Here is a 144179-nt window from a genome sequence, read left to right as displayed (position 1 = left end):
ATGAAGCCTTGAAGCAAATCATGGATCTATCAACTTTTCTTATCTATATTTACAAAGTTTAAGATTTAAAGGAATAGATTGCTCCTCAGTTTAATACTAGTGGAATAACCCTTGTGGTTTGGAATTTACAAATATATAATATGTCAGACCTATTGAAGACTGTAAAGATAAAACTACAGTTACTGTAATCTAAATATCATAAGTCATTCATTTTCAAAGTTCAATACTACTTTGCTAAACATGCCTTTACTTATATGTAAAGAATGCCAATGCCTCTGAATTTATTTGACAACTTAAAGTGTAAAAATTTAAGACATACAGAAATGCCTGAATGTTTAAAATAAACTGCACAGGACATGGATCTCTTGGCGTGATTTTGATTTGGGCAATTGGAACAGATATACCATATTTACCCGCGTCTGGCGTATGAATTTCTTAAAAAAATACGATTTTCAGACTTTTAAAAATGTTTTTGGTGTCTCAGCAAAACGTTAATGAGCCATATTGTCAGAAGGTTCATGTAAACGTACCCCGATCTTACAGGCATTTATTTAGTGTCAACCTGACAAATCATACAGGATGTTCTTGAGGTTTTGGTTTCAGGTGCTGAAGTTGTGTATTATTGTATTACTTTTGCCGTTTTACTTTTATTTGTATTCTTACTATTAAGTCCCTTATGGTTCGGACGTCACTATGTATATGTCTAACGAGCATCGTGGTTTTGGCTTTGTGGTTTTCTTAATTCTGCTTGATCTAGAGGGTTCACTCGTAAGCTTGGCCTTTGTGTAGCGTCATGTGTCTCTCGTATTTATAATTTACTTAAATCATACTGTATCGGGAACTTTTTGTGTATTGACGTCTTTGCTAGTTGTAAATGTTCATTTGTCATGATCTGAAAAAAAACAGTTATATTGTAAATATATATATACCGTTTCGATCCCTAACATCACTGAAGAGACATTTATTGTCGAAATCTGGATCTGGTGTACATAAAAGTATTGACACCTCATGCTTGTGGCATAACTTCTTGGCCACAAGTTTATTGTTTACTGTTAAGTATTAAATTTATATTAAGACAGTCTGTTGAAAAACACATCATCCGAACGTAATAAATATGTTGTCAATCAAAAAAAATCAAGCATCTTGATAATGTCAGTTTCAGAGAATTTTTGTTTGACTCAGAGTGATCTTTTACAAAGAAGGATTTATCCCTCCCTAAGACAAGATACTTGTATCTACGTTGGTCATTCTTTTTTTTATGAAACAAAGCAATACCAACTCTTTCAATTTGTCTTTTAGTTTGGAATGTGGAATACTTGTGTAAAGTGTAGAAAAGTCAAATGTTTTAATACTATTACAAGATGAAAGAGATAACACATAATGTGTCTTTGTTATAAATATATAACACAAATTAGTTCTGTAATCAATTGCATAGACATAGTTCATAGTGGGTCATTTTTCATAATTGTACAATGGTGACAGATGAACTGGTTGTTTAAATAGTTTGACAAGGCAAAATATAGTACATCTACCAAAGTCAAAATCATGACATTTTTCATACGAACAAATTAAATTATAAGAGTTCCATTATTTCAAAAACAAATTGAGCAGGTATTCATAAAGCATTTCCGGTTCTATTAAACTATCAAGTTTCTTCTACTAGTATCTGTTTATATTTGTTATCGAGTTAGTATTTTAATCACAGTGACTACACAATGCTCTTTTATCATCTTCAGTGTACGGTTTCTTATTAGTTATTGTGTTTGGCTTTTAACTAGCTTCCAGTAACTGTTAGTTCTCTCAAATCGTACTTTCTTGTTAATTTGACCTGGTAATACTATTTGAAATGTTTGTTTTTTTATTTAATGATTACCTTATTTAAAATTAGAAGATGTGATCTGATTCCCAATGAAACAACTTTCGCCTGGTATCAAATGATGTAGATACGGCAATGTGTTTGTTTCTGCTTAATACTTTAAACTACTTAATTTTCATCGTATCCAATTTAAATTGCCTTCACTCATAACTCTGTGTAGAGGTCTGCCCGTAATGATATCTTCAATATATGAGTGATCATTGGTTTGTCGGTGAATAACATGTTTAATACCACGTTTTGTGACAGTAATAACATAATGACAACCAATATTATTTGGTGGAAAGAGCTGGAGTAAACTAAGAGAACCACCCACCTTCTGTTGGGGAACTGGCAATCGTTGTCAATATAGATGAGAGTTGAAAACACGTCGACCATGTTTGTTCACTAAAGCTCAAAACTAAAATCAATACAAATGACCTGTTTCAAAAGATATACAATGTACTTAAACATATCAAGTGAAAATGATTTTATTTTATATATTCTAATAAGCATGATAAGTCATTAGCCTTATTTTATTGATGTATCAACATGAATTATTGCCTTCACAATTACTTAGATTAAATTGGCACATTGTTACTACCCTTTCTGTTTGTTTTTCTGAACATCGTAGCATTTCTGTTTTAGGATGGGAGCACTCCATTTGATATAGCTGCAGAAGAAGAGAGATTCAAAATAGTAAAACTGTTATTAGAAAGAACGACTATAGACCTAAAAAAAGTATACAAGGTAGGGATTGTACCACTAAAGAGGATTTTAAACCGTTCTATAGTCAACCAAAACTATCGTTGGCCTACATCGACATTTAAGTACCCACTCTCAACTAATCTTTAAACCTCAAAGGGAAACGGACGTACAATACTCACAAGAACTTCAAAGTTATCCACGGCGCGTAATTCAGTTGCCGTTAGGCAATGGCTGTTTTGCAAAGAAAAAAAAGCATTCAATTATTCGAGTAAGGTGGATTCACATTTAATCAGACTCGATACACGTAACTTATACTGTTATATGTTACACAACTTTGTTTAATATTTATTTTATTTCTTTAATAATTTACATACATGTAATGACATTTGTTTCTTTAATAGAATATTGGCTATACCTTGATATATTTCAACTGTTTATTTCAGGATGGGAACACTGTTTTACACAAAGCTACTAGAAGTGGAGAGCTCGAATTGGTCCAATTGTTACTCAAAACATCAAATATAGATCCCAATCAAAAGAATAAGGTATGAAGTGTGAGGAATAAAGTAGGTCTATGTGTGGTCAACTTTAACTGTGCCATTTGTTACGTTTATTAAATCGTTGAGGCAAACATTTACATTTCAAACTGGTTGTCATATTAGTTGTACCAATCTTTTCTAAGTATCTACAGTTGAGTAAACAAGTGAAATTGAATTTGAAAAAAAGGTAAACAAAGCTAAATTATGTACAAATCACTATTTTTCTGAAGCACATGAGCGTGTCCCTTGCTTTTAAATATGGTGTGTGTTCCTCAGCCTCCAATTTCTATTCAATGTTTTGTAAACGTTGTTTGTTTTAGTTTCTGCCATTTTGTTGTCAGTTTGTTTTAGACGTATGGTGTTTGTTGTCCCTTTGGTATCTATAGAAGAACAATTTGATATCCTTTTTTTCAATTTTTATTCCTCTGTAACGTAAACCCACAGCGTCCACGTATCATAACACTCTAACTTACGGGTGGAGAATAAAAATGAAACAAGTAAAAGTAAATTATATTATAACAAGAGGCTGTCACAACGACAGCAAACCGGATTTATTAATATTTATTTGTGTCCTGGCATTATCACAAGAACTATTACTGATGAATGGTGAAAGTGAAAATCGTCAATATCAAATTTGACCTCCATTTTGTCATCAGTATCAACATATTAAAATTTGAAAAGCTTTGGTTGAATGGTTCATGAGAAAATGCATGGACACGACTGGAAACACCATTTTTCAATCTTTCAAGAACCATAACTCCTGAACGGTAGAAGTATAAATCGTCATTATTTAACTTGACCTCTATTTTGTCATCAGTTACAACATATTAAAATTTGGGAAGCTTTGGTAGAACAGTGCATGCGTTAATGCACGGACACAACTGGAAACTCCATTTATCAATCTTTCAAGAACCGTAACTCCTGAACGGTAAAAGTCAAAATCATCATTATTGAACTTGACCTCCATTTTGTAATCAGTAACAACATATTAAAATTTGGGAAGCATTGGTAAAACAGTTCATGCGTAAATGCACGGACACGACTGAAAACTCCATTTTTCAATCTTTCAAGAACCATAACTCCTGAACGGTAAAAGTCAAAATCGTCATTATTGAACTTGACCTCCATTTTGTCATCAGTAACAACATATTAAAATTTGGGAAGCTTTGGTAGAACAGTGCATGCGTTAATGCACGGACACAACTGGAAACTCCATTTATCAATCTTTCAAGAACCATACCTCCTGAACGGTAAAAGTCAAAATCATCATTATTGAACTTGACCTCCATTTTGTCATCAGTAACAACATATTAAAATTTGGGAAGCATTGGTAAAACAGTTCATGCGTAAATGCACGGACACGACTGAAAACTCCATTTTTCAATCTTTCAAGAACCATAACTCCTGAACGGTAAAAGTCAAAATCGTCATTATTGAACTTGACCTCCATTTTGTCATCAGTAACAACATATTAAAATTTGGGAAGCTTTGGTAAAACAGTTCATGCGTAAATGCACGGACACGACTGAAAACTCCATTTTGCAATCTTTCAAGAACCATAACTCCTGAACGGTAAAAGTCAAAATCGCCATTATTGAACTTGACCTTCATTTAGTTGTCAGTAACAACATATTAAAATTTTAAAAGCTTTGGCTGAACGGTTCATGAGTTAATGCACGGACAACATTTGATTGCCGCCCGCCCGGCCGCCCGACTGCCCAGCCGCCCGACCGCCCGCCGTACATCCCCAAATCAATAACCGACATTTTTGTCACAAAAATCCGGTTAATGATCATTTCTTATATATTAATCTCTACATCCCATTATGTATAATCATTGGTACACGCATTCATTTGATATTTGTATACATATTTATATTTATATATTTTATATTTTTGATAACAACTATATGCGTACTTTGGCTACCGTTATTACTCTCACACACTGCAATTGTCAAGCATATTATGTAAAAAGAAAATGAATTAGTCATTCATACATACATATTTAGTGGTTTGATACTAAATAATTGAGAATAGAAATGGAAATATGTCAGAGAAAACAACCCGACCAAAGAGAATTGAACAACCGAAGGCCACCAATGGGTCTTCAATGCAGCGAAAAACTCCCGCACCTGGAGGCGTATTTCAGCTTGCACCTCAACAAAAAAGTATACTAGTTCAGTGATAATGGACGTCATACAAAACTCCAAAATAAAAACAAGAAACTAAAATTAAGAATCATACCAGGCTAAAAAAGGCCAGATGCTTCTGACTTGGGACAGGCGCAAACATACGGCGGGGTTAAACATGTTTTTTTTAGATCTCAACCCTCACCTTATTGATCCAGCCCATATATCAAAAACAAACACACAACAATACGCACAGGAACACACTGTTCAGAAGAAGTCCGAGTCCGATGTCAGAATAAGTTACAAAAGAAACTAAAGAAAATGACGATGATACATAAATTTACAAAGCACTCCTAGCAGTTAAGTTACATGCCCGCTCCAGATCGAAATTAAACTAATTGAAAGACTATGTCTTGATCATAGGCATATAAAATCAAGTTTACCACTATACCATCATAAAATATGTGAGAAGAACATAACCCGTATCATGCCAACAACTGGTTTCATGATAGATGCGTTTATTTCCGATGCAAAGACCCAAAGTGAATCAATTTTAAAGCCAAAATATTCAATCTTTAATGTCCTGACAACATATATATATATATCGGCAAAACCTAGACTGCAGCATTATCATAGCATTGGAAAACCAGTGACATTTAAAGAGTCCTTGTATCGGTAACGCGAGAATGGAGATTTATCGAAACCTTTCGTGGTGGCTTTGCAATCAGTGTTTAAAAACATTCATAGTCGAACATACTGAGGCATATACGAGTTTGGATTAAAAATACGACGACCGGATACGCTTAGCATACAAAAATATAGGAACCCACCTTGTTGGGTAATCCAAGGGGATGGGGTCCTAGAGCTGGAACTCCCCTTTTTAACGATCAATGTTTTTGAATGGAAACATATGTCTGGAACCCCCTTTTTATCTTGGGTTGACTACACCTTTTTAAACTGACTGGATCCGCCACGCGGTTCCCTTATTAGTCTTCAACGAACTAAACTTTATATTTATTTTATCATTAAGACTTAGTCCGAATAAAATCTAAATATTTTGAATGTATAATTTAGATAAAAGTTTTCTACTTGTATGTTTAAAACGTTGCAATATTGGATTAGAATTAAAGCTTCAAGTAACGGAGTATTTGAATAGTTTTTTTGCTAATTGGAATTGCCTGAAATATATTTTATGAAACAGTTTGTAGTGCATATTATGAGTTAACTTTCACATTCATGTTAAACACAAATTTCTATTTTTATAAAAAAAAAATGAACTGTGTTTATTTATGTAGAAGCAGGGGTTTTTTAAGACCTTGTGGTCAAAATCTAGACAACAGTGAGGAATCAGAAAAATGTTATGTGACAAAACATATTATACTAAAGGAGACCTTTCCTCCTACCCAATCCCTCCACGAACACATAAAAATCCTTGAATGAAATTTAAAAAAAAACCACACATACCTAACCCGCTCCATTTCTATTCCCATTGACAATAAAATTAAAATTAAATCCCATAAGTAATTAACAATGACATTAATAGTTCATCAGCTTAGCACACTATATGTATGGATGTCTCAATCCGAATTATCTATGATAAGTACATCACGAATATATGTTAGACTCAGATCGGCGTCCAGTTTCTAATCGACGTCTGTTCCTCAAATCGACGTCCAAATCTGATGTCACGTTCTAAAATCGACGTCCAATATTTTGTTACTCTAATCGACGTCCAACTTGATGTCATGTATTGCTAAAACGACGTCCGATTGATTGTATAGTCTTCTCAAATCGATGTTAAATATAAAAAAAAAATGATTAATTACTGGATTTACACTGATACATGTTCATGTTTTGTAGGGTTCTGATGACAACTAAATTTTCAAGTATTTATACGTACTTCCTTCAAAGATTTTTTAAACCCGAAATAGTATAATATATATATTAATGTTTATCTTTCTAAAATATTGATCCAATCGATCTATATTGTAGTGTGTCATTCATATTTATATATTAAAAAAATACATGCATTATGCATATCAGTGTTAGTCAATGAGAAAACAACTCAACTACAAAAAAAACGACATCTAGAGAGCATTCTTCAGTCTGCAACAATAGACAACATACAGATATGGGTTCAAATTATTGTTGAAAACCGTACGGTTGCCTATAATTTCTCACATTCATTTTATTTGAACTCTTATGGATAGTTGTCCTGTCCTATTGGAAATCATATCACATCACCTAATTTTAATATAGTTTAAATCTCCAAAATTTAAAAATTACACAACTTGTTGACATACTAGTAGGTAATGCATTAAAAAATAGATTTTTATATCTGTGACACATAATACGTTTAAAAGTGTCAACTGGTTTTCATAGTTCGTTCTTATGTTGTACTGTCACATCACAATTATAACTGGTTAGAAAGAGGGGTTGAAACATTCTTACATGTTTAACCCCGTAAAATTATGAATGTATGTGCTCGCCACATTATGTATATAAGTGCCTGTTCCAAGTCAGAAGAATGTAATTTAGTGGTTGTCGTTGTTGCATTTTTGTTTTTCGTGCATTATTTTGTACATCAACTATGTCGTTATTTTCTTGTCTAAATTGTTTTACATTTGTCACTTTGAGGCTTCTTATAGCTGACTATACGGTATGGGCGTATTTTATTTTCGAAGGCCGAACGGTGGATTATATCAATTGTTCTCTTTTGAGGAAATGAACGTCAATTATAGAAGTAAAAAAATGGAAGTCGTTCAGTGAAACCAACAATGGGCCGTCGATTGGATAGGCATAACATTGGCCGTCGATTTGAGGATATCTTTTTGTGATGCATGATTTGGACGGCGGTTTGAGGGACGGACGTCAATTAGAGACCGGGCGTGAATCTGGGTCTTACATATATGCATGTAACTTATAAAATATGACAAACAGCAATATATACAAATGAACGATACTTGTATATAACAACAAATAAGTGTTAATACACAATTATCAAACTGACAAATCCTTGAAAAGTACTTTCGGTGGTTGTTAAGAAATGCACTTGAGGTGTTCCCGCTACCGCTCTCTTTTGCACACGACGTCGCCCTTGTTGTGACGTTAGCTATTCAGGGTTCCAATGCAAGTATCATTGCAGGTAGACGTTCTCATTTCTAAGCCTTAATTTGTGTTCGATACAATCACTCTACGATATTGGTGCCGTAACCAGGATAATGTAGCAAAATATATGTTGTCATGGTAACTGATACATGTCTTCTCATATACTTCTCTTAATTTCTTGTTTCATGTTTCCTTCTCATCTATTTGCTCAATTCCAAGTGTTTCTAACTTCCAAAACTTCTCCAGGTCGCATTCCTCTGTCTTTCTTGATGTAATTACATTCATCATATATGTTGGCTGGCCTTTGTAACTTGGTGTACCGTGAAGTGGTCCTGACAGTGAATAACCTATTTTTAATTTCACGGCAGTAGGTCCCTCACCTCTAATGATATGGTTTTCTATAATTGACCAATAGAAGTCGGCTCCTGCGAGTACTGAGACTTGGAAATTGTCGTTCGCGATTACTGGATGTGCGAGTCTAATCCTTGATAAGTACGATAATTGAGCAGCTTTGCGGATGTAAGTTTTTAAGTGGTGCGGCGATTTCCGGTACGATCAATACTCTGATCAGCAATTTTCCTTCGTCGATGAGCAAATAAACAGTTACAGTTTTTAAGTGTATAATTTTCGTACTGTATGCGCTGTCCCCGAACCCAGATAAATTTAAACTTTCTGTGCCAGTTATTGATAACTGCAATTTAGCGGCTAAGTCTTCTGTGATGAACGACCTCTGTGCGCCCTCATCAAATAGAATGTTGGCATCTAAATATTGTAGTCCTGAATTTACAGGATTAATTGCGGTTTTGAGCATGAAATTCGTGGTTGCCTGTGAATGTTAAATTGTGTCCGTTTCCTTCACGCTGTGTTGAATGGTACTTACGTTCACACTATCTTCTGTATCTCTTTTTGCATTTTCCTTACATAAACTCGTGTGATGACGCTTATGACTTTTTTTATTTGACTTACAATCAACCAAGTTATGATGTTCATACGTGTGATGAAATAATACCCGTCAGACGAGCAAAGACCGATGCAAAGGAAAAGATAAAAATGTGGACCAAATGAGACTATCGTATAATGTTATGGACTGTTAACTATTCGTGCTTTATTACAGAAATAATTTTATTTTATTTGTGCTCATTATCATAGACAGTTTAAGATATTCAAAGTTTTATATTTATCAGAGACAGTAATTTAAAGTGACATTTTCATAAGTTATTTTCATTTTATTGTAATTAAATCCTTTGCGGACCCCCAGCATGTTAAGAATTGCACTTGAGGTGTTCCCGCTACCGCTCTCAATTGTACCCGACGTCACCTTTGTTGTGACGTTAGCTATTCAGGGTTTCAATACAAGTATCATTGCAAGTAGACGTTCTTATTTCTAAGCCTTGATTTGTGTCCGATACAATTACTCTACGATAGTGGTACATACCACTACATGGAGATAACTCTGTGAAATCAGCTAAACTTTTTAGTCACGTTCTATTGTTTCGAAAATATGAAGCTTCTCAATGATCAAAATTAGTTTTTTTTCAAACTGCTATGTATTCAACCATTTTTTTTTCGATGAAGAGTCAGGTTCAATTTTGTTTGTTATTTTGATATTCTTGCCAAAGCCTCAAAGAAAACATTTTGTCAAAATTTAATGAAATTTAAACGTGCTAAATTTATTTCAATTAAAGTATTGGGTAGCACCTTGTTTTGAACATTTGGTTATTGTTTATTGTTTTACACATAAATACACTAACATAAAACATTTTAAGCAATAGAAAATTTGTATAATCACTCGAAAAAACACAAACGCACTCGAGAAAGGCGAGACTGCTCTCTACAAAACCCGAACACAAACTAATGTTTTCAATGCAATAACACAATTTTTTGTATTTTCTTTAAACATCTTTTGTATATATTGTTTTTGTTAATTTTCATATGATGCTATGAACTGTGTTACCTTTTCATTTTAGTACAGAGGTGATACTCCTCTACATTTAGCTGTCAATGGTGGAAATCTCGACATAGTGAAATTGTTATTACAAAGAGCAGATATAGATCCAAGTAAAGAAAATGAGGTACGAGTTGACGTGTTGTACATTATTGTCAAACATTGTTGAATCGTTCATCAAAATCAATGTCAACATAATGTTGCTTATACAATCTACACATATCTGCAAAATACTTTTAATTATCAAAGTATTTTTTTTTATGTATCCACATTTATTAAAATACCAAGACATACTTATACAAAAATCATTGAGGTTTTATAGGAATCAAGGATAATTAATCGATTAAGATGCTTTTCTTAGTTTAAACTTTCTTTTGTATTTCAATCGCACAGAAAACATTGAGACAAGTGTTTATCATTCATGAATGCATGTATATACTGCCACTACTTATTTAAATAAAGTCTGAAAATGGGATTCCTCGATCACTGTAGATATAGATAGTTATCAAAAGTACCAGGATTATAACTCAGTACGCCAGACTCGCGTTTCGTCTACATAAGACTCATCAGTGACGCTCATATAAAAATATTAAGAAAGCCAAAGAAGTACAAAGTTGAAGAGCATTTAGGATCTAAAATTCCCAAAAAGTTGTGTCAAATACGGCTTAGGTTATCTATGCATGGGATAAGAGAATCCTTTGTGTTTTTTTTAAATTCAAAGTTCTGTAAACAGGAAATTTACAAAAATGACCACATAATGGATATTAATGTCAACACCGAAATGTTGACTACTGGGCTGGTAATACCATCGGGGACGAAACGTCCACCAACAGTGGCATCGACCCAGTGGTGTAAATAGTTATCAAAGGTACCAGGATTATAATTTAGTACACCAGATGCGCATTGTGTCTACACAAGACTCATCAGTGACGCTCATATCAAAATATGTATAAAGCCAAAGAAGGACAAAGTTGAAGAGCATTGAGGATCTAAAATTCCAAGAAGTTGTGTCAAATACGGCTGAGGTTAGCTATGCCTGGGATAAAAAAATCCTTAGTTTTTCGAAACATTCAAAGTTCTGTAAACATGAAATTTACAAAAATGACCACATTATTGATATTGATGTCAACACCGAGGTGTTGACTACTGGGCTGGTGATACACTCGAGGACGAAACATCCACCAGCAGTTGCATCGACCTAGTGGTGTAAATAGTATATATATAGCCAGAAATTTACACAGTTCCTAAATTCAATATGATCTTTTTTTTTATTTACATCTTGAAAAGGTCGTTAATATTACATAGTTGTCCTTTATTAATGTGTTGAACTACTGCTAATTAATATCATAAATCTAATTCTTCAAAGGAAGGTTTTTCTAAGAATCAATTTTACATTCATTATTTTTGAAATAGATAAGACTACATTTATATGAAGAATGATCAAATACTTTTTAAACCTGATTAGATTAGATTTTGTGATATATACTGAGCCCAAAAAAAATTGCAACCAATTAAAATTTTATTTTATTACAAAAACATATGATTTTAATAACAAAACGGAACTATGAAAAGTCAGAAGCAAAACGAATGTTTATCACTCACATTCAATAGGCATTTTTTTTTAATATGTAGTGCAGTAGGGTCCAAGTGTCTAAATGGGTATAGTTTATGCAAAATCAATATATCGTCCTGGCTCCACGTGCATATATGACGGATTTGCAGCGTTTAGCATTCCATTTGATATCTTTTGAATGTGCCGTTTTGACATTTTATTTCATTCCCTTATAAATGCATTTTCATTTTGTTTTGAAAATTTGGGAAATGACGAATCAGTATAACTTCACAGTTAAGAGTATTCATAGTTTATTTACAGTCCTGAATTTTTACGGATGTGTCGGTTCAGCAAAACGCATACATTGTCGATCGGATTGAGGTCTGGGTATCAAATTGGTCATTCTTTTGCATTTCCAGTTTGTCTGTATCCTGTATTCTTCCGCAATATAGTAGGTGTCTTTTAATTCAAATTGTTTCGTAACCTAAATTCAATATGATCTTTTTTTTTTTATTTACATCTTGAAAAGGTCGTTACTATTACATAGTTGTCCTTTATTAATGTGTTGAACTACTGCTAATTAATATCATAAATCTAATTATTCAAAGGAAGGTTTTTCTAAGAATCAATTTTACATTCATTATTTTTGAAATAGATTAGACTACATTTATATGAAGAATGATCAAATACTTTTTAAACCTGATTAGATTAGATTTTGCGATATATACTGAGCCCAAAAAAAATTGCAACCAATTAAAATTTTATTTTATTACAAAAACATATGATTTTAATAACAAAACGGAACTATGAAAAGTCAGAAGCAAAACGAATGTTTATCACTCACATTCAATAGGCATTTTTTTTTAATATGGAGTGCAGTAGGGTCCAAGTGTCTAAATGGGTATAGTTTATGCAAAATCAATATATCGTCCTGGCTCCACGTGCATATATGACGGATTTGCAGCGTTTAGCATTCCACTTAATATCTTTTGAATGTACCGTTTTGACATTTTATTTCATTCCCTTATAAACAAATGATAAATGCATTTTCATTTTGTTTTGAAAATTTGGGAAATGACGAATCAGTATAACTTCACAGTTAAGAGTATGCATAGTTTATTTACAGTCCTGAATTTTTACGGATGTGTCGGTTCAGCAAAACGCATACATTGTCGATCGGATTGAGGTCTGGGTATCAAATTGGTCATTCTTTTGCATTTCCAGTTTGTCTGTATCCTGTATTCTTCCGCAATATAGTAGGTGTCTTTTAATTCAAATTGTTTCGTAACCTAAATTCAATATGATCTTTTTTTTTTTATTTACATCTTGAAAAGGTCGTTACTATTACATAGTTGTCCTTTATTAATGTGTTGAACTACTGCTAATTAATATCATAAATCTAATTATTCAAAGGAAGGTTTTTCTAAGAATCAATTTTACATTCATTATTTTTGAAATAGATTAGACTACATTTATATGAAGAATGATCAAATACTTTTTAAACCTGATTAGATTAGATTTTGCGATATATACTGAGCCCAAAAAAAATTGCAACCAATTAAAATTTTATTTTATTACAAAAACATATGATTTTAATAACAAAACGGAACTATGAAAAGTCAGAAGCAAAACGAATGTTTATCACTCACATTCAATAGGCATTTTTTTTTAATATGGAGTGCAGTAGGGTCCAAGTGTCTAAATGGGTATAGTTTATGCAAAATCAATATATCGTCCTGGCTCCACGTGCATATATGACGGATTTGCAGCGTTTAGCATTCCACTTAATATCTTTTGAATGTACCGTTTTGACATTTTATTTCATTCCCTTATAAACAAATGATAAATGCATTTTCATTTTGTTTTGAAAATTTGGGAAATGACGAATCAGTATAACTTCACAGTTAAGAGTATGCATAGTTTATTTACAGTCCTGAATTTTTACGGATGTGTCGGTTCAGCAAAACGCATACATTGTCGATCGGATTGAGGTCTGGGTATCAAATTGGTCATTCTTTTGCATTTCCAGTTTGTCTGTATCCTGTATTCTTCCGCAATATAGTAGGTGTCTTTTAATTCAAATTGTTCCGTAACCTAAATTCAATATGATCTTTTTTTTTTTTATTTACATCTTGAAAAGGTCGTTAATATTACATAGTTGTCCTTTATTAATGTGTTGAACTACTGCTAATTATCATTTAAGAAAGCGACAATTATTATTTTTCTAAATTGTAGACACATCGTCAGACATACTATTTTGGTTGAAAATGTACGTTGATATTTAATTGGATGTGTCTCACCCTTTTTTTAAGCAGTGTGTTGCTCTAACACATGAATCATATACATTTTGGACAGAAGAGACTACAGTTATTTTGATTTAGGTCCTTGCTTATGACCTTATAATTGAGGTCGAGGTTAAAACTAAATTTGACGATCTACATTTTAATCGTTGCTGTATATTATTATTGGTAAATGATAAAGTCATAGTTCATTTTACATTGTAACCTTGTGTAGCCCGGAAGTTTCTAAATTTTGCAATATTATTTTATCTCTTCGTTTGATGTGTTTGAGCTCTGAATTTTGCCCCTTGATTAGGATTGATATCTAGAAATTGACTATTAGGGTCGGTTGAAAAAAAAACTTACGACAAAAGAGATGATTTCAGCTACCAATAGTGAAGCATTGAGAAATTGAAATCATCACTTCGTAATTTTACTGCCGCAATCACGAGTTGGTTGACCGTTATGGATTATCTGTTATATAGATGATATCGGACATTTTCCTTATGTCGTAACTACAATCCCGTTCCCTTTTCACGAATGTGACCTACTGGATTAGACTTTTTACCTTTATTTGTGATTTTTTTACCTATTGTGTCTGTTTGTTTTGTTCACGCATTATTATCAATATTATTAAATTAATACGACTGTCGTACAAGTGAGTGGTTTAGCGCTTTAAAAACAAGTTCAATCCACCACTTTCTACCTTTGAAAATGAACGTATCAAGTCAGGAATATGACAAGTGTTGTCCATTCGTTTTTGAGGTGTTTTGTCATTTAATTTTGCCATGTGATTAGGGACTTTTCGATTGAATTTTCCTCATAGTTCAGTATTTTTGCGATTTAACTTTTTAATGTTCAAAATTATTTTCAAAACCAGTGAAAAGTAAGAGTTACATAAAACTAAATGTAAAATTTTGATTACCAGAAGTACTTACCATTTTTCCTTATTTTTATTAATAGTATATAGAAATCTTATTTGACTCTTAAAAAAACAACATACATTAAACTAGACTGTACTAGAATTGACAGTTTAAACAGGAAGTCAATATTTGTCGATCAAAATATGTACATTTTGCCGTGGAAAGATCTTGAATTGTTCTCTGCAAAATTAGTGTTTAATAAAACAAATCTTTGTTACTGGAAATTAAAAAAATTATCGCGTGCATTTATTATTGCGATTTTGTCATTTTAACCTAAAATGCGATTTTGATTTTTGCGATATTGAGCACAATCAGAACTAAAATGTAGTTAAAAAATGCGAGTTTAAATTGTTGCGAATATAACCCTGTCGCATTGTTCGCATTTATTAAAACATCGCAATAATTTCTGAACTTACAATATTTCTTTCAATATATACCGAAATTTCCTCTTTAGCATGGTAGGCAATACGTTTCTCATCTTTCTTTTTAAATAATAGACATGCTACAGAGTTATTCTGGTCAACGATAAGTATATATTATGAACTAAAACATTATTTACCACATTTAAATTATTTTTTGTTTTGAAATTGTTATCAAGCTTGAACATGTGACACACAATCGTTTTCAGCTAAAGCTTTCTTTATGAATTATAAACCTCCATTCAAATGTGACCTTGTATCTTATTCACAATGTGATAACATATATAATATCGGCATCACATTGCCATCGGTAATATTTGTGTTTCATTAATTGATTTTATATATTAAAACTTAGTAATCATGTTTTATAATTTTCTGTTCTTGGTTTTGAATTCAATGTACTGCGTGAATGATTTATATATAGCAAATCTACAGCCATTACCAGTTTTTCTCATCAGATTGTGTTTCAATAGGAAATGGCTGCATAAACGAGCGTTAATATAACTCTACATTTGGTAACATTTTATGACATACGAATGAAATAAAAAAAAAAGATCGCGAATGAATTGATGATGTACTGATCTGTATGAAATCAAAAAGATCTGATTTGATTGCCATTGAGACAATTTTTCAAAAGATGTAAAAATGAGGAAGATGTTAGCACGTTGTGCCTTTCTAAAATATACTTACGACAATTTGTATTACGTCTTATCTTATTTCTTTTATCGTACTGAGACACTCTTGATGTCTACCCGTACTATGCGTATCAGACAGCGTACCAAGATACTTTTTGTTTATTTGTTTGATGGTGAGTACAGCCATGCTAGGGGATAATGGCTTTTAGCATAATGACTAGTTGTTGTGGGTTGATGAAGCTAAATTAGCAGAGAGGACACTTTATCGTCGGCTTAATAACTTGCAATCTGAACATTTTTCAAGCACACACGTTATATTCTTAATACAGTTGTTATCTGTTCGTTTGATGATTTGAAGCTTGTGATTTTGACTTTCCGTTTTGATTCCGTTTTTTTTTTTTAGATTTGACCTTTTACAGTTTTAAGAGAAAAACAATCGTTAATTTAGTAGATTAGGTTTGCAAATTGTTGACGAATTCTATTTTGTGTTCTCAAATAATTTGTTTTTGAGTTTTATTTTAATACAAAATATATGAACATTGCAACTGTTTTTGCAGGAAGTTGACAATCTTTTACGCGCGTCTGGCGTAATAAATTATAATCCTGGTACTTTTGATAACTATTTTTACACTCAGCTGTAAGAGGTGGATACCTCAGCATACTTCAATGGTTATTAGAAAGAACAGAGATCAATCCAAATAGCGTAAATAAGGTATTGAAGGAAATTCTTTACAGAACGCATTTAAAATCAATGTCAACACAATGTTGCTTATGGATTCAATACATATCTACCACATGAACTAGATATCAGAGGGGTGAAGGGCACTGATATCTAAGAAAACAACAAAAAGCAACAAAAACAAATATCAAGATAAATGTCTTTCATAAAGTCATGTATATGCAGTAACGACATATCTTATTAAAGTGTAAAGATGTTACTCTTTAATGCGGGAGATGTAATAGTGTTGCAAAGAAGAATGAACGTAACAAAGTTAATAAAACGACAATGAACTTATGATACAGATTACAAAAAGAAGTCCAAAGTCATAAATAAGCAATTTCTAATTATTTGTTTTCATTTTTAAATTTTTTTTCGAGCCTTGAAATTGTGACACACAATCGTATTCAACTAAAACTTTCTTTAAGAATTGTAAACCTCCATTCAAAGAGACATTGTATCATCAGCAAAATTTGATAACTTATATGATATCGATGTCACATTTTAATCTGTACTATTTGTATTCCATCATAATATCTATATCATGAAACTTACATGTGTTGTTGTAGTTTACCACCTTTTTTTTGTTTATACATTTGAGCGATTTCGATTTTTCGGATTTTTAAGTTGTCAAATACTACCCCCTTCTGCCAATTAGTTCATATCTTTTATCTGATTGGATTATGATTTACAATTTTCATCATAAAATTAAGTTTTTCTGAATTTTTCAAATCAAATAAAAGCACTGTAGTAATAATCTATCTTTTTCAGTTATTAAAAAGGTATAATCAAATAAATCCAATTGTTTTAAAATATTTTAAATCCGAAAAACTATTGTAGTACACAGTACATGTCTTCACAGTACCAATTTTGCATTGAAAAACATTGATCTTTTTTTTAAATATATAATAAACTTTAAAGAAAGAAAAAAATTCAAGGTTAATTGTAAACAATTTAAAAAAAAATCATATTTTTTGGTTTATGACTTATGTTAATTTGAACTTCCATTAGATTTAATACGATTTAAGGTAAATATAAGTCTTTTTTATCCGAAGTACCTAAAAAAATAATCATGGAAATAAAAAATAAAGAAAAAGACGGAAGTTTTGCTCTCTTAGTGTTTTCTTCTTTGGGGGAAAATACTTTTACTTTATCTAAAAAATCGGGTTTGAAAATGTATAATTATAAGAATAATTAAATACAAAAGGACATTCAATGAATATAATTATGAAGCCTTGAAGCAAATCATGGATCTATCAACTTTTCTTATCTATATTTACAAAGTTTAAGATTTAAAGGAATAGATTGCTCCTCAGTTTAATACTAGTGGAATAACCCTTGTGGTTTGGAATTTACAAATATATAATATGTCAGACCTATTGAAGACTGTAAAGATAAAACTGCAGTTACTGTAATCTAAATATCATAAGTCATTCATTTTCAAAGTTCAATACTACTTTGCTAAACATGCCTTTACTTATATGTAAAGAATGCCAATGCCTCTGAATTTATTTGACAACTTAAAGTGTAAAAATTTAAGACATACAGAAAAGCCTGAACGTTTAAAATAAACTGCACAGGACAAGGATCTCTTGGCGTGATTTTGATTTGGGCAATTGGAACAGATATACCATATTTACCCGCGTCTGGCGTATGAATTTCTTAAAAAAATACGATTTTCAGACTTTTAAAAATGTTTTTGGTGTCTCAGCAAAACGTTAATGAGCCATATTGTCAGAAGGTTCATGTAAACGTACCCCGATCTTACAGGCATTTATTTAGTGTCAACCTGACAAATCATACAGGATGTTCTTGAGGTTTTGGTTTCAGGTGCTGAAGTTGTGTATTATTGTATTACTTTTGCCGTTTTACTTTTATTTGTATTCTTACTATTAAGTCCCTTATGGTTCGGACGTCACTATGTATATGTCTAACGAGCATCGTGGTTTTGGCTTTGTGGTTTTCTTAATTCTGCTTGATCTAGAGGGTTCACTCGTAAGCTTGGCCTTTGTGTAGCGTCATGTGTCTCTCGTATTTATAATTTACTTAAATCAGACTGTATCGAGAACTTTTTGTGTATTGACGTCTTTGCTAGTTGTAAATGTTCATTTGTCATGATCTGAAAAAAAAACAGTTATATTGTAAATATATATATACCGTTTCGATCCCTAACATCACTGAAGAGACATTTATTGTCGAAATCTGGATCTGGTGTACATAAAAGTATTGACACCTCATGCTTGTGGCATAACTTCTTGGCCACAAGTTTATTGTTTACTGTTAAGTATTAAATTTATATTAAGACAGTCTGTTGAAAAACACATCATCCGAACGTAATAAATATGTTGTCAATCAAAAAAAATCAAGCATCTTGATAATGTCAGTTTTAGAGAATTTTTGTTTGACTCAGAGTGATCTTTTACAAAGAAGGTTTTATCCCTCCCTAAGACAAGATACTTGTATCTACGTTGGTCATTCTTTTTTTTTATGAAACAAAGCAATACCAACTCTTTCAATTTGTCTTTTAGTTTGGAATGTGGAATACTTGTGTAAAGTGTAGAAAAGTCAAATGTTTTAATACTATTACAAGATGAAAGAGATAACACATAATGTGTCTTTGTTATAAATATATAACACAAATTAGTTCTGTAATCAATTGCATAGACATAGTTCATAGTGGGTCATTTTTCATAATTGTACAATGGTGACAGATGAACTGGTTGTTTAAATAGTTTGACAAGGCAAAATATAGTACATCTACCAAAGTCAAAATCATAACATTTTTCATACGAACAAATTAAATTATAAGAGTTCCATTATTTCAAAAACAAATTGAGCAGGTATTCATAAAGCATTTCCGGTTCTATTAAACTATCAAGTTTCTTCTACTAGTATCTGTTTATATTTGTTATCGAGTTAGTATTTAAATCACAGTGACTACACAATGCTCTTTTATCATCTTCAGTGTACGGTTTCTTATTAGTTATTGTGTTTGGCTTTTAACTAGCTTCCAGTAACTGTTAGTTCTCTCAAATCGTACTTTCTTGTTAATTTGACCTGGTAATACTATTTGAAATGTTTGTTTTTTTATTTAATGATTACCTTATTTAAAATTAGAAGATGTGATCTGATTCCCAATGAAACAACTTTCGCCTGGTATCAAATGATGTAGATAAGGCAATGTGTTTGTTTCTGCTTAATACTTTAAACTACTTAATTTTCATCGTATCCAATTTCAATTGCCTTCACTCATAACTCTGTGTAGAGGTCTGCCCGTAATGATATCTTCAATATATGAGTGTTCATTGGTTTGTCGGTGAATAACATGTTTAATACCACGTTTTGTGACAGTAATAACATAATGACAACCAGTATTATTTGGTGGAAAGAGCTGGAGTAAACTAAGAGAACCACCCACCTTCTGTTGGGGAACTGGCAATCGTTGTCAATATAGATGAGAGTTGAAAACACGTCGACCATGTTTGTTCACTAAAGCTCAAAACTAAAATCAATACAAATGACCTGTTTCAAAAGATATACAATGTACTTAAACATATCAAGTGAAAATGATTTTATTTTATATATTCTAATAAGCATGATAAGTCATTAGCCTTATTTTATTGATGTATCAACATGAATTATTGCCTTCACAATTACTTAGATTAAATTGGCACATTGTTACTACCCTTTCTGTTTGTTTTTCTGAACATCGTAGCATTTCTGTTTTAGGATGGGAGCACTCCATTTGATATAGCTGCAGAAGAAGAGAGATTCAAAATAGTAAAACTGTTATTAGAAAGAACGACTATAGACCTAAAAAAAGTATACAAGGTAGGGATTGTACCACTAAAGAGGATTTTAAACCGTTCTATAGTCAACCAAAACTATCGTTGGCCTACATCGACATTTAAGTACCCACTCTCAACTTATCTTTAAACCTCAAAGGGAAACGGACGTACAATACTCACAAGAACTTCAAAGTTATCCACGGCGCGTAATTCAGTTGCCGTTAGGCAATGGCTGTTTTGCAAAGAAAAATAAGCATTCAATTATTCGAGTAAGGTGGATTCACATTTAATCAGACTCGATACACGTAACTTATACTGTTATATGTTACACAACTTTGTTTAATATTTATTTTATTTGTTTAATAATTTACATACATGTAATGACATTTGTTTCTTTAATAGAATATTGGCTATACCTTGATATATTTCATCTGTTTATTTCAGGATGGGAACACTGTTTTACACAAAGCTACTAGAAGTGGAGAGCTCGAATTGGTCCAATTGTTACTCAAAACATCAAATATAGATCCCAATCAAAAGAATAAGGTATGAAGTGTGAGGAATAAAGTAGGTCTATGTGTGGTCAACTTTAACTGTGCCATTTGTTACGTTTATTAAATCGTTGAGGCAAACATTTACATTTCAAACTGGTTGTCATATTAGTTGTACCAATCTTTTCTAAGTATCTACAGTTGAGTAAACAAGTGAAATTGAATTTGAAAAAAAGGTAAACAAAGCTAAATTATGTACAAATCACTATTTTTCTGAAGCACATGAGCGTGTCCCTTGCTTTTAAATATGGTGTGTGTTCCTCAGCCTCAAATTTCTATTCAATGTTTTGTAAACGTTGTTTGTTTTAGTTTCTGCCATTTTGTTGTCAGTTTGTTTTAGACGTATGGTGTTTGTTGTCCCTTTGGTATCTATAGAAGAACAATTTGATATCCTTTTTTTCAATTTTTATTCCTCTGTAACGTAAACCCACAGCGTCCACGTATCATAACACTCTAACTAAAGGGTGGAGAATAAAAATGAAACAAGTAAAAGTAAATTATATTATAATGATCATTTCTTATATATTAATCTCTACATCCCATTATGTATAATCATTGGTACACGCATTCATTTGATATTTGTATACATATTTATATTTATATATTTTATATTTTTGATAACAACTATATGCGTACTTTGGCTACCGTTATTACTCTCACACACTGCAATTGTCAAGCATATTATGTAAAAAGAAAATGAATTGGTCATTCATACATACATATTTAGTGGTTTGATACTAAATAATTGAGAATAGAAATGGAAATATGTCAGAGAAAACAACCCGACCAAAGAGAATTGAACAACCGAAGGCCACCATGGGTCTTCAATGCAGCGAAAAACTCCCGCACCTGGAGGCGTATTTCAGCTTGCACCTCAACAAAAAAGTATACTAGTTCAGTGATAATGGACGTCATACAAAACTCCAAAATAAAAACAAGAAACTAAAATTAAGAATCATACCAGGCTAAAAAAGGCCAGATGCTCCTGACAGTACCGTAACTATATCCCTTCTTACTAAGTCTGTTTAAGATTTTGTTAGCTTTGAGGTGAATGCCGACATTGTTTTAGCTCAGTAAAAAATATAACCATTAGAAATTGGATGGCATATACTTGAACGTATAAGATGTCTGCATGTTGAATTATATTTACGAATGATATCTTTGTCCCGAAGATAAAATTTACTAAATGTTTTTACTAGTTTGTGATATGGAAAACCCTGGTGTAATAATTTATTCAGTAAAAAACAAATGTATCTCGTTTAAATCTAATACGTTGTTATATACAAGAGCGAATCTCATAAGTTGAGATGTATAAAACCATAAGATGGTGACAAGGGAACATCAGCATATACAAATTTATTAGTAACGATAGGAAATGAAAAATCATCTCTTTTATCATAAATTTTGGTATTGATATAAACTGACAACGCCATTGCTAAAAATGAAAAAGACAAACAGACAAACAATAGTACACATGACACAACATAGAACCCTAAAGAATAAGCAACACGATACCACAAAAATCTAGGGGTGATCTCAGGTGCTCCGGAAGTGTAAGCAGATCCTGCTCCACATGTGGCACCCGTCATGCTGCTTATGTGATAACAAATCCGGTAAACAGTCTAATTCGGTAGGTCACATTCATGAAAGGGAAGGAGACTGTAGTAGCGACGTAAGGAACATATCCGATACCATTTCTTCCTAAGAGGGCCACCCAGAAGGCTGTATCCCTCCCTAAGACAAGATACTTGTATCTACGTTCAATTTGGCCATTCATTTTTTATGAAACAAAGCAATACCAACTCTTTCAATTTGTCTTTTAGTTTGGAATATGGAATACTTGTGTAAAGTGTAGAAAAGTCAAATGTTTTAATACTATTACAAGATGAAAGAGATAACACATATTGTGTCTTTGTTATAAATATATAATTAGTTATCAAAATTACCAGGATTATAATTTTATACGCAAGACGCGCGTTTCGTCTACATAAGACTCATCAGTGACGCTCATATAACACAAATTAGTTCTGTAATCAATTGCAAAGACATAGTTCAAGGCAAAAAAAAGTACATCTACCAAAGTCAGAATCATAACATTTTTCATACGAACAAGTTAAATTATAAGAGTTCCATTATTTCAAAAAGGAAATTTGAGCAGGCATTCATAAAGCATTTCTGGTTATATTAAACTATCAAGTTTCTTCTACTAGTATCTGTTAATATTTGTTATCGAGTTAGTATTTAAACCACAGTGACTACACAATGCTGTTTTATCATCTTCAGTGTAAATGTGGTAAACAGTATGTTGGCGAGTCAGAACACCCATTCCCCAAACGAAAGAACAGCCATCGAAGTGACTATGAATGAAAGCCGAATCATTCTCTCAGTCACAATTTGAGATCCCCTGGTCACTCTAAGACAGGCTTATCATAACAAACATAAACCACACCACTGGTTGGTCTATTTAGGATAGACTCACTTGAAAAATATTTTGAAGAAGAAAATTAAAAACTTTGGCACCAAGTTGAATAAATGAAAAGGTAACATACCCTTTACCCCTTCGTATGATGTTTACATATCTCAGTTGATCGTTATGCTCGTGCATATTTATACTATAATGACTTCATATTCTTGTGTGTGGAGAAAATATACAGGTTGTTTTTTTTTAGGTTAAGACAATGAATATATCGTCCATGGCAACGGACATATGTGATTTCTTCAATAATGTGTGACCTTTATAGCTGATTATGTGGTTTTGGCTTTTCTCATTGTTGAAGGCCGTACGGTGACTCACAGTTGTTAACGTCTGTGTCATTTGGGCTCTTGTGGAGAGTTGTCTCATTGGCAATCATACCACATCTTTTTTTTTAAACACTCACTATGTTACTTGGCAATCTTAATTTGACAAATATAAAAATATTCTGAAGCGTGCTAAAATATATTTTTTTAATATATGATGCATAGTTTGACGCCTGTACAGGATATAATACGCCATGCTGATACATGTGAAAAAGACTCGCCGATTATTAATATATCGGCAAAACCTAGACTGCAGCATTATCATAGCATTGGAAAACCAGTGACATTTAAAGAGTCCTTGTATCGGTAACGCGAGAATGGAGATTTATCGAAACTTTTCGTGGTGGCTTTGCAATCAGTGTTTAAAAACATTCATAGTCGAACATACTGAGGCATATACGAGTTTGGATTAAAAATACGACGACCGGATACGCTTAGCATACAAAAATATAGGAACCCACCTTGTTGGGTAATCCAAGGGGATGGGGTCCTAGAGCTGGAACTCCCCTTTTTAACGATCAATGTTTTTGAATGGAAACATATGTCTGGAACCCCCTTTTTATCTTGGGTTGACTACACCTTTTTAAACTGACTGGATCCGCCACGTGGTTCCCTTATTAGTCTTCAACGAACTAAACTTTATATTTATTTTATCATTAAGACTTAGTCCGAATAAAATCTAAATATTTTGAATGTATAATTTAGATAAAAGTTTTCTACTTGTATGTTTAAAACGTTGCAATATTGGATTAGAATTAAAGCTTCAAGCAACGGAGTATTTGAATAGTTTTTTTGCTAATTGGAATTGCCTGAAATATATTTTATGAAACAGTTTGTAGTGCATATTATGAGTTAACTTTCACATTCATGTTAAACACAAATTTCTATTTTTATAAAAAAAAAATGAACTGTGTTTATTTATGTAGAAGCAGGGGTTTTTTAAGACCTTGTGGTCAAAATCCTTGAATGAAATTTAAAAAAAAAACACACATACCTAACCCGCTCCATTTCTATTCCCATTGACAATAAAATTAAAATTAAATCCCATAAGTAATTAACAATGACATTAATAGTTCATCAGCTTAGCACACTATATGTATGGATGTCTCAATCCGAATTATCTATGATAAGTACATCACGAATATATGTTAGACTCAGATCGGCGTCCAGTTTCTAATCGACGTCTGTTCCTCAAATCGACATCCAAATCTGATGTCACGTTCTAAAATCGACGTCCAATATTTTGTTACTCTAATCGACGTCCAACTTGATGTCATGTATTGCTAAAACGACGTCCGATTGATTGTATAGTCTTCTCAAATCGATGTTAAATATAAAAAAAATGATTAATTACTGGATTTACACTGATACATGTTCATGTTTTGTAGGGTTCTGATGACAACTAAATTTTCTATACATACTTCCTTCAAAGATTTTTTATACCCGAAATAGTATAATATATATATTAATGTTTATCTTTGTAAAATATTGATCCAATCGATTTATATTGTAGTGTGGTATTCATATTTATATATTAAAAAAATACATGCATCATGCATATCAGTGTTAGTCAATGAGAAAACAACCCAACTACAAAAAAAAATCAAAAAATCTAGAGAGCATTTTTCAGTCTGCAACAATAGACAATATACAGATATGGGTTTAACTTATTTTTGAAAGCCGTACGGTTACCTATAATTTCTAACATTCATTTTATTTGAACTCTTATGGATAGTTGTCCTGTCCTATTGGAAATCATATCACATCACCTAATTTTAATGTAGTTTAAATCTCCAAAATTTAAAAATTACCCAACTTGTTGACATACTAGTAGGTAATGCATCAAAAAATAGATTTTTATATCTGTGACACATAATATGTTTAAAAGTGTCAACTGGTTTTTATAGTTCGTTCTTATGTTGTACTGTTACATCACAATTCTAACTGGTTAGAAAGAGGGGTTGAAACATGCTAACATGTTTAACCCCGTAAAATTATAAATGTATGTACTCGCCACATTATGTATGTAAGTGCCTGTTCCAAGTCAGAATAATGTAATTTAGTGGTTGTCGTTGTTGCATTTTTGTTTTTCGTGCATTATTTTGTACATCAACTATGTAGTTATTTTTTCGTCTGAATTGTTTTACATTTGTCACTTTGAGGCTTCTTATAGCTGTTTATTCGGTATGGGCGTTTTTCATTTTCGAAGGCCGAACGTTGGCCTATATCAATTGTTCTCATAAGCAATGATACCACTTCTTTGTTTTAAAAAAAAATCAGCTGATTTCGGTTCAGATGGATTTTGTATTCTGTGTCCAAAACGGACTTAGACTAGAGAAGCTAAAAAAATGAACGTCAATTAGAGAAGTAAAAAAATGGACGTCGTTCAGTGAGACCAAAAATTTGACGTCGATTGGATAAGCATAACATTGGCCGTCGATTTGAGGATATCTTTTTGTGATGCATGATTTGGACGGCGATTGAGGGACGGATGTTCATTAGAGACCGTACGTGAATCTGGGTCTTACATATGTACTCTGCATGTAACTTATAAGATATGACAAATAGCAATATATAGGTCGCATTCTTCTGTCTTTCTTGATGTCATTACATTCATCATATATGTTGGCTGGCCATTGTAACTTGGTGTACCGTGAAGTGGTCCTGACAGTAAATAACTTATTTTTGATTTCACTGCAGTAGGCCCCTCACCTCTAATGATATGGTTTTCTATAATTGACCAATAGTAGTCAGCTCCTACGAGTACTGAGACTTGGAAATTGTCGTTCGCGATTACTGGATGTGCGAGTTTAATCCCGGAAAAGTACGATAACTGAGCAGCTTGGCGGATTTTTTGAGTAGTGCGACGATTTCCGGTACGATCAATACTCTGATCGGCAATTTTCCTTCGTCGATGAGCAAATAAATAGTTGCAGTTTTTAAGTGTATAATTTTTGTACTTTCTGCGCTGTCCCCGAACCCAGATAAATTTTAACTTTCTGTGCCAGTTATGGATAACTGCAATTTAGCGGCCAAGTCTTCTGTGATGAACGACCTCTGTGCGCCCTCATCAAAAGAAATGTTGGCATCTAAAGATTGTAGTCCTGAACTTACAGGATTAATTTGCGGTTGCCTGTGAATGTAAAATTGTGTCCGTTTCCTCCGCGCTGTGTTGAATGGTACTTACGTTCACACTATCTTCTGTATCTATTTTTGCATTATCCTTACATAAACTCGTGTGATGACGCTTATGATTTTTTTTTATTTGATTTACAATCAACCAAGTTATGATGTTCTAACGTGTGATGAAATACTACCCGCCAGACGAGCGAAGACCGATGCAAAGGAAAAGATAAAAATATGGACCAAATGAGACTATCGTATAATTATCTGGACTGTTAACTGTTCGTGCTTTATTATAGAAATTATTTTATTTTATGCATGCTCAATATCAAAGACAATTAAAGATATTCAAAGTTTTATATTTATCAGAGACAGTAATTCAAAGGGAAATTTTCATAATTTATTTTCAATTTATTGTAATTAAATTCATTTAAAGAGCATTGAGGATCCAAAATTCAAAAAAGTTGTGTCAAATACGGATAAGATAAAATATGCATGGGATAAGAATTTTTTTTTTTTTTAAATGCAAAGTTCTGTAAACAGGAAATTTACAAAAGTGACCACATTATTGATATTCATGTTAACACCGAAATGTTGACTACTGGGCTTGTGATACCCTCGGGGACGAAACGTCTACCAGCAGTGGCATCGACCAAGTGGTGTAAATAGTTATCAAAGGTGCCAGGGGTCTGTTGTTCAGCTTGTCGTTAGTGCTAACGCGTCGTTAAAATTTCTTAATCATTCGATTAAAATTAATCATATGATTAGTGTGTTGTTCAACTTGTCGTTAATTTTAACACGGCGTTAAAAAGGCTAAAACTGTCGTTAAACTTAATCCACCTCTTTGAGGTGCATTTAACTTTAATCATATGACTACAGCATCCAAGATGGCTGCTGTACCAATGCAAAAATGAACTTATTCTCGAATTATGAGACGTTTAAGATATATTTAGCTCCTGGGAAGAGATTTCAGCCATGAAAGAGCTAAATATTTGAAAGAAAAACAATATATTTGCTAGACCTTGAGTTGAAACATAAATTGAACAGAGATTTGACAAGATGTTGTGAAGGATCGGAAGCACTTATACAATGGTCATTTGATAACAGAAAGAAACTTCAAATTTCGGTAGTTTTTCGATTGTATTTTACCACTCAGTGACAGTGTTGATTGCAACGACTGAACGTAAAGACGGGCCACCTTATTATGCAGAATCATTCAATGAACTGTGACGAACAGCTTTATAAATAATAAATATGTTACCATAGCATTAATGTACAGGTTTCAACAGTACCAAAGTTAAAAGGGTTGTTCCAACCATATGTCGCCTTTCAAAGGCTTTGATTCTCATTTTTGATTGTCAAATAAAATGGGGTTCAGGCCCCCAGATCCCCACCCCCTAGATCATCCACTGCAATTATTTATCATGAAATGTACTACCGTAAGTGTTTTATGTTAGTGATTTAGTAAAAAGAGACTTAGTCAATGATATGTCTCATATTTCTCAGCTGACGTGTAATATACAAAATCAAGCACCCGTTATCAAGAATCTGGGAAATCTCATTTCTGAGTGTCAGGGATATTTCAAAAGAAGCATTTTATCCCCGTTGCGAAAGGGGGAGAAATTCAGTTACTAGTGTCGGTCATTCACATAATTCGGATCATCACAGAATATAATATTATGTTTGATTTATTTAACACTCAATTATGCTCTTAGACTCTGCTTCTCATGTTAGTCCGAGTAAGAAATGATAAAAAATTGCGTCAATATTAACAAAAGAGCATGCACACATCCCATAGAGAAAATAACACTGATAATTTATATTGACCATTTGTTATATGGTCCTGTTCTTAGCGACACGTACATGCAGGTCATAAATTAAGTTCATTTCATTTAATGGAATCAAATCTTTATAGATCTACTAATGGGTGCAATAGGAGGTTCATCGGAGTTTTGAGCGAGGATTTCTTCGCTTCACGGTAGCGGAATAAAAACTCAGGGTTAGAATTCATAGAATAGACAAGGTACAGTGACAAATATTTCATGTATATTTTGAACACGGAGAATGTGCCCCTGGCGTATCAAGTTTTATTTGTTACCTTATCTGACATTGGACTCAGACTTCTTTTAAGCTGAGTTTCACTATATATGCGTATTGTTATGTGTTTATTTATTATACATTGGCTAGAGGTATAGGGGAATGGTTGAGATATCTCAACACTTATTTAATCCCCCTTTCGCATTTTTGCGACAGTCTGAAGTCAGGAGCCTCTGGTTTTTGCTAGTCTTGTATGTTGTGTATTTTTTAGGGGGGGTATTGTTTTACCCCTATCTGTTCATCCTTCCGTCTGTCCGTCTTTCCGTCCCTTTATGGGTATATATTTATTCCACATAACTCATCATACAGTTTGAATCCTAGGATTTTTTACTTGGCTGTCTGTTTGTATATATGTCGAAGGTAATATTTGCTCTTTTGGGAGATATCTTTGTCATACTGGGAGTATATGCTTGAATAAGAGGTGCATATAATTTCCGGATAACTCCTCCCACAGTTTTCACTTTTCTGACTATTTGTACATATACTGAAGGTGTGCATGTGGAATAGTAGATAATAAGGACATACCATGTAGATGTGCATATCGACATGAAATTATGTTTTAGGTTATTTTCTAGGAGCTACGCCCCTTTGAACTTATTATTTGTCTCAATATACTACTGCAACAGTTTGTCATCAAAACTCAAAGACATGACATTATGATTTATGTTTTTGTAAACAATTTTCAACATAAAATTGTACAGCAGGGGCGCAATAATATCTCAAATAAATTCTCATAATTACTTTGTTATAATACAGTTAGGGCCTACAGTTACAGTTCAGACTGGAGTGAGGGAGCATCACTTTGTCTAAAATGATTTTAGATCATTTATATGTTTTAGAGTTTAGTGTGACGTCCATTTTCACTGGACTTGTACTCTATTAATTAATAGGGTAAGCTGAATCCCGCCTCCGGTTGCTGGATTTTCACGCTGCGATGAAGACCCTGCATTGGCTGCCTTCGGCTATTTTATGTTTTTAGGTCGAGTCGTTGTCTATTTGACGTTTTCCTCATTTCAATTCTTAATTTTATCCATCAGCCTGAGACAAACACCGATGTAGTAACATTAGTTGATCTCATGTGTTTGATATTAATTATTTGTTGATTTTTGTATTTTTCTGCTGAGATTTGAACATGTTGAATAAATATATAGGAGAGGTGTTGATAACTTCTGAAAGGTTTAAAAGAATATATTGTTATTTTAGAGGAGATATGAATTTAATGAACGTCTACTTGCAAACACTTCATGCATACATATATCAAACAGCAATAAAAATAATGTATTTCAAACAAGAAGCTGTCACGGTACTTTTTGTCGAAAAATATAGAAACATAAACATAATCCATAGTTATTTTATTCATAGTTAGCAGCCATATTTGTTAGTTTGTTGCACAATATCATCTAATGGTAAAAGAAACCACACAAAAGGGACCAAATGAGCATCTGCTACATGTATCATACAATCGGCTATTTGAATGTGCCTGTAATTCAGTGGTTTCGTTTGTTGCTATATGCATATCATTGTTTTACTTCCATAGTTTTGTACATAAATAAAGCCTATAGATTTATTTTCAATTTATTATAATTAAATTCATTTGCGGGCCCCCAGAATGTTAAGAATTGCACTTGATGTGTTCCCGCGACCGCTCTCTATTGTACACGACGTCACCGTTATGTTACGTTAGCTATTCAGGGTTCCAATACATGTACCATTGCAAGTAGACGTTTCTATTTCTAAGCCTTAATTTGTGTCCGATACAATCACTCTACGATAGTGGTACATGGCAATACATGGAGATAACTCTGTGAAACCAGCTCAACATTTTAGTCACGTTCTATTGTTTAGAACATATGAAGCTTCTCAACAGACAGAACATCCGACCTTATGGAACACTCGCAATATTTGTCAACTTAAAAGGAATTTGAATTAACATCACCATGAACATAATATATGAACACAAGTAATTTACTTAAATCACAGATACTTAATCGATTAAGATGCATTTTCTTGGTTTAAGTTTTCTTTTGCATTTCAACTTACAGACAAATTTAAGACAAGGATGTATCATTCATGAACGCATGTATATACTGCCACTTCTTATTTGAAATAAGTCTGAAAATAGGATTCCTCGATTACTGTAGATATAGTTAGTTATCAAATGTACCAGGATTATAATTCAGTACGTCAGACTCGCGTTTCGTCTACATAAAACTCATCAGTGACGCTCATATCAATATATTAAGAAAGCCAAAGAAGTACAAAATTGAAGAGCATTGAGGATCCAAAATTCCAAAAAGTTGTGTCAAATACGTATACGGCTAAGGTAACCTATGCATGGGATAAGAAAATTCTTGGTTTTTTAAAAAAAATTCAAAGTACTGTAGACTTCTTATACGTTCAGATATTTTACATCCAATATTTTATGGAAATATTCTTTATATAGCACAAAAATGTCAGTATTCACTTCAGAAGCTAACAAAACCTTTAAATAGACTTATTAAAAAGGGATATAGTTACGAGACTGTTGTCAGGTCATTAAAGATTGCATACTTTGACGGTAATATTGATTCACTTATAGGGTCTTTGCATAGGAACTAAACACATTTATTATTAATAAACCAGTTGTTGGCATGACACGGGGTGTGTTCTTCTCATATTTGTTATGATGGCATGATACTAAACCCCTCACGGGGAGGATTGTGCCTGATATTCATATGATGAAGACATAATTTTTCAATCAGTTTAATTGAAGTCTTGAGCTGGCATGTTAGTTAACTGCTAGTAGTCTGATGTTATTTATGTATTATTGTCATTTTGTTTATTTTCTTTGGTTACATCTTCTGACATCAGACTCGGACTTCTCTTGAACTGAATTTTAATGTGCGTATTGTTATGACTTTACTTTTAAGTTTTTTAAACATGAGGTTTATAAAAATGACCACATTATTGATATTCATGTCAACACCGAAATGAGCCAAAAAAAAAATCGGCAACCAATTAAAATTTTATTTTTATTACAAAAACATATGATTTTGATAACAAAATGGAACTATGAAAAGTCAGAAGCAAAACAAATGTTTATCACTCACATTCAATAGGCTTTTTTTATATGGAGTGCAGTAGGGTCCAAGTGTCTAAATGGGTATAGTTTTATGCAAAATCAATGTATCGTACATGCTCCACATGACTAGATGACGGATTTGCAGCGTTTAGCATTCCATTTAATATCTTTTGAATTTGCCGTTTTGAAATTTTATTTCATTCCCTTATTAATGCATTTTCATTTTTTTTTGAAAATTTGGGAAAAGATGAATCAGCCTAAATTCAAAGTTAAGAGTATGCAAAGTTTATTTACAGTCCTGGATTTTTACGGATACGGAAGCCCATACATGTTTGTTGGGATTGAGGTCTGGGTATCAATTTTTGCATTTCCAATTTGTCTGTATCATATATTCTTCCGCCATATTTGTTTCCTGCACATTTTTTTTTTGTGTCGGAACATGTCGTTTAGATATTTTACATATGATATCGAACAATTATTGTGCTTTTTATTTTCATCCTTTACGACCGAGCACCTTTTTTGGAAAAGTTATCTTTCCGAACACTGTTTTTCCTGTTATTACTTCTCTTTAGATAATAAGCTACCGTGAATGAACCGACAAATCTATTTTTCGAAATTGCTCATTACATCTTCAAGATATCGTTCTCATTGGTTCGAAGCAATATGCAGACTCAATATACGAGTTATTTCCCCTTCTGTATTTTATATAAAGAACATGCATTTGTAGCTAGTAATCAACAAGTGATAGAGCCCTATGATCTTTTGATTAAAGGTCCTTCGTCTATTGAAAATATAATGTCAATTTTGGTAGTTTTCTCTCACCTTATATTCCAAAAAAATTTATAAAGCTAATACTAACAATGACCACTGCCCTTTCCTCGATCTTGATATACATATCATAAACTGAAAGCTTAATACTAAAATTTATGATAAAAGAGATGATTTCTCATTTCCTATCGTTAATTATTTATTATTAGCTGGTGACGTTCCCATGTCACCATCTTACGGTGTTTATATATCTCAACTTGTACGATTCGCTCGTGTATGTAACAATGTTTTAGATTTTAACGAGAGAAATTTATGTATAACTGAAAAACTATTACACCAGGGTTCACGATATCACAAACTAGTCAAAACATTTACTAAATTTTTTCATCGGTATAATGACATCATTCGTAAATATGGCTCAACACGCAGACTTCTTATACGTTCAGGTATTTCACATCCAATTTTTTATGGAAATATTCTTTATATAGCACAAAAATGTCAGTATTCACCTCAGAAGCTAACAAAACCTTTAAACAGACTTATTAAGAAGGGATATAGTTACGATAATGCTGTCAGGTCATTAAAGATTGCATACTTTGGCGTTAATATTGATTCACTTATAGGGTCTTTGCATCGGAACTAAACACATTTATTATTAATAAACCAGTTGTTGGCATGACACGGGTTGTGTTCTTCTCATATATGTTATGATGGTATGATACTAAACCTCTCACGGGGAGGATTGTGCCTGATATTCATATGATGAAGACATAATTTTTCAATCAGTTTATTTGATGTCTTGAGCTTGCATGTTAGTTAACTGCTAATTAGTCTGATGTTATTTATGTATTATTGTCATTTTGTTTATTTTCTTTGTTTACATCTGCTGACATCAGACTCGGACTTCTCTTGAACTGAATTGTAATGTGCGTATTGTTATGCCTTTACTTTTCTGCATTGGCTAAAGGTATAGGGGGAGGGTTGATATTTCACAAACATGTTTAACCCCGACGCATGTTTGCGCCTGTCCCAAGTCAGGAGCCTCTGACCTTTTTAGTCTTATATTATTTTGATTTTAGTTTCTTGTGTACAATTTGGAGTTTAGAAGGGCGTTCATTTTCACTGAACTAGTATATGTTTGTTTAGGGGCAATCTGAAGGACACCTCCAGGTGCGGGAATTTCTCGTTGCATTGAAGACCTGTTGGTGACCTTCTGCTGTTGTCTGCTCTATGGTCGGGTTGTTGTCTCTTTGGCACATTCCCCATTTATATTCTCAATTTTATCATCATAGATTCCAGGATTTAATTAGTTTTACGGTGATATTACTCGTCACACATAGGATAGGTGTCTTTTAATTCAAATTGTTCCGTAACCATAAACCAGAAGTTAAATTTTGTATACCGGAAGTACCTATTCATCTCTCTTTTTTTTTGCAAAAATATATAAAAACTATATATTTTTGAAATCAGTGTATATTAAACCACCATCTGACAGCAAAAATGACATTTTAGACTAGAAGTAAATATTGTTCTACAAAAATATGTAGAGTTGGGTGGAAACGTTCTCTGAACAGATGGTTTTTAATTATATTTGCATTGTTGTTTTAAAAGTTTAATATTTGATATATGATATCGAACAGTTTATACGTTTTACAAAGTGACACTGTATAACCATTTTGTTAATCGAACACATTACTTTGCCATACTTATATCCCGGAACACTGATTGTTTTGTGCGGAGTACTCCTTTGCAACCGTTAAATATTACGACAACATTATTTTATTAAAAAGTAAAATCACAAAAATACTGAACTCCAAGGAAAATTCAAAAAGGAAAGTCCCCAATCAAATGGCAAAATCAAAAGTTCAAACACATGAAACGAATGGATAACAACTGTCATATTTCGGACTTAATTTACGTTGATATTTAACTGGATATGTTTCACCCTTTTTTTAGCTGTGTGTTGTTATAATACATAAATCATATACATTTTGGACAGTAGAGACTACAGGTTTTTTTTTTATTTAGGTCCTTGCTTATGACCTTGAAATTGAGGTCGAGGTTAAAACAAAATTTGACGTTCTACATTTTTATCTTTGCTGTATATTATTATTGGGAAATGATAAAGTCATAGTTCATTTTACATTGTAATATTTTGTAGCCCGGCAGTTTTTAATTTTTTTTAATAGTGAAGCATTGGGAAACTGAAATCATCACTTCGTAATTTTACGGCCGCCATCACGAAATGGTTAACCGTTATGGAATATATGTTATATAGCTGATATCGTATATTTTCCTTATGTCGTAACAACAATCCCGTTCCCTTTTTACGAATATGACCTACTGAATTAGACTTTTTACCTTTATTTGTGATTTTTTTAAACCTACATGTATTGTGTCTGTTTGTTTTGTTCGCGCATCATTATCAATTATTATTAAATTGATGCAACTGTCGTAAAAGTGAGAGGTTTAGCGCTATAACAACAAGTTAAATCCACCGTTTTCTACATTTGAAAATGCCTGGACCAAGTGAGGAATATGACAATTGTTGTCCATTCGTTTTTTATGTGTTTTGTCATTAGATTTTGCCATTTGATTAGGGACTTTCTGATTGAATTTTCCTCGGAGGTCAGTTTTTTTGTGATTTAACTTTTTAATGTTCAAAAACGTTATATTTTCAAAACCAGTGAAAAGTAAGAGTAAAATGATATTATAAATGTAACATTTTGTTAATCAGAAATACCTACCATTTTCCCTTAGTTTTATGAAAAGTATATAGAAACCATATTTGATTCATAAAAAGACAACATACGTTAAGCTAGACTGTACTAGAATTGACATTTTAAAATGGAAGTCAACATTTGTCGATCAAAATATGTACATTTTGCCGATTAAGATCTTGAATTGTTGTAAGCAAGATGTGTTTAATAAAAAAAAAACATCTTTGTTACTGGAAATTCAAAAATTATCGCGTGCATTCATTATTGCGATTTTGTCATTTTAACCTAAAATGAGATTTTGATTTTTGCGATATTGAGAGCAAAATCAGAACTTAAATTTATATAAAAAAAATGCGAGTTTAAATTGTTGCGAATATAACCCTGTCGCATTGTTTGCATTAATTAAAACATCGCAATAATTTCTGAATTTGCAATATTTCCTCTTTAACATACTCCAACATCGGACTCTGACATTTTTCAGCCGGTTCAAAAACAGGAGCCTCTTAGTTAGTTTTGTATGTTTTATTTAAAATTTTGGTTCATTTGTCGGTTTCGGAGTTTAGCGTGACATCACTACACATTATGTTAAGGACCAGCTGAAGCTAACCATCGGGTGGGGATTTTATATGTAAGTTAAATACACAGTAATCGCTTGGGCGGTTTTCTGTTTGTGTTTTTGTCTCTTTAACACATTCCCTTTTCCATTCTCTATTTTATTCAAAATGTTATCAAACGATCAACATTGCTGTTGACATACGATATACACAGTTCTAGATGTTCTTTTGTGACAATAACATAGGTTCTACTGATGAAAACCTATATGACACATGTGTTTTATTATTCTTATCTTGACAATTATTTGATAGTTATACCTCTTCCTTAATACACCTGCCTAACCACCGGTATCTTAAAATATAAATCTTTCTTCAGCGCAATTTTACATCCAGAACTATTTGTTTAAAATAATCCTATATTTCAAATACCAAAATGGTAGGCAATACGTTTCTCATTTTTCTTTTTGAATTATAGACATGGTATGCTTAATAATTAATTTAATTTACACAACTGTATTTTTTGCCTATTTTAACTGAATGGTTTCATTTTGAGACCTTTAATCTGTAAAACTTTTTAATTTATGCAGATCAATATCGACAATAATATCCATTTTTAGCTCACCTGGCCCACAGGTCTCCTCTGAAACTACTGAGCCAAATTTAACCAAACTTGTCCGCAATCATCATAGGGGTATCTAGTTTTAAAAAATGTGTCCGGTGATCCGTCCAACCTACCAAGATGGCCGCCATGGCTAAAAATAGAACATACGGGTAAAATGCAGTTTTTGGCTTATAACTCAAAAACCAAAGCATTTAGAGCAAATCTGACAGGGGTAAAATTGTTTATCAGTTCAAACTTTATCAGCTCTGAAGTTTTCAGATGAATCGGACAATCTGTTGTTGGGTTGCTGCACCTATATTGGTAATTTTAAGGAAAATTTTGCTGTTTTTGGTAATTATCTTGAATATTATTATAGATAGAGATAAACTGTAAACAGCAATAATGTTCAGCAAAGTAAGATTTACAAATAAGCCAACATGACCGAAATGGTCAGTTGACCCCTTTAAGAGTTATTGCCCTTTGTAGTCAATTTTTAACCATTTTTTTCGTAAATCTTAGTTATCTTTTACAACAATCTTCTCTTCTGAAACTACTGGGCCAAATTAATCCAAACTTGGTCACAATCATCATTGGGGTATCTAGTTTAAAAAATGTGTCCAGCGATTCGTCCAACCTACCAAGATGGCCACCATGGCTAAAAATAGAACATTGGGGTAAAATGCAGTTTTTGGCTGATAACTTAAAAACCAAAGCATTGAAAGCAAATCTGACATGGGGGTAAAATTGTTTATTAGGTCAAGATCTATCTGCCCTGAAATTTTCAGATGAATCCGACAACTCGTTGTTGTGTTGCTGCACCTGTATTGGTAATTTTAAGGAAATTTTGCTGTTTTTTGGTTATTATCTTGAATATTATTATAGATAGAGATAAACTGTAAACAGCAATAATGTTCAGCAAAGTAAGATTTACAAATAAGTCAAATGACCGAAATGGTCAATTGACCCCCTAAGGAGTTATTGTCCTTTATAGTCAATTTTTTACATTTTTCAAAATTTGTAAATTTTTACTAACATTTTCCACTGAAACTACTGGGCCAAGTTCATTGTAAATAGAGATAATTGTAAGCAGCAAGAATGTTCAGTAAAGTAAGATGTACAAACACATTACCATCACCAAAACAAAACAAAATTTTGTCATGAATCTATCTGCCTCCTTTATTTAATATTCACATAGACCAAGGTGAGCGACACAGGCTCTTTAGAGCCTCTAGTTAGACATGCTAAAGAGTTTTTCTGGTCAACGATAAGTATATATTATGAAATAATAAATTATTTACCCCATTTCTAATTATTTGTTGTTTTGAAATTGTTATCAAGCCTTTACAATCGGCTGTTGTTTGCTCTATGGTCGGGTGGTTGTCGCTTTGACATATTCACCATTTCCTTTCTCAATTTTTATTTAACCTGTGACACACAATCGTTTTCAGCTAAAGCTTTCTTTAAAAATTGTAAACATCCATTCCAATGTGACCTTGTATCTTCATCAAAATGTGATAATATATATATGTAATATCGGCATCACATTTATATCTGTAATATTTGTGTTTCATCAATTGATTCTATATATTGAAACTAATTTATCACGTTTTATAATTTTCTGTTCTTGGTTTTGTATTCAATGTACTGCGTGAATGATTTAAATATAGCAAATCTACAGTCATCACCAGTTTTTCTCGTCAGGTTGGGTTTCAATAGAAAATGGCTGCATAAACGAGTGTTAATATACATTAGTTAAAATGTTATGACATACGAATGAAATAATAAAAAAAGGGAATGAATGTTTATGAATTAAAAAGATATGATTTGATAGCCAATGAAACGATTTTTCACAAGATATTAAAATGACGTAGATGTTAGCATGTTGTGTCTTTCTACAATATACTGTCGACAACTTTCATTGCGTCTTATCTTATTTCTATTGTCATATTGAGACAACCCTCTCTTACACGCAGCTGTTAGAGGTGGACACCTCAACAACCTTCAATGGTTATTAGAAAGAACAGAGATCGATCCAAATACCGTAAATAAGGTTTTTAATGAAGTGCTTTAAAGCATTGTCAATTGAAATCATGGTCAACACAATGTTGCTTATGAAATCAATACATATCTACCCGATATACTAGATATCAGAGGGGTGAAGGGCAATGATATTTACAAAACCCAACAAAAACAACAAAAACAAAACAAATACAAAGATATACGTCTTAAATGAAGTCATGTATATGCATCCACTACATATATTCAACCAAAGTATAAAGATGGTAACCCTTCAATGTACGAGGTGTAATAGTGTTGTAAAATAAAGTTTTACGTATCAAATTTTATTAAACAAATCTAAACATATAGTCTAGTCAAAATAACATTTGACCTATAACAAAAATAGCAAAAGAAAATTGTTTTGGTATTTTTAAATAATAAAAGGCTTTCTTTGTAAAATACTAAAAGTCTACCCAGATATTTGGAAGGGAAAATAGATTTTTTTGGTGAAAAATAGCAAAATTTGTCAAAAATAGTCAAAATCTGGGAAAAGCTTGTTTTAAAAACATTTATTTTTGAAGATACTCAATTAAACCAAAAGTTTTACAACAGTTTATACAGTGTGTATTAAATGAAAAACATGAATTTTAGGTGAAAACATCAGATTTTTGTTGGAATTTGAGATTCATTAAGCCTGAGTTCATTACAAAGACATACAGAAAAAATATAAAAAAAGGTAATAGAATTTCATTTGATATTCCAAAAAAGACACAAACCATTGATTTAATCATCAAAAGCAACAACAAAAAAACTGCAACAAATGATAAAATTCATAGTTTTTCAGAAATTCATTTAAGATGTCAGTGAACATCAAGTTATATTCTTTATTATATTAAAACGTGCAATGCTTAAATTCATACTATTTTAACCACCAAGATGTTTTAAGCGAAAATCAAAAATGTGTTGACCATGCATAACATGCAAAATGAGAGGTAAAAAGTCTCAATTACCAGAACGGATGATGATGAATTTGAAGCACTTTTATTTCAGACAACAAAAACAGAAATCAATCACCAATAAAGTTTGTTCTTTCTAATGTTCTGAAATAGGTTAACATTTTCTTGAAAAGCAAATACAGTTAAGATCGGATAATAAATATAAGATTGTCAAAAATTTCTAATTATATTTTAAAACGTATTTGTACATTTATTGTATACTTATTACTGAAGATGTGTGTGTCCTGTGACTATAAAGGATTACTTAAAAATGTCATGTTAAGCAGTATCAAAAAGTCTTCAAAAAGAAATGTTATGCATAAAATAAGGTCAAAATGCTTTTTTTTACATTAACCAACAGGGTTCACGTATCATAAAGTTTTAATTGACGGATGGAAATTAAAAGGAGAAATATAAGCAAATTATATTACATTGATCATACCCTATGTATTTATCTATACATCCCATAATGTATGATTATTGGAACAAGCATCAATTTGCATTAGTCATTCAAACAGACATATTGAATGTTTTAGGGGCCTTTATAGTTTGCTGTTCGGTGTGTGTCAAGTCTCCGTGTTGAAGATCGGACTTTGATCTGTACTGGTGTAATTCTGTAAATTGAGACTTTGATGTAGCATTTTTGGTGGCAGTCATACCATATCTTTTTATATCTATATAGCATTTCTATTTTATCTTATTAAAAGAACTCTTTTCTGAACTTAAGTGCGTGAATCTTGTTCATCATTTGTACGTGTTGGCATAATATGTCTTTGTTGTACTTAGATAACACAAAATATGTCTGTGAACAAGATAATAGACATAGATCATGGCGGATAATTTGTACATAATTGTACGGTAGTATTAGATGATGTGGTCATTTAAAAAGCTTGACTAGGCAAAATATAGTACATCTACCAAAGTCAGAATCATTACAAAAAGGTCTTCAATTTTCATACGAACAAATTCAATTATTAGAGTTGAAATATCGTGGCAAATCTCCTATAGGTTGTCAAATTGCGTTTTTGACCATATCGATTAATTTGCAGATCTTGTCATGTTGATCATGTTTACAGTTTTCTCTCTGTCATTGAGATAGGTGGAATATCAGGAACAAAGGGCGTACATTTTCATCACTGTCAATCGAAACAATGTTATACTGGAAAAGAGAAAATCACACGAACTTGTATATTTTATTTCGAGACGTTTCTAAGTATACATTTATATAGGTCATTATTCATTATAAATGTTTAGCGTTGTGTTTGATGACATTCCATATGTTGTACACTGTATGTCAACTAATATTTTTTTCTTGATTTCATAGGAATGTATGAAATATTATTCATTGAGAAATGCAATATTCATAATACAAATACTATTTTGTTTTTCATAACAAGTCTGAATTGATGTAATACTCTTTTGGATTCGAGCGTCACTGATGAGTCTTTTGTAGACGAAACGCGCGTCTGGCGCATATACTAAATTTAGTTAACGTTTAACGTTCCCTTTATTCCTAATGCTTCAAGAGAAAATTGCACAATCAGATACGCATACCGTCTGCTCAGTTACATTCAGCTTGAAAAAGGTGTTTTAAAAGAAAAATATATAATAAGTAATAAGGTACTTTTTTGTTTGCTTTCCTGTTTTATATCTGCAAATGGGACTTTATGAGAACTTTTAACGGAAGAACGATCCCCACTTGACATTATCATCGAAACTGAACTTTGTCTATAGTCATGATATTATATACTTGTTTTAATTGATTACTTAAGTGCAGAAAACACAATCAGAAAATCAATCACCATTTAAGTTTGTTCATTCTAATGTTCTGAAATAGGCTAATCCTTTTCTTGAAAAAAAACAAGTACAGTTAAGACCGGATACTAAATATTAGATATTCAATTAAAAATGCTAATTATATTTTATAAGGTATTTGTACATTTATTGTATACTTATTACTAAAGATGTGTGTGTCCTGTATCATTTGAACGTATCAGGATATCCTATGTGTCTCAACAGTTGACCTATATTATTTCTAATTAGTAGTTTTGCATACGTTTATCTTATATACGTACGTGAAATGTAATTGTAACACTTTAATCAAAAGTGAAAGGCGGATGGATTTGTGACACCAATAGTTCAATAACTGTATCACTTACAAATGTACCTGTCAAATCAGAGGTTATTAATTCTACCGTGACATAATTGACCAGCTTGGATAGACATTTTTCATTCAAAAAGTTTGAGTTTATCCCCTTGCACTCCGGCTTCCTCTACCAATAAAAAACTAACCACCACGATCAAGCCAATAGTGTTGAAGGTGTGATAGTAATAGTAAATCCATGAATCATAGAAGAATCGAAAACTGTTAAATGCATACATCTAACTGTGAAATCCCAATGTGATATGACATAAACTCACCATAGAAACTAGGTTACAATTATATACTCTAAACTCTCGTTTCGTCTACAAAGGGTTCATCAGTGACGCTCGAAACAAATAATTTAATAAGGTAAATAACTTTGAGGATATAATGCCTGTCAAGGTTAGTCAATCTGATGTGGTGTGATTGGCAATCAGACAACTATCAACAAGAGACCAAATGTCACAGAACGTGACAACTACAGGTCACCGTATGGCTTTCAACAATTATCAGTTCATACTAATATGATTGGATGTTGATACATAGAGAAGTCAAAAGTGTCATACGGGTTTGCATCTTCAGATTTATTGTCAATTGGCCATATGCTTTTGGACACGTATACATTACTGATAGGCAACAGCTACGAGATGCCAATGATTTGTCAGAGGTTTTTTTTCCTGATTCTTTTACTTTAATTTTGATTTTCCACACAGCAATTTACCTATATGGAGTAATTTTCTTTCAGGAGGATAGGCTATTGTTTCGAAGAATCCACCCGAACGATACCATGTTTCAATGAAATATGCTCTAACGCACAAAAAAATGACCTGGACCTGTGTGACCTTTTACATTAACCAACAGGGTGCAAGTATCATACAGTTTTATTTGACGGATGAAAATTAAAACGAGAAATAAAAGCAAATTATATTACATTGTATATTGATCATTCCCTATGTATTTATCTATACATCCCAGTATGTATGTTCATTGGTACAAGCATCAATTTGCATTAGTCATTCAAACAGACATATCATATATAACAAAATGCTTTTCAAAATGGCTATATAATTTACTAATAATTCTGTTCACGTTCGATTCTGCCATGTCTGCTTTATTGTAATGCTTAGTCTGCACCCAACTATAACGTATACACCAAATCTATATATTTCAAAACTGTGTTTACTATCTATTGAATTTATTTAATTTATATTGAATGTTCCTGAAATACAATTATATTTTTTTATCAGAAAATTGATAAGAACTGTCAGTATTTTCTACTGTTTATTTCAGGACGAAGAAACTGTTTTACACATAGCTGCTAGAGGTGGAGAATACGAAATGGTCAAACTGTTACTCAAAACATCAAATGTAGATCCCAATCAAAAGAATAAGGTATAAAGTATGAGGAATAAAGTATCTCTTTGTGTTTTCAACTTTCCTTGTGTCAAATGTTATGTTTATTAGATCGTCGAGGCAACAATTTTCATCTGAAATTAATGTTTATAATAGCCGTACCGATAATTTCTTAGTACATGTACTTACAATTAATTAAACAAAGGAAAATGAATATTGTAATTAAAAAGGTAAAATAAAGCAAAAGTATATAGACATCATTATTTTTCGAAAGCAAATGAATGTAATACTTAAATTTGAATTTGGCCTGTGTTGTTAAGTCTTAACTTTCTATTGAATGTTTTGTTAACGTTGTTTTTTTTTAGTTTATGTCAGTTTAATTTCGATTTATAGTTTTTGGTTGCCTCTGTAGTATCTATAGGATAACTATTCGATATTCTGTCTCAAACTTCAAAAGCTCTTTTACATTAACCAACAGGGTTCATGTATCATAAAGTTTTATTTGACGGATGGAAATTAAAAGGAGAAATAAAAGCTAATTATATTACCTTGATCATTCCCTATGTATTTATCTATACATCCCATCATGTATGATCATTGGTACTCGCATCAATTTGCATTAGTCTTTCAAACAGAAATATCATATAATAATAAAATGCATTTAAAATGGCTATATAATTTACTAATTATTCTGTTCACGTTCGACTCTTCCACGTCTACTTAAATATAATGCTTAGTCTGCACCCAACTGTAACGTATACACCAAATTTATATATTTCAAAACTGTGTTTACTATCTATTGCATTTATTTAATTTATATTGAATGTTCCTGAAATGCAATTATATTATTTTATCAGAAAATTGATAACAACTGTCAGTATTTCTACTGTTTATTTCAGGACGGGGACACTGTTTTACACATAGCTGCTAGAGGTGGAGAATTTGAAATGGTCAAACTGTTACTCAAAACATCAAATGTAGATCCCAATCAAAAGAATAAGGTATAAAGTATGAGGAATAAAGTATCTCTTTGTGTTTTCAACTTTCCCTGTGTCAAATGTTATGTTTATTAAATCGCCGAGGCAACAATTTTCATCTCAAAATGATGTTTATAATAGCCGTACCAATATTTTCTTAGTTCTTAGTACATGTACTTACAATTAATTAAACAATTGAAAATGAATATTGTAATTAAAAAGGTAAAATAAAGCAAAAGTATATAGACATCATTATTTTTCGAAGGCAAATGAATGTAATACTTACATTTGAATTTGGCCCGTGTTGTTAAGTCTTAGGTTTCTATTGAATGTTTTGTTCACGTTGTTTTTTTAGTTTATGTCAGTTTAATTTCGATTTATAGTTTTTGGTTGCCTCTTTGGTATCTTTAGGATAACAATTCGATATTCTGTCTTAAACTTCAAAAGCTCTTTTACTTTAACCAATAGGGTTCACGTATCATAAAGTTTTAATTGACGGATGGAAATTAAAATGAGTAATAAAAGCAAATTATATTACATTGATCATTCCCTATGTATTTATCTGTACATCCTATTATGTATGATCATTGGTGCAAGCATCAATTTGCATTAGTCATTCAAACAGACATATCATATAATAATAAAATGCATTTAAAAATGGCTATATAATTGACTAATAATTCTGTTCACGTTCGACTCTGCCATGTCTGCTTTATTGTAATGCTTAGTCTGCATCCAACTGTAACGTATACACCAAATCTATATATTTCAAAACTGTGTTTACTATCTATTGCATTTATTTAATTTATATTGAATGTTCCTGAAATACAGTTATATTTTTTTATCAGAAAATTGATAAGAACTGTCAGTATTTCTACTGTTTATTTCAGGACGAGGAAACTGTTTTACACATAGCTGCTAGAGGTGGAAAACTCGAAATGGTCCAACTGTTACTCAAAACATCAAATAAAGATCCCAATCAAAAGGATAAGGTATTAAGTATGAGGAATAAAGTATGTCTTTGTGTTTTCTACTTTCTTTGTGTCAAATGTTATGTTTATTAGATCGTCGAAGCAGCAATTTTCATCTCAAAATGATGTTTATAATAGCCGTACCAATAGTTTCTTAGTTCTTAGTACATGTACTAACAATTAATTAAACAAGTGAAAATGAATATTGTAATTGAAAAGGTAAAACAAAGCGAAAGTATATAGACATCTTTATTTTTCGAAGGCAAATGAATGTAATACTTACATTTGAATTTGGCCTGTGTTGTTAAGTCTTAAGTTTCTATTGAATGTTTTGTTAACGTTGTTTTTTTAGTTGATGTCAGTTTAATTTCGATTGATAGTTTTTGGTTGCCTCTTTGGTATCTGTAGGATAACTATTCGATATTCTTTCTTAAACTTCAAAAGCTCTTTTACATTAACCAACAGGGTTAATGTATCATAAAGTCTTATTTGACGGATGGAAATTAAAACGAGAAATAAAAGCTAATTATATTACATTGATCATTCCCTATGTATTTATCTATACATCCCATTATGTATGATCATTGGTACACGCATCAATTTGCATTAGTCTTTAAAAACAGACATATCATATAATAATAAAATGCATTTAAAAATGGCTATGTAATTTACTTACAATTCTGTTCATGTTCGACTCTGCCACGTCTGCTTTAATGTAATGCTTAGTGTGCACCCAACTGTAACGTATACACCAAATTTATATATTTCAAAACTGTGTTTACTATCTATTCCATTTATTCAATTTATATTGAATGTTCCTGAAATGTAATTATATTATTTTATCAGAATATTGATAAGAACTGTCAGTATTTCTACTGTTTATTTCAGGACGGGGACACTGTTTTACACATAGCTGCTAGAGGTGGAGAACTCGAAATGGTCAAACTGTTACTCAAAACATCAAATGTAGATCCCAATCAAAATAATAAGGTATAAAGTATGAGGAATAAAGTATATCTTTGTGGTTTCAACTTTCCCTGTGTCAAATGTTATGTTTATTAAATCGCCGAGGCAACAATTTTCATCTCAAAATGATGTTTATAATAGCCGTACCAATAGTTTCTTAGTTCTTAGTACATGTACTTACAATTAATTAAACAATTGAAAATGAATATTGTAATTAAAAAGGTAAAATAAAGCAAAAGTATATAGACATCATTATTTTTCGAAGGCAAATGAATGTAATACTTACATTTGAATTTGGCCCGTGTTGTTAAGTCTTAGGTTTCTATTGAATGTTTTGTTAACGTTGTTTTTTTAGTTTATGTCAGTTTAATTTCGATTGATAGTTTTTGGTTGCCTCTTTGGTATCTTTAGGATAACAATTCGATATTCTGTCTTAAACTTCAAAAGCTCTTTTACTTTAACCAATAGGGTTCACGTATCATAAAGTTTTAATTGACGGATGGAAATTAAAATGAGTAATAAAAGCAAATTATATTACATTGATCATTCCCTATGTATTTATCTGTACATCCTATTATGTATGATCATTGCTGCAAGCATCAATTTGCATTAGTCATTCAAACAGACATATCATATAATAATAAAATGCATTTAAAAATGGCTATATAATTTACTAATAACTCTGTTCACGTTCGACTCTGCCATGTCTGCTTTATTGTAATGCTTAGTCTGTATCCAACTGTAACGTATACACCAAATCTATATATTTCAAAACTGTGTTTACTATCTATTGCATTTATTTAATTTATATTGAATGTTCCTGAAATACAATTATATTTTTTTATCAGAAAATTGATAAGAACTGTCAGTATTTCTACTGTTTATTTCAGGACGAAGAAACTCTTTTACACATAGCTGCTACAGGTGGAGAACTCGAAATGGTCAAACTGTTTCTCAAAACATCAAATATAGATCCAAATCAAAAGGATAAGGTATAAAGTATGAGGAATAAAGTATGTTTTTGTGTTTTCTACTTTCCTTGTGTCAAATGTTATGTTTATTAGATCGCCGAGGCAACCATTTTCATCTCAAAATGATGTTTATAATAGCCGTACCAATAATTTCTTAGTACATGTACTAACAATTAATTAAACAAGTGAAAATGAATATTGTAATTAAAAAGGCAAAATAAAGCAAAAGTATATAGACATCTTTATTTTTCGAAGGCAAATGAATGTAATACTTACATTTGAATTTGGCCCGTGTTGTTAAGTCTTAAGTTTCTATTGAATGTTTTGTTAACGTTGTTTTTTTAGTTTATGTCAGTTTAATTTCGATTTATAGTTTTTGGTTGCCTCTTTGGTATCTTTAGGATAACAATTCGATATTCTTTCTTAAACTTCAAAAGCTCTTTTACATTAACCAACAGGGTGCATGTATCATAAAGTTGTATTTGACAGATGAAAATTAAAACGAGAAATAAAAGCAAATTATATTACATTGATCATTCCCTATGTATTTATCTATACATCCCATTATGTATGATCATTGGTAATAAGCATCAATTTGCATTAGTCATCCAAACAGACATATCATATAATAATAAAATGCATTTAAAAATGGCTATATAATTGACTAATAATTCTGTTCACGTTCGACTCTGCCATGTCTGATTTGTTCTAATGCTTAGTCTTCACCCAACTGTAACATATACACCAAATCTATATATTTCAAAACTGTGTTTACTATCTATTGCATTTATTTAATTTATATTGAATGTTCCTGAAATACAATTATATTTTTTTATCAGAAAATTGATAAGAACTGTCAGTATTTCTACTGTTTATTTCAGGACGGGGACACTGTTTTACACATAGCTGCTAGAGGTGGAGAACTCGAAATGGTCAAACTGTTACTCAAAACATCACATATAAATCCAAATCAAAAGGATAAGGTATAAAGTATGAGGAATTAAGTATGTCTTTGTGTTTTCTACTTTCCTTGTGTCAAATGTTATGTTTATTAGATCGTCGAAGCAGCAATTTTCATCTCAAAATGATATTTATAATAGCCGTACTAATAATTTCTTAGTACATGTACTTACAATTAATTAAACAAGTGAAAATGAATATTGTAATTAAAAAGGTAAAATAAAGCAAAAGTATATACACATCATTATTTTTCGAAAGCAAATGAATGTAATACTTACATTTGAATTAGCCCGTGTTGTTAAGTCTTAGGTTTCTATTGAATGTTTTGTAAACATTGTTTTTTTTAGTTTATGTCAATTTAATTTCGATTCATAGTTTTTGGTTGCCTCTTTGGTATCTTTAGGATAACACTTCGATATTCTTTCTTAAACTTCAAAAGCTCTTTTAATTTAACCAACAGGGTGCATGTATCATAAAGTTTTAATTGACAGATGGAAATTAAAATGAGAAATAAAAGCAAATTATATTACATTGATCATTCCCTATGTATGTATCTATACATCCTATTATGTATGATCAGTGGTACAAGCATCAATTTGCATTAGTCTTTCAAACAGACATATCATATAATAATAAAATGCATTTAAAAAATGGCTATATAATTTACTAATAATTATGTTCACGTTCGACTCTGCCATGTCTGCTTTATTGTAATGCTTACTCTGCACCCAACTATAACGTATACACCAAATCTATATATTTCAAAACTGTGTTTACTATCTATTGCATTTATTTAATTTATATTGAATGTTCCTGAAATACAATTATATTTTTTTATCAGAAAATCGATAAGAACTGTCAGTATTTCTACTGTTTATTTCAGGACGAGGAAACTGTTTTACACATAGCTGCTAGAGGTGGAGAACTCGAAATGGTCAAACTGTTACTCAAAATATCAAATATAGATCCAAATCAAAAGGATAAGGTATAAAGTATGAGGAATAAAGTATGTCTTTGTGTTTTCTACTTTCCCTGTGTCAAATGTTATGTTTATTAGATCGCCGGGGCAACAAATTACATCTCAAAATGATGTTTATAATAGCCGTACCAATAATTTCTTAGTACATGTACTTACAATTAATTAAACAAGTGAAAATGAATATTGTAATTAAAAAGGAAAAATAAAGCAAAAGTATACAGCCATCATTATTTTTCGAAGGCAAATGAATGTAATACTTACATTTGAATTTGACCCGTGTTGTTAAGTCTTAAGTTTCTATTGAATGTTTTGTAAACACTATTTTTTTTTAGTTTATGTCAGTTAAATTTCGATTTATAGTTTTTGGTTGTCTCTTTGGTATATTTAAGATAACAATTCGATATTCTTTCTTAAACTTCAAAAGCTCTTTTACATTAACCAACAGGGTGCATGTATCATAAAGTTTTAATTGACGGATGGAAATTAAAATGAGAAATATAAGCAAATTATATTACATTGATCATTCCCGTGTACAGGTATCAATTTTCAATAGTCATTCAAACAGACATATTGAATATTTTTAGGGGCCTTTATAGTGTGCTCTTCAGTGTGTCAAGTGTCCGTGTTGAAGATCGGACTTTAATTGTGTAATTCTGTAAATTGTGACTTTGATGTAGCAATTTTTAGTGGTAGTCATACATATACCATATCTTCTTATATCTATATAGCATTTCTATTTTATCTTATTAAAAGAACTCTTTTTTGAACTTAAGTGCGTGAATCGTGTTTATCATTTGTACCTGTTTGCATAATATGACTTTGTTGCGAGTATATAACACAAAATATGTCTGTGAACAAGATAATAGACATAGATCATGGCGGATAATTTGTACATAATTGACCAATAGTGTTAGATGATGTGGTCATTTAAAAAAGCTTCACCAGGCAAAATATATTACATCTTCCAAAGTCAAAATCATTACAGAAAGGTCTTCAATTTTCATATGAACAAATTTAATTATAAGAGTTGAAATATCGTGGCAAATCTTCTATAGTTTGTCAACTTGCGTTTTTGATCATATCGACTAATTTGCAGATCTTGTCATGTTGATCATGTTTATAGTTTCCCAGTGTCATTGAGATAGGTAGAATATCAGGAACAAAGTGCGTACATGTTCATCACTGTCAATCGAAACAATGTTATGCTGGAAAAGAGAAAATCACACGAACTTGTATCCATTATTCCGAGAAGTTTCTAAGTATACATTTATATAGGTCATTATTCATTATAAATGTTTAGCGTTGTGTTTGATGACCTTCCGTATGTTGTATACTGTATGTCAATTATTTTTTTTTCTTGGTTTCATAGGAATGTATGAAATAGTATTCTTTGAGATATGCAATATTCATAAGACATATACTATTTTTTTTTTCATTACAAGTCTGAATTGATGTAATACTCTTTCGGATTCGAGCGTCACTGATTGGTCTTTTGTTGACGAAACGCGCGTCTGGCGTATATACTAAATTTAGTTCTGGTATCTATGATGAGTTTATTTATTTTCTGCATTCATTGTAAGACACTTTTAAATTCTTGTGTATCTATATGAAAGTAAATTAAACATATTATTTTTTTTTTTCAGACCTACGGCAATACTCCTTTACACATAGCTGTAACAGGTAAAAATCTCGAGATGGTTCAATTGCTATTAGAAAGAGGAGATATAGATCCAGATAAAGTTAATAAGGTATACATTCTTTATTACATTGTTTCGGTCATTTGTTTAATTCAATGTGTCTACCGTATCATCAAATACTTTTAACGTTACCTTTATTCCTAATGCTTCAAGAGAAAATTGCACAATGAGACACACATACCGTCTGCTTAGTTACATTCAGCTTGAAAAGGGTGTTTTTAAAGGAAAAAAATATAATTAGTAATCAGGTACACTTTTGTTTGCTTTCCTGTTTTATATCTGCAAAGGAAACTCCATAATGACTTTTAACGGATGAACGATCCCCACTTGAAATTATCACCATCGAAACTGAAATTTTTCTATAGTCATGATAATATATATTTGTTTCAATTGATTACTTAAGTGCAGAAAACACAATAAGAAAATCGATCACCAATTAACCCTTTCTCTTTCATGCATTTTAGACCTTTACTTATCGAAAATACATTGTCGAAGTTTAAATGAATACAGAATTCGCATCAATGGTCTTACACATGCCATGTTGGGCTCAAATGAAAGATAATTGGTAAAACATTTCAAAAAATTAAGTTTGAAGATAATTCGTCATTTTTTGGTCACGTGGTATATTTCCAAAAGTCACGTGACCGTTGGAGAAAAAGTGAAAAAATACGAAATCCTTGGGCAAAAAGTCATGCAGAGACATATTGGTGGGCTAATAGGGTCAGGTTTTGATGGCAACACAATGCCTCGAGTCTTTTGAAGCCATATAAGTTATCATAGTTGTATAAATAGACGCATAACGTGATATAGGCCTTGAAATAACGATGTCCGTAACATTTAAAATAATTGATTTTAGACGCTCTTTTTGTCCGATTTCAAACTTGGACCCTAGTTATTTGTCTAATTCGTTTTCAATCAATTAGCAACCTAAACTTTGATTTTACAAGGGAAAATGCATTGAATAACCAGCTTGATCTGGGACACCCTTGACCGAGCCCGATGGAGCAAAGGAGGTAACAAAAAGGGGGGAGCAATTTTGCAAACACACATTCTTTTAAAAAAAAATCGTAGGTTTCCTTTTTGAAATTGAAAGTAAAGTTATGTAAAGTTACATTTATTATAGGAAATTATTTTTCCAACTCCGGCAGTGTGATTCGAACTCTCAATATTAGCGCCTTGGGATAGATCAGCGTACCCCTGCGCCATTGGCATTGTAGTGAATTTATCGAAATTTAAGTACTTAAGTCTACTACTACGGAAGAAATTAAAATGAAACTAATATAACGATTCTCACCCAATTTGTTTTCTTTGTGGAATTAAGTGTTCAGATGATAATTTTTTGTTGCCAAATGCATGATTTTTACGCAAATCTAGAATGAATCCACTCTTTAAACTGTCATTTTTTCATTGAAATATACATGTTCCTTTATTCAAACAAAAGCTTTTTCAACTTTAGTAAACCGCAACACTTACGAAACCATGTTTTGTTACGTCTATTTCAACTTTGCAAAAAAAATCAGAATATTTTAGCGGTTTTTGTCTCTTTTCTCATAATATCTTTAAAAAATGACTTCAGATTTTTAGCGTAATTCAAGTTTGTGATTGCGCTGCTACACTAAAAATTACATTTGCAACTGGCGTACAAGTTAGAACTATTAGTTCGAATATTATTCTTCAAAAACTTACTGCACAGTTATTGAAAAAAGACATAAATCCTCTTAAAAGAACAACTTTTTTGCACTTCTTTTTGAGAATATCCCTCAAAACTCGAAGAAAAATAATTGGTTTTTACAGAAAAATTACACATCAGTAAGGGGCGACTTGTTTATTAACTAATATTGATAGAGGTTTGATGCACATTACATCGGATTGCTGGTTATCTGAGGATTAATTTGAGCCCTCAACTACATCTGTACGTCAGAAAATGGCGATTAAACAAGTCTAAATGTCCCAAAAAAATCTTGAAATTGGTTTCACTGTTAAGCTGTACCGGTGTGAAAGGGAGAGGGTTTTAATTGGCTTTATTGGCTTAACCCTTTCCCTTTCATGCATTTTAGACCTTTACTTATCGAAAATACATTATCGAAGTTTAAATGAATACAGAATTCGCATTAATAGTCATACACATGCCATGTTGGGCTCAAATGAAAGATAATTGGTAAAATATTTCAAAAAATTAAGTTTGAAGATAATTCGTCATTTTTTGGTCACGTGGTATATTTCCAAAAGTCACGTGACCGTTGGAGAAAAAGTAAAAAAATACGAAATCTTTGGGCAAAAAGTCGTGCAGAGACATATTGGTGGGCTAATAGGGTCAGGTTTTGATGGAACACAATGCCTCGAGTCTGTTGGAGCCGTATAAGTTATCATAGTGGTATAAATAGACGCATAGCGTGCTATAGGCCTTGAAATATTGATGTCCGTAACATTCAAAATAATTGATTTTAGACGCTCTTTTTGTCCGATTTCAAACTTGGACCCTAGTTATTTGTCTAATTGGTTTTCAATCAATTAGCAACCTAAACTTTGATTTTACAAGGGAAAATGCATTGACTAACCAATGCTAGCTTGATCTGGGACAGCCTTGACCGAGCCCGATGAAGCAAAGGAGGTAAAAAGGGGGGAGCAATTTTGCACACACACATTCTTTTTAAAAAAAAATTTCGTAGGTTTCCTTTTTGAAATTGAAAGTAAAGTTAAGTAAAGTTACAATTAATATAGGAAATTATTTTTCCAACTCCGGCAGTGAGATTCGAACTCTCAATATTAGCGCCTTGGGATAAATCAGCGTACCCATATGCCACTGGCATTGTAGTGAATTTATCGATATTTAAGTACTTAAGTCTACTACTACGGAAGAAATTAAAAAAAACTAATATAAAGATTGTCACCCAGTTTGTTTTCTTTGTGGAATTAAGTGTTCAGATGATAATTTGTTGTTGCCAAATGCATGATTTTTACGCAAATCTAGAATGAATCCACTCTTTAAACTGTCATTTTTTCATTGAAATATACATGTTCCTTTATTCAAACAAAAGCTTTTTCAACTTAAGTATACTGCAACACTTACGAAACCATGTTTTGTTACATCTATTTCAACTTTACAAAAAAAAATCAGAATATTTTAGCGGTTTTTGTCTCTTTTCTCATAATATCTTTAAGAAATGACTTCATATTTTTAGCGTAATTCAAGTTTGTGATTGCGCTGCTACACTAAAAATTACATTTGCAACTAGTGTACAAGTTAGAACTATTAGTTTAATACTATTCTTCAAAAAATCACTGCACAGTTATTGAAAAAAGACATAAATCCTAATATCCCTCAAAATTCGAAGAAAAATAAATGGTTTTCACAGAAAAATTACACATCAGTAATCATCATCATCAATGCATACAGAACAGGGAAATGCCAACACATTCAATTGTAATTTTCCAAACAGTTATATACCTGTATGGAGTTATTTTTTTCAGAACGATAGGTCATTCTTTAGGGCAATCAACCCGGACGATACATTGTTCAATGACATATACTCATTATTTACCTTGATAAAAATGCAAACTTTAATTTACCTTGAAATTGTATTCGTCTGATAGTTTTGTGTTGCCGATTTGGGAATTTATTTTATGAAGTTCAATCTATATAAGTGTAGAAAAGTATTCATTGTTCGCATTTAATTTTAGAACCAAATCATGGTGGTTTTCTTAATTTATTGCTACAATACAGAGACATTATTATATGTGAGATAAATTTGAATGAAAAACTTTCATAACACCTTAAAATAAAACAAGACTTAACATATTCATGTGTAAGACTTTAAAAGTCTTATTGATTCACACTGTTTAGATTGATTTATTGATGGTTGCTTAACGTCCAGTGGCAAATATATCATACATGATCAGGACGATAACACTAAATAGGAAATCATATTATGGCCTGCATTGATATTCGTTTTCTTGTAACATGTACATGTATCAGAATATCGTCGGGTGGGGGAGGATATATTATTACATCCTGATTATCTGTGAAGAAATGCCTTGCTATTGAAAAGAAAACGATTTTTAATATTAAATTAGATTCAATTAAAATAGATTAATAGAAAATAATCATTTTTCCGACAGAAATGTAATTTCAAATTTAAAAAAAAACAAGAATGTGTAAACGGATGCCCCACTCGCACTATCTTTTTCTATGTTGAGTGGACCGTGAAATTTGGTAAAAATCTATTCTGGCATTCAATTAGAAAGATCATATCATAGGGAACATGTGTACAAAGTTTCAAGTTCATTAGACTTCAACTTCATCACAAACCACCTTGACCAAAAACATGAAAAACTTTCACCTGAAGAGGGACAGACGGACGAACGAAAGAACGAACGGAAGAAGGAACGAAGAACAAACGGACGAACGATCGTAGGAACGACGAACGAACGGACGAACGAAAGGAGTAACGGACGAACGATCGGACGCGCAGACCAGAAAACATAATGCCCCTCTACAATCGTAGGTGAAAAGTAAGAACCACAACAACCATCCCTTTTCCATAAACTAAGTTGGTACAATAAATTACTTACAAAGTGTCTTGTATTTTTCATACACCTTCATTGCATCGTAAAATTCATTTGTGTCTTACTGCATGGCACTTACCGTAACATTTTTATTGTGTATGGACAATTATGAACTAGTGAGTTTTATTTCATATTCTAAATAAGTCGTAAAGCGTATTAAAACCTGAACACATTAGAAAGGAATATTCTACTTAAGTGTGGTCGATAAAATAGAATTCTAAATTTTGCAAATAAAAAATGTATGTATAAAAAAAACAATATATTTTTGACAGTATATAGGTCAGATAATGCATATTTTAAGTTTTTTCTTTTCGTAGAACACTTCTTTGGGTGTTTTCTACGACAAGAAAAACCTTAAAATATGCATTATATATAACATATACATGTAGTTTTTCTATCCTTTAAAGCTGTATTTAACACATTGTCAGTGAATAAGTTTTGTGTATCTTATACTTGTTTGGCTTTATAAATATTTTGATATGAGCGTCACTGATGAGTCTTATGTAGACGGAACGCACGTCTGGGATACTAAATTTCAATCCTAGTACTTTTAATAACTATTTACACCACTGGGTTGATGCCGCTACTGGTGGACGTTTTGTCCCCGAGGGTCTCACCAGCCCAGTAGTTAACATTTCGATGTTGACATGAATATCAATACTGTGGTCATTTTCCTGTTTACAAAACTTTGAATTTCGAAAAATTAAGGATTATCTTATCCAAGGCATATATTACATTATCCGTATTTGGCATATAATTTTGGAATTTTGGATCCTCAATGCTCTTCGACTTTGTACTTGTTTGGCTTTCTAAAAATATTGATATGAGCGTCACTGATGAGTCTTATGTAGACGAAACGCGCGTCTGGTGTACTAGATTTAATCCTGATTCCTATTATCAAATGCTGAGGTTTTGTCTTAGTGTCTGTTGGTACTTTGACACTGTCATTAGTTCGGATATGACAATCTCTGAAAAACATCGCATGCAGATCTGATTTCGTAGTTCTTCTATTCAACGACTTAGGAGATAACTGTAATTCGGGATTTGATGGTCGCAAATTAAGTTTACTGGCGACGCGTTAGCAGAGACAGTAAACGGGTATTTGCGACCATCAAATCCCAAATTGATGCCGTCGGAGCTTAAAATACAATATTGTTATCTCCATTCTAATGAAACTGACAGAAAACAACGTTAAACCATGTATTTAAAATCTATCATATGTCGTCTGCGCTTGCGCGTACGTCCCATAGCATCAATTGTCAATTGATGCCAAATTGATGCCATGTAAGAAAGTGACGTTATCCAATCAAAATGAAGGTTAAAAACGTTGTTGCATTAGAATTACTAATACCTACACTGTAATTAACATTGCAACATACTAGTTGAAACTGATCTTGTTATTTATGGCCAGAGTTTTGAAATATGTGTAACATGTATACCATGTGAAAATTAAACAAATAATGATGTTATGATTTCATTTCAGTATAATAAGACACCAATCGATCTATGTGCGGCACAAGATTGGGATTTACAAAACGATAAACAAATAAAAAGAACTATACAAGAACTATTCAAGGTAAATTTATTTATATTGTATATATATATATAATTATATTCTTACGTAATTGGTATTATACTACGACCATTTTTGAAATGAATCATGTTACAATCTAATATTATTCTGAATTGCAGTGTCTGATATATTTATCGTCATGTGGTTTCCTTGATTGTTGCTTATTTTCAAAAGACCGCAAATGCAAAATATCCTTTATCATTGTTGAGAAATGTATTCAATTCCTGTCATTGAACAACATCGGGAAAGGAAGGCAAGCCAGACTTATTTTAAACCAGCCAAATTTAATCTCGATGTGTTGTGGAAGTGATTGAAATAGCTTTAAATCTGTTATCTGGACGTCAATATCAATGTGAATCTTCAAATGCACATACATTGCAAATAATTCGATGACTATAGTTCGGAACTACTCATTTTTGGTCCTCCACCCCTGAGTTACAAACCTGGAAATTGGTAGTTTAGTACTAACTAAACTAATATTTTGGATGAGTTGTTTATATCTCTGCAGCTTCAAACATTTATTGCTGATGACGATAACAAGTCTTAGGAAATGATCTTAATCGTTAATATGTCTCTTTGTCTCAACTCGTCCTAGATTAGACGAATAATAGAAAATTTTCAGTTTCTTAAAAAATCATTTATCTATTAGTCAATGACCATAAATTGTTACACATTTTATCATTATTTCCCATATGAATACAAGGATTTGAGGTCAGTTATACTAGTCTCAGCCTGATGAGTAAAAGGACGTCCGTAATATTTACCGTGACTTTACCGAGTTGGTAGTAATACAATGTATCTGTTTTAACTAGTTTTGCATGACTATACGCTCGAAATTGATAATAATTTTATTTTTCTTTGTTTTAGTTTTATGCATTAGGTAAGTAGGTCCAACGCACAAATTAGAGTTAAACAAAATCTATACACAGGAAAAAAAGTACTGCAACACCTTGATTTTTAAAAACTTTAAAAATCAGTCTCTTATTTTGGATGGAATATGATAAAATATTTGTACAATGATATTGAAACGTAGTTAATGATAACATTGGCATTTAAACGAACAAAAATGTATGGAAACAAATTTTTATAACAAAATGAAGTGTTTTTTGAACAAAAAAATTTACAACTTTTTCTGTAGTAGAACTTTACACTGTCAGACATTTCAAAATTAATCTTTAGATGATTGTTCATATCATGGATGATCGTTATACGACAAAGAATTTGTATTTTGTGCGTAGCCTCCATTCAAACGGATAACAACATCTTAACGTCTACTGATTCCTGCCTTAAGTCGACTGATTTGTTGCTAAGGTAGCAGCAACCATTCCTGACGAAGGGTATTGTTTATTTCAAGACAGAGTTGAACTGGGGTGTCCTTTCGTGCACTTATATGTCCCATATATGCTCGATATGGTTCAAATTCGGCCTACAATCGGACCAAGGAAGATAAACCGAATTCCATTGGAACGATGGATCTTCCTCCACGATGCTAATTTCCAACTTTGGCGAGCTCTGTATTATATTGAATATTGGCAACTGCGTTTCTGTTCGTAGGCAAAGGTCTTCGATATGGTCCTATTGCACAACAACCAGTAGCGATGAGCCGACCTCGAACAGTTCTTGTTTAAAGGCTCATGTATGGTCATCACTCTTCTTTAGGATTGTATTGTTTGTAATGGGTTTCCGTCTTACCAACCTTCATTATGCTTGATTTTACCTAGCGGATGTTATAGGGGGTCTTCTTGATTTCGGAAGGTCTTTAAGATCGTTTGTTGCCTGAATTTTATTCTCAAAACGACTTATAGTGGAATGATGATGATCAACAATACGTGCAATTGTCACAGCGACATACCTGCTTCTCTTATGATGATTATCTGCCATCTTGCTGCAGTTGTGGATGACCAATTACAAGGTGTCAATCACATAACTTTATAAACTTGGTTATTTAAAGTGTTGACAACAATCAGGATAAAAACATCTGCTTTATTGTTTACGAGTACAGTAGCAGTATTATATTTATTGATTAAACTCAGGTGATATTTAAATAATGTTTAACTAGACTAAGTTATATTTCAATAAATTATATCACAAACAAAAAAGTTAAATGTTTCTTTTTTATTTGAATTTCAATTTGGTGTTGCAATATTTTTTTTCCATGTGTATATATCAATACTGGATAGAATAATGAATATAAATCATGTTCTTTGTTTTAAATTTTAATTCATCTGAATACTCTGTTTACATTCGTTTAGCCTGAAGTGTAGGTGTGTGTTTAAAGTGCATACTCATCTACTACCATAGATATACATGTAGGTTATATGTGGTATGAGTGCCAATTACACAACCCTCCGTTCAACGTCATTAAAGTAATAGTTATCAAAGGTACCAGGATTATAGTTTAGTACGCCATACGCTCATTTCGTCTACATAAGACTTGTCAGTGACACTCATATCAAAATATTTATAAAGCCAAACAAATAGAAAGTTGAAGAGCATTGAGGATCCAAAATGCCAAAACGTTGTGCCAAATACGGCTAAGGTAATTTATGCCTTGCATAAGAAAATCTTAAGTTTTTCGAAAAATTAAAAGTTTTGTAAACAGGAAATTTATAAAAATGACCACACTATTGATATTCATGTCAACACCGCAGTTATGACTACTGGGCTGGTGATACCATCGGGGACGAAACGTCCACCAGCAGTGGCATCGACCCAGTATTAAAGTAAACCATTATAGGTCAAGGTATGGTCTTCAACACGGAGCCTAGACTCACACCGAAAAGCAAGCTATAAAGGGCACCAAAAAACGGTTTGTGTAAAACCATTCAAACGGGAAAACCAATGGTCTAATCTTTTTAAAAACGAGAAGTAGTACACCAAATTTATATCACATATGTTTAACATAAAAATAGAACTCTAAAGAAATGGTATAATCATAATCTATACCACATCAAACAAACGGAAAACAACTGTCATATCCCTGAAGTAGAACAAGCATTTTTTTTTATGTCGAACGAATAATATGCTTACTCGTATTTTCAGATTTAACACTATTGGGCTAAATTTCATTAGAAATATATATTAAAATTGACTTCAGGTAGAAAACCCATTAAGAATACTCGAACAAAAAATGTTAAAGCTTTTAATTGGAATATGTTTGTTCAAAAATAAGATATCCCGCTACGTTCTGTCTGTCTGTCTGTCTGTCTGGTTTTTTTTTTTTTTGGTTTTTTTTTTGTTCCTGGCTTTTCTGTTTTGTTAAGATTTGATGAGTAAAGCCCTTTGAAATTTATATTTATTGTTTGATCAAAGGTTGTCTTATACACTATCCAGGTTAGACTAAGGTTCGGCGCCCGCAACAGCGTTTAACACCACTACGTTTTGTATGTGTCTGTCCAATGTCTGCAGCCTTTAATTTAGTGGTTATTGGGTGTTGCTGTACATCTTATTTGTTTTCGATGATTATATTGTACATCTATCAGGCCGTTACTTTTTTCGTTTGAACTATTTTACATTTGTCTTTTCGGGTTTGGTCTCTTGTCAAGAGTTTTCCTATTTGCAATCATACAACATCTTTTAAATTTTATATTTAACGCATGTTATACAGATACCTGGTCGTTGAATTTTATTATAATTGACAAACACAAATAAAAAAACTTCTGCCACCACACACATATAAAATGTGATTTCAGGTGGTATGGGAGTCTAAAATAAAAAGGATAGAATTTGTTCATATTTTGCCAAAACGTAGTATCTATTGATATATGTTCAAAAATATAATAAAAATGATAGGTCACCGCGCATTTTCTCAAGCTACAAGTGGTGACAAAATGACACATTTTGTATGGATTATACAGGAAAAAACACCAATTTGTGATTAGAAACTAAACGGAATGATAGAATTGCAAAAGAAATTAGGAAAAGAAAGCTTTCAGACAATACTTTAAGAAAATCATAAGAAAAGATCGGGTCGCCGTACGTTTTTTCCAGCTAAAATACAAAATAGGAAAATTCCAAGTAGAATCCTTCAGAAAATGCACTGTTTTAGAGTTATCTCCCTTTAAAAGGCCAATTTGAAAACAATTTAAAAAAAAAACGAAAATAATCAACTCTTGTTAAAATACTAATATTTATAAGTTATATTCTTATAAATTGGTTCTTTTAAATGAAAATTCACATTAAACATCTGCATTCCTGCATCAAATTTTGCTAACTTAATAGAAAATCTGGACCTAAGTTTCTCTGTTTTTTACTATCCAAGATGGAGGAAGACACCCATACCCCCTTAACATTCAATAGAGCGCTTAAAACAATTTAATTGTCATTGTTGTCGCAATAAACTGAGATTGTAAAACTCAGACAATCTTCAATTTATAACAGTCAATAACACTAAATGCTCAAACATAGGAATGAAAAATAATGTGTATTCAAGTTTGATCAACTTTGAAATTAGATAAAATCAATATCCGGGACAGGATACTTTAACGAAGTGTCGATTGGACGTTTTTTAACAATAATTAACATTGCCATTAAAACGGGAGGTTTGGCATGCCACAAAACCAGGTTCAACCCACCATGTTTTCGTAAAATACCCCGTATCAAGTCAGGAAAATAGCCATTGTTACATTATATTTCGTTTCTGTGTGTGTTATATTTTGGTGTTGTATTTCTGTTGTGTTGTTGTTCTCTTATATTTATACGTTTTCCTCAGTTTTAGTTTGTAACCCGGATTTGTTTTTTCTCTATCAATTTTGAATTTCGAACAGCGGTATACTACTGTTGCCTTTATTTAAATATAGTGAAATCAATCAGTAGACGCAAACAAACGAACAACGCTATGGAAAAATACATCAAACGATAAATAAAAACCTACAACTTATCCTGCTTTACACGTGATAATATATTTTGCTCATGTAATCACAAAGCCAGCGATAAGTCTCGGTAGGTGGAATGTGATATGGAAATATGAACTAATCATTTCTGACATAGATAATCAATGACGGTCAACAAACTAGTTATGGCGTCCGTAAACTTTTAAAATGGATGCCTTCAACGTTACAACTGTGCATAATTAGAAATGCAAGCTCTGGGATATCGTTTTAATTTGGAGATACACATACTCCATATTATTCCATTGCGTTGGGAATGTTGATATATAGGAATTAAAATTCACTAAGTGGTATATAACTCTTTAAGGTTAAGTTTTGTTCTCAAAGGACCATCTTTCTCATTATTGGTGGAAATCAAGGTATGAGGTAGATTTAATTGTTCATTGGTAGTAAGCTGAGTTAGAAACATTCAACAAAGTCATCTCTCTGAACTATTAAGACAGAGGACATCTTATATATATATATATTGGAACAAGTCGTTAAAGAAAATGCTAGCTTCTTTTTATTCATCATTTGTGTATGCATAGTATTGATAAAAGAAGCAGTCATCAGGAAGAGGAGCACAGTTGTTATATATTGGAATGTCGAGTGTCTATCAAATAACACGTCTTTCAAATATAGCACGTGTGTTGTAAAAGAGGAACGAAAGATACCAAAGGGACAGTCAAACTCATAAATCTAAAACAAACTGACAACGCCATGGCTAAAAAGACAAACAAACAATAGTACACACGACAGAACATAGAAAACTGAAGAATAAACAACACGAACCCCACCAAAAAACTAGAGGTGATCTCAGGTGCTCTGGAAGGATAAGCAGATCCTGCTCCACATGCGGCACCCGTCGTGTTGTTTATGTGATAACAAATCCGGTAAATAGTCAAATTCGGTAGGTCACATTCATGAAAGGGAAGGGGATTGTAAGGAATACCTTGATGATGCAAATTCCATACTATCTTGTGTTTGAAACAATTGATTTTAAAGTATAAATTCACCCTCTTTACAAATAACTATATGTATTGATTAACAACGACCCTGGTATAGGTATTTTCCCACTTGTATGACAGTTGTTTTAGTTTCGTTAAATTAAAAGAAAAACAAATTATGGTGGAGCATGACTTTGATAGCAGATATGAATTGGTAGTACTAAGTAGAAAAAAAGTTTTGGTTAAGCGCTTAAGCAAGACTATTTCAAAAGAACCTAATGTAAATTGGATATCCATTAAGTTTAGGAAGAACATGTTCCAAGGTCTCCTTTTTAAATATCAAAAGAATTTATAACAATCCTTCATTTGTCATTTTGGTAAGTATCAATGAAGTCAATGTTGAGTAAGTTTCCTAGTCAATTGTTTCTACGTTATTTCTTTATCTGAACCTGAATAAGTCTGACCCTGAAATCGTTATGTCTTTTTGAAACTTTTATTTTCAAGACAATATCTGTCTGTCTGTTGTAAATACAGTACTGTTTATACATGTTGCTGTGTAGAGAATTCAGCACTGTTTATACATGTTGCTGTGAAGAGAATTCGGAACTGTTTATACATGTTGCCTTGCAGAGAATACAGCAATTATTATTCATTTTGCAGTACTGTGTATATATTTGCCTTACTTACAGTAGAGTTTACATATGTTGCTTTGTAGAGAAAACAGATCTGTTTATTAATGTTTCCTTGAAGAGATTGCAAAACTGTTTATGCATATTGCTTTTTATAATTTGTAGTACTGTTTAGATATGTTGCCTTGTAGAGAATACAGATCTGTTAATATATGTTGCCGTGTAGACAATACAGTACTGTTGCCTTGTAGAGTCTAAAGTACTGTTAATACATGTTGATTTGTAGAGAATACAGTACTGGTTTACATTTTGCTTTGTAGGACATACATGAATGTTTATACGTGTTGCCTTGTAGAGAAAATTTTACTGTTTTTCTATTTTGCCTTGTAGAGAACATAGAACCGTTTAGACATATTGCTCTCTTGAGAATACAGAACTTTTTATACATGTTGCCTTGTATGTTTAAACAAATCACTAATGTAAATGTTGTCCCCGCAGATAAAGTCAACAAAAACATCGTCTGCGTATTCAAATACCAATACAATTATTGTTCTATATTAAAGGGATAAGTTATAGACAATTCATTGTATACTTCTTCTTCATTATAACCAATGATGGCATCCTGATATATCATAGGTGTGTTATATGTTCCTTTGGAATTTCAACTAAAGATGAATACCTATGTCTTCCTTCACTCTATTCCATACCTAGATTAAATACTTTCCAATTTTTTATCTTTTCAATTTTTTTTGTAGCTTAATTTCCGCAGCACCTGCAATAGATTACATATTTTGCAATTAATACGATATTATGGTATTTCATTGCATATCATGATTCCCAAATAGATGGTCACTGCTTATAAACAAGCATTAAACCATGAGTTACTAGCTGTCAACGTGAAATTATTCCGTCGTTAATTCTGCGGACGCCATCAAAAGTTGGTTGACCGTTTTTTTAAATATCTGTTTCAAATGTGACGCCAGTTATGTTCTAATTGTTGTAGCCATAATTCGATAGACCTACTATCACAACCGGTTTCTGGCTGGGTTCGTGTTGCTTAGTCTGTAGTTTTCTTTGTTTCTTATTGTTTACTGTTTGTCTTTCCATTATTTTTTGCATTACATTGTCATGTTTTTTCGACTAATGAGTTTGAATATCTCTTAAATGCTGTTTACTTTTCTTATAACAGGTCATGATAACTAACTTTCCTAATTTCTGTATATATTTGCATAATTATTTCCCAGAGTAGGTAAACATGGCCTTTAAAAACTGATCAATCGACATAATGAACCACTATCGTTTTGAGATTTTCTTAGAGTTCGGTATATATTTGTGATTATACATTTTAAACATGATTAAAAGTGATTAATTAAGAGAACACGATTTTTGGAAATATAAACTGCAGATACAAAAAAAACTCAAACAAATTAGTGAAATGCAAAAATCTAAAGGAAAACAACAAAAAAGCATTTAGAAACCCATCCCCCATCGTGCTGCATAAATTAAGCAATACTCGTGTGAAGATTCAAACTCTGTATACATGTAATGTCATAGACGAGAAATACGGCATGGGATTGAGAATGAGATGAATGAAACTTCTCGTGGATATCTTTGTAATACTATTAACAAATCATATGCCTTTCCATATGCTTTGGTACTAATTTTACTTTGGCTTTCAATTTTTTTGGATTTAGTGTTCATGATGACATGAACTTTAACACACGTGTTTGACTCTCTTTTGATAAATCAAAAAAGTTATAAGAACCAAAAAGTACAACTCCTTAAGACAAATTTAGTATTGAATGGATTCGGCTTTTTTATTTTACATCTATTATTGTCACATAGCAGAAAAGCGTTTTGTACCAAGCAAAATTATTTTAACCACTGCTGTTCGACTGGTAGTCCTTGAGACTATCAATCGCTCCGTTATCAGTGTGTAGGTACTGACGTGATCGTATAAAATCTAAATTGATAAAATTTAAAAAAAAATATTAAGCAACTAAGGTTTAACCAATTTCATCCAAAGTTTAGTTGTTTTAATTGGAATATTCAGCTCGTTTCGGTCAGAAAGGTATTCACGTGTTTGAGTTCTAGATAAAGATAATTCCAGACAATCGACTCGGAACTAAGTCAATACTTTGTATGACAAAAAAATCGAGTTTATCTTCAAGTCTTTCACATTCAATCATTTATTAAGGTAATTAAACAGGTACTGTAAAAGATTCAGAAGCACTACATTACTTGATTAATCAACTACTATTGCGTTGCTATCGATTATGACTGTTTTACATTTAAATCAATGATTTAAGGTTTACCTGCTGAAATCAGAGCACTTGATAAAGACGCAGCAAATGTATTTACTCATTTACTAGAGGAAGAAAGTTACCCTCATTTCGAATCACGAGTAATGTTAGCAGGCGAACAAGGGACAGGGAAAACTACTATTGCTCGATATCTTATTGGTAAGGGACCAACGAGGATGAGAAAATCAACTGATGGAATTGGTCTATATACAGGTTTGTCGTATATAGACAGAGAAACAGAGGAATGGTTGGAAGGCAAACAAGGTACGTGATTATGTTAATAAAATTAAATCCAGCTTCATTATAACATTGTTCTTGAACGGAACCGTTTATATGTTACGAAAATAGATATTCAATGGCACCCACATTATACCAGCAAAATAAAGCACAACGATGATGAGGTAATTTTTCTATCTTAGAATATTGACTATGTTTTCAATAATTAAAACATTGTAACGATATATTTTTTTGTGTAAAGTCAAAATATTCAAGATAGGTTAGGATATACGAGTAATACTTCTTTACTTTTTTACTTTTCATTCCTTGTAATACACCGCACCAAGGAGTTGGTTATACTTCTTCTCTTCGTATGTTCCTTGATTTGTTGCGATTGTTTGTCCATATGTCTGTTAGACAGTGTTGTTTTTTTTTAAACTCAGCACCGAACCGATCATTGTCTGATAAAATCGTTGCATGCTTTGTTGTTGGTGGATATCAATGTGTGATTATAAACTTAAAAGTTTGCACAGTTCTTTCACAGTTGAACTAACGTAGTTCATAAAACAAAATCGCATAACATTAACAGTCCATAATCATAGTGAGTACATTTTTGAACAAATTTGTTCGATTACTTCACTTCAAAGTCCATAAAAAGTTAATGTTTCTCTATAATCGTGTTGCCATGTGACCTTTGCATGATATTTGTTGTCACGAAAACTCAATTGCAGTGTCTTGGTAACTACGTATACAATCTTACTCTTTTCGTGCACTTCCGGAGATTCAATTCCTATAGATTCAAGCTTCCAAAACGCTTCTAAGTCGTGTTCCTTTGTTTTACGTGAAATACGTACATTAAAAATACTAGACGCTGTTGAGTTGAATGTAGCGGTCCAGAGTGTAATTACCCTTGTTTCGACTTGACTGTGGTGGGTCTGTATCCGCGTAAAACCTTATGTTCAACTATTTCCCAATACACATTGGCTCTAATAAATAGTGAAATTTCTAAAGTATCCTGTTCGGTAACTGGATATGCGAGATTAAGTCCTATCAAGAAGTAACTGTTCCCGTCAATACAACGTATGAGGCTCTGTAATGGCGTAGCTATCAAACGAATAAAACCTGTACTTGAATTCTATATCCAGGTTCCGTTTCAAAATCAAGTCGCCTAGGATAACTGTTGGTTTTATCGAAAGTTGGTTCAATTAAAGCGCAGGAATCTCTGTTACAAAAAAAAACGTTCAGTGCCTTCGTCAAACAAAATATTCGTGTTTGTACAATAACGGTCTGACCAAATAGGGTTCACAGCGGTTTTCATTAGTACATTTGATAAACAATTTGATTTGAAACAGAATGTTTTATCTATAAATATCCTTTAATGTCTCAGTTAAGTAACAAAATTTGTAATATGCTCATCTGTTTCCACGATTTCCGTCTCTATATCCTCTGTTTACGATGCTTTCACAATTTGCTCATTCGGTGTATTAAGTAATTTCTTCTTCAGCTCTCAGTTTTCGAATGTGGCTAATATCTTCTATCTGTCGAGATCATAACTTTATTTTGCTTCTGCAAATTTTCGTAAAAGTCTGGAAACGGCACTGCGATTGCCCGTTCTTATTGATTTGAGCTTCGGTCACTTCATTAGTCACAGCACCATCGATATTGGGGTTATATCTTATCATCTAACTCGAATAAAACAAACAAAAACTTCACAGTTTGACGTTAAATTGTTACAACAAAAAATATGGTGCCGTCGACCATGGATACACTGTTGTTTCCGAGACGTTGCCGGTTCCGCAGTCTTCTTAAAAGAGTTTTCCTATTTGTCCCTGGTGTATGCAATGTTAATAAAAATGAAAATTTACGTTTGGAGCAGAATCTGCTTACCCTTGCGAAGCACCTGAAATCACTCAAAGTTTGTGGTGGGATTCGCGTTGGTCAGTTGTTTGTTGTGTAGTGTTGTTTGTCATTTTGACTCTTTATTTTCTAGGCAGTTTATTTTCGACTAATAAGTTTTAATGTCATTTTGGTATCCTTCTTCTCTTAGATAATGCAAAATAGCATCATATATTGAATGGTTTTGTGGCTTTGTTTTGGAAAATATGAGTGATTTGACCAGATGTTATGGTCATGGCCATAAATATGGCTATATACTAATATGGTCTGACCGTACACGTATGGTCGGGATTATTGATACGTTTACTTTAAATACTTTTAAACTTATCAGGTATTACCTTTCCAGTTGTCACGTCATTCAAAAGGTCATTTTATTATATTTTAATAATGAAAAAGATATTAATTAAATAAAAATAAACAGCTTTAACAGTTATTTTTTCGCACTATTTGTAACTACAAATAAAAAGATGTCAAAATAGTATGCATATATTATAAAAGGGAGTTTTGATACTTAACGTAAACCGGTGGTTGACAGGGTGCCTAGTGATTTACCGAGTTCATTGTGTAAAGTAGATGACATCACAGACACGGACACGGATAATAGTATGTTTAATTTGTTCTGTTAATATGGGGAAGTGCAGTCATGTTTCGATTTAACAGATCTAGAGATTTATTAAAAATCATCGTAGAGACATCGGAACGGCCCGAGACCTCGGGTATAACTGTGAAGGTACGTGCAGAACCAAGACGTGCAATTGCGGAAAAGCTTTGGTACCGTGTGGAAGTAAATGTCATTCAAACTACATGCAAGATTACAATTAGCAATAATAACTAAGGTCAACTGACTGTGGCATCGATCTTTAATGTTTTATGTAGCCTTTGAATTATAAAATTAAAACATTTTTTTATCTAATCATCATTGTTATGACCGCGCAACAAAGTTGTCGGTGCCATATAGTTTTACCCTTGTCCGTCATTAAGTTATTCCGTCATTTCATCATTTAATCATTCCTACATTCGGTCATTCCGTCATTCCACAAAAAAACATTACACTGACTTTTTTCTAAACATCTTCAGATATTGGACAAATTGTTTATATGTTAGTTTACTATGATGAGTTTCATATCAAGTTTAAGTTTCGTTTTGTTCCGCTGATTTTGACCAAAATTATTGAAAATCACAGTTTTACAGACTTCTTCTCCGCTAGATTTGAAAATGCGTGTTTTTTCTTCATTATAGAATTGTCCTTAAAACTGTCTTAGATTCGGTCACTTCTAATGAATCCTATGTCTAAGATAGGCAAGTTGAGTCTTCCAATTGAAGGACATACAAATGAGTTTGTACAGTATAGGCATTATCATGTCGTTGGTTTTCCCAAATTGTTTCATATGTTCAGGCCTTTCAAAGCCGACTATACGGTGTGTGTTTTTCTTGTTGCTGAGAGCCACATGATTGCCTATAATAGCTTACATCCAATGCATTTGATCCTGTGTGCATAGAGGTAACATTAGCAAGTAAAACACATCACCGTATTTTTATTTGATATCTTAGATGACTTTTACATAAAACGGGTCGATACTACTGCTAGCGGGTGTTTCGTCCTTTTACGTATCACAAGAACAGTAGTCCAAACTCTAATGCAGATAATCAAGTACTAATAGTACTGTAGTTGAAGAGTTGTTAGAGGTCATCTAATAAGGAAATATTGGTTCCTCTAATTTTGGGCTGAACAGAAAAATGCTGACATATTTATGTGTCAAAAACAGTTGGTGTTTGTTGGTAGTGTCAAACACAGTTGATGTTTGTCGGTAGTGCCAAATACAATTTCAGTAGTGCCAGATACAGTAAGTGATTGTCGGTTGTGTCAAATAAAGCTGGTGTTTTTCGGGAGTATCAAATAAAGTTGGTTATTTGTCGGTAGTGTCAAACGATTTAATGTTTGTCCGTAATGTCGAATGAAGTAGTTGTTTGTCGGTATTATCAAATAAAAGTTAGTGTGTGTTGGTAGTTTAAAAGAAAGTTTGTGTTTGTCGGAAGTGTCAAATAGAGTTGGTGTTTTCGGTATTGTTAAATAAAGTCAGAGTTTGTCGGTAGAGTCAGAAACCATTGGTCTTTGTCGGTTGTGTCAAATACAGCCTATTTTTGTCGGTAGTGTCAAATACAGTTGGTGTTGGTAGTGTCAAATAAAATAGTATTTGTCGTAGTATCAACTGAAATTGGTGTTGTTTGGATATTGTCAAGTACAGTTGATGTTTGTTTGTAGTGTCAAATACAGTTGATGTTGTTACAGTGTCATTTACAATTGGTGTTAGTTGGTAGTGTCAAAGAAAGTTGGTGTTTGTCAATAGTGTCAAATGCAGTTGATGTTTGTCGGTAGTGTCAAATAGAGTTGATGTTTGTCGGTAGTGTAACATAAAGCTGATTTTTGTCGGTAGTGAAAAATAGAGTTGATGTTTGTCGGTAGTGTAACATAAAGCTGATGTTTGTCGGTAGTGACAAATAAAGGTGGAGTTTGTTGGTAGTGTCAAATACCTTTGGTCTTTGTCGGTAGTGTCAAATTCAGTTGATGTTTGTCGGTAATGTCAAATAAAGTTGGTGTTGTTTTCGGTAGTATTAATTAAAATTGATGTTTGTCGGTAGTCACAAATAAAGGTGGAGTTTAATGGTAGTGTCAAATTCAGTTGATGTTTGTCGGTAGTGTCAAATAAAGTTGGCGTATGTAGTGTCAAACACAGTTGGTGTTTGTCGGTAGTATCAAAGAAAGTTGGTGTTTTTCGTTAGTGTCAAAGAAAGTTTGTGTTTGTCGATAGTGTCAAATGCAGTTGATGTTTGTCGGTAGTGTCAAATAGAGTTGGTGTGTGCTAGTAGTGTCAAAAAGTTGGTGTTTGTCGGTAGTGTAACATAAGTTTGGTGTGTGCCGGTAGTGTCAAAAACAGTTGGTATTGGTCGGTAGTGTCAAATACAGTTATTGTTTGTCGGTAGTGTCAAATTAAGTTATTGTTTGTCGGTAGTGTCAAATACAGTTGGTGTTTGTCGGTATTGTCAAATAGAGTTGGTGTTTTAATAAAAGAGACAAATAAATGTAGTGCCGTATACATGGTCAGTAGTACCAAATACAGTTCGTGTTTGTCGGTAGTGTCAAATAAAATTGATATTTTTTGGGTAGCGTAAAATGAAGTTGGTGTTTTTCGGTGGTGTCACCTAATTAAATAGGCATTTAAAAAGTCAGAATGTGAATATATATGTTCAAACTGTTTTAGGTCATGTTTTAGTAGCAATAGACAAAAAAACTATGTCAATTGGACATGCTTTGATACTATATCTGCTCTTGGATTTTTAGTAGATAACATTTTTGTTCGCTTTGGAGATTCCGTATATCGTCAGGTTATCGGAATTCCAATGGGAACTAACTGTGCACCACTTATTGCAGACCTGTTTTTGTATTGCTATGAGTTACATTTTATGACAAAAATCAGCAAAGACCCATCGAAACAACATCTGATATACAAATTTAATAATACTTTTAGATATTTGGATGATATTTTAGCTCTAAATAATGATGACTTCAATATGTATACTAAAGAAATTTATCCTGTTGAACTTACTTTAAATAAAGCTAATACTAACAACGACCACTGCCTTTTCCTCGATCTTGATATATATATATCATTAACGGAAAGCTTAATACTAAAATTTATGATAAAAGAGATGATTTCTCATTTCCTATCGTTAATTATCCATTTTAAGATGGTGACGTTCCCTTGTCACCATCTTACGGATTTAGATTTTAACGAGAGAAATTTATGTATAACTGAAAAATTATTACACCAGGGTTTTCGATATCACAAACTTGTCAAAACATTTACTAAATTTTATCATCGGTATAAGGACATCATTCGTAAATATAGCTCAACATGCAGACTTCTTATACGTTCAGGTATTTCACATCCAATATTTTATGGAAATATTCTTTATAAAGCACAAAAATGTCAGTATTCACCTCAGAGGCTAACAAAACCTTATTAAGAAGGGATATAGTAACGATACTGTTGTCAGGTCATTAAAGATTGCATATTTTGGCGTTAATATTGATTCACTTATAGGGTCTTTGCATCGGAGCTAAACACATTTATTATTAATGAACCAGTTGTTGGCATGACACGGGTTATGTTCTTCTCATATATGTTATGATGGTATGATACTAAACCCCTCAGGGAGAGGATTGAGCCTGATATTCATATGATGAAGACATAGTTTTTCAATCAGTTTAATTTGATTATCACTGAACCAGTATATATTTGTTCAGGGGCCAGCTGAAGGACGCCTTCGAGTGAGAGAATTTCTCGTTGCATTGAAGATCTGTTGGTGACCTTCTGCTGTTGTCTGCTCTATGGTCGGATTGTTGTCTCTTTGGCACATTCCAAATTTCCATTCTCAATTTTATCAAATAAAGTTGATGTTTGTCGGTAGTCAGAAATGAAGGTTGAGTTTGTTGGTAGTGTAAAATACCTTTGGTCTTTGTCGGTAGTGTCAAATACATTTGATGTTTGTCGGTAGTGTCAAATAAAGTTGGTGTCAGTAGTGTCAAATAAAGATAGTGTCTGTCTGTAGTGTTAACTGAAGTTTGTGTTTGTTGGATATTGTCAAGTACATTTTATGATTGTCGGTAGTGTCAAATACAATGGGTGTTTGATAGTAGTGTCTAATACAGCAGGTTATTGTTGATAGTGTCAAAAAAACGTTGTGTTTGTTGGTAGTGTCAAAAACAGTTTTTGTTTGCCGGTAATATAAACTACAGTTGGTGTTTGTCAGTAGTGTCAAATAAAGTTTGTGTTTGGCTGTAGTGTCTGTAGTATCAAATGAAGTTGGTGCTTGCCGTTAGTATCAAATAGAGTTGATGTTCGTCATTAGTGTCAAATACAGTCGATGTTTGTCGGTAGTGCCAAATACAATTGATGTTTGTTGGTAATGTCAAATAAAGTTGGAGTTTGTCGGTAGTGTCAAATACAGTTCATTTCTGTCGGTAGTGTCAACAAAAGTTTGTGGTTTAATAAAAGAGACATATAAATGTAGCTCCGTGCACAAACATACTATAGAACTTATTTTCACAATTGCATGGATCAGGTCATATTTGGATATAACAAATAGAAGAAAACAATGTCACCTGGCTTCTTATTTTCACTGAACAGAACCCATAACTAACATCAGAAACATTAGAATAATAGAAAGGTAAGTATATCAAAATTGAAAGTTCTTCAAACCGAATAAGGGAATAATAGTAAACGAATTCAAGCGAATACGTCACATAATATTAGTCACGCACAGAAACTGCGCTTACAGGTTTTTTTCACCTCTACTCCTCTACTAATAAAGAATTAATACCAAAGACAATACAAACAAACAAAACCAAACAAAAAACATTCAGTTTAAGGTGTTTTCTGATTGGGTTCCATAAATATATCCCCCAGAACTAGAAATTAAAGAACAACAGACACGACTTCATCTGCCTCATTTTTGAAATTTTATCTCGAATTTGGCATGCACAGTCATCACCTTATCAGAAATAATGACAAGAGACGATTTTAATTTTTGAATTATAAATTGCCCCACCTTAGTAGCAATATACCAACTTCACCTTCATGTGGATTATACATTTCTTATTCGATATTCAAGACATTTCAGCTCCTACTCAGACTTTTTAAAACGTCAACAGTGTCACCAGAGCAGAAAGTTGATAAACAAGGTGTATGTCAAAGAACGTCTCGTCCTTTTTCCATAAAAGTTGATCGGAAGGTACAAAGACCATGCTGTTAAATATTCCATTTTAGCTTCACAAATGCTACTTGATGGTCTTTCTGTACAGATTTTTGTCTTTGTTCAATTATTAATATTACTTTTACTGTTTGGTCTGTTTAATGTGATATCCATTTGACGTGGATCGGTACTTATACAGTACATGCAACCTTAGGCGTTACTGTTTTAGCGATCAATCAGCGGTCATCGATCAGTCACTGATCAGTCAAGTTCGCGTCAAACTCACGTCAGCAATCCGTCAGACTTATAGTAAAAATAATTGACTGATCGGACTGATCGGACGGATAGAACCGATTGACCTTGCTGACGGATTGAACTTTAATACGTCACATGATAAACTAATACAAATTACGGAATCTTAGTTTCGTTTAATTTAATTAAAATTAAAAAAAATGCTGTACATTTAGGAATTATCCATAGTAGTAACCCGCGGCAAACCATTCCAATCCATGTCCAGGAAAACATCAACAAAGCAAGCAGAGCAATGTACAGCTTCATGGGAACAGGCATGCATTGCAAGAATGGTCTTAATCTCGTACCATGCCTGCAATTATTCCAAGTTTACGTGTTACCAGTACTCATTTATGGCCTAGAAATACTATTACCAAATTCTACTCAAATGGAACCAATTGAAGTCTTCTATAGGAAAAGTATCAAACAAATTTTATAACCCCAATAACACAACAGGCATGGCCGTATAATTATATATATTGTCGGGTACTATTCCAGTAATCAGTAAAATGCATAAACTAGCCTTAGGAACCTTTGCAAACATTTCAAAACAGGAGAACGCTATAGAAAGACAAGTTGCAGAAAGACAAATTCTTATCTCAGCTGCTGTAAAGGACAGTTGTTTCACAAAAAATCGATCTTTATTATTTAAATACAACCTATCATCATAATGCGAATACAATTTTTGTATGATTTCTTTGACATTCTTTTAATTTTATGAAAAAAACTACCAGTTTTAAACTATAAACAGTAAAAAAATCAAATTGGGGTCAATAATTACCATTCAAATGAAGAAATAATTGCATTCTGGTTCAAAAAAATCAAAAGTAAACAGATACTTATCCTTCAAATATTCAAATTTAATACAAAATTAGTCATAAAAGGGAATTTATAACAACTGATTGCAATTTAAGTTACAATATTTTCAAATATGAGTAGAAATATTTCCATTTTACACAGCACGTACAAAAATTTAATATCTTTTTCCTTAAAATAAACATAATTTATGAAGAACAACCAATCCTGATGAACAAAAAGTACTGAAATCATATGGCGGTTAATAATTTTTTATCAAAATAAAGCAATAACTGCATTCTTATTCCACAAAAATAAAAAATTAAGTATTTAATACTTATTATATCTCAATTCTAATTAAAAGACTTGTCTTGAGATTTAAAAATAACTGATTTCAATTTAAAAGTATCATTTCGAATAAAATCAAGAATAGTTTTGGTAATTTTGAACAATTGCAAACAAAATTTTATTATGATTTTTCTGACATTCCTGTAAATTTATGAAAAACAACCTACTCTAAACTATAAAAAGTACAAAATTCCAATTGCGGTCAATAATTTCAGTAAAATGAAGAAATATTTGCATTTTAGGCAACGCGTACGAAAATTTAGTATCTTTTTCCTTAAAGTAAACAAATATTATGAAACAGACAATTCTAATGTACAAAAAGTACTGAAATAATTTGGGGGTTAATTATTTGTATCAAAAAAAGTAATATCTGCATTCCTATTTCACAAAAATAAAAGTTAAAGTATTTTAAATCTTATTATATCCTATTCTAGTTAAAAGACTTGTCTTGAGATGTAAAAAATAACTGATTTCAAATAAAATGGTATCATTTTTAATAAAAAGAAGAATGATTTTGGGTATTTTATATAATGCGAATAAAGTTTAAGTATGATTTCTCTTACATTCTTTTAATTTTATGAAAAACCTACCAATTTTAAACTATATACAGTAAAAAAATCAAATGGTGGTAAATAATTTCCATTCAAATGAAGAAATGATTGCATTCTGGTTCAACAAAATCAAAAGTAAACATATGACGTTCACTATTTTTTGTCTCCTAGTGATTGAAGCTGTATCAAGTATCTCAAAACTCAATTAAATCTGTAATATCACATGTTGTTTTTAGTTTACAATTTCCAAAACGTAACAACATCTCAATTCAAGTCCCATTTTTAGTGAAGTGTATTTCTTGGTGTATTAAATGGTGTTATGTACAACTAAATGTGTAGTGCGGAACCAGGTTTTATGACGAATTGTAAGATATTCTAAATGAGAAAAGCTTCCAAATTGCATGACTAAATACTGAAGATATCTAAAAAAAAAAACTTGAATGTTGGTTGCTTATCGTCCAGTGGTTTAAAAACTTGAATATTGTTAATTGCTTGTGTCATAGGTTTAGTTATAACACTGTGCAATACACTTCGTACATTTTTTGTAAACCAAACAATGAAGCTACTTAGATGGAGAGTTGACAACTGCTTTAACCACAGCAAAAATAATGTGCCCGTTTCCGGCATGATGACCAAACACTTGTGGTTCACCATAAACTAGACATAATCACAAACTAATACATTGTTGACGCCGCCGAAAACAACATACCTATGTCTCACTTTTGACTCTGTCAAGGCGAGACACATTTGTCCCATGCTACTTTTTTTATGTGCCTGTATCAAGTCAGGATCTTGTATTTCAGTGGTTGCTATTGGTTCGTGTCCTTCATATTTGATTTATTTTGCAAAGTGCTCTGTTAATGTAGACTTTTCGTTTTCTCTACTGAATTGTTTATAGTTTAATGTCGGGGACTTTTGAAACAAAGGTTAAGTTTTCTCATTGTTGAAGGTAATTACAGCGAATTCCAAATGCTTACATTCACATCAATGAACTTTATTCAACTTCAATAGTTGTCTGATTCGGTCATTCAAGATCATTTTTAAAAATATATCATAATCTCCTTATGTCTTTTTGGTACTGCTGCAAATGACTATTCCTTTAATATATCAAGATGTGTTGTTACTTGTGTGTTTTTTCATTGAAGTGTCATCCAAACTAAGCATGTTTGTGAATTTCTGTAATCCTGTCTTCGTTTAAATGCATTTAATAATAAAAATATCTATTAAAATACTTAAATATTTATTTCTAAATTCTCCATAAACTGAGACAAGCATGACAATATGGCAATGAAATTCAAAAACAATAATTATTCTGTTCCCTTTTCCTATATCTGTACTTAAACATTCTTCCAATGCTCAATTTTTTTTCTGGGAGGTATTCCTAATCCTACAACAAGGAATATAATATTAGAATAAAAAAAAACCTTTCAGTTTTATTCCATATGCAATTCATTATTCAACGACAGTAATCTGAGATTAAGGCACGTAGTAATTAAACAGCCATGTCAGTATTTATCAAAACAATTATACTGATAAAGTAGTCCAAATAATTATGACGTCTCGAAAGGCTATTGTATTTTTTTTCTTTGACGCCTTACTTCGACTTCGAAGTAAGGCGTCAAACTATTATATATTTTTTGTCTACGACGCCTTACTCTGAAGTAAGGCTCAAAGTAAGGCGTCAACGAAAAAAAGATAATAGCCTTTCAAGACGAAGTAAGGCGTCAAAGAAAAAGATTATAATAGCCTTTCAAGACGTCATAATTATTCAGACTACTGATAATGCACACCATGTGCATGTACATGTACTTAGGGATATCATGTTTATAGTATTAAAAACAGACTCTCTATGCAGACATGGCTTCAAACATTCATGGCATAAAATTAATTTTTCTAACAAGTAACGACTGCTTTTATTTTATCAACAGAACCAAAAATAAGTCTGAATGTCTTAAACTTACAATATAAATGAACCTATCATTCGATATCAGACCTCATGTTGTTTAGTATGCACCTTGTCACTCGAACTTGCCACGTGTGATTCTCAATTATGCATCGGCAGTCACGATAGAGAAAAAAAATGGTATTTCATAAAATTACAAAATTTACATAGCTACAACGGATTATTACTAAGGCTTGAAATGAAATATTCGGGAAATAGATTGTTCATCTGAAATATAAGTTATGGTCGATTTTTTCATTGACCCAGTCCCATAGAATGGTAAAAATGCGATGTTACCTTCCGATTTAGTCAGTAAATTCAAGTCTATAACTGCACTTTCTTCTTTTTAAAGTGATCATAAACAAACAATAATGATTATTTCAAATGTAATATTCACACTTACCGAAATATAAACATCTTCAAACAGCCACATTCGCTAATTAATTAGTTTTCTTCAGCAGTCAAAGATGGCGGATTTTGTCCATCTTGTCAAACTCATCAGATCACGAGACTCGGATGTTATCGATGACACAAAAATAATTACGATTTGACTGGTCAGTACAGGAAGTGACCAATCTCTGTGTTATAGTAGTCTCAGTTGCAACCAGTTTTATTACAAATTAACGTGTAAATTAAGGTGTCTTCGTAGAGGTCCGCGTTCATGGATTGCAAACACTGTTGAGTTCGGTTTACATAAGAATTTTAAATGTATACGCATCCGTCCGATCCGTGCATCAATTTAATTTACCAACCGATCGATGACCGTTGTCACGGTAACTCTCACATAGGTTATTTGACTTATCTGACGGATCCTATGGGTCACCGAATACCGATCACTCATCGATCAGTCAAACATCCGTAACCGATCATTCACCGATCAGTCAAGTTCACGTCAAACAGTAACGCCTAAGATTGCAAGTACTGTGTACATCCTGTCAATGTTTTTGTATTATCTTTCATTTTTTGTTGGTGTGATTTGTATATGCGACTATTTGTGTTTCCTTGTTTCTTATAACGTGACTCTGTACTTTTAAAGATCCCGTCATTATGTTATTGTTCTTTTATATGCCATTATGTTATTGTTCTATTATGAATTGGATAATACTGTGAACGACAAAAGACAAAATTATGTCATTGCGTAGTAGTATTAACCATATATAGGTTCTTAAAAGTTCCGAAGAACTGCTTGATAATTTTAAATCTTGGTCTTTTTCTGGAATAAGTTTTAACATATCTTTTGATTTTATAACTCTGAATACCACCAATCTCAATGACAAATTATAATTGTCTTGAATAAACATTGAACGACAAAATTTCTTTTTTGTGACGTTTTGACGCCCAACACGCGAAACAGTTTTTTAATTTGATAGATGCTCTTGTGTTTTTTTGTACATGTTTGTTTGTCTTGAGATGAGTGATGATGACGGCTGTAACAATGTTTTGACTATTTTACCGATTATGTCTGTTTTGTTCACACATCGTTGAAAAAATAGAGGAATTTGATGCGACTGTCATAAAATTAAGAGGTTTAGCGCTATTAAACCAGGTTCACTCCACCATTTTCTACATTTGAAAATGCCTGTTCCAAGGTAGGAATATGATAGTTGTTGTCCATTCGTTTGATGTGTTTTATCTTTTGATTTTGCCATTTCATTAGGAACTTTCCGTTTTGAATTTACCTCGGAGTTTTTGTGATTTTACTTTTTGACGACCCTAAAGAAAAATCGGTAAAATATATAATATTTCAAAAATACAACCCTGTCATGTGATCACATGGTATCTTAATAATAGATAAAAACTCATCAAAAGTCTATCATCTATTTTGCTTCAGGCGCGTGTCTTTTCCACTTGTCACTCATCAGTAGCATACGATTCAAAACAGTTGGAAGGTAAAATAAAAAAAAACATAGTGATGGAGCAGTGAGAAATAAAAATCCTGAAACGTTGTACCCAAATTAACTCAGACCATATGAAGTACCTTCTATTTCCAGATTTCTCTTTAGAAGAATTGACCATCAGTAGGTCGTTAAGACAGAAATCATTGGATATTCCTACTAGCAGTTTTTCAACAGGACTATCCACTGATTTAAGCAAACAGTATAATGAAAGTCTAATGGCAGGTGCTTCTGTTCAGTTTAGCAAACAACACGAAGACTTTGGGGAGACAATTGAAAAGAAAGGTGTTGCAGTCGAAAGAATACAGGATAACAGCAGATCAAGAGAACAAGAAAATTGGGACAAACTAAAACAAAATATAGCAGACGACAGACCAATCACAAATGTTCTTCTAGATCTACATAACACACAAGATGATCCCAATGTTGAAAGACCAGTAGCAAACGTGCATCTTAGTCCAGACAAAATACCAGTGCAAAATGTACATTTTGATCTACAAAAACAACAGGACCTTTCTCTCGCCAAAAAAACAGTGCTGCATGATTTCCCTCTTGATTCAGAAAAAACAAAATGTAATTCAAAGGGCGAAAGAATAGCGCCCTATGTCCCATGTGATCTACACAAACAGCAATGTAATCAGAAAAACCTTGTTCAAAATATGCCACTGGATCTAATCAAACAACAAGATTATCCTCAGGACAAGAAAGTTGGACCAAAAGACGAAAAAGATAAACAACAACTGCTTCATTTAGAAGAAAGACCAATACCAAATATTCAATTTGATTCAGATACCCAGTTGAGGAAAGGTCGAGATGAACCGTTCTTTTTGGATGAACAAAAAAGAGATTATCAAGATTACAGGGCGATGCCAACTATCGCTTTTCCTAAGGAAAATCAAGACCAAGTGTTTCAAGACGATGTTCCACAATTCATAGATCCATATAAAACCAGGACAATGGCAAGTAATCCAATAATTTCAAATGAGCAACCAAACCATTCCCATGAAGAAACCCAATGCGAAGAATTCGAAGAAGTCATTAAAGATATACCGATCACTGTTCACAAGGAATCAGAAGAATATAGGCCAAATCAAGGACAGACTTTGGATCTTAGTGATACAAAGCACACAAGTTCTCCAGAAGATTTGTCTATGCACGCTGCCAAAGAACAAATTAGAACATTGACTCAATTCTCTGAAGAAGACCAAACAGCATATAGTTTGACACATCCTGTAGAATCTATTACTAATCCTGGAATAATTACAAAACTTAAAAGATTATTCGGAGTTTCCAAAAAAGTGAAAGAGATAAAGATATCAATTACGGAAAAACACATTTTAAAGCAGTCTTTAAAAGTAGGAAAGAAAATGTTACATCAAAGACATATAGCTCCCGTAATAATATGGGACTTTGGAGGTCAAGATATATTTTACTCCACGCACCAAAGTTTCCTGTCCTACCGAGCCATATATTTGATTGTATTGGATGGAAGTAGGACCCTTGATGACCAATGTCAATTTGAGCAATATTTACCAGGGAAAAGTGGACCGAAAACAGCAAGAGGTATAGTAGTCTTTTTTTAATTTGTGTTGTGTATGTAAATACGAAAATGTGGTATAATTGCCAATGAGACAACTCTCCGTCCAATTATCAATGTATAAAAGGTTAAACATTGTTTTGTGTTTACTGTGGTTTGTCTGTTTGTTTTGTTTTTTTTTTTAATCATGGCGTTGCCAGTTTATTTTCGACTAACAAATTGTAATGTCCCTTGGTATCTTTTCCCTCTTTTGTATGATAATTTTTTTAAAAAGTACCAAAATTGTCATAAAATAGTTTGTTCGTAAAGACTAAAGCTAGGAATAATTCATATACACGTACTGTATATCTTTTATACATATTGATTACACATTACAAATAATTATACACTTCAAACGAGCTAACCACTGTGCAAGTCTCTAACATTTCACTATAGTATAAACCAAAAAAGGAACTTTTCTCTTCAGATCCGCTTTATGAGAGCCTGTTGTGACTGCACTTAAAACTCTATGATATTTTTGTTAGGAAATTCACACAATCAAACAGAGATAACAATAAAGTCACTGTCGATAAATTAACAGTTGTAGAAAAGACAGAGTATTTACATTGTAAATAACCTCATGAACCTCAACCGAAACCGACTTTATCGCTATCAAAATCAAAAAGTTTTACAAGTGCTGCTATAACGTCTTAATTTTGATCAATATTCAAATGATACAGTTTACAAGACTCCTGGGAGATTAAACAACTGAGAAATGACATCATCATTAATAGTTGATATGACGTCATTAACACTCTATAAAATATACTAACCACACACGAATCTATAGGGGTTCACCATGTGATAAAGTTGTTGCTCACAAGAAAGCTATTAAACCAAGAGTTCCGAATGGTGAAGTTGAAATCATCCCTTCGTAAATTTTACGGATGCCATCACAAGTTGGTTGACCGTTCTGGAATAACCGTTTCACACATGATATCGGATATGTTCCTTACGTCGTAACTACAATCACCTTCCCTTTCATGAATGTGACCTACCGAATTAGAATACTTACTGGATTTGTTATCACATAAGCAACACGGCGGTTGCCACATGTGGAGCAGTATCTGCTTACCCTTCTGGAGCACCTGAGATCACCCCTAGTTTTTGGTGGGGGTTCGTGTTTCTTTAGTTTTCTATGTTGTGTCATGTGAACTATTGTTTGTCTGTTTGTCCTTTTCATTTTTAGCCATGGCGTTGTCAGTTTGTTTTAGATTTATGAGTTTGACTATCCCTTTGGTATCTTTCGTCCCTCTTTTAAAGCAATCACAACATCACTAATTTGCCAGGAGTTTGATAAAAGTTTGTATGTAGACTAACGTTCATAAGAAATAAAATAGCAACGTTAATTGGAACCCACGAAAATACTTAGTAACATACTGTGAGATTATTGTCTATGACAGAACTGTATATCGGCGACTTTGATCCAGTCTGTTAACATTTGTATCTGGATATGTTTTGATAACTTTCATATCATTTGAACTATGGTTCATAGTTGTCTCATTGTCAATCATATTTTATCGACTTATTTGTTTGTGTAAATCATGTTTACAACTGTATGCATATATTGAAGTCTCACCGCGATATAGCCTTGTTGTGCTAATGCGGCGTAAAGCAACCAACAATCAATCAATCAATATATTTCAACTGTATGTGCATATTGTTGTGCTAATGCGGCGTAAAACAACCAACAATCAATCAATCAATATATTTCAACTGTATGTAAATATTGTTGTGCTAATGCGACGTAAAGGAACCAACAACCAATCAATCAATATATTGCAGCTGTATATATATATTGTTGTGCTAATGCGGCGTAAAGCAACCAACAATCAATCAATCATTATATTGCAACTGTATGTATATATTGTTGTGCTAATGTGACGTAAAGCAACTAACAATCAATCAATCAATATATTGCAACTGTATGTATATATTGTTGTGCTAATGTGGCGTAAAGCAACCAACAATCAATCAAACAATATATTGAAGTTACTCTGAAAAGGTAATGACAAACTATAAGTAAATATAAATGAATAGACTTATTTTGTAGGTATTGAAGAAATTCTATAAATAATTGGCAGTTTGATTTAATTTGACACTACCTGAATAGTATACACCTAAGCCCGTGTTGTACACTCGGTTAAAGAAAATTTGAAAATACCAGTCCCTTCGCAAAAAAATAGTTTTTTTCTCAGTAACCTTTTACATATCTTCGAAACACTACAATATAGCAGAACTAAGAATAAAGGCATCGTCAACAGAGGAGACAATCACACACAATATATGTGTGTTGATGTGACATTTGCATTTCTTTTGACTAATTTTGGCTCAATGAATTGCTTATATTGTTGTTATTATTATTGTTATTCTATATTGCCATGGTGTTGTTTCTCGATCTTAAACTTATGTTCATTCCTCGTGAAGTACCAATTGTAGTTGACCACATGTAAAATATGTTATTTTTATTGATAAAGTATGTAATTGGGAGCTGAGAAATGATTTGAACTGACCAATTTAAACAAAACAATAAAAATATCTATCTTTTAAATTCCCTAAATCATGTTATTTTTCACTGTGAACAGATTATCTACGATTCTGGATAAACACGATTGTGACATACTGCAAAGGGAGCCATCATGGATTTCCGAAAATTATGATTGTTTTTACGCATAAAGACAAGCTGAAAACTGTGAGTACACACATATTTTGTTAATGCACTACATGAATATCAGCTATGGTTTATATCTTACTGATGTATTTCGTTTGTAAGATTATATACATGGTCATTGTCTTTTGATTAACTGATACGGTTACTATTTACAAAGAGATTTTACCACTATTTTGTAGATATTTAAAATACGAATGTTTTATATTAAGTGACACTATCATGAACACTTTAACGTACTAACATTAACACTAGTAACCCGAATTTAACTTGATCGGACAAAAACGCATTAACGCTGTTTAAATGAGATTAATCGTCATTTGATAAAGATTGACAAAAATTAAAAATCATTTTTAATTTATTTCAATGCATATCAAATCATTTTAATGCCAGTCAAATAGATTCGCTTGCAGTCGTTCAATTTAATTCAAGTTGGCGGTAAGTTACGTCAAACAAATAGGCCACGCCCCCGTTAAACTATTTCAAACTGGTATTAATTCGTTTTAAACCCGAGCTTTTAACAGATAAATCACTCAAGCAAAACAACATCAATGGATCTTTCGTTTATTTGTTTCAAACTTTATCGACTTATATATATATATATATATATATAAATGCGTGTATTCTTATTAAAGTCATATACTTCACAATTTAAACAAATAAATGATCAATACACGTAACATATAAGGAATTTAAATAAAAACAATAAAATATTGATGCACGGTTTAAAAAATTCAAAACTTGTGAATCTGTTAAAAATGAAATAGTTAGATGTTTAACATATTTTTAATTTGCCCAAATGCAGTAGATCTTTATCTCACATATTCGTTTCAAAACTTGTGACATGTAAGTAATGTATGGTCCATTGCAATGACTTACGAAACTTTAGGTATTCCTGTATATTTCCGTTTCTCTTTTTCTGTCTTACTATAGTGTACTCGTAAATTAAATATAGACACGGAAATTAAAGTAACTTACAAAAATTATTTATTTTTCACATAGTTTAAATCGATGTATCTTATATTTTCGGTCAACAACAAATATTCCCTAGCTGTATATTGATATATGAAATAGCTTGTAATAAAAACAATGTTGTGTTAAATAATAAAATTAATGAAGATACTACTGACATTTGTTGAATTTAATAAACAGTTTCACAAATGATATCGGATATGTTCCTTACGTCGTAACTACAATCCCCTTCCCTTTCATGAATATGACCTACCGAATTAGACTATTTACCGGATTTGTAATCACTTAAGCAACACGACGGGTGCCACATGTGGAGCAGGATCTGCTTACCCTTCCGGAGCACCTGAGATCACCCCTAGTTTTTGGTGGGGTTCGTGTTGTTTATTCTTTAGTTTTCTATGTTGTGTCGTGTGTACTATTGTTTTTCTGTTTGTCTTTTTTATTTTTAGCCATGGCGTTGTCAGTTTGTTTTAGATTTATGAGTTTGACTGTCCCTTTGGTATCTTTCGTCCCTCTTTTAAGTCTTGCACAACATTGTAAATGAAGGAACAGCTCAATAAACTTTTAAAACTGTGTCAAATTGTAATATCGGTCACTGACGCGAAACGGGCGTAAATTGTGGAAAAGCAGCACAATATACGAAATTGTGAATTGTGGTTCCGATTTTGTACAGGGATTAGTGTGCTGTCATGCACCGTGACGTACACAAAGTCTTGCTATGAACATATATTCTGTTTATATGAGATAAATTTTAGTCTGCGATAACGATGGGTTGGTTGATTTAAGTTTTTACGTTTAGGGCATTTAATATAAGTCTACCTACCAAATTAAAATCAACATAAACATTATTAAAATAAACAAGAATGGAAAAGAAACAATTATGCATTGTTGCTCTGATATAATTTTTATTAACTATATTAACTATATTTGAGCGGTAATGTCTTAATAAAAACTAATTGTCGTATACATAAAATATTTCATCTAGATGCTTTCGTTGAAGTTCGCGTTACATATCAAAATGAATTTCATTGGTTGGACCGTTTGCAAACTTTCAATCCAGGTGTTCTCATCGAGGTCCGCGTTCATGTTTCAATTCAATACACAATATTTCATCTAGGTGCTTTCGTTGAAGTTCGCGTTACATAGTAAAATTAATTTCATTGGTCGGAATATTTGCAAACTTTCAATCCAGGTGCAAAAACCAACACTCATCTAGCAACTGGCCATGGATACCCAGGTGTCCCTCAACAAAACTTGTTGCCACCAACTTATGCCTACTCATCCCAGCAAGTACCGGACTTTCACGGGAACAGGGCACCTCACATACCAACACCTTTTATTCCTCAGCCACATATATACCACAATAATGCATCTAGAACTGATCTAGGTTTTCAACATCCGGCTCCTCATCTTCAACAAAGCTCAGGTCGATACAACCTCAATAACAAGGTTTTCAATGAGAACTCAACGAGACCTGCTCCTAACTCGAATCTTCAAGCAAGAATAGCTAAAATCACACCACAGTCGGTATCAATGGAAACTGGTCAAAGAGGCTGGACAAACAGGAGATACCAACAAAAGAAACAGCTACCCTCTCAACCTTCCTCAAACACAAACATAGGAAGAATGTCAAAGCCACAAAATGAGACTATCACTACTAGCTTTTCTTCACCTCCAATTGACTCAGAAATAGTCAACTACTTAGATCCAGAAATGCACAAAGAACAAGCTGACATCCTTTTGGATCATTCTCATAGCAACCAAGTCATTACCACAGCTGAAACTCATCATCAGCCAATAGAACACTCACAAAAAGCTCAAGTGGCTAGCCATCAAACAACTTACCAATTCTCTGCCACAGACAATATTCAACCCCCAAATAGAACAGGGATCATCAAGTCAAATTCCCCTTTTCGAAACAACTGCCTCCAGGAGAAACCTCCAGAACAAAAGGAAAATCTGGAATCTCTAGTAGAACCGAGAACATCAGACTAACTACATGTAATATTGAAGGGATAAAATCAAACACATCCTTTCTTCACTCTATTCTCGACAACTCCCATATCATATGTCTTCAAGAACACTTCCTCTGGGAGTGTCAGTCGAACTTCCTTAATAAGCTCTTACCTGAATGGGAAAACCATACCAGATGTCATGACTCTAACGAACCACTAGATGGATTCAAACTTCCTAGAGGTCAAGCAGGAGTTTCCATCCTCTGGCCAAAAACTTGGAACAATCAGATTAAAAAACTCCCAGATGGAAACGAAAGAATTGTCGCTATTTTATTTACCTCAAATTGGAATATCTGCTTAATTAACACTTACATGCCAACAAGGGAAACCGATTCACAGTATGAATATGGAGTCTGTCTGGATATAATTCACTCAATTATAGAGAAATATCAATCAACTCATCAAGTAGTTGTCTGTGGAGATCTAAATGGTACTCTCGCTACTAGTAGGAATAACAAACATGACCAGCTTTTGAAACAATTTGTTTTGGAAATGAACCTATCTACTGTCGGAAATTATGGTGAACAAAAAACATTCTTCCACCATTCAGGACAATCTTCTTCGCAAATTGACTACATACTGACCAACAACAAGGATATTTATTGTAATCATGAGATCTGGGAAAACACATCATCTAATGTCTCTTCTCATGTACCTGTCTCAATGATCACTAATATTGCTGTCCCTCTGCTTGAAAAATTCTCTAATCAAAATAAAAAAAACTGTTCAAAGACTGAAATGGAATGAGATTGATGAACAACTATACCGGGATACTATCTCAGAAAAACTATCTGACATAAGGGAAGACAAAACAACCTCAGAGAACATTAAAACTCTGACATCTATTCTGTTAAAAGCTTCGCATCTGGCAGTCCCATCAAAAATAACCAAGCTAAAAGGTCCAAAATGGAAAGCCTCACCGAAAGTCAGGAAACATCTCAAAACCTGCAAACAATTATATTCTAAGTGGAAAGCACTGGGTAAACCAGAAAATCATCAAAGCAAGCAAGATCTCAAAAGTGAAAAGAAGAAACTCCGCAGTCAACAGAGACAAGAACAGGCAACTGACAGGAGAAAGCTATATGAGCAAATTATGGACAATCCTTCATCTGAACTCTTCTTCAAACTCATCAATAGAAATAAATCAAAGTCTAAAACGGAAACTTCCGGCTTGGAAATTGACGGTAAATTTGACTTCTCTTCCCAAAATCAAAGCCGTGCCTTCGCAAATTACTACGAAGATCTCAGCCTTCCAAAAGAGAACGAATATGACAATGCTTATCTGGAACTCTGCCAAATAAGACAGAAAATAGTTGAGGAAACTTTCAGTCAAAATCTGCCATCAATGGACCCATACACAGAAAAGGAAGTAAAACAAGCAATTGAATTCTTAAACACAGGTAAATCAGCGGACGAACACGGAATATGTGCAGAACATCTTAAATACGCTCAACACACTGTGGTCCCAGTGATCACAAAAATTTTCAATAAAATCTTGCAGGAAAGAAAAGTCCCAGTTGACTTCAAATCAGGAATCTTGACGCCAGTCTTAAAAAAGGAAAAAAATCCATCTCTGGTTAACAGTTACCGTGGCATCACTGTGACTCCAGTACTCTCCAAACTACACGAATTCTGCATTCTTGGCAAACTCTTTATTAACTCTGGTACTGACTTACAATTTGGATTTACTGCAGGTCTGTGGCCACTCTTCGCAAGTCTAATAATCTCTGAGTGTAAATGTGAAATAAGCAGTGCATTATCCTTATATCTAGCAACTGTCGACGTCCAATCGGCTTTTGATGTCGTCCAACATACCATTCTTCTTGACAAGCTTCTCGACCGTGGAACACACCCTGATATATGGTTACTAATTAAAGACTTCTACAGCGGTCTCACCTCCAAAGTTAAATGGCAGGGAGAATTCAGTGACAGCTTTAACATCCAACAAGGAGTTAGACAAGGGGGTATTCTATCAACCCACTTATATAAAATATTTGTGGAAGATCTTCTTAAAGAACTGGAAGAAAACTCATTAGGCTTTATATTAGGCACAATATACTGTGGCGCACCAACATGTGCTGATGATGTAGCACTACTGAGCTCAAATCCAGAAGAACTTCAGGTGATGCTTAATATTCTACAGAGATATGCAAACCAACATCAGTATACTATTCACCCGACTAAATCCAAAATTATCCACTATAGATCATCAAAAAATCCCGAGCCTTACTCCTGGAACATGTCGGGAAAGGAAATTTCTGCTTCTGAAGAAACGGTACATCTGGGTATAAAACGAACATCTAGAAAGGAATGTGATATCAACATAGAGGATCGCATCAAATCTGCAAGAAGAACCAAGTATGCTCTAATGAACTCAGGTCTGCATGGAACCAACGGCTTAAATCCCAAAATCTCCGTTACAATATACAAAAGCTATGTATTACCTAGACTCTTGTATGGCTTGGAAGTCCTAACTCTTACCAAAACTCAAATGGAACTACTGGAAAAGTTTCACAAAGAAACTCTCAGATCAATTCAATCTTTCTCTAAAAGAACGGCTATTCCTGCCATTTATTTGCTACTGGGTGTCCTACCGGTAGAAGGAGAAATCCATAGAAAGAAACTGACACTCTTACATGCAATTCTGTCCTGTGACAACTCTAAATTAAAGGAAATTCTTAAAAGACAAATATCCGTCAATTCCGATAATCCTAAAAGCTTCTTTCATCAATCAATTTTACTGCTACAACAATACAACCTGCCAAACATTCTTGACTCCAGTATAAAACTTCCTTCAAAAGGTGTATGGAAAAAAATCCTGAGATCCACAATTAACAAATACTGGACCTATGAACTACAAGAAAAGGCAAAGTCAAAATCATCATTGAGTTCACTCAACACAACCATTTTAGAGATAGGTACTGTCCACCCAGTCTGGGAATCTGCATCACAGAGCTTGTTAGATGTACGGAAAAGCATGATCAAAGCTCGTATGCTCACTGGTACATACTTGGTACAGGCCGACAAATACAAATTTAGTCAATACAAGATAAATGCAACATGCCTGCTGTGTCAGAGGGAGGACGAAGATTTAACGCATGTCTTAACATTCTGTCCAGCTTTAAGGGAAACTCGTATGAAGTATTTCCTTCCTCTCAAAATCCTGGTCACAAATATCATAGGTTGCAAAGGATGGGAACAACTTTTTAACATTAACCAAAACATTGTAGCGCTTTTGCTAGATTTCTCAGTTTTCCACAGTATGCAAAACCTCAGTAAAACCCAGAAGATGAATGTCGAATCACTGACTAGAGACTTCTGTTACAAAATACATATCTGCCGCTTACAGCTTCTTAAGAACTTAGAAAACAAGTGAAATTCAAATGGAAATATGTGAATGCTAGGAATGATTAGTATAGACAATGTACTTTAGTAACTTTTGTACCTAAACAATTTTTACTTTTTTACTTATGATGGACAAGTTGGGTTTTAGATTTTATGCCTCCAAACATGTACATTTTATTTTTCTAATCCTGTGAATATTTTTCCATCCCAAATTTATTTGTATTTTTATCTCTTAACCATGTTAACCTCTCCACCATATGTACAGAGCACGTCTACTGGCCCTTTTTTACATTATTAATTTTGTCGATTATTTTTACCTTTTTTTGTTTTTTTTACTTTTTAACCCTATTGTAATTAACTTTTAAAAATATAAAATAAATCTTTGATTAACCCACTAATGTAAATACTCCTGATTACCCATTGCGGGGTGTTCCTTAGATAGGAAGCTAATACACAAGAAAGAAAGAAAGAAAGAAAGAAAGGTGCTCTCATCGAGGTCCGCGTTCGTGTTTCAATTCAATACACAATATGAAGTCCAATATGGAAAAAAAAAAGAATTTTAAACTCTACGATGTCCGAGTAAATAAATAGAATTTAGAAAATAAAACACTTTACGATTCTTCCAACACAATAAAGATACTATCCTTATCGCCGATGAATAATTATTACTATAATATAAGAACTAGGATTTGTATACTATTCAATTTGAGAACAGTATACCTAACAATATATATGTTCCTGATTTGATTTATTCCTCGAGAAAATAAATTTGATTTATTCACTTAAATCAATAATTGATCAACTTGAACTTTGAAAAAGTTACATTAATATATCTTTTCGCATCCTTTAATTTAAGGACTAGTCCGCATATTTCGTCTGTTCTCGCTTCAAACCAAGCCATCATGAATACATCAGAGAGTACTAAAATTAAAGCATTTATTTACAAACAATCCCCATCTAACTTCAAAGTATGAGGTAAATCTATTAGTTTACGCTAGCGAAGCAACCAACAGACAAAATAAATCTTGTCTCCCCGATCGAGACTATTTATAGACACGGAATAAAAAATATGGAAATAATAGCATGTTAGCTATAGATTGGTTACAAACACATTTATGCAGACATGAAGCAGCTGTTTCCTTACTGAACTGGTCAGTAATAATACAAAACCAGGGTTTCAAAAAGATGAAGAAAAAGAAAAAGACATTTAAAATTTATAAAAAAGAAATCCGAAATAGTGTTTAACTGAAATTGAACAAAATAGAAATTATAAAAAATATAGTCTATAATATGTGAATATTTATTTAAGAAAGCTAACAATAAAATGAAAGAAAAATATGTGATGCTTAAGAACATTGACCTGGGCCGTAACAGCCTTATGTTGGAAATTTTAAAACAAAGTTGAAACAAAGGCTTGTCTTCATATCAAATTGTTTTCACGGCGAATGTCTTACAAGAAGCAAACTCTCATTACTACGGTGTCGCCCCTGCATGTTTTTGCGTGATCCATGCATGTTTCTGATTTATTTGTCTTTTGTTCATTTACTGTCCTACTGTGTGGCTATAGTCTAAGTGTAAATTGTCATTTGAAATACTTGAAACTTGCTTATACTGGTTGGTTACACGTGAAACTTATGATAATGGTTCATGCATAAATCACCGGAATTTGGTACACGTCACATGCACGTTATTTTTAAAAATAACATTATTAAAATAATATCTTTTTTCTAAAATTTAATTAAAATCATGAAAAATACCTTCATATTTTTGCAAAGTTCACGTGAAAATAACATGAAAAATTTCACGTGTGATTCATTTCATTTTGAATTACTGAGTTTTTTACTCCATCATTTAAGGCAATGGTGGTGTCGTTGCTTCATCCATGCAGAAATATAGTACTTTGAAAATATGATTCAAGAAACAGTTTTATAATTGCTCGGTTTTTGATGGTTGTTTTACGTTCAGTGGCAAATAGTTCATGCATGTTCGGGACAATACAATACAAGCTCAGTAAGTCGGACAAACAGTGCAAATTGTATGCAAAATTTCACAAAGTTCAACAGTGTATTTGTGGAAAATTATTTACGAAACAAATCTTGAGATTATACATGCATTCTTTAAGTAAAACAAACTGCAAATGCGAAATATAAAAGGTTCAGCTTGAAATTCCACATGTAGGAGATGTAAGCCGGAGTCTGCTTGCCTTTTATATTTTATCAAAACGTCTAATCCAGCAACCTGTCATGAACAAAAAATAAAGGAAACCAAGACGAAATACGCACCTTTAATATGAGTACATTTTTGGTAACACCAGGTACATAATTTAAACCTGAAGCAAAAAGACAGCACTCAGTCCTTAATAATAAGCCGTATAAACCCTATATGTATACACCAAGTGCGCGCTTGACGGTAGAACGGACACGGGTGAAACAGCATGATGATACGTGCTCTATTAGGATATTGGTGACAAAACATATTTTTGAATATGCAGTTCATATAATGTACTTTTTATAAATAAAGTCTCATGTTACCCCACTTCCATAATTATCAAGCGGTAACGTATGATATTTCTAATTGCCTAAATGTTCGTATTTTGTCGATTTCTTTGAAAAAATTATAGGCAATGATTTAAATTTTAACAACTAAAGTTTCAAGTAACGGGTGTAAATTGTAGGATTGATTGTTGGTTGCTTAACGTCCAGTGGCAAATATTTCATGCATGTTCAGGACGAGAACAAGTTAACACTAACTTGAATGCAATACTATAGGTAGGTTTTGTAATAGAGCCGATCCGGGAAAATGTTTGAGAAAAATTTGCACTGACACTGGACAATGAGGGTATATTATGAGCAATTTGCCCCCCATGGCCTAACAAGGCAACTATGTTAATTCTCTTTTAGTCGTTTTGTCTCCGAACTTATACATGTACATCTTTTCCAACTCAAATCACACAAAAAAAAACTACACTACCAGCGAGTACCCATGCAAGCGGAAATTAACACGAATAGAAAATCTAAATGATTTCAAGATCTAGCTATGTCAGTCTCTTTCTGCTATTTGAATACTAATAAGTCAGTAGTTTGCTTGTAAATTTCGAGATTTTGTTTTTATAACGAAACCAGTCTTACTTAGTGACTTAAGCTAGTCCCAACTATTAGCTTGCGTTTATAGACGCAAGTGGATACTTGGGACTGGCTTTAATCAGACTCTAACGGGACCTGTTTTTTTTTTATTTTGTTTTTTTCCGAATCAAGTTTCTATGTATTTCTCAGCCTACGGTAACCTTCTCAGGCCTGATTCCGATGTTACTGTATGTCCTGTGTAAACTTGGTCTAGCTAGCACTTTATTTTTAAAATGTTTCCGAAACTATAACGGTTTTATGAGACTGTTTACATTTGGAACACATAGAATGTTATTCGGCAAAATAACCAAGTTAAACCACTTTTTTTTACATTGGATTTCCATACTAACAAACTATTTTCTGTTTGAGTTTCAAAGTCTGCTTGTATTGTACTTTTTCGACTTATTCTATCCGTATTCTCATCCAAATCAATTTCCTTTTTCCATTTTGTCCGAGCGGTGATTTTGACGACCATTTTAACACGAATTAATAGTTGTACGAATTCCCGTTTTTTACACATCATCCTAAGTTTCTAAAGATACATGTAAGATTTTTATTTTCAAAACAAAATTTCATGAGGATACAGCGTGCATCATGAAAAGTATTTATTGCAAAATAAACTAAGAATGAAATAAAGTGATAAAACTCAGTCTATTTTTCATAAGAACATATAGATAAATCGTGCAGATGCTTAAATATTATAAAAAGGAGAATATAAATTAAAAGTATATAGTAATTCATTTTTAAAGGTTGTTAAAAATGAGCAGAAGAATTGCTGGAACACGATAAAGCAACTTATGTCAAAACGTTTACCGTTACGTATTGCATTCAAACTTTCGACACTCTGCATCTAGAAAAAATTACCATAAAAATGTCAAATAGTTTCCAAAAATATTTTTTTTTATTATTTAATCACTTTGTGATTGCAGAACCGGCTGCATTGACTTGTTTGTGTGAACGTTATTCGATAACGTCAGGAACGATAACTCGTGGCGTAACGTCATAAGTCGTGTCAACTTACTGTCAAGACAAACGCTTTTATAGAAAATAAAGGAATATGGAGTAAACATACACGGGACAGTAATCGCACACAAAGTCAATGCTTAACAAAAATACAAATTATCAATGGTCAGCGTTTTTATTCCTGTTCATCTTTTATAGTCGCTAAAGGGTCTTCAACAATGAAAGATTCACTTGTGTACCAGAACAACAGAAAAGACACTAGCAAGAAAAGATCTGAGAGTACTTAAGTTACTGACAGCTAGTTCACACTCTTACGCTTGAAGTCTTCCTGTCCATCATCCCGCAATCGTTATTTTTGAAGACCATAAGTGAATGAATAATTCGATTTTCTGTCTCAGGACCTGCGCATGTATGAAATACTTACCACTGAACATTGAACCAAGTAAAATCCAGAGTTTTACATTTACAAGGACGCGTACGGATGAGGATTCAATATAATCTTTATGATATATTCACTTGTACTTTACCCTTAGGCTGTCTTCGTGTACTGTAATTTATGATTTAAAGGAATACGAATACTTTATTTCTCATAAAACTTCAATTACTAGTTCTCAAGAACATACATAAACATAACTATAAGGTAAAATTATTACATGCATGTGTTAACGATACAATTAAATTAACATGGAGAGCTGACTTTCACATTTATATTTTTTACATAGTTTTTCTTATATTACAATATTTGAAGAGTTAAAATGTTGATCAACTTTAAAGATATATTAGGGTTTGACTAACAGTAGTTCCGTGAACATTTCCTTCTTTCTATAGTTTAAATGTTCTACAATTCATAATGTAATGGAACTCGTCATCAATGTTGTTTGTGTCACAGAGACGACATATTCTGTCTTCTCTGTATATCCTACCACCTTCTAGACTTACTGAGCGGCAAGTGGCGACTACCACATATGCGTATTTGCGTAATATATGAATTTAGTAAGGTAAAAATGAAAAGCAGTTTTCAAATTGTTAATTGTTTTTGAAAATACGATAACATGAATTTTTTATGCGATTCTGCAATAAAAACAAAGCATTCTTGTTGAAACTGGTCTTTGTTTTTTTTTGTTTAATACATTTTGATACCCATTTATCACAACCATTTAATTCGAAATAGTTGTAATTTCAATTTTTTTTTAAAGGAGTATAGGTCCAGTAAGGGCCGATTTTGGCTTCAATTTTCAAGTTCATGTAACGAAATATTTTAGACACTTTTAAAACACTTAAGTGTCTATATATATTTCAATTGATTCAATTAGTTTTTGTGAAAGATTTTAACTGATTTAGTCATTAAAAACGCTCCGATTCAAGCTTGAATATGAAAAAATTATCAAATTTACCAAAAATCGTCACTTTTCAGATGGTTTTCGTCAAATATGAAAGTAGCCGCATCCGTGTTCATCCTCAACCTTTATATATATTATGTATTATCATCAAATACAACTTACGTTTCAATATTATGAATGAACACGAATGCGGCCACTTTCATTTTAGACAGAAACCATCTAAAATTTAACTAAAATGCTAAAATTGTGAAGATTTCAGTAATTTAGCATGACTTTATGATGCTAGTATCCGATATATGTGCCATGTATTGTCAAAAACAGCCCATATTTATGTAGCAGAATCATTCTACTTTCCAATAAATAGCTTAACGATTACAGTATCACAACTTTGTTAAACTGCTATATTTTGGGGCAAAAAAGGGGTCTTACTGAACGTACTCCTTTGTATTTTATCCTCACCAGGTAGGTGAAATTATGTATAAAATTAAATTTAACGAAATTGCGAAAATGCATTACGAGCATATTCTATAATTTTAAGTTTGAATCAAGAGTCTTAAACTTTTTCAAATATTGAATACGCAACAAAATCTCTGTAATCTTACCCATGTATTATTTATGTTTATGTCAAAGGCGTTTGATTAGTTATTAATTAAAGGTAGGCGTGGTTTTCGGTAACTTTCCTCCAATCAACTGGCCTATTCGACAAACATGTGTGCGCTGATGCGTGTAAACTGGCTATTGTAACGGCACGTGTCATACATCAGAATCTATCGTGCGTGACCAATGTTTATTGTAAAATTTCTTGTAATGTGAGCAAATTATCAGACATACAAGTTCTAAAGGTTACAACTTAGATTTGCTTTTTGAAAGATTATTTTCGGCAGTGCCCCTGATATACGATGTAAAGTGTTATAAGAAAAACAAGACTTTAAATGAAGGATGCATATTAACAAAGAATATAATCTGAGACCATGCCAGATATAATACATGTATTTTATGGCTCGGATATTAACTATTATAACATGTTCTGGAAAAAATTAAATGACTCCCCCCCCCCCCCTAAAAAAACCCAGTAAAATAATTGTATATTTAATTTGAATAATTGTTTTAAAACGTAATAGAAATGTAGGTCAGCCAAACCCAAATTCAGCAATAAGGAGTGTCATTCATCGGGTTTAACTTCTTTTAGCGGTTTTGAACTCAGTCTTGTTTTGTTCAATAAATAATAGTGACTGATCCTCTTATCTTGTTCAATAAATAATAGTAAAATTTACTTTCCATATACATGTTTGACTTCCTAAATAACACTAGGAAATAAAATTTGTCACAATTCCGCTTTTGTCGTCTGCTCAAAGTTAGTTTAATTTGGTATTGCAATATGCACATGAGATACTTGTCACTGAACGTTGAACAAACAGTAACTGTCCACCAATCCATCAGTGATTGCGATACCTCTGTTACATACCCGTCTTTTTGTCACATATTTGGTACTATTCTTTGAACAAAGTTCGTGTTGTAAGCCGAATTTGTCCTACATTTTAATTGTTCTTGTCAAGTAATACATTCCTTGAACTGGTTTAAATGTTAAACTAAATCCTATGAAATCAATTTGGTGCATTGGTTCTTTGAAACACAATTTTGTTAATTTGAGCGTGTCAACACCTTGTCTAGTAGTGATTTCGGTTTGTATAATCATACAACAAAAGTTTATATTGGTATTATAGTAAGTTATTGTTTCATTTTACATGTTTACCATTGGTGACATCAAATAAAATGTGTTGCAGGTTGAACTAAGCAATACGAAATTTAAATGTCATATCCATATATATGCAAACTAAAGGATCTCAACTTTAAATTATGTATGCGGAGCGGGGGTATTGTACGAAGTCATCCAGACTAGCCGAATTATAAATCCTAGCCTCCGTATGATACTTTGATGTCAAATGGACTACAGTTAAAAAGTTACATTTACTACCAATCCATGCAAAATAGTAAGATGTATGTTCCTGAGCGTATTATGCACAAAGAAAAGGGTTGTGGTGTACTTTTGAACTAAGTATGGTAGTATGGTTGCCATACGCCTTCATGTTATAGAAACGACCAATATACACTACACCAGAATTACGATTTCAGTTGTTATAGTTCACACACAAATTAATTGGGCTAGTTTGAAATCTCCTGCATGGTTTATTCTATTGGCAATCATATTCAAGAAAAGTTGTAAATCTTGAATATTCTGTAACATCTGTATGAAGCTTGATTGAGACGTAGATTCATACAGATACCGATCATTGTTATCTTTTCTTCATTTACACTAATGAATGTCGGGGATTCGGAATATGGCAGTTATACATGTATTCTCAGTTTATATTTAGTTTGAAGCATTATCGAACCAATACGACTTTCATCTTTAAAATTTACTTTGCACTAAATATCTAGTAAATGACATTACATAGGAATAACTTGTGGTGTATTCATGTATACTAGTATGTAATAATAAAAAGAAACCAACAGCACTATTTGACGAAGACGAAATTAAGGATTGAGTTTTAACGTCCAGTGACATATATTACAATGATGTCGAAACAGAACTTGAAATTGACAATAGGTATTCATAGAACCAAAGAATTCACGCTCAGTTGCGATTTCACGTGCTATTTCACAACCTCGGGTTTTTATTATAGTTATATTTGTACAAAATAACTAACAATAAAAAAAATTGTGATGATTTCTTTAACTGTTCTTGAACGTTCTAGTTTTAATATAAATCTGTGATTTTTCTATATTCGTACTTTCGTCAAAGCAAAGCAAGTTCGATCTAGACCTGGACATTTATGCATTAAACAATATTCAATCGTTGTACAAATTTATTGTAGAACATGTAGAAAAATCCGTCTTTTTGGATAAAAAAAATCTACTTTGTTAACTTGGATAGAAAACTAACAATATAGTTTATCCTATTGAAACATGAACGCGGACTCAATTGAGAACACATTGGATTGAAAGATTGCAAATCTACTGACCAATGAAATGCTTAAGATTTAGAACGCGGACCTCAACGAGAACACCTAGATCGATAACACACTGTAATCTTTAGACCGTTGAACAGATAGCGATAATTCCAGACTTCTTCTTCTTCTTCTTTTTCTTTTAGTTCAAATAAGGTCACAATATAGAAGAATACATGCTCCCAAGGAATTGTAAATGAGGAATTGTTTATTTACAATCCCTTGATGCTGAGGTACATGCCTGATTGACAAAGATTTAATAAAATTGAATTATTCATAAAAATATGTATTCATTACAATTTAAGTGTTTCTATATTGTGGTTAAAAATATGCATTTTATGTACTTGTTTTGGTTTGGATTTGTTTATTCAAAGCTCGCGAGAAACGCTGATCTCTTAAGCCGGTAACAGTAGTGGTAGATATTCACAGATTTTTTTTTACATAAAAACACACTATTACATATACATGTGACAAAAATTTTCAACCAGTTTAGACTTAGTGTGTATATGTCTCCGCTGATAATAATTCTATGTTAGATAAACATAATCATTTGGAATTAAAAGTTGTATAGTTATCAATAAATACATTTTCAAAATCATTTATTTATTTAGACTTGATGAAGATCTACATGATTTAACGAATAAATGTAAGAAGATACGGTGTACTTGCCAATGAATTAGATCACCGTACATCCTTCAACAACGAGCGAAAACCTAACCGCTTAAACATTTATAAAATTTCCCAAAATTACAAATATGAATTAAAACAATTCAAACAAGAAAACTATCGGCATGATTGATGTACAACACTTATAGAAAAATATAAACAACAACGACAACCACTGGTCACAGAAAAGAGGGGTTTCAAACCATATGTCCCAATTGAAAACTAATTTCGTCAAACAAACGGGAGGTCTTATCTACGGAACAAAACCCGCATCCGCCACTGTACAGTCTCCTGGCTAGTATACCTGTAGGATATTAAAGATAATGGCGTTAAACAAATATTTTCTTTATTTATGTTTTTATTCCATTCAGTTCTTCAATTTATCGATTGATTAATAAAAATATCGAATCAATTATTTTAGTTAATCTACTAGTAATTAAATGTCAGTACGATCTTTTTGATAAGATTGTAAGGCCTATATTGCTATATGGCTGTGAAATTTGGAGATTTAGTTTTATTGCTGCAATAGAAAGTGCATTTCAAGTTTTGTAAACTTTTCTTAAACTTGAAAAAAATCAACCCCAAGCTTTATGGTTTATGGAGAGCTAGGCGCTTATCCTATGTCAGTATATGTGGAACACCGTATGGTATCTTTTTGGTCTAACATTGTAAACAGTTCCGATAGTAAATTATATAGATATATTTATAAACTCAACGTAGATGCATATGGTGGATTTACTTTCGATTGGTTGATTTGTATAAAAAATATCTTGAATAAATATGTATTTTAAAATATTTGGTTAAAGCAGAGTAACTATAGTTTTAATCCAAAAGGGTTATAAAGTTGAGCACTAAACAGAGATTTTTTTACCAATTTCAGCAGACTTGGAAATCAGAAATGGAATATTCTCCAAAAGTATTATGTTAAAAACGGTTTAAAGAAATCTTTGAATTTGCAGAATATTTAGACTTATTACGTTATAAAGATAAGATAACGTTGTATATGTTTAGAACTGGAAATCATCGGTTACCTATAGCAACCGGTAGATGGCGTAGAATTATGAGACAGGAAAGGTACTGTGTACTTTGTAACTCTCAAGAGATAGGTTGATGTATTTCACTATATTCTAAACTGCACAACTCTAACAGAAAGTAGAAGAACTTTTCTTAAACCTAACTATGTAAGCCGAGTAAATGTTTCGAAATTGGGCACTTTATTTATTTCAAAAAATATTGTGTTTTGAAAAATTTGTGTAAATTAATTTGAATTATATATACATAAAAGTATGTTCTCCAGGCTGATCACCAATCTCTCATTCTTGTTGCTCGCTTTGTGCAAACTGGTCATACGCAAAATCTGTATATTAATATTATATGTAAAATATCTTTCTTTTTACCGTTCAAACCGTTAAGAAGTAAAGAATCTAAATTAAATAATACAATTAATTTTATTTAGTTTTTCGGATTTAATTACCTTAAATTAAAGGATGCGAAAAGATATATTAATGTAACTTTTTCAAAGTTCAAGTTGATCAATTATTGATTTAAGTGAATAAATCAAATTTATTTTCTCGAGGAATAAATCAAATCAGGAACATATATATTGTTAGGTATACTGTTCCCAGATTGAATAGTATACAAATCCTATTTCTTATATTATAGTTTTAATTATTCATCGGCGGAAAGGATAGTATATTTGTTGTGTTGGAAGTTTATTGTGTTGGAAGAATCGTAAAAGTGTTTTATTTTCTAAATTCTATTTATTTACTCGGACATCGTAGAGTTTAAAATTCTTTTTTTTACCATATTGGACTTCATATTGTGTATTGAATTGAAACACGAACGCGGACCTCGATGAGAGCACCTGGATTGAAAGTTTGCAAATATTCCGACCAATGAAATTAATTTTACTATGTAACGCGAACTTCAACGAAAGCACCTAGATGAAATATTGTGTATTGAATTGAAACATGAACGCGGACCTCGATGAGAACACCTGGATTGAAAGTTTGCAAACGGTCCAACCAATGAAATTCATTTTGATATGTAACGCGAACTTCAACGAAAGCATCTAGATGAAATATTTTATGTATACGACAATTAGTTTTTATTAAGACATTACCGCTCAAATATAGTTAATAAAAATTATATCAAAGCAACAATGCATAATTGTTTCTTTTCCATTCTTGTTTATTTTAATAATGTGTATGTTGATTTTAATTTGGTAGGTAGACTTATATTAAATGCCCTAAACGTAAATATACGTTTTTTTTTAAATGCATTAGACGTAAGATAATGTCGACTTAGAGCAAGTGAAGGTTGTAAAACTTAAATCAACCAACCCATCGTTATCGCAGACTAAAATTTATCTCATATAAACAGAATATATGTTCATAGCAAGACTTTGTGTACGTCACGGTGCATGACAGCACACTAATCCCTGTACAAAATCGGAACCACAATTCACAATTTCGTATATTGTGCTGCTTTTCCACAATTTACGCCCGTTTCGCGTCAGTGACCGATATTACAATTTGACACAGTTTTAAAAGTTTATTGAGCTGTTCCTTCATTTACAATGTTGTGCAAGACTTAACTGTTTATTAAATTCAACAAATGTCAGTAGTATCTTCATTAATTTTATTATTTAACACAACATTGTTTTTATTACAAGCTATTTCATATATCAATATACAGCTAGGGAATATTTGTTGTTGACCGAAAATATAAGATACATCGATTTAAACTATGTGAAAAATAAATAATTTTTGTAAGTTACTTTAATTTCCGTGTCTATATTTAATTTACGAGTACACTATAGTAAGACAGAAAAAGAGAAACGGAAATATACAGGAATACCTAAAGTTTCGTAAGTCATTGCATTGGACCATACATTACTTATATGTCACAAGTTTTCATAGCACTCAGCAAGTTTTGAAACGAATATGTGAGATAAAGATCTACTGCATTTGGGCAAATTAAAAATATGTTAAACATCTAACTATTTTATTTTTAACAGATTCACAAGTTTTGAATTTTTTAAACCGTGCATCAATATTTTATTGTTTTTATTTAAATTCCTTATATGTTACGTGTATTGATCATTTATTTGTTTAAATTGTGAAGTATATGACTTTAATAAGAATACACGCATTTATATATATATATAAGTCGATAAAGTTTGAAACAAATAAACGAAAGATCCATCGATGTTGTTTTGCTTGAGTGATTTACCTGTTAAAAGCTCGGGTTTAAAACGAATTAATACCAGTTTGAAATAGTTTAACGGGGGCGTGGCCTATTTGTTTGACGTAACTTACCGCCAACTTGAATTAAATTGAACGACTGCAAGCGAATCTATTTGACTGGCATTAAAATGATTTGATATGCATTGAAATAAATTAAAAATGATTTTTAAGTTTTGTCAATCTTTATCAAATGACGATTAATCTCATTTAAACAGCGTTAATGCGTTTTTGTCCGATCAAGTTAAATTCGGGTTACTAGTGTATTAACGGTAACGGTTGCGCATTTCGACAATAAATGTCTCTATTTAGTGATGCTAGATTTTAACATGTTTGAAAATCCAAAGCTTATCAAAACAAGGAAGAGTTATAACCCTAAAAGGACCCACACGTATGATCAAGGTCGGGAAAGGAATTAACATTTTTTTTATCAAATATTTTCATTGTAACATTAGGATTTAAACCTCAAATTACAACTGAATCACACTTTTAGGGTGAAGTTGAAACAACGAGAGAACAGCTATTTTTAGAGATAAATAGCATGTTTCAGGGATCTACACTGATGGCACATTTGGTTATTGAAGACAAAATCTTTGTAAATGCTAGAAACAAAAATGATCCAGAAATGGCAAAGATCAGAAGAGGTATAATCCGAGAGTCGAAGCGCCAACCAACATGGGGACAGAACTTTCCAAAATGCTTTATTCCACTGGAATTGGAATTCGAGAATCTTATCCGAGAGAACATGAATGTTATTACATTTGACGATTTGAAAAAGATAAACACTCAGCATCCTATAAGACCATTATCAGATGCTGAACTCAAGGTTTTCCTGAAATTCCAGCATGCTATTGGCAAAATTCTATACTTTGATGAACCGGGATTGGATACACATATAACACTTCTGCCGACATATCTCATTGATGCTTTCAAATCAATAATCACTGATAAACAATTCTGTAAAGGTGAAAAACAAAAAGAGCATTTATGGAATCTGATGAGCCAGAAAGGGGTCATCTCCAAGTCCGCAATAGAGAAACTTTGGAGAACTGGTAAATATCAGAGATTTGACCAACACAAAAACTACTTAGTAGCAGTGATGGCACACCTTGACATTTTAGTAGAACCAAAGAGATATGACCTCAAGCGCAATCGAATACCGACCGACTTTTACTTCGTGGCTAGCATGGTACAGGCTGAGGATACCACTGGATACCTTCAGTCTCCATTCCTGACTGACAGAAACATTGCCATAGCATTTAGTTCCAGTTCTGCTATCATACCACCAGCTTTGTCATTCAGGTTCATCACTTACTGCCTCAGTATTTTTGATGTCAAGAAATACGGCGATAGAAAGGACGACATGCTGTTTCATAGATCTGCAGTATTTACAATTGATCCATCATTAGAAATTCATATACTCTGTGAAGATGATCGAATTTTTGTCCGTCTTGTTCATGCTAAGAACAAAGTCTTGATATTGAAAGACCTTGCTTCAAGTATCTGCGATTGTTTGAAATCAGCCCTGGAGAACATTAGTCAGCTATATATCAAAACCAGCAGTGACAACTCTGAACTAAGCGTAGGGACTTTTGAAATGAACTTATGCTGTAGTGTTGCAAAAGACCCATGCCTGCTATCTATTGGAGAATTCAACAAAATCGATAGTATCTGGGTTTGTCCCGGACACAAATTGGACCATAAAACATTTGTGATGTCCTCTTGGATAACAGAAAAGGTAATTAAACATAATATAAAATTATTTGTTTTCTAAACACAACTGTGTGCATTCTGGTCCTATCTTTAAACTTTATATTTCAATGACATACACATATGCACTCTGATCCTATTTTTATATTTCAATGACATACATACATATGTTACTGTAGATTCATCATTATTCTTGGATTCTAATTTTCGTGGAATTCGTGGTTTTATTAAACCAATAATTTAAAATGATCTACGATTCTTTCGTTTGCAAATTCTTTATAGGACACACCAGTGACGTTAATTACAAAACAGTTAGAAAATCAAATAAAATGCAACGTTGTAGAGCAAATCAGGCCAATAGTCTCATTTCTGTCTTTTTTTATTATTGTGACACGCTAACATGATTTACTAGGTCTAGCCATTACAAAAAATCGTTGACACAAACTGTACCTGGTGATATATTCCACTGGATCAATATACTGTTGACTGATTAAGATTCATGTGTATCAATTTTTGCAGATTGTAGGAAAAATGTATGTTTCTTGATATTTGATTTGAAGTTTTCCAAATGTTTGTATTAATGCTGATACAAAATGATGATCCTTGAACATTTAGATTCATGGATCCCCGATACAACCAAAAATTGATATTGGACGCAAATGTGAATCTACAGTTATGTGTTAAATGTTATAATCGTTTTGCATAGTGTTTAGCCCTGAAACCTGGTGTTTCATGTAATTTTGCAATCAACAGGCGATATAAACACAATAGGATTTATTTACCATACTCATCCAGTCAACACGTATAGTTAAATTCAATTTATGCTTCATACAAATCCATTTTTTTTAATACCATATTAGTTCCTTTGTTTTTTGGCATTTGTCAATAATTAAAACCATATAAATACATTTATTTATTCAGCTTACTTTTTTCAAGTAGTCGTAATGAAAAATACTCAGAAAGCGTTGTATGTTGATGGACATCATCTTCTTTCTTATATCGTATCATTCATGTGTGCTCCGTACATTTTTGAACAATTGAGTCATTGCCGATAATGGTTGGGTATCCGTCAATGAGAGACTTATCTGAAATATTTCTGTGAAAATTCAATATCCACCGAATATAATTTGATTGTTTTTTTAAATCTTATAAAACATTACACCAAAAAAATATGAATTACATTTTTTTTAGGAAAAAATAAAGAAGTGTGAAATTACCTGTCCAGGTAGGATTGTATTATTTATTAGCCATTCACTCAAAGCGTATTGTAACTAATTGTCCAGACGTGTGAAAAAAATAGTTCCAATAAGTAGCGAACTTTTACTGTTTGATTTCCTTTCCTGATACCAATAAATATAGTACAACATACGATAATTTATCTTTTTAAGTCTATTTCCAGAGTAGAGCAAGGCTTAAGATTCACACAGTTAAACGGTTGGCATAATAAAGAATTTTTTGAGGTTTAATTGTTCAAACAGTCTTGCATCTTTTCTCTACATACATAGTAAAAAAAAAGCAAGAGACAAACAGAAATTCTAACTAATGTATTTTATGAATTCATCTACTCTACAATGACATGTTACTTCGTTATTAACAACTTATTCAAATTCTATAAGATAAAATATACATCATTATTGAAATTGAATCAGTATGAAAGAAATATCTTAACGACTATCAAACTATCAAGACAAAGACAATCTGGCAAAAAAAATCGAAAAAAAAACATTTTACAAAACACTACATACATCTACCAAAATGTATACAAAAGTACCTAACTCAAAGGTAAATTAAAAGAAGGAACAGGCTATAATAACATCAAACGTTCTCTATCAACTGAACTGACTTGACATAGACATTTTCAGGAGAAAATAGCCAGCTTTAAACCTAGTTTCAATGCTAGCTAAACCTTCAACGTGTATGACAGTTGTTTATAGTTCCGTTGACACAATTAAGTGAGCAACCACAACAGACACAAAAGGTTAAAATGAAAAGGAGTAGAATCCATTAGCAAAAACTACGAAAACCTATATCACAGGCATGCAACACATCTACAAAACAAAGTCAAACAAACATACATACAAATTCATCTAGCATAGTTGCCAACAGAACAAAGTTGATGCACATGATGAAAATTTGACAATGACAAAAACGTGTTTGTAGTTGATAGTATATTGACAAAGACGCCGAAAAAAAACTAAAATAACAAAAATACCAAACTCCGAAGAACAATCGTATCACAAAGTCCCTCAGCAAACAGTAAAGTGTTTTTAGTTGTTTGTTTTTATATTACAATGTAGTTTGTGTGTATGCTTCGTGTTAACTTTACGGACGCCATCACAAGTTGGTTGGCAGTTATAGAATAACCGTTTCACAGATGATTTCGAATATGTTTCTTACGCCGTAACTATAATCCCCTTCTCTTTTTCATCAATGAGACCTACCGAATTATACTGTTTACGGGTTTGTAATAACATGAGCAATACGACGGGTACCACATGTGGAGCAGAATCTGCTTACCCTTCCGGAGCACCTGAGATCCCCCCCCCCGGTTTTTGGTGGGGTTCGTGTTGCTAAGTCTTTAGTTTTCTGTGTTCTGTCATGTGTACTGTTATTTGTCTGTTTGTGTTGGGCTTTTTTAACCATGGCGTTGTCAGTTTGTTTTTGTTTTGTGAGTTTGACTGTCCCTCTGGTATCTTTAGTCCCTATTTTATGCGTCAATTATAAACAGGTCATCAAACCTGACATTTAGCGCCCCAGATGTTCTTTTTTATTTACAAAAAGACTCATTAGTGACGCTCGAATTTAAATCATCGTTTAGACAAATGACCTTTGCAGTAAGGATGCATTGCAACCCAACAATTCCGACAAATTGTTTCAAATAAGGCTAATGATTTCTCTGCACGGGAGTTGCAAACCCTAATGTTTTGATTAATTTCAACATTTACGAAATAGTTAACTTCGAAAAATGATCAAAATGTCAATGATATTTCATGTTAGCAATAAAGTGCTGACCACCGTGCTGGTGAAACATACAGCAAAGGCGGCATGTCTCAGTGGTTGTAAACGATCGACAACTGATACATAGTACGCCAGACTAAATAGGGTCGCTCGAATCCAGACAACTGGAAGATTACATCAATTAGGAATTTGAATAGCATTGAAACAAATAGTTAAAACGTGTATTTAATCTTCTTCGGCTGGTCATGTCTCAAACATGTCTAAAGTGAGAAGGAATAATCAACAAGTATTTTTGATTATTTGTTCATACAGTCGGAATTTTCAATTACATTCTTTCGATAATTCAACAACAAAATTACCATCATCTCAAATCTCGATACTATTCACAATTACAATGAATTTATACCTCTCTGTTGACGCTTAAGTATTTCATACTTTTTCTACAGTTACGAATGAAGATTTCCTACGTGAAGATATGTCAGCATTTCACCTGCGTCGACTGTCAATCCTTTACGATGTAGATGAGATTCGCGAATTGGTAACACATCTTGAACTACCATACACAGAGTGGAAAGACCTCTTCATCGCAGAACCTGAACCACAACTTCTCAAATTCAAAGCATTATGTCTTTGTCACGAGAAATCAACACTGACATTCAGAAAAATTAAAAAAGCTGTAGAGGAAGGAAACATACAAAACCCACATACTTTATGCAAGGTAAATGTGTTTCATACAACAAATTTTAATATTTTGCTTGCCTAAGATATTGTTGAACTGTTTTGATATATTTCTAAACAAAATGACTTTTCTTATCTAAAGTTGTTTGAAATAACATTTCTACGTAGTGTATTAAGAAAGAATTTTTCGTCACATGAAGTGTCATTTCTTTTTAATTTGAAATCAAACATAAAAAAAATCTTTTATAGTCGTGTGTATTCAATTTGCAAAGTTGGATTAAATTATGGATCCACGGGAAAAGTGTTTTGTTATAACAGATGTCATCCATTGGTTAAAGTAAGTCAAATATATTTTATTTCACATCTTAGTTGTCAACGTAGTAATGAAAACTGCGTTTATGTGCAAAGCACACAATGTAAAACATAGTGCTTAGCACATTAAGATTACACTAGTTAAAAACTCTATGTGGACATGTCTTGGGTCGATCTAAATACAATGAATTTGACTTGGTTGTGTCATTATTGAGTGTTGTAAAAAGATGACGATATGACATCAAATGGTTAAATATCTTGATATATATCATTCTCTAGAAAGACTGTTTAAAAAAAGGTTCTTATGAATTGGTGTGGTTGTAATTCCATTGTAAACATGTTAATGATAGTTTCATCTACTTTGTACAGGTAATGAGAGGCGCATTTGTGGACTTTGGTAAGTATACGTTTTCATTAACATCGTCTGTTTTTTTGTTAAGAATAGCTAATGTGTAGGTATAAACTAAGAGTATATTAACTATACAGAGAATCAATTATTGTTTCTTTTCACACTAGAAATCTTTACGAATAGTTTTAACATATTTAGTTATATTGCAAGTAAATCCTTGCATTATTTTACCTGTATTTTTGGTAGTAGTTGGTTCATTTCACGTTCAGAAGCTAGCGATTAGATTGTTTTGAGAAAATAACAAGTTCCTTTTAACTCAATATAACATGTACATGTGGGAACTATCCAACACACCAGTTTGGTTACGTAAGTTTACTATGCATTAGGTCACAATCGGTAAACTCCGGTCCTAATTCCAATAGTTAATTAGCAGCCAAAGTTTCGATGATTAATGGATTTGCAAAACATGCAAAAAAGCAGGACGGAATTCATATAAATTTTGTAAATTATATGTGTTCGTATTTCTTTTCTGGATTCACCTTCAACAGGAACGTTCAAAGCCAAATATTTGAAAGTCAATGATGAATAAGTATCGAAACAGTAATGATTATAAGGACACAGTTGTAACTTCAATTTCAGATACTGATCCAGAGAAATGGGATATGGTTCCTTCGGATGAAGACATTGATAAAATGTCACCTTTGATTGGAAACAAATCCTTATTTTTTCTGGTCGAACTTGGTATGGACCTCGAGACATGGGATACAATCAATCACAGGCAAACAAAACGAGATTTGGTGAAACTAAACAAGGATATTCTAGATGAATGGATGCTTATTTGTAAAGTAAAGAATGTCAGACCAACCATGCGGATGATTGTTCAAGCGTACAAAAGTATAGGAAAAGACATTCGAGTTCTTGAAAATACTCTGTTCAACTGAACAGAGACCCTCTCTTTGCTCTTTTGTGTACTTGCTGTGTTCTATGCATATATGTTTAACAGCTATAATGAGTTCACTAAGACGTACATTGCTTTTTAACAGATCTGTAAGAAATCTGCAATTATGAAATATAATAAATACAATAAGTAAGTAGAGTAAATGCCGAACAGTTTGCAAAAGATTGACTATAAAGATCTAGCACACATTTACTCGCGTGATGTCAACAAAGTTGTTGATTCTTGATAGAAGAAAACTTAACGAGTTCTTTAAACATTTTTTGTGGTTTATTCTCAACTGATTTTTGGCATATCATACAAATGAAGTATTAAACATTCTAAATACACAAAACTTTTCCCCGCAAATATTCAATCTTATTAGCCATTCGTTTTGCTTTGAACTCCATTTATTTATGAATCTATTATGGTCTGCTGTCTACCAGTGAAATGTAGTGCAACAACTTGTTGACACTAGATAATTTTTTTTATTAATTTCATTGGTGTCGCTTCAAAATGAAATTAATAATTTCTGTACAACCTGTAACACAACAGTATTGGCTGTAACATACACATGTCGGATACCAAATATCGGTATTGGCTGTAACATGCACATGTCGGATACCAAACATCGGTATTGGCTGTAACATGCACATTTCGGATACTAAACATCTGTATTGGCTGTAACACGCACTTGTCCGATATAAAACATCGGTATTGGCTGTAACATGGACATGTCGGATACCAAACATCGGTATTGGCTGTAACATGCACATGTCGGATACTAAACATCTGTATTGGCTGTAACATGCACATGTCGGATACCAAACATCGGTATTGGCTGTAACATGCACCTGTCGGATACTTAACATCTGTATTGGCTGTAACATGCACTTGTCGGATACCAAACATCGGTATTGGCTGTAACATGGACATGTCGGATACCAAACATCGGTAGTGGCTGTAACATGCACATGTCGGATACTAAACATCTGTTTTGGCTGTAACAGGCACATGTCGGATACCAAACATCGGTATTGGCTGTAACATCGCTTGTCGGATACCAAACATCGGTAATGGCTGTAACATGCACTTGTTGGATACCAAACATTTAGTGCGATGCAGATATAAAACTCATTTTCATGATTAAATGAAAACGACTACTTATGTAAGGGATAGAAGGGCTACATGAGTAGACAAAACATACATTAATAGTTGTCTTATTGGCAATTATTCCACATCTTCTTTTTTATACGAGTGTATAATTTCAAAATCCTTGGGACATCAGACAAAACTGAATAAAATCAAAAGTTTGTAAGTATTGACATTACGATGTAGTTTTTTGTTTAGTGTTTGATGATTTTTCATTTACTACATGTACATATAATGTCTTTGTTTATACCTATATTGATGTGTTATTTACGTTTTTGTTTATTGCATAGTTTTTATTTCAGATATATACATGATATATTTATATTTTAATTATAGATCATATTTGTTTTCATGGTCGGGCATCCCAACGTACGTTTTACGCAGTCGAAATTCAAGAGTAATTGTCTGAAAAAAAAATAACGCTAAAATGAACTTGACGGAGAAATTAACTCGCGTCGCATTCGTTAGAAATAAACTAATAGAATATAAATGCTCAACCCATGGTTAAAAAAAAAATCTACTGCTGTCATAAAGTATTTCTTTATGACAATAGAGTCATAAGAATATGATGAATTTCGATTTTGAATTGTTATTTTATAGATACAAGAACCAATCTTTTGAATAAGCATTTTGAATTTACCCCAAAAAAAAGTATGTCTGAAAAATTGTGACTTTCAAAGTAGCAGCATACTGATTGTCAGGTTTTAAACCTATTTGTTAAATGTGTAGGTAGTGTGTTCACAACGTGTCGTGGTTAAGCTTAAAAAAATATATCTTTAGATTAAAATATATGTGTACACATTATCATGATGTTAAATGTGTAGGTAGTGTGTGCCCAAACGTGTCGTAGTTACCCTTATAAACATATATCTTCAAATGGATATTGATATGTACACATGATTTATGGTTAGAAGGGAGGCAAAAGATACCTATGCAAACTCATAAGTCGAATATAAACTGACAATTCCATGGCTAAAAAGGAAACAACAAACAGACAGACAGACAACAGCGCTAAAAAATACAATATAAGACTGAATGGTAAGCATATCCTGCTCTACGTGTGGCACCCGTCGTGCTGCTCATGTTAGTAAAAATCCTGTTATTTGTCTAATTCGCTCAGTCACACTATTGGAAAAAGAAACAACATTGTAGTTTCGATAATTGTAACAAATCCGTTGTTATCTGTGAAACAGATATTCCATACAGTTCAACCATCCTGTGATTGCGTCCGTAAAATTTACAAAAGGGGCGAGTTCCACTTCAATTAAAACCATTGGTTTAAAATCTTCCTTGTGAACAGCGACAATCTACAAAGAAATCAAGATATAGGAAATTTGGTTCCTTGAATATCGTATCAACTGATGGATATATACTCCGTATAAAGGCGCTGCTTGAATGTTGCTACATAGAAATTGAAAGTTCATAATTTGTATGCTAAAATCATCTCTTTTGTCTTACAGTTTTGTTGTCAATTACTAGATGTAGGTCAAGATATACGGTAGACTTAACTGCATCTGTGTTATACCTTTTACTTTATCTCAAACGTGATCGGCTAGATGCGTTATGTTTTAAGAAAAAGATTATTAATTATATTAAATAATACTTCAATAGATGTTTATTCTACTTCATTCTATAAATCATTTTCATCGCTTTGCATGTTTTTTTTTTTTTTTTGTACATTTTATAATTCGTGTTCTTATTGACATTTTTTTTATGTTTTTATGTGTATATATCATTAATTTTTTTGGCCACTAATGAAATGATATGGGTGACGCACTAAATCTGGTATCGATGAAATGTTTACCCCCTCATGAATCTTGAATTATACCAATTAAGCAATGTCAGCATTATTTCTTGAGGTCAAGGTTTTTTGAAATGAATAATGTTGATAGCTTGTCACTAGATCGACTTTGTTTGAATGACAATATGCTGAGAAGATGCTGTGCTTTTACTATGGGTAATCCATTTTCTTCTTGGTTTTTTAAGTTTTGTGTTTTTATTATAATTTTTAGGTTTCTTTATCTCATATTTTCGTCTGGGACAACCATCTTTTTTTTCATTGGTGAGATGTATTAAATAAATTCCTAATAACCGTGGTTACAATCTTATTCGATGGTTACTTTTATGATGGGTTGTCTTGGTAGATGTTCGTCAATACTTTCAGAAGTCAATCCAAGAACGCAAGTTTCATGTTGGTCAATGCAATTTTTTTTCAAATTTAAAAAGGCAAGTTTTCATGAATTACATTAGCATGTAAATAAAGCTATAGGATTTTCTTTAATTTTATAAATTTGAATCAAATAGGTTTTTTTTTCTGTCCTAATCAATTTGTTTACTTCGAAGCTTTATAACTTATACAATCACATAATATACTGGTAATAATAAATAAGGAAAATGAATATTTGAAGTCACACGGAAAAAGATATTAAAAGGATTGTCAAGTACTGCAAAATTTCACAACTGGAATGGTTTTCTCGTTTAATAACCGCAGTATGAATTTAAGTTTTATGAAATACACTGTGATTTAGAATTCGGATATATATTCAACGCAGACATTTGTATCAACACATACGTAACAGATGGTAGCAATATTTTATTTGTTATATTTTATTCTCGGAAACCTTTTGAATGATTAAAACACTCGGGTAACGATTGTTACAGTATCAATCTATTTTTCAAATACCTAGTTTCCATAACCTTTTTATTTTTATGCATCATTTTACTTTATGTTTGTTTTTGCGTGTTTGCTGTTTAGATTTATTATTAGATATCATTTTGTTAATTGATGAAGCGTTATGCCATTGAATTCTTTTTGCTTAAACAGATGTATCCTAAATGCTTTCAAAATAAATTAATCAAAGTAATTATATGTTTTATTTCCATCCTTCTAATAATTATATTATTTTCGAAAAATATTACAAATACATTTCTATCAATACAGACGTACACCATTCCATGGTACATGGAACAGATAAAAATGTACAGTATACAGATGTGGTATGATTGCCAATGAAACAACTATCCATCAACGTCAAGATATAAGCTGTAGGTCCATCGTACAACATTGAACAAACCAATACTGTATAGTCATCTACAATTCAGACAAAGGGTCAAACGAAGTATCAAGGCATACGGCACCAAATTAGAAGATGCAAACAATGTACATGGACAGTACAAAAAGGCTCTTTTCTACAATCAGTACATGCAATTGACGTTGTCCACTACACATGAAAAACAACGTGTTAATCAAATTGAAAAGTAATGGTGTACATAAATATTTTAACTTTTATTCGAGCGATAATGATGAGTCATTTGTAGACGAAACAAAAATGGAAGGCTAGTATCTTTGATTAGTACATTTGAATACAAGTCATTTTGAAAGAGGCGCGAAAGATACTATAGGGACAGCCAAACTCATAAATCGAAAATAAACTGGCAACGCCATGGCCAAAAATGAAAGAGACAAGCAGACAAACAATAGTATACATGACAAAACATAAAAAAATAAAGAATAAGCAACACGAACCCCACCAAGAACTGGGGGTGATCTCAGGTGCTCTGGAAGTGTAAGCAGATCCGTCGTGTTGCTCATGTTATAACAAATCCGATAACTAGTCCAATTCGGTAGGTGACATTCATGAAAGGGAAGGGGATTGTAGTTACGACGTAAGGAACATATCCGATATCATCTGTGAAACGGTTATTCCATAACAGTCAACCAATTCGTGATGGCGTCCGTAAAATTTACGAAGGGATGCTTTCAACTTCACCATTTGAAACTCTTGGTTTAATAGCTTCCGTGTGAGTCGCAACCCTCTATCAAGAAAATTAGTTCCTATACCATGTATACGAACTATGGTTTGTCTTAACTTAAATATGAAGGGCAAACTTTAGACTTGAAGTGATCCACAACAAAAAGATACCATGTTTATAAATAAAACAACACTGATCAGTCTGTAGTTCCTGTACGACATGAACTAGAAGACTGGTATCTTTACTTACTTCTTCAAATATTGCTTCTTTTAGAGTTTAAATGTCAGAACTTGTGTTGTTTGGTTTGGTAAGCCTCGCTTTTTGAATTTTTAAATTTAACAATCTTCAGTGGAGAAATGTCGTAACACACTTAGCTTTATGCAGTGGTGGAATCTACATTCATATTATTAATCGTCAGTTGATAAAACATTTAAAAATTATGAACACGATATTGGGATCTAATTCCGTTAATGAATGCTTCTTTTCTTTTGATCACAGTTAAGAACAGGTTAGCTTCAGCAACATATTCGGAATAAATGTCTTCAATGTTAAGTTGATACTATTGTGAATAAAAACCAATTAAATAGTGCTGAGTTAAGCTTATAAATTCTATCTAGGTACAATATATACAGATGATACTATTAAAATACGTTAATTCGTCGTTTATTTACACTGAGCGGCTCAAAGATCTAGTTTGCTACCTTTCTTTTTAGATCGATCCTTTGATCTCCAGATTATCAAAATTCCATGGCGATCAAAAGGAATTCATCTACCTTTTGTTGCTCTACGGATAATATTTACAAGACGATACAGATAATTTGTTTTCTGAAATGTTCTTCCAAATGTAACCCTGCATTATGTGGTCAAATGTATATGGAAAACGTTTCTGTATGGTTGTGTCCAGTTTAATGTTTTATTTCTCTGCACTTGTATTTACAAAATGTTATCTTTGAATTACATAAAGAAGCGTTTTACTATACCATGTCGGCAAGGAACATGAAAAGTAAACCTTTATAACTTACTTGAGCTAATGCATGTTATAAGCTGAGAAATTTGGACTCTTGGTGATATTTGTAGCAAGCAAGATTCGATGAATAAATATCATAATGTTGTTAAAAACAAATAATAAGCTTAGACCTTTATCGGGACAATTAGTGGAAGATTTTGATCACACTTTTCTCAAACAGAGAATTAAAACGTTTATCGAAACAAGTAAACGCAAGTAATTAAAAATTTAGCTCTCTTCTGGATTTTAAAAAGGACCAAGCATATTATACAGAACATTTTAATCTTCAAAATACTTTGGCTTTACTCTATTCCACTCTTTTTCACACCACTACAATTGATATATAAAGCATGAATGGATGAAAATACAAAGCAAACAACTATTGTTAATATAATAAGCTAAAAAAAACGACAAGCTCTTTATAAAAGCTATTACTTGTATATCCATTCCTAGTGGTGTAGCATCACGACAAAAACATGCGTACGGAATATTGAAAAATAAAGAAGGTAAATGTGGAAAGGAGTTGGCGCACATCGTCATTTCGTGAGGCTACACAACTTTACACATAATAAAGTGGAAGGTAGGTTGGCGCGCATACTTATATCGTGATGCTACACCTTCTAAACATGATAAAGTGGAAGGGAGTTTGACACACATGGTTATGTCGTGATGCTACACAACTTTACATATGATACAATAGAAGGGAGTTTGACACACATGCTTATGTCGTGATGCTACATAACTTTACATGATACGATGGAAGGGAGTTTGACACACATGATTATGTCGTGATGCTACACAACTTTACATATGATACAATGGAAGGGAGTTTGACACGCATGCTTATGTCGTGATGCTACATTATTTTACACAGGATACAATGAAAGGGAGTTTGACACACATACTTATGTCGTGACTCTACACCACTTTACACATGATACAATGGAAGGGTGTTTGACACACATGCTTATGTCATGATATTACTCAACTTTACACATGATACAATGGAAGGGAGTTTGACACGCATGCTTATTTCGTGATGTTACACAACTTTACACATGATACAATGGAAGGGAGTTGGGCACGCATGATTATGTCGTGGTGCTATAACACTATACACATCATTAAATGGAAGGGAGTTTGACCCGCATTATATGTCGTTATGCTACACAACTATACTCATGATACACTTGAAAGGAGTTTTGCGCGCAAGCAACTAGTTTCACCTCGCTGCATAATATTATTGTTTAACTATTTAATATTCGGCTTAACATATTAGGGATTTTTGGATCTTCAATGCTTTTCAACTTTCTACTTTATTTGGCTCAACAAATATTTTGATTAGAGCGTCACTGATGAGATATATATTGACGAAATTGGTGTCTGACGTAGAAGCCGGATACATTTAATAAGTATTTTGTCCCTGTCCCAAACCAGCAGCCTGTTATTCTGTTGTTATCGTTTGATTTTTCATCTTTTCTTTTATTCATTATAAATAACATTGTGGATGCTCAAAAGAAATATAATACATTAAATAAAGTGGAAGATAAACCGAGAAATATTAAAAAGAAATGATAGGTTATTAATTCTGTTTGCTAGACTCGTACTTCTCTACTCAAGATTAATCACTGACGCTCGAATCAAATACAATGAGCCAATTTATCGAAATACAAAAAAACTGACAAAATAAGTTATGATATTTAAGCCATAGGTAAAAAAATCTTTAGTATTTCTAACAACTCAGTGCTTGTTAACAATAAACGTTTATACTTTTCAATCAATTACTAATCCAATTACTTGTTCTTTGACCATAGTGATCAGTGATATTTTTTGTGTAATAAAGGAAAACTGTCAAAAACATATCATCATAAAGTTATCTAGCATGTTATATTACTAGAGAAAGGTTATGGAACATGTCATCAAAGACAATAACCAAGGTGTGGCCATGTTAGAATTATATAACAGTATCTAGCTTGTTATATTACTAGAGAAAGGTTATGGAACATGTCATCAAAGACAATAACAAAGGTGTGGCCATGTTAGAAGTACATAAAAGTTCATTTGAAAACCTAATTGACTGAAGAGCTGATCTTCTCGTTGTTGGGGGCGATTCAATTTAGCATTGGTTACCTTATTGGAGTTCTGATCTGCTTATAAAACGTAAATTGTGATAAGTAGCCTTTTATTAACTGTTTCATGTCCTATTATTCAATTATATTAAAAACCATGAATTTTCATTTGTTTTGTTTTGCATTTTATCCTAATCTCTGTCTTTCAGTATAATGTCAGAAACCTATCAATGTATTTATATATTTTGTCGATTAAGACATAAATTTATTCAAAAATGTTCGCCATGATCTCCGAAAATGACATGTATATGTTGTATATTCTTTTTTTCAACAATTCTATGTCTTAATCAGCAAAATGCGTTGTTGAAAGTGATGTTTTGTGCATAATATGTCTTTATTTTTCTTCATATTTAGCTCCCAATGAAGCTATTAAAACAAGAGTTCCAAATAGTGAAGTTGAAATCATCCCTTCGTAAATTTTACGGACGCCATCACGAGTTGGTTGACCGTTATGGAATAACCGCGTTTCACAAATAATATCGCATATGTTCCTTACGCCTTAACTACAATCCCTTTCCTTTTCATGAATGTGACCTACCGAATTAGACTATTTACCTGATTTATTATCACATAAGCAATACGACGGGTGCCACATGTGGAGCAGGATCTGCTTACCCTTCCTGAACACCTATGATCACCCCTAGTTTTTTAGTGGGGTTCGTGTTGTTTATTCTTTAGTTTTCTGTGTTGTGTCATATGTGCTGTTGTTTGTTTGTCTTTTTCATTTTTAGCCACGGCGTTGTCAGTTTGTTTTAGATTTATGAGTTTGACTGTCCCTTTGGTATCTTTCGTCCCTCTTTTTGTGCACAGCGTGGACACATTTTACCAATTTTCAGAACAATTTGATTTTTGAAAAGGTTGAAGTATGTCCATCTGATTAAATGCAAACTATCAAATTATTAGTATGTAACTTGTTACATAAAATAATGTGTTTACGCAGAATTACTTTCAGTAGAATTAAACAAAAGCATGATTGACTTGGATTTCGAATGTGATCTTATATTTATTTTTATGTAAATAAATTACCAATTTTCTTTTAATATATTTCTGATGTTTCGAAATTCCCTGATTTCCTCTTTCAATCGTAGACTAAATCCATGCTATAAGCTGAAATTCCATGGTCGATACGTCTCCGTCTTCGTTCATAAATGCATCTTGATACTAATTTACTTGATTTTTCTATGAATGAAAAAAACGCAAGCATGTCTGATACCATTATCTGTTGTACATATGAACTATAAGCAGTCTTCTTTAGATCAATGGAAAGGTAGAATTAATTTTGTTTCGATATTGTCTAAAATTTATGAGATAAATTTATTCCGCCATTTTATAACATGCAAATAAACGATATTTATCCAATCCTGATAGTTAAACTTTACTTATTCCATATTGCTTGAACTTTAGTAGGTCTTTCTATATGAATGGGATTTTGAACAAATCTTCACATTCCCCTCCTGCGGAAAAGGTATATTCACCGCGCAAAAAGGTCACGTGCTATAATTTTGGTCAGAAAACGTTTGATGTACAATTATTTTTGGTTGATATTTTCCATTACATACATTTCTCTCGGAAAATGGAAGAAAACAATAACTGTCTTTTGTTTCGGTAAATATGTGGTTTAATTGAATTTTGAAAAACTGATATTCACTTCGGCCGTTGGCCTCAGTGAATATCGATGTTTTCAAAAGTCAATAAGATCACACATTTACCTCATCAAAAGACAATAATTGTATATCAAAGGATGAAATTTAAATTAAATCTTTTTTTTTCTTCTCGAATTTGAAACATCGTACAACACTTGATGTAACGATACAATCCATATTTCACAGTCGAGTCACTTAACAACGAAAAATTATAACACAAAAAGATCAAAGAAATGTTTTCCTTTAATCTTACTTCCTGATAATCATTATTCTCATCACAGTGAAATAACAAAAAAATATGAGTTCGTATCTTTTAACGAATTAATTTCGTTCAGGTAAATTCACATGCTAAACTATATTTTCGAAGGTAGACTGACAAAGCAAAAAGAAAAGTGATATTGCACGGTAATTTATAGTAAAGTGATATTGCACGGTAATTTATACAAAAGTGATAGTGCACGGTAATTTATAGAAAAGTGATTTTGCACGGTAATTCATAGAAAAGTGATAGTGCACGGTAAATTTTATAACATCTAAAAACCGGTATATTTGTGACGTCAACTTATGAATATCATGATATTGTTTTTTAAAAAGTGTGTATTTTGATCGATTAATTAAAACAAAATGATCAAAATATTTAAATATATCAAAAAAATAAATTAAAAATAATTGAAATCAGGACAAAAATGATTAGATAGTTAAAAAGACAATTGTTGTAAATTTCAACAAAATGAAACGATCGAAAAAGGAAATATAGTGCAATGACGATTTTGATATAAATATAGTCGGCAATTTAAATATAAAAATTAAGGCCTTTTCATACAGTCAATTCAGGATACATCAACCTGATACAATTGCTATATTTGTATATGACTACTAGAAACGAAGTGCGCACGTGCCGTTGTCAAGGTAAACATTAAACACGTCATCCGTAAAATAGCGATTAACCGATTATCAGTGGTCATTTCAACTTGATTAAAAGTCTCACTTTCATTGTTCTCTACCACATCAAATAAAAAAATCAATAATGTTGAGATGACCAACGATAATTTAAAAATATTTCCAAAAAAAAATGTTAATAACTTTTATAAAACGATTGATTAATTGGTAGAAAAATACATTCGGATGGAAATGTTGGAACATTTGTAGTTCAGTGCGTAATTTTGGGAGCATTTTTTTGTATATTTTTTTCAATATGAATGTATCAGGGGTGAATACTATGTCATTTTCAGCTAAACTATATTATATTAAATAATTTGCGTTTTAGATATCGTCTAAACAGATATCTCGTAGAACAAAAGGCATAGTTTTAGAATCTATATTTAAGTATTTGGTATTGCTGAATATTGCCAATTAACAACTTCCAATTCTATAAAATGAAGGTACACCTTTTAATCACGAGCATAATAAAGATACACAATGTAAAAGGTTGCTTTTCTTTTGACAGACAAAATGAAGGTACACTATTCAATAAGTTACTTCTCTTTTAACGGATACAATTAAGGTACACTATTTGATAAGTTGCTTCTCCTTTGATAAACAAGATGAAGGTAGACTATTCAATAAATTTCGTCTCTTTTGACTGATACGATGAAGGTACAATATTTAATAAATTGCTTCTCTTTTGACGGACACAATGAAGGTTAACTATTTAATAAGTTTGACGGACACCATGAAAGGTACACTTTTTGATAAGTTGCTTCTCTTTTAATAGACACAATGAAGGTACATTATTTGATAAATTGCTTCTCTTTTGACGGACAAAATGAAGGTACATTTTTTAATAAATTACTTCTTTTTTGACAGACAAAATGAAAGTACACTATTCAATAAGTTACTACTCTTTTGACGGACACAATGAAGGTACACTAATTAATAAATTACTTCTCTTTTGATGGACAAAATTAAGGTACACTATTTGATAAGTTACTACTCTTTTGACGGACACAATGAAGGTACACTAATTAATAAATTACTTCTCTTTTGATGGACAAAATGAAGGTACACTATTTGATAAATTACTTCTCTTTTGATGGACAAAATGAAGGTACACTATTTGATAAGTTGCTTCTTTTTTGATGGACAAAATGAAGGTACACTATTTGATAAATTACTTCTCTTTTAACAGACAAAATGGGGGTACACTTAGGAAAAAACTGTATTTTATTTTAAGCTCCGACGGCATCAGTTGTTGATTTTATATCGCCGGAGCTTAAATACAATATTGATTTCTCCGTTCTAATGAAACTGACAGATAACAACGTTAAATTATACAATTTAAATCTGTCATACGTTGTCTACGCTTGTGCGTACATTTTTATAACATCAATTGTTAATTTATGCCATGAAAATAAGGGACGTTATCCAATCAAAATGAACGTTACAAACGATGTTGCATTAGAATATTTAATAAATTGCATCTTTTTCGACAGATATATTGAAGGTTAACAATAAAAAATGTTGCTTCTCTTTTGACGGACATTAATTTTCATTGTCAATGAAGAACAATACAAACTATGATTTTAAAATAATTGTTACGTTTGTATAATATTACTATTTAATTATTGTATAATCTGTTTTCAGCAACAATTTACACTATATTATGGAACATTGAAGTTATTCGAAAACTTGAAGATTGACAATTCAAGAAGGGCAATTGAAGATGGACAATTTCAATGCCAACTTCAACGGAATTCAAAGCAGAGTTATGAATACTTCGGTATGATATTTAAAAAAATAACGTCCTTTAAAAAAAATTATGTTACCATAGATTATTAAAAAAATATATATATAGATATGACAATTTTAAATTGGACTGTTATACCATAAATATAAGGAATAATGTAAATGGCCAACACAAATATGCACTTGTATGTTTGATAAATAAATATGAAGAAATATTTTCAAAGTGTATAATCTTGATTTCGATAAGACTTTTAATCTAAACAGAGTTATACTTCGTCAAAATAAGACTTCAGAGTATCGCACGAAATTTGAGCTGGCTGGCCAAGGGTCTTATGATGCACAGGGGAACAAATCATCGGTATGAATGTCTCACAGGCGTCCCGCGGGTTGTGTAATCTCTCGACGAAAGTGTAATTGTAAACCTCTTAACACAACCTAATGATACAGACACACATAATTCAATAAGCTTATTTTCGTGTTTCCTATTTTATCATGGTGTCTGTCATTGATGGAATATATTTGTAGTTCTGCAGTTTGCATGTTGTGTCGAATATTATATTATTTGTTTGTGCGTTTCTCTGTGATGAATGCTCTTACGTGTGTTTGTGCTGTATTTCTGTCACGTGGTATTGTCATTTTATCGATATTTTTTAACATTGTCATCAAGCGGGAGGTAAGCGTGACATTAAACCAGGTTCAACCAACCATTTTGTTCTTAAAATGTCCTGTACTAAGTCAGGAATATGGCAGTTGCTGTCAAATAGTTCGTTTCTATGGTTGTTGGCGTTTGTTCAATATTCCTGTTGTTTATTGGTTTTTATTCTATAGTTGATGTGTTTCCCTCGGGTTTAGTTTGTAACCCGGATTTGTTTTCTCTCAATCGATTTATGACTTTCGAACACCGGTATACTACTGTTGCCTTTATTGATTGACTACATGATTAAGTCTTTTATTCAGCATTGATAAACAAATCATAAATTTACGAATAGAGGTTTATTCATGGATATGATTAAGGTATTATTGTGGATTTGTTTTCTCTCAATCGATTTATGACTTTCGAACACCGGTATACTACTGTTGCCTTTATTGATTGACTACATGATTAAGTCTTTTATTCAGCATTGATAAACAAATCATAAATTTACGAATAGAGGTTTATTCATGGATATGATTAAGGTATTATTATGAAAAAAAGATAGATCTTAAACCATTTAGGTGTCTTCATTTATATTATAGAATTTAACACCTTTTTAAAGGAAAATATTGGTGTATAAACTCCTATATGATATATGATTGTGAGTGACTTGGTCCAGTTTACACATCAATAAATTCCTTTAATAAGGCGTTTAATCCTTATAATTCTTTAAAATCGGAGATATTTAATTTATTTTTCACGCACTCGTAGCCTCTATCACACATAAATTGTATATAAAGTGTCATTGAATAGACCTGGCGCATGAATATATTTGATGGTTGAACGCAAAAATATGTATTCCATGAAATTCGCTATCTTATAAGATTTAAACTACGAAAACTGTTATTATGCTTCAAACGATTGTTTTCAGTTATTTAATTTGACGATTAACGCGAAGTGAAAGTAAAGTTGATTCGGATTGTTTTATTTTCGCCGCCATCTTGTTTACATTGGTTACGTAAAGAAGTTCGGTGAACGTCGTCTATCTAAAAATAAACAACGAGAAGAAAAACTACCAGAAGTCCTCTCGACCAATCATGATAACGTGTTTCCTTATATGCAAATCAAGTATTTAAAACCACTGAATCGATGCCTCTACTGGTGGATGTTTTATCCCCTACGGTTTGACCAGCCAAGAGGTCTACACTTCTGTGCTGACATCGAATATTTATGATATTGTTATTTTTGGTAAATCAAATTTTTGAAAAATTATGAATTATTTGAAATACGAAGGATTTTCTACCTCAAGACACAGATAACCTTACCCGTATTTGGCACAACTTTTAGGAATTTAGGATCCTCAAGGTTCTTTAACTGTCTTCTTTATTTTGCCTTAGAATTTCTTGGTAATAAGTAGCGAGACTGATGAGTCTTGTATTATATTGCATGTTTCTCTGCAAAATTGTATTTAGTTTTTTTTTTAGAAAATTAAGTATCTATCTATATAAAAGTTATCAGCCTGGAACCTTTTCAAAGTATTAAAGACAAAAATATCAACACTTAATGCAAGGTAATATTCAGATTTGTGTTAGGATCAGCAAACTGATGATTTTTATTAAAAATAAAGAAAATACAAGAAGGTGTGTATAAAAAAACTTATACCTTAAAACATTATTATTTTAAAAATTTACAACTTGTACACAACATATACAATACATTATTCTATGACATCAACAACCAAAACCAAGAATTAAACAAACAACACTCGTCACTTTATTGTTTTTGTCCAGTCCGGCAATGGTGGACTTTTTGTCTGAAACGTATACGGCAACCGAAATATTGGACATGCATTCCTAACTCACATAAAGATTTCATTAACCAGTTGTTCTTCAAAAGATATGTCAAACTAAATTATGTAAGCAACCTTCTAGGTACACATATATATGAGAATTGTTATAAACTTATGATTATAACATAAATATGAAGAACGCGTTTTCACAAAACATTACATATCAACTAAGTCAATCCAGTAATATTTAGCAAGGATTTTTGTTTAAATAGTGAAATAACAAAAAAACAATTTTATGGCTCGGGATGTATTAATACCGAGCCTGACCAAAACGATATCACCATACTCAGTTATACCATATCACAATAAAACACTGTCGGGATGTATTAATACCGAGCCACACCAAAACGATATCACCATACTTAGTTACACCATAACACAATAAAACACTGGCGGGATGTATTAATACCGAGCCACACCAAAACGATATTACAATACTTAGTTATACCATAACACAATAAAACACTGGCGGGATGTGTTAATACCGAGCCACACCAAAACGATATTACCATACTTAGTTATACCATAACACAATAAAACACTGGCGGGATGTATTAATACCGAGCCACACCAAAACGATATCACCATACTTAGTCACACCATAACACAATAAAACACTGGCGGGATGTATTAATACCGAGCCACACCAAAACGATATTACCATACTTAGTTATACCATAACACAATAAAACACTGGCGGGATGTATTAATACCGAGCCTGACCAAAACAATATCACCATACTTAGTTATACCATAACACAATAAAACACTGTCGGGATGTATTAATACCGAGCCATACCAAAACGATATTACAATACTTAGTTATACCATAACACAATAAAACACTGGCGGGATGTGTTAATACCGAGCCACACCAACACGATATTACCATACTTAGTTATACCATAACACAATAAAACACTGTCGGGATGTATTAATACCGAGCCACACCAAAACGATATTACAATACTTAGTCATACCACAACACAATAAAAAGAACTGGCAGGATGTATTAATACCAAGCCACACCAAAACGATATTACCATACTTAGTTATACCATAACATAATTAAACACTTGCGGGATGTATTAAAACCGAGCCACACCAAAACGATATTACCATACTTAATTATACCATAACACAATAAAACACTGTCGGGATGTATTGATTCCGAGCCACACCAAAACGATATTACCATACTTAGTTATACCATGACACAATAAAACAATTGCGATGTGTATTAATACCGAGCCACACCAACACGATATCACCATACTTAGTTATACAATAACACAATAAAACACTGGCGGGATGTATTAATACCGAGCCACACTACAACGATATTCCCATACTTTGTTATACTAAAATCATGATTGTAATGTAGAGCCACGCCAAGCCAATGTTACTATACTAAGCTGTACTATAACACATTAAAACACTGTTGGGATGTATTAATACCAAGCCTGACCAAAACGATATCACCATACTTAGTTAGACCATAACACAATAAAACACTGGCGGGATGTATTAATACCGAGCCTGACCAAAACGATATCACCATACTTAGTTATACCATAACACAATAAAACACTGGCGGGATGTATTAATACCGAGCCACACCAAAACGATATCACCATACTTAGTTATACAATAACACAATAAAACACTGGCGGGATGTATTAATACCGAGCCTGACCAAAACGATATCACCATACTTAGTTATACCATAACACAATAAAACACTGGCGGGATGTATTAATACCGAGCCACACCAAAACGATATCACCATACTTAGTTATACAATAACACAATAAAACACTGGCGGGATGTATTAATACCGAGCCACACCAAAAACGATATCACCATACTTAGTTACACCATAACACAATAAAACACTGTCGGGATGTATTAATACCGAGCCACACCAAAACGATATTACAATACTTAGTTATACCATAACACAATAAAACACTGGCGGGATGTATTAATACCGAGCCACACCAAAACGATATTACCATACTTAGTTATACCATAACACAATAAAACACTGGCGGGATGTATTAATACCGAGCCACACCAAAACGATATCACCATACTTAGTTATACCATAACACAATAAAACACTGTCGGGATGTATAAATACCGAGCCACACCAAAACGATATCACCATACTTAGTTATACCATAACACAATAAAACACTGGCGGGATGTATTAATACCGAGCCACACCAAAACGATATTACCATACTTAGTTATACCATAACACAATAAAACACTGGCGGGATGTGTTAATACCGAGCCACACCAAAACGATATTACCATACTTAGTTATACCATAACACAATTAAACACTTGCGAGATGTATTAAAACCGAGCCACACCAAAACGATATCACCATACTTAGTTGTACCATAACACAATAAAACACTGTCGGGATGTATTAATACCGAGCCACACCAAAACGATATCACCATACTTAGTTATACAATAACACAATAAAACACTGGCGGGATGTATTAATACCGAGCCACACCAAAACGATATTCCCATACTTTGTTATACTAAAATCATGATTGTAATGTAGAGCCACGCCAAGCCAATGTTACTATACTAAGCTGTACTATAACACATTAAAACACTGTTGGGATGTATTAATACCAAGCCTGACCAAAACGATATCACCATACTTAGTTAGACCATAACACAATAAAACACTGGCGGGATGTATTAATACCGAGCCTGACCAAAACGATATCACCATACTTAGTTATACCATAACACAATAAAACACTGGCGGGATGTATTAATACCGAGCCACACCAAAACGATATCACCATACTAAGTTATACAATAACACAATAAAACACTGGCGGGATGTATTAATACCGAGCCTGACCAAAACGATATCACCATACTTAGTTATACCATAACACAATAAAACACTGGCGGGATGTATTAATACCGAGCCACACCAAAACGATATCACCATACTTAGTTATACAATAACACAATAAAACACTGGCGGGATGTATTAATACCGAGCCACACCAAAAACGATATCACCATACTTAGTTACACCATAACACAATAAAACACTGTCGGGATGTATTAATACCGAGCCACACCAAAACGATATTACAATACTTAGTTATACCATAACACAATAAAACACTGGCGGGATGTATTAATACCGAGCCACACCAAAACGATATTACCATACTTAGTTATACCATAACACAATAAAACACTGGCGGGATGTATTAATACCGAGCCACACCAAAACGATATCACCATACTTAGTTATACCATAACACAATAAAACACTGTCGGGATGTATAAATACCGAGCCACACCAAAACGATATCACCATACTTAGTTATACCATAACACAATAAAACACTGGCGGGATGTATTAATACCGAGCCACACCAAAACGATATTACCATACTTAGTTATACCATAACACAATAAAACACTGGCGGGATGTGTTAATACCGAGCCACACCAAAACGATATTACCATACTTAGTTATACCATAACACAATTAAACACTTGCGAGATGTATTAAAACCGAGCCACACCAAAACGATATCACCATACTTAGTTGTACCATAACACAATAAAACACTGTCGGGATGTATTAATACCGAGCCACACCAAAACGATATCACCATACTTAGTTACACCATAACACAATAAAACACTGGCGGGATGTATTAATATTGAGCCACACCAAAACGATATCACCATACTTAGTTATACCATAACACAATAAAACACTGGCGGGATGTATTAATACCTAGCCACACCAAAACGATATCACCATACTTAGTTACACCATAACACAATAAAACACTGGCGGGATGTATTAATACCGAGCCACACCAAAACGATATTACAATACTTAGTTATACCATAACACAATAAAACACTGGCGGGATGTGTTAATACCGAGCCACACCAAAACGATATTACCATACTAAGTTATACCATAACACAATAAAACACTGGCGGGGTGTATTAAAATCGAACCACACCAAAACGATATCACCAAACTTAGTTACACTAAAATCATGATTGTTGCGTAGAGCCACACCAAAACAATATTACCATACTTAGTTATACCACAACACAATAAAAAAAAAACTGGCAGGATGTATTAATACCAAGCCACACCAAAACGATATTACCATACTTAGTTATACCATAACACAATTAAACACTGGCGGGATGTATTAAAACCGAGCCACACCAAAACGATATTACCATACTTAATTATACCATAACACAATAAAACACTGTCGGGATGTATTGATTCCGAGCCACACCAAAACGATATTACCATACTTAGTTATACCATGACACAATAAAACAATTGCGATGTGTATTAATACCGAGCCACACCAACACGATATTACCATACTTAGTTATACAATAACACAATAAAACACTGCCGGGATGTATTAATACCGAGCCACACTACAACGATATTCCCATACTTTGTTATACTAAAATCATGATTGTAATGTAGAGCCACGCCAAGCCAATGTTACCATACTAAGCTATACTATAACACATTAAAACACTGTTGGGATGTATTAATACCGAGCCTGACCAAAACGATATCACCATACGTAGTTATACCATAACACAATAAAACACTGGCGGGATGTATTAATACCGAGCCACACCAAAACGATATCACCATACTTAGTTATACAATAACACAATAAAACACTGGCGGGATGTATTAATACCGAGCCACACCAAAACGTTATCACCATACGTAGTTATACCATAACACAATAAAACACTGGCGGGATGTATAAATACCGAGCCACACCAAAACGATATCACCATACTTAGTTATACAATAACACAATAAAACACTGGCGGGATGTATAAATACCAAGCCACACCAAAACGATATTACAATACTTTATTATACCATAACACAATAGAACACTGGCGGGATGTATTAATACCTAGCCACACCAAAACGATATCACCATACTTAGTTATACCATAACACAATAAAACACTGGCGGCATGTATTAATACCGAGCCACACCAAAACGATATCACCATACTTAGTTATACCATAACACAATAAAACACTGGCGGGATGTGTTAATACCGAGCCACACCAAAACGATATTACCATACTTAGTTATACCATAACACAATAAAACACTGGCGGGATGTATTAATACCGAGCCACACCAAAACAATATCACCATACTTAGTTACACCATAACACAATAAAACACTGGCGGGATGTATTAATACCGAGCCACACCAAAACGATATCACCATACTTAGTTATACCATAACACAATAAAACACTGTCGGGATGTATTAATACCGAGCCACACCAAAACGATATTACAATACTTAGTTATACCATAACACAATAAAACACTGGCGGGATGTGTTAATACCGAGCCACACCAAAACGATATTACCATACTTAGTTATACCATAACACAATAAAACACTGGCGGGGTGAATTAAAATCGAACCACACCAAAACGATATCACTAAACTTAGTTATACTAAAATCATGATTGTTGCGTAGAGCCACACCAAAACAATATTACCATACTTAGTTATACCACAACACATTAAAAAAAAACTGGCAGGATGTATTAATACCAAGCCACACCAAAACGATATTACCATACTTAGTTATACCATAACACAATTAAACACTGTCGGGATGTATTGATTCCGACCCACACCAAAACGATATTACCATACTTAGTTATACCATGACACAATAAAACAATTGCGATGTGTATTAATACCGAGCCACACCAACACGATATTACCATACTTAGTTATACAATAACACAATAAAACACTGCCGGGATGTATTAATACCGAGCCACACTACAACGATATTCCCATACTTTATTATACTAAAATCATGATTGTAATGTAGAGCCACGCCAAGCCAATGTTACCATACTAAGCTATACTATAACACATTAAAACACTGTTGGGATGTATTAATACCGAGCCTGACCAAAACGATATCACCATACGTAGTTATACCATAACACAATAAAACACTGGCGGGATGTATTAATACCGAGCCACACCAAAACGATATCACCATACTTAGTTATACAATAACACAATAAAACACTGGCGGGATGTATTAATACCGAGCCACACCAAAACGTTATCACCATACGTAGTTATACCATAACACAATAAAACACTGGCGGGATGTATAAATACCGAGCCACACCAAAACGATATCACCATACTTAGTTATACAATAACACAATAAAACACTGGCGGGATGTATAAATACCAAGCCACACCAAAACGATATTACAATACTTTATTATACCATAACACAATAGAACACTGGCGGGATGTATTAATACCTAGCCACACCAAAACGATATCACCATACTTAGTTATACCATAACACAATAAAACACTGGCGGCATGTATTAATACCGAGCCACACCAAAACGATATCACCATACTTAGTTATACCATAACACAATAAAACACTGGCGGGATGTGTTAATACCGAGCCACACCAAAACGATATTACCATACTTAGTTATACCATAACACAATAAAACACTGGCGGGATGTATTAATACCGAGCCACACCAAAACAATATCACCATACTTAGTTACACCATAACACAATAAAACACTGGCGGGATGTATTAATACCGAGCCACACCAAAACGATATCACCATACTTAGTTATACCATAACACAATAAAACACTGTCGGGATGTATTAATACCGAGCCACACCAAAACGATATTACAATACTTAGTTATACCATAACACAATAAAACACTGGCGGGATGTGTTAATACCGAGCCACACCAAAACGATATTACCATACTTAGTTATACCATAACACAATAAAACACTGGCGGGGTGAATTAAAATCGAACCACACCAAAACGATATTACTAAACTTAGTTATACTAAAATCATGATTGTTGCGTAGAGCCACACCAAAACAATATTACCATACTTAGTTATACCACAACACATTAAAAAAAAACTGGCAGGATGTATTAATACCAAGCCACACCAAAACGATATTACCATACTTAGTTATACCATAACACAATTAAACACTGTCGGGATGTATTGATTCCGACCCACACCAAAACGATATTACCATACTTAGTTATACCATGACACAATAAAACAATTGCGATGTGTATTAATACCGAGCCACACCAACACGATATTACCATACTTAGTTATACAATAACACAATAAAACACTGGCGGGATGTATTAATACCGAGCCACACCAAAACCATATTACCATACTTACTTATACCATAACACAATAAAACACTGTCGGGATGTATTGATTCCGAGCCACATCAAAATGATATTACCATACTTAGTTATACCATGACACAATAAAACAATTGCGATGTGTATTAATACCGAGCCACACCAACACGATATTACCATACTTAGTTATACAATAACACAATAAAACAATGGCGGGATGTATTAATACCGAGCCACACCAAAACGATATCACCATACTTAGTTACACCATAACACAATAAAACACTGTCGGGATGTATTAATACCGAGCCACACCAAAACGATATCACCATACTTAGTTATACAATAACACAATAAAACACTGGCGGGATGTATTAATACCGAGCCACACCAAAACGATATCACCATACTTAGTTACACCATAACACAATAAAACACTGTCGGGATGTATTAATACCGAGCCACACCAAAACGATATTACAATACTTAGTTATACCATAACACAATAAAACACTGGCGGGATGTGTTAATACCGAACCACACCAACACGATATTACCATACTTAGTTATACAATAACACAATAAAAAAAAACTGGCAGGATGTATTAATACCAAGCCACACCAAAACGATATTACCATACTTAGTTATACCATAACACAATTAAACACTGTCGGGATGTATTGATTCCGACCCACACCAAAACGATATTACCATACTTAGTTATACCATGACACAATAAAACAATTGCGATGTGTATTAATACCGAGCCACACCAACACGATATTACCATACTTAGTTATACAATAACACAATAAAACACTGCCGGGATGTATTAATACCGAGCCACACTACAACGATATTCCCATACTTTATTATACTAAAATCATGATTGTAATGTAGAGCCACGCCAAGCCAATGTTACCATACTAAGCTATACTATAACACATTAAAACACTGTTGGGATGTATTAATACCGAGCCTGACCAAAACGATATCACCATACGTAGTTATACCATAACACAATAAAACACTGGCGGGATGTATTAATACCGAGCCACACCAAAACGATATCACCATACTTAGTTATACAATAACACAATAAAACACTGGCGGGATGTATTAATACCGAGCCACACCAAAACGTTATCACCATACGTAGTTATACCATAACACAATAAAACACTGGCGGGATGTATAAATACCGAGCCACACCAAAACGATATCACCATACTTAGTTATACAATAACACAATAAAACACTGGCGGGATGTATAAATACCAAGCCACACCAAAACGATATTACAATACTTTATTATACCATAACACAATAGAACACTGGCGGGATGTATTAATACCTAGCCACACCAAAACGATATCACCATACTTAGTTATACCATAACACAATAAAACACTGGCGGCATGTATTAATACCGAGCCACACCAAAACGATATCACCATACTTAGTTATACCATAACACAATAAAACACTGGCGGGATGTGTTAATACCGAGCCACACCAAAACGATATTACCATACTTAGTTATACCATAACACAATAAAACACTGGCGGGATGTATTAATACCGAGCCACACCAAAACAATATCACCATACTTAGTTACACCATAACACAATAAAACACTGGCGGGATGTATTAATACCGAGCCACACCAAAACGATATCACCATACTTAGTTATACCATAACACAATAAAACACTGTCGGGATGTATTAATACCGAGCCACACCAAAACGATATTACAATACTTAGTTATACCATAACACAATAAAACACTGGCGGGATGTGTTAATACCGAGCCACACCAAAACGATATTACCATACTTAGTTATACCATAACACAATAAAACACTGGCGGGGTGAATTAAAATCGAACCACACCAAAACGATATTACTAAACTTAGTTATACTAAAATCATGATTGTTGCGTAGAGCCACACCAAAACAATATTACCATACTTAGTTATACCACAACACATTAAAAAAAAACTGGCAGGATGTATTAATACCAAGCCACACCAAAACGATATTACCATACTTAGTTATACCATAACACAATTAAACACTGTCGGGATGTATTGATTCCGACCCACACCAAAACGATATTACCATACTTAGTTATACCATGACACAATAAAACAATTGCGATGTGTATTAATACCGAGCCACACCAACACGATATTACCATACTTAGTTATACAATAACACAATAAAACACTGGCGGGATGTATTAATACCGAGCCACACCAAAACCATATTACCATACTTACTTATACCATAACACAATAAAACACTGTCGGGATGTATTGATTCCGAGCCACATCAAAATGATATTACCATACTTAGTTATACCATGACACAATAAAACAATTGCGATGTGTATTAATACCGAGCCACACCAACACGATATTACCATACTTAGTTATACAATAACACAATAAAACAATGGCGGGATGTATTAATACCGAGCCACACCAAAACGATATCACCATACTTAGTTACACCATAACACAATAAAACACTGTCGGGATGTATTAATACCGAGCCACACCAAAACGATATCACCATACTTAGTTATACAATAACACAATAAAACACTGGCGGGATGTATTAATACCGAGCCACACCAAAACGATATCACCATACTTAGTTACACCATAACACAATAAAACACTGTCGGGATGTATTAATACCGAGCCACACCAAAACGATATTACAATACTTAGTTATACCATAACACAATAAAACACTGGCGGGATGTGTTAATACCGAACCACACCAACACGATATTACCATACTTAGTTATACAATAACACAATAAAACACTGGCGGGATGTATTAATACCTAGCCACACCAAAACGATATCACCATACTTAGTTATACCATAACACAATAAAACACTGGCGGGATGTATTATAACCGAGCCACACCAAAACGATATCACTATACTTAGTTACACCATAACACAATAAAACACTGGCGGTATGTATTAATACCGAGCCACACCAAAACGATATCACCATACTTAGTTATACCATAACACAATAAAACACTGTCGGGATGTATTAATACCGAGCCACACCAAAACGATATTACAATACTTAGTTATACCATAACACAATAAAACACTGGCGGGATGTGTTAATACCGAGCCACACCAAAATGATATTACCATACTTAGTTATACCATAACACAATAAAACACTGGCGGGATGTATTAATACCGAGCCACACCAAAACGATATCACCATACTTAGTTACACCATAACACAATAAAACACTGGCGGGATGTATTAATACCGAGCCACACCAAAACGATATCACCATACTTAGTTATACCATAACACAATAAAACACTGTCGGGATGTATTAATACCGAGCCACACCAAAACGTTATTACAATACTTAGTTATACCATAACACAATAAAACACTGGCGGGATGTGTTAATACCGAGCCACACCAAAACGATTTTACCATACTTAGTTATACCATAACACAATAAAACACTGGCGGGGTGAATTAAAATCGAACCACACCAAAACGATGTCACCAAACTTAGTTATACTAAAATCATGATTGTTGCGTAGAGCCACACTAAAACAATATTACCATACTTAGTTATACCACAACACATTAAAAAAAAACTGGCAGGATGTATTAATACCAAGCCACACCAAAACGATATTACCATACTTAGTTATACCATAACACAATTAAACACTGTCGGGATGTATTGATTCCGAGCCACACCAAAACGATATTACCATACTTAGTTATACCATGACACAATAAAACAATTGCGATGTGTATTAATACCGAGCCACACCAACACGATATAACCACACTTAGTTATACAATAACACAATAAAACACTGGCGGGATGTATTAATACCGAGCCACACCAAAACGATATTACCATACTTAATTATACCATAACACAATAAAACACTGTCGGGATGTATTCATTCCGAGCCACATCAAAACGATATTACCATACTTAGTTATACCATGACACAATAAAACAATTGCGATGTGTATTAATACCGAGCCACACCAACACGATATTACCATACTTAGTTAAACAATAACACAATAAAACACTGGCGGGATGTATTAATACCGAGCCACACCAAAACGATATCACCATACTTAGTTACACCATAACACAATAAAACACTGTCGGGATGTATTAATACCAAGCCACACCAAAACAATATCACCATACTTAGTTATACAATAACACAATAAAACACTGGCGGCATGTATTAATACCGAGCCACACCAAAACGATATTACAATACTTAGTTATACCATAACACAATAAAACACTGCCGGGATGTATTAATACCGAGCCACACCAAAACAATATCACCATACTCAGTTATACCATAACACAATAAAACACTGGCGGGATGTATTAATACCGAGCCACACCAAAACGATATCACCATACTTAGTTACACCATAACACAATAAAACACTGTCGGGATGTATTAATACCGAGCCACACCAAAACAATATCACCATACTTAGTTATACAATAACACAATAAAACACTGGCGGCATGTATTAATACCGAGCCACACCAAAACGATATTACAATACTTAGTTATACCATAACACAATAAAACACTGCCGGGATGTATTAATACCGAGCCACACCAAAACAATATCACCATACTCAGTTATACCATAACACAATAAAACACTGGCGGGATGTATTAATACCGAGCCACACCAAAACGATATCACCATACTTAGTTACACCATAACACAATAAAACACTGTCGGGATGTATTAATACCGAGCCACACCAAAACAATATCACCATACTTAGTTATACAATAACACAATAAAACACTGGCGGCATGTATTAATACCGAGCCACACCAAAACGATATTACAATACTTAGTTATACCATACCACACTAAAACACTGGCGGGATGTATTAATACCGAGCCACACCAAAACGATATCACCATACTTAGTTATACCATACCACACTAAAACACTGGCGGGATGTATTAATACCGAGCCACACCAAAACGATATTACCATACTTAGTTTTACTATAACACAATAAAACACTGGCGGGATGTATTAATACCGAGCCACACTAATACGATATCACCATACTTAGTTATACTATAACACAATAAAACACTGTCGGGATGTATTAATACCGAGCCACACCAAAACGATATCACCATACTTAGTTATACTATAACACAAAAAAAACACTGGCGGGATGTATCAATACCGAGCCACACCAAAACGATATTACCATACTTAGTTAAACTTTAACACAATAAAACACTGTCGGGATGTATTAATACCGAGCCACACCAAAACAATATTACCATACTTAGTTATACTATAACACAATAAAACACTGGCGGGATGTATTAATACCGAGACACACCAACACGATATAACCATACTTAGTTATACCATACCACACTAAAACACTGGCGGGATGTATTAATACCGAGCTACACCAAAACGATATTACCATACTTAGTTATACTATAACACAATAGAACACTGGCGGGATGTATTAATACCGAGCCACACCAAAACGATATTACCATACTTAGTTATACTGAGATCATGATTGTAATGTAGAGCCACACCAAAACGATTTTATCATACTTAGTTATTCTAAAATCTTGATTGTAATGAAGAGCCACAACAAAACGATATTACCATACTTAGTTATACTAAGATCATAATTGTAATGTAGAGCCACACCAGACGATATTACCATACTTAGTTACACTAAAATCATGATTGTTATGTAGAGCCACACCAAAACCAAATCACCATACTTAGTTACACTAAAATCATGATTGTAAATGTAGAGCAACACCCAAACGATATTACCATACTTCGTTATACTAAAATCCTGATTGTAATGCAGAGGCACACCAACACGATATTACCATACTTAGTTATACTAAAATCATGATTGTTATGCTATTATTATCCTGACATCAGATATGATATTTTTTTATTGCAGGTTATCGATAAGACGACGATAGGCGAGACGTGCCCACTGCTATATAGTTTTATATCCATACTAATGCATTTAGATGACCTTCAAGGCTTTAATGCATCCATAGATGAAACTGTAATATTTGACTTTGATAACGTGGATAATAGCGGCGAGTTCCTAGAATTAATTGAAAATGTCTCGTCAATGCCCAATGTGACGAATATGACGTATCTAGAAGGAGATATTATTGTTATCTGTCCTATTACTAATGTGACGTATCTAGAAGGAGATATTATTGTTATCTGTCCTATTACTTATATATTTTCCACAACGTTAAGTAAGGTTATCTATGTCAGTGTAATATGACGTATCTAGAAGGAGATATTATTGTTATCTGTCCTATTACTATAATATGACGTATCTAGAAGGAGATATTATTGTTATCTGTCCTATTACTATAATATGACGTATCTAGAAGGAGATATTATTGTTATCTGTCCTATTACTAATATATTTTTCACTACATTAAGTAAGGTTATCTATATCAGTGTAATAGGCGCAGGTGTTGCCTCTATACTGGTTGGAAATTGTCTAGTTATAATCCTTCCTTTAATGAACTAGCACTTTCAGGTACAAGTTTTTATAAGCATTCGTTCGTTTGCATTCGTATCTTTGTTTAGAGGATTGATCTTATTTATTGAAAGTATGTCAAATTGTCCTCAAATCATTAACATTAATGTCCCAAACGTCGGATGTGTTATTCATAAATTTAGTGCATTTATTGGTAACGTCTTCTATTCACGGTTGTGTCCCCTTAAAGCTATACTGTACAATACAAAGAAGAGTATACGTATTGCGTTGTTAATCGTGTATTTTGTTTGTGTTTTATTGGAAGTCGTATCGAGTTTCTTAGACCTTCGATCTTGTGTACAAAAGGAGGATGTTAAAACATTTCAGGAGTATGTGTTATCACACATTGATTTGATATTTTTCAATATTTTATTCAGTTTTTTTCTTATGTCTGCAATGGTCGCATCAGTCATTAGAAGAGCAATATCTACAAATCTTCTACAGACTGTAAAGCAGCAAGCACAGTCCCGAATTGCCTCTGTCTTTGTCATCACTTATATATTACTTTTTATTCCAATTCAATATGCACCAATTGGTCTAAAGGATGTGTGTACTGATGATCAGTACAGAGTGATGATTGATACATTTAAAACGTTTCTACAAGTCATTGTTTATTCTTTGAATCCATATATTTTTTGTTTAAGAATAAGGGCTGCAAGAATTACATTGTCAAAATTGTTTTGTAAATGTTGATGCATAGTTACACAGTGAAGAAAGGGATAAATTATCTATATAGTATACCAAATACTTACAATTCTGTGTTTGTATATGTTTTAATGTGTGCATGTTTGTTTCTGTGGTAACAGTATACGCGTCACTGTTTTAAATATCCTGTGGTGTTTGTCTTCGATGGAATATGTTCTTTGTTATTGTGTTGTTTGCATGTTTGTTGTCATTTTATATATTATTTGTTTGTGTGTTTCTTTGTGATGAATGTTCTAGCGTGTGATTGTGCCGTATTTCTTTCACGTAGTGTTGTCATTTTAGCGATATAATTGTTTTTAACATGGTCATAAAGCGGGAGGTTTGGTACGCCAATAGACCAGGTTTAAACCACCTTTTTTTTCTTAAAATGTTCTGTACCAAGTCAGGTATATGGCTGGTGTTATCAAATACTTCATTTCTATATATGTCGGTGTCTGTTTTTGTTGCACTTCAGTGTTGCTGTTATTCCTTTGTTTTCCTCGTTATAGTTGATGTGTTTCCCTCGGTTTTAATTTGTAACTAGAATTTATTTTCTCTCAACCGATATTTACCTATTAAAAACCTGTATACTACTGTTGTCTTTATTTTTACAAAGTTCTTCAAAGTTATGAAGCTTGAAGTTTGTGCATCCGGTGTTTTTCATAGCAGTTTTTAGCACTCGTCACAACTTTACCGATTATGTTCTTTCATCTAAGATAGCGGACATGATTTGAAAAATAATTAATATAGATCAGTTTGACTGATGAAAGAATACAATGCATTATGAACATAATACAGTTTCGTGCTTTTTCGCCTTTGGATTGTAATCGGTACTTTAAGTTTACATATTAAGTGATTTAAGCAGTATGCGTTTGGCTTTACTTAATATACAGGTGTTATTCAATTGTGAATATGATGTTGTACAGGTTGTACCTTATCTTGTTATTAGTATCTATTATAATTCTGTTCTATATAAAAGGCATACTTACATTTGAATAAATTAGTCTTATATATAAACAAGACGATGTGGTATGAAACAATATAACAACTCTCAACAAGGGACCAAATGACACAGAAATAAAACAACTTTCAACAAGAGACCAAATGACACAGAAATAAAACAACTCTCAACAAGAGACCAAATGACACAGAAATAAAACAACTCTCAACAAGAGAACAAATGACACAAAAATAAAACAACTTTCAACAAGAGACCAAATGACACAGAAATAAAACAACTCTCAACAAGAGACCAAATGAAACAGAAATAAAATAACTCTCAACAAGATACCAAATGCCACAGAAATAAAACAACTCTCAACAAGAGACCAAATGACACAGAAAAAAAACAACTCTCAACAAGAGACCAAATGACACAGAAATAAAACAACTCTCAACAAGAGACGAAATCACACAGAAATTAACAACTAATTCTTCATTATACACATGAGGCGTTGTCAATATTGAAAACTGGCAACCTTACTAGACAGCTGTTATAAATCCAGAAATTAACACATTACAAATATTGTAACTATATATATACACAATGCAACTATAGTTAAGAGTACAGCAGTTCGGGTACATATTTCATTACAACTTTGATCAACAAGTTATTAGTAAAAGCTTTAACGTTGCCCAAAAAAATGGAAAACTTCACACAAGCATGAATACTGTTTCTCAATCTCTGATTGAAAAAACAAATACATGTTCCGTTTTCCTATGGTGTACATTTAACAAATAAACTCGAATATACCCAGTTGTGTAAACAGCACTTAATATATAATATATAATAGGATTATGATTTAATACGCCAGACGCGTCTACATAAGACCCATCCGTGATGCTCAGATCAAAAAAGTTATAAAGCCAAACCAGTACAAAGTTAAAGAGCTTTGAAAACCAAAAATCCCAAATAGATTTTGCCAAATACGGCTTAGGTAATGTATTCCTGGGATAAGAAAATCCTTAGTTGTTCGAAAAATTCAAAATTTTGTAACAGGAAATTTATAATAATGACCATATAATTGATATAAATGTTACAGGACATTTCTAAATTTTGGCATTTTGTAAAATGACTTCATTTTCAGGCAGTTTATAAAATTTCTTATATTGAGAGGCTTTATACAAAATGACTAAACATACCTAACTTGTGAAATTGAAACAAAATTTATAAAGTTACCTGTCCAGTTTCAGGCAATTTGAAGAAAAAAAAGATATCGTTGAAATGCATATCACAAAAAGTTGACAAAGACTCAAACTATTCAAAATAAGATAACCATGATAAGTAATGATTCGTGAATTTATTTAATCTGCAAATACTAGCTTGGAAGGTTTGTATGTCATAAGATATGTCATTTTAGTGAAACAAAATTAATTATGTACTCACTCTGTATTCGGTGACTAGCAGAACATTTATTATTATTTTGTCAAAACGGAAGAAAGACAAATAATTTGTTCAATAGAACCAAATGTTCAAACGAATATTCGGAAAATCTAGATTTAAAATAGTGATTAAACTCATCATAGATACCAGTATTAAATTTTGTATTAACGCCAAACGCACGTTTCGTCTACAAAAGATTCATCAGTGACGCTCGAATACAAAAACGTTGAAAAGGCCAAATAAAGTACGAATTTGAAGAGCATCGTATACAAAAATTCCTAAAAGTTTTTTTTTCAAATACAGCTAAGGTAATCAATTCCTGAGGTAGAAAGGCCTTAGTATTTCAAAAAAATCAAATGTTTTGGAAGTAGTTAAGTTATAAATATGACAAAACCAATGATAATTCTTGTCAACACAGAAGTGCTGACTACTTGGCTTGTGATACCCTCGTGGAATTAAAACTCCACCAGCAGTGGCATCGACCCAGTGGTTGTATATAAACTCCTCATAGATACCAGGATTACATTTTGTATTTACGACAGACTCGCGTTTCGTCTACAAAAGGCTCATCAGTGCCGCTCGAATCCTAAAACGTTAAAAAGGCAAAAAAAAACCCTGCGAAGTTGAAGAGCATTGACGACTAAAATTCCAAAAAGTTTTTGACCAGACACAAGTTGGTTCCTTTTTCCTTTTTCGATATTCAAATTTTAAAAAAATATTACAAGTCCAAACTGAATATTTTTTTTTCCTTCAAAATTTGTTTTCCTTCAAAAAAATTTTTCCTTCAAAATTTTTTTTCCTAAAAAATGTTTTTTCCCTCAAAAATTTTTTTCCTCAAATTTTTTTTTTCCTCCAATTTTTTTTTCCTCAAATTTTTTTTTCCTCAAAATTTTTTTTCCTCAATTTTTTTTTCCTCAAAATTTTTTTTCCTCAAAAAGTTTTTCATCAAATTTTTTGTTCATTTCCTTATTCGTTTTCTTTTTCCTTTTTCGATTATCATCCTTATTCGATTTCCATTTCCTTATTCGATTTTCATTTCCTTATTCGATTTTTTTTATCCTCAAAAAGTTTTTCATCAAATTTTTTGTTCATTTCCTTATTCGTTTTCTTTTTCCTTTTTCGATTATCATCCTTATTCGATTTCCATTTCCTTATTCGATTTTCATTTCCTTATTCGATTTTCTTTTCCTTATTCGGTTTCTTCTTCCTTTTTCAATATTCATTTCCTTTTTCGGTTTCTATTTCCTTATTCTGTTTCTATTTCCTAATTGGATTTTCATTTCCTTATTCAATTTTCATTTCCTTATTCAGTTTCTTTTTTCTTTTTCAATATTCATTTCCTTATTCGGTTTCTATTTCCTTATTCAGTTTCTATTTCCTGATTGGATTTTCATTTCCTTATTTGATTTCCATTTCCTTATTCGATTTTCATTTCCTTATTCGGTTTCTTTTTCCTTTTTCAATATTCATTTTCTTTTTCGGTTTCTATTTTCCTTATTCAGTTTCTATTTCCTAATTGGATTTTCGTTTCCTTATTCGATTTCCATTTCCTTATTCGATTTTCATTTCCTAATTCGGTTTCTTTTTCCTTTTTCAATATTCATTTCCTTTTTCAGTTTCTAGTTCCTTATTCGGTTTCTATTTCCTTATTGGATTTTCATTTCCTTATTCAATTTCCATTTCCTTATTCGGTTTTTTTTTCCTTATTCGGTTCCTTTTTCCTTATTCGGTTTCTTTTTCCTTTTTCAATATTCATTTCCTTTTTCGGTTTCTATTTCCTTATTCAGTTTCTATTTCCTAATTGGATTTTCGTTTCCTTATTCGATTTCCATTTCCTTATTCGATTTTCTTTTCCTTATTCAGTTTCTTCTTCCTTTTCGGTTTCTTTTTCCTTATTCGGTTTCTATTTCCTAATTGGATTTTCGTTTCCTTATTCGATTTCCATTTCCTTATTCGATTTTCATTTCCTAATTCGGTTTCTTTTTCCTTTTTCAATATTCATTTCCTTTTTCAGTTTCTAGTTCCTTATTCGGTTTCTATTTCCTTATTGGATTTTCATTTCCTTATTCAATTTCCATTTCCTTATTCGGTTTCTTTTTCTTTATTCGGTTCCTTTTTCCTTATTCGGTTTCTTTTTCCTTTTTCAATATTCATTTCCTTTTTCGGTTTCTGTTTCCTTATTCGGTTTCTATTTCCTTATTCGGTTTCTATTTCCTTATTCAGTTTCTTTTTCCTTTTTCAATATTCATTTCCTTATTCGGTTTCTATTTCCTTATTCAGTTTCTATTTCCTTATTGGATTTTCATTTCCTTATTCGATTTCAATTTCCTTATTCGATTTTCATTTCCTTATTGGGTTTCTTTTTCCTTTTTCAATATTCATTTCCTTTTTCGGTTTCTATTTCCTTATTCGGTTTCTATTTCCTAATTGGATTTTCGTTTCCTTATTCGATTTCCATTTCCTTTTTCGATTTTCATTTCCTTATTCGGTTTCTATTTCCTTATTCAGCTTCTATTTCCTTATTGGATTTTCATTTCCTTATTCGATTTCAATTTCCTTATTCGATTTTCATTTCCTTATTCGGTTTCTTTTTTCTTTTTCAATATTCATTTCCTTTTTCGGTTTCTATTTCCTTATTCAGTTTCTATTTCCTAATTGGATTTTCGTTTCCTTATTTGATTTCCATTTCCTTATTCGATTTTCATTTCCTAATTCGGTTTCTTTTTCTTTTTCAATATTCATTTCCTTTTTCGGTTTCTAGTTCCTTATTCGGTTTCTATTTCCTTATTGGATTTTCATTTCCTTATTCAATTTCCATTTCCTTTTTCGGTTTCTTTTTCCTTATTCGGTTCCTTTTTCCTTATTCGGTTTCTTTTTCCTTTTTCAATATTCATTTCCTTTTTCGGTTTCTATTTCCTTATTCGGTTTCTATTTCCTTATTCGATTTTCATTTCCTTATTCGGTTTCTTTTTCCTTTTTCAATATTCATTTCCTTATTCGGTTTCTAT

General features: G+C 32.6%; 1 protein-coding gene across 1 annotated transcript; it reads left to right on the top strand.

Annotated features, from left to right (window-relative positions):
• Positions 1 to 42394: 42394 nt before the first annotated feature.
• LOC139526333 (uncharacterized) lies at positions 42395 to 109657 on the top strand. Its single transcript, XM_071321466.1, has 19 exons — positions 42395 to 42406; positions 43295 to 43396; positions 44257 to 44358; positions 45225 to 45326; positions 46194 to 46295; positions 47162 to 47263; positions 48124 to 48225; positions 49086 to 49187; positions 50825 to 50929; positions 56928 to 57020; positions 57885 to 57897; positions 65771 to 66028; positions 79549 to 81015; positions 83614 to 83720; positions 102866 to 104110; positions 105274 to 105307; positions 107487 to 107758; positions 108400 to 108427; positions 109019 to 109657. The coding sequence occupies exons 1-19, from the start codon at positions 42395 to 42397 to the stop codon at positions 109318 to 109320; spliced, it is 4650 nt and encodes a 1549-aa protein (XP_071177567.1). The 3' UTR covers positions 109321 to 109657.
• Positions 109658 to 144179: the final 34522 nt, after the last annotated feature.

The sequence above is a fragment of the Mytilus edulis genome, chromosome 6 (assembly GCF_963676685.1).
Source record: "Mytilus edulis chromosome 6, xbMytEdul2.2, whole genome shotgun sequence".
Lineage (NCBI taxonomy): Eukaryota > Metazoa > Mollusca > Bivalvia > Mytilida > Mytilidae > Mytilus > Mytilus edulis.
The sequence above is the reverse complement of the archived record's forward strand: the minus strand, read 5'-3'. Positions and strand labels throughout refer to the sequence as shown.

Excerpts from the sequence above, each read along its gene's own strand:
- LOC139526333 (XM_071321466.1), top strand. Across the intron at positions 45,327-46,193 it reads ATCCCAATCAAAAGGATAAG|GACGGGGACACTGTTTTACA; the intron begins GTATTAAGTATG and ends TGTTTATTTCAG. Across the intron at positions 47,264-48,123 it reads ATCCAAATCAAAAGGATAAG|GACGGGGACACTGTTTTACA; the intron begins GTATAAAGTATG and ends TGTTTATTTCAG.